This window comes from Jaculus jaculus, chromosome 14, assembly GCF_020740685.1.
Source record: "Jaculus jaculus isolate mJacJac1 chromosome 14, mJacJac1.mat.Y.cur, whole genome shotgun sequence".
Taxonomy (NCBI): Eukaryota; Metazoa; Chordata; class Mammalia; order Rodentia; family Dipodidae; genus Jaculus; species Jaculus jaculus.
The window spans coordinates 68150349-68294527 of NC_059115.1; the positions used below are offsets into that span (position 1 = coordinate 68150349).

Here is a 144179-nt window from a genome sequence, read left to right on the forward strand (position 1 = left end):
TGGGATTATAAACACACACAGCTACACATGGGTTCAGGGGATTGAACTCAGGTTGATCATGGTATAAGGCAAGTACTGACTGACTGAACAATCTCCCTAGCCATTATACACATGTTTTTTTTTTTTTTTAAAGCAGAAACTTATTTTTGTGTTTGGTAAAACCAGATGTACTGCATTGCAGACTCTGAGGCACAAGGCACACAATGAATGGCTGATCAGATCTTACATAAAGAGAGTGGGAACCACAATCTAGTAATATGGGTACATCAACACAGTTCATACTACGCGAAGAAGCCAAGAATTCAGCTGTTTTATTCTTGAAATTTGCTACATGGTAACATTGCCAGCCTGTGTCTTTCTGTGCTGCTAACATAGTTCAAGTCTCAGTGGGTTTTCCCTTACTGTAGTGTGGAATTTCTCACACCCAGCAAGGATGAGTTCAGGAGGAAAAGGAGATTGGTATTCCCTGGTTTGCCCCAGGTTATCACTTAGTAATTTATTATTAGCAGCCCAAGAGGAGATATGTGCCCAAATGTACAATATTTTATGTTTGACTCATAAACATTAACCCCAAAGAAACATCAAGTACAGTTCAAAAACCCAAGATGAAAGGGGATGATAAGAAATCAGAACACTGACAAAAAGATTAAAGCATTATCTTTCAAATGCTCAAACACATTAAGTGCAAACTGAAAATACTAATGAGACTTACAGGCACTGTGAGTATAATGTGCAAACATTTGCAAAGTTTTTCTATTTGTTTTTGATATTGCTCTAAGAAATTTTATCAAATATACTTCTTACAAATATAAAGCTTCCATTCTCCCAACTAAGGGCAATTAAAAAAATCAGTTTATCCGTATTCAATACAACAACACAGGTAAACCAGACAAATTCATTTTCTTTCTGGAAAAGAATAACAAACCAATGTTTAAGATGTCAAAAGACTTAACAAATGTCTATAAAGCCACCCAGAAAATTGTCTGTTGTCAAAGTCTTTTGTTCTTCAAGAGTCACCATCCACCAACTGAAGAGTTTATATGTAGATACCTTGAAAATTCCAAACACAAAATTCAGTTAGCCATTTGACATGCAATTTTCATGCTATAAAGAGAAAATATGCCATTTAGCAAAAGTGTTATAACAGAGGAAAAGAAGGAATTTCTTATAAGGAAACAGAAGGGTGTAGTATTAATATAAAATTATCATTAAATACTGAAAAAAACCCCACCTTACAGCAGTTCTAATTTGTATACTGATTCGTCTTTCTAGGAAATAACAATGGGTCATGGTGGGAATGTTGAGCCAGATTTAACCCAATTTTGATTTTTTTTTTTTTTTTAAATCTGGCTTACATGGGTCCTGTATAATCAAACCTGGGTCCTTTGGCTTCACAGGCAAGTGCGTCAACCACTAAGCCATTTCTCCAGCCCCCTATTTTGATTTCTTTTAGGTTTTGGTGAGTTTGTACTTTTATGCTTCTACGGTTTAGAGTGAGATCTCCAGTCTATGAAGATGTTGATAGTACGGACCTGCATTTCAAGATGGATCTGAGATCTCTTTACTGAAGCCCAGATTAGTATCAGATACTGTGCTTTCCTAAACAGAGGCAACCAAACATGGTCCATCTTTGCCTTTGTTTCAAATGCTGTAGTTTCTGCCAGACTCTAAGCAGGGAGGTCCCACCTTTTGACATTATGTCCTGATGTTATCGTACATGAAGGTGTTGGACCACATTCACAGCTATCCTGGTTGACATGTGGTCTGTGGACCACAGATTGGACATGACTGCATCCACAGAGTACTTTTCCCAACCCTGCTATGTTAACATTATTTCACTGCTAATTTTGCTTTGCCACTAAAACCTATATTCATAATCACTTGGATTTCAAAGGTTTCATGAGCTTCAGGTAGTCATTTTTGTTGAGTCTGTCTGAATACTTTAAAGAGATTTCCTCCTGCTAAAGACCTTGTAATCATAAGATTCATGTTTTCAAATATTCTAGTAATATAATCATCCCACTTAAAGGTTTTCAGACAGACAGAAAACTCTGAATTGCACAATGTGTATTTTCTGACAAGAGTATAAAAGCAAGCTCAAGAGACAGACTGTATTTCACAGGTTCACAATCAACACACAGGTTCACATTGACAACTCAACTTACTGAATAGCGTAAACTTTAACTTGTACGTTTTTCATCAGCTTTTGGCTTGGGTTTTTCTTCTGTTGTCTAAAAGGGGAAACAAAGCCATCAGTGAGCTCTTTCCACAGAATGGTTGCTCCATAAGAGAAGGTTTATGAGTTAATGGGCTCCTCAGAAGGGACAGAAGATACATGCCAGTAGGGAAAAATAAAGTGGTTCTGTCAAGTTTTCTCTCTTCATTTGACCCAAACATTATATGTTCTTCCCTCTCAAATTAAAAGCTAAAAATTATCTTAGGAAATCCTAAATCTCAATTTCTTTTTTTTTAATTTTTTTTTGTTTATTTATTTGAGAATGACAGACTGAGAGAGAAAGAGGCAGATAGATAGATAGAGAGAGAGAGAGAGAGAGAGAGAGAGAGAGAGAGAGAGAGAATTGGCGCACCAGGGCCACCAGCCACTGCAAAGGAACTCCAGATGCGTGTGCCCTGTTGTGCATCTGGCTAACGTCGGTCCTGGGGAATTGAGCCTCGAACCGGGGTCCTTAGGCTTCTCAGGCAAGCGCTTAACTGCTAAGCCATCTCTCCAGCCCCCTAAATCTCAATTTCTTCCTCGAATCTTTTTATTTATTTACTGCTAGGGGAGAGAGATTAGAGGGAGGGGAAATGTGCTAGGGCCTCTGGCCACTGAAAACGAACTTTAGATGCATGTGCCACTTTGTACACCTGCTTTACATGGGTACTGGGGAATCCAATCTGGGTTTTAGGCTTTAAAGGCAAGCAGCTTAACTTCTGAGCCATCTCTTCAGCCCTAAACTTATCATTATTTCTTGTTATAAAGGCCTTGAAGGTGATTTTTCAAATGTCCACAGTATTCCTGGATGACAGTGATTTATCATTCACAGTAACCAATTCTTTTTCCTGCACTGGCGTATGGCTGGCTGGCTAATCTCCAGTTGGCTAGGACTGGTGTATTTTCTGGGTTTTGAAAAGGGCAAGTGCTTTGTCTAACTGAAATGAAGCACTAAGCAAATGAGATTTCATTCACTGGAGATATGATGGCATGAGTAATGCCAACCGTCATTGCCCTTCCTGTATCTTTTCATGGAATCAGTTACATAATGATTTCAATAGATTTGTTTTAGAATTTTAATGCAAATAGACCATGGTTTGAAAAGCGGTGCCTTTAATTTCTCATTATAGTGGGAAGATCCTAAGTATAATCATTTCAGTCCCATCCTTGGAGCTGGAAGGGGCCCAACAGGTTGTCTGCTTTAACATCCACCCCTGATGACAGCTCGAGTTAGTTGGTTGAAGAAAGCTTCTAACTGTGGTGATTCCCAAGTGCCTGACTCTGAGACCTAACCTGGGCCCCTTAGCTTCTATTCACTTGCTCTCATTGTACTTTGTACAGCACATGAAAATATGTACTGCTATATAAGATGAATATTGAATGCTGCCCCCAAATTTACAAAAGGTGTGTCCTCAGATTGGCAGTATTGAGGGGTATGATGGATCTTTAATAAGATGGCCTTATGGGAGGCCCTTAGGCCACTGGGGATATGCCCCATCTCACCAAAATTTGTGGCCCCCAGTAGTATTTCCTCTTTCTCTTTGCTTCCTGAGAAGTTTGGTCCCCTGTGCACTTCCTCCGCCCATGAAGTGCTGCTTCACCAAAGAACAAAGCAATGGGGCTAACTGTCCCTGGGATGGAACCTCTGGAACCATGGAGCCAAAGCAAGCCTTTTTTCTGTATAAGTAAGTTGTCTCAAGTATTTCACTATAGTGACAGAATACTAACTGATACATGAGGTAAAAGTCACCCCACTGTTTTCTCATCTCCCTTCAGGCACTGTCTAGTGAATACATCAGACCTCAGAAACATTAAAATAATTCCTCATTATGTGTATGAAACCTACATAAAATACATACTCCTGTGGCATCCCAAGGAAAGCAGAAAACACAGGACTCTTGAATTGTGTCAGGAACATTCATACAGAATCAATCTTTCTTCCTTCCTTCCTTCCTTCATTCCTTCCTCCTCCCTCCCTCCCTCCCTCCCTTCCTTCTTCTTTCCTTCTTTCCTTCCTATCTCTTTCCCTTCCTTCCTTCCTTCCTTCCTTCCTTCCTTCCTTCCTTCCTTCCTTCCTTCCTTCCTCCCTCCCTCCCTCCCTCCCTCTCTCTCTCTTTCTTTCTTTCTGTTTTTTGAGGTAGGGTCTCACTCTGGTCCAGGCTGATCTGGAATTCACTCTGCAGTCTAAGCTGACTTCGAACTGACAACATCCTCCTACCTCTGCCTCCGGAGTGCTGGGAATAAAAGCATGTGCCACCATGGCTGGCCCATGTAGATTTTCATTTTATTTTATTTATTTGAGAGAAAGAGAGAGGCAGATAGAGAATGGGCAAGCCAGGGCATCTAGCCACTGTGAACAAACTCCAGACACATGTGTCACCTTATGCATCTGGCATACATGGATACTGGGGAATCGAACCTGGGTCCTTAGACTTCATGAGCAAGCACCTGACTTGCTAAACCATCTCTCCAGCCCGCCATGTAGGTTTGTAAAGCATTTGTTAACAATATTGTATGTAATATATATGTACAGTATATAATGTACATTGTTAAATATTCAATTTCTTTTTTAACTTTTTTCTAAAATCTCCTCATGTAACTCTAACATACAGAGAATCGAAGATCTCTGTTTTAATATTTTACTTATTTGAGAGAGACAGAAGAGGTGGGTGGGGGAGAGAATGGGCATGCCAGGACCTCTGGTCACTGCAAACGAACTGCAGACATGTGTGCCACCGAGTGCATCTGGGTCACATGGGACCTGGGGAATCAAACCTTGGTCTTTCGGCTTTGCAGGCAAGCACCTTAACTGCTAAGCCATTTTCCCAGCCCAAGATTCAACTTCTTTAGCAAAACATTCTGGGAGGAAATCTAGTATTTAGAAGTCTTTTGTTTTAATATAGCAAAAAGCAAAATTACTATGAGGATACATCCCACTTCATTACAATGTGAAATTCTGGTACGCTTACAGCCACGCTCACCTTGGGATTCTCTGCTTTACCTTCATTCTTGTGTGCTTTGGAGCTGGAAGCTGCCTCCTTGTTCTTATCCTAAAGCAATAGCAATGCCATGAGACTGCTGCTACCACCATCCACTGAGATATTAACCATGTGCTACCACCGCATTAATCCAGATTATTCTACTAGTCTATAGAACTCCAATCTAATTAAATAATACTAGGTGGCTTAGTCATGATCTATAAAAACAATGTGCATGTTCACAGAAGTGTTTCAGGCAAGAGATAAAAAGAATTAAAAGTAAGAAGGGGAATGTGGTCATACTGGTGCTTGGATAACCGATCCACCCGGACCTTATTCTGTGTATTACACCAAAGCTTCTTGCTCATTGGCTCCTTAAGAGTCAAGAGGTGGCCAGCGTAGGCAATAGTGTAAGGAAGAGGGAAACCTACTACACTATTGGTGGGAATGTAGACTGACACCACTGAGTGGAATATGGAAATGAAGACTACTGAACAACCCAGGCAGCGCTCTTCTGGGTACAACCCCAAAGGGGATGAAACACTTATCTCCTAAGATATTCGCACTCTGTTCCCTGCAGCGCTGCTCACAATAGCCAAGTGTGAAAACACCGAAACTATCTTCAGATGCGAAAAGGAAGAAAATGCTGCCTGTGTAACCAACAGCATACTAGTCAGCCTTACAAAGGTGACCCTGCTACTGGGCACAACCCGAGTATACCTGCTGGACACTGTGCCACTGAAATATGCAAATGCAGACACAGAGCAAAAAGTGTGATCCGACTGAGGTTAAAAAAGCAACTATAGCTGGGCATGGTGGCGCACGCCTTTAATCCCAGCACTCGGGAGGCAAAGGTAGGAGGATCACCATGAGTTCGAGGCCACCCTGAGACTACACAGAGAATTCCAGGTCATCCTGGGCCAGAGTGAGACCCTTCCTCGAAAAACAACAAAAAGATAATAATAATCATAACAACAATAACCAAGCTCAAATACACAAAGGAAAGAAAAAGCAGGGTAAAACAGGGGTACCATGGGTGTGTCAGGGCATGAAAATGGGGAGATACATAAGACACAGGCTGAAAAATACCTCATGAAGATGAACCAGCTCATTCTGAGGACCACAGCTGGGAAAATTATACTGCATTAGAGAATTCAGTTAAATAAGCTGCTCTGTCATGAGTGCATGGGAGATGGTAGCTGTCAATCTGCTTCCTTACAGAAATTATTTTACAGTTTGGTCTGTATCCCATGACCTCATACTCTAAACTGCAAATGTACACCCCCAATTTTATATTTATAAGTCAACAAAAAAAATCACAATTTGTGTCTTCTGAGACTTACCTTTTATGTGAAATAGCACAAAAACCTATTTTCAATATTAGGTGGAGAAATGAATGTAACAATATAAGCAGCTACAGAAAACTGGTGTACGCTGCACGTAAAAATAAAGTGTTTAGGCAAAAAAGAAAAGAAGAAAGACAAAGTAAAGGGGAAGGCAAAAAGGAATTAAAGGTAGAATGAAGGGTATTACTGAGAAGATTCCAGAAGTGAGAACTAGGAGGCTGAGGTGGTCAAGAAGTTAAATGAGGCTGGGCATGGAGGTGCATGACTTTAATCCCAGCACTCGGGAGACAGAGGTAGGAGGATTGCCATGAGTTCGAGGCCACCCTGAGACTACATAGTGAACTCCAGGTCAGCCTGAGCTACAATGAGACCTTACCCCAAAAATAAAAACAAAGAGAAGTTAAATAGTTCAATCACCTAATATGGAAGGACAGACAACCCAGTGTCTACGAGCCCTGTTTAAAACAGCCCAGGGAGCAGTGGACACAGAACTCACTCTTCTGTAACTGCCAAGGGGCCTCATTTCCCTTTCTTTCAATTTGAGTTATTAGGAGGTGTCACACATAGGTAAAATGCTCACACTTGCTGAATTAATGTTTTTAAGTAGCCTGTATTCATGTCAAACAATAATGGACTTAGTTTTATATTCATTTTTGAATCATATGTTTTAAGCACCCGCTAATGTTGGGCACAGAGATCAAAGACCCAAATCCTATACAGAGCACATGGCTCAGGGATGCAATATGGACGTGATGACAAGGAACCAGCGTACACAGAGAGCAGGCAAGGGGCCACTAGGCTTGGTCTGGGAAAGCACAGGGGATGAGAGGAGATGCCCTGTGGTAGCCGATGCTTGGCTTATGTCCTGCAGGGTTAGGAGTGTGTCTGGTGGACCAGGACGAGCAGAGGAGGCAACACCTCCTATCACTAATTCTGACTTTGCAAGTTACAAAGCCAGATGGAAACATGCCGATGAAATCGTGGGAAGTTACGTGTTATCTACGGGCCACATACAATCTGTGGCATGTACTTATTGACAAAGACAAAGGAAGCATGCCAAATACTAGTGCTACATGGTGTAGGGGAATCCTATTTGTTCTTTATCAATATTCGGGTTCTCTATAGCATCATTCAATTCACTCTACAGCTGAAAACTTTAAACAAGTCAATATTGAAGGACACTACCTTTGCTGTGTTCTGCGAGGTTTCTGTAGCCGTGGGACAGCTATCCAAATCTCCTGAGAGAGCATCAATGGGGTCCTGGTCATCTTCAGGTTTCTGGGGTATTAACAGAGGTAACTATCATCAAAGCAGCCCTTGGAAAGTTAAATATGAAGAAATCTTTAGCATCACTTAGAAATAGCAGGTGTTGGGCTGGGGAAATGGCTTAGCGGTTAAGGAGTTTGCCTGCTAAGCTTAAGGACCCCAGTTCAATTCCCCAGGACCCACGTAAGCTGGATGCACAAGGGGGTGCAAGCATCTGGAGTTTGTTTGCAGTGGCTGGAGGCCCTAGCATGCCCATTCTCTCTCTCTCTCTCTCTACCTCTTCCTCTCTCTCAAATAAATAAATGAATAAATACAATATTAAAAAAAGAAATAGTGGGTATTTATAAAAAAATACTTGTTTACATTTTTCCCCTAGTAACAACTGACAAAACACACTGAGTACTATTCACCACATGTCATGACCATCTGCCTCCCATACCTGCCACCCTGCCTTCCCCACCATGACAGACTGTCTCCCCTTGAACTGTAAGCTAAAACGAATCTTTTCTTTCATTAGTCACTTGTCAGCTTATTTGGTGACAGCAATAAGTCACATCATAATAGTGTAAAGAAATTTTAAAAAATGGAAACATACTTCACCATGGTATTTACCTTTGATTTCTTTGAAGATGGCTTCTCTGGTTTGTCCTTAAAAACAAGGCAGAATATTGGTGACATACAGGTCTTTGAAGGACTTGAATAAACTGGAACATATATTTTTAAGAAACGACAAGCTTGGCTCTGAACTATTTCCCTGCCAGTTTTTCTTCACCTTTAAAACCATGTCAGTAGCCTGGGGGGAGGGTAAGAGCGTGGTCCTGGGCATGCACAGACACTGTATAGGAAATTTATGCTTAAAACGTTACAAGAATTACTTGGTAGGTATTTCATTTATTTGGTGATACTGGATAGCCCAGGGAACCTCAAACGTGCCAGGCAACTGCTCCAACATGGATTTACAGGTCCTAAACCTCTTTTCATCTTATTGTTTTGAGACCGGGAATCACAAAGTTGCCAGGCTGGCCTTGAATTAATTCTGCAATTCAAGAAGGCCTTGAACTTATAATCCTCCTACCTCAGCCTCCCCCTGTGAGTACAAGCCTTGCACTTTGTATCTTTTGTTGACAGCTTACCATCCTTTCAAATAATCAGAAGATTATTATTATTATTTTTTTTTTAGACAGGATTACCGCTGTCTTACTGAGGATATTTCCATCTTCAAAGGCAGTATTCAATAACACCCCTCCAAAGATGACAGGCCGATGAGATATGACGGTAGCAACACGGACGGAATTCCCACAGTCTGCAGTATCGCCACCTCGGGAGGTGTTCCCCACAATCAAGGAGAACGGCACCCTGTGCGGGAGGCACGGGGACGCTGGCTGCGCTACACCACCACGGAGTGGCCCCCCACCACAGGGAGCGACCGGTGCGCACAGATGGAAACTTAGGCTCCCCTGTTTTTATTTGGCCTGGAAAAGCGTATTCATCCTTTAATAACTCTAACGTAGGAAGGTAGTAAGAAGGGCAGGGGAAGTCACGATGACTTCAGCCAAGCAAAAAGCCAGAGAGGGTTGGAGAGATGGCTTAGCGGTTAGGCGCTTGCCTGTGAAGCCTAAGGACCCCGGTTCGAGGCTCGGTTCCCCAGGTCCCGCGTTAGCCAGATGCACAAGGGGGCGCACGCGTCTGGAGTTCGTTTGCAGAGGCTGGAAGCCCTGGCGCGCCCATTCTCTCTCTCTCCCTCTATCTGTCTTTCTCTCTGTGTCTGTCGCTCTCCAATAAATAAATTAAAAAACAAAAAAAAAGCCAGAGAGTTTGTAACAGAAAGCAGGACCCATGACTGAAGATGGCTCTGTCTGTCCTATGGTCAACAGCGCTGGGGGGAAGAGAGACAGGAAATGGACAGCAGAGAGCGGAGGGTACCTAAGGGCCTTCTCAGTTACTCCAGCGCTTCCTCTTCTGTCTTGCCTAAACAGAGACTGCTTCCTTTGAAATCTCATTGCTTTGGTCATTTTTACAGACTTTTCTTGAAAGAGTAATTTTTAACTGTAGATTTCATGGGATCATTATTATGCTTCTGTGAACATTATTCAACTCTTTCTGTATACCACAGCACAGTGCCCAGCACGTGAATGCCTAATGAGATTGGCTCAAGTAAATAATTAGCATAATTGTAAACAGCCTGCTTGTTACATCTAGAGGAGTATGAAAAGCACTCAATCATGACACATTTTTATGCCACCGTGAAAGAGTGAGACTTCTGTTCATTCCGAGAGAGGGTTTGAACCCAAATGCTTCTGGAACATTAACCCAATCTACCCATTTACCTTCCCATCATTGTCCAGAAGATGTCTGTACTCAGGGGGAATGGTGTCATCTCTTTCTCCCAGCTTGTCTCTGTGTTCTGCTTTCACTTTTTCCTATAAGTGTCGGAGAAGCAAAAGGACCTTTCATCTCTTCCTTCACTTAGAAAACAAACTCTAAAGTGCAGATACAGTAGCTATTGTACTTTTCTGAAGGAATTGCATACTCTGTTCTTCTGTAAGCAACAGCACACCAAAGTGGAGGACAACAAGCCGGTAGGTGAGAACTGGAAGTCCATGTGTTTCTACATGTCAGCCCATACCTGTGAAGTTTCCAACTTCGTTTTAAATTGGAATAAAGGATCAAGTAATTATCCTCAGAGGCCACAGAAGATAAAAGTCCAAGAGTAAAAATATTTTTGTTTGGACTTTACTTTTCAAGTTAAATGTCACCCCACACATTGCCACCCAGGGAGATAATATTTACAACTGTCTTTCTGAGCAACCTGGAGGGAGCACGTTAGAAGCCAGTTTCAGTGGAACTGCACATCCCTGAGGAAACCTCTGCTGGCAAGTGAGCCACGGCCACCTCAGCGTCTCCAGCTCTGAGGCTCAGAGGCTCTGTCACAGATTTTGTGACCTCATGCACGAGAGAAGCATGCGCTCATTTTTGTGTCATGCAATGCTAAAGTTTCACTTTTCAGAGACCCCAATATTCCTATGACAGTGACAGAATGAAAAAATGCCCTGACAGAAATGTTCTATCTTTGGGACATTGTTCTGGCTGGTCAGACAGTTACTTCTTGATTCTAACTTATGATTGAGATGGTGGACATGAATTGCTAAGTATAAGTGTTAAGCATAAATGGGTGTTTACACATTTTTGAAAACAGTCAATGGAGTTAACTCACTGTGGCCTTTTAGATATACCTGCAGCGTCATTCAGGCTCAGGTGTGTGTGCAATGACAGCTGTTGGGAAAACCTGTGGCAAGCAAGTGGCCTGTCACTAGGAGCAGCAAACATGCTCACTTACAAAATATATGTGTGGGGGAATGAGGTACATGGTGTATTTACTCCCAGATAAGACCAGAGAAAGTTAATGTAGGAAGAGACAGGAAAAAGAAAAAAAATCAACCTAACAAAACATAGCTGGGCTTTTGTATCATACCCAAACCTGATCTCACAAGCAGGGCATTTCCTATAATGGAATCTGTACTGTAAACATAATGCCCAGGGAAAAATCAAGAAAAGTAATAGACACCATAGATGAGAGGGGGAAAAAAAACCAACAATTTACGTCATCCGACTGCTCACGTTCCCCAGATAAGTCCAAACACGTTCCCGGGGGGCAGGGGAGCATGCACCACGAACCCCGGACAGTTTCTCCTAGCTGTGTACCTTCACTTTGTCCTCCAGTGGCTTGCTCTCATCTGGGTCGGGCTGCCTTTGCCCGAGACGGTCAGAAAGTTTATCCAGGGCGTCGTCAAGTTCTTTGTCATGCTGCTAAAAGGCAAGCCATTTTGAGTTAGCCACTGGCCAAACGAGATCAGAGAAGTCACCCGGAAGCTCATCTTTTCAGTAGTGGACCTGGTTTCTTTCAGAGAACTGACACCTGCCAGTGGAACTAACTGGCAATGACACCTGCCAGCCAACGAGGGTTGGAGGATTAAAGCTACTGGCTGGCCCTTCCCTGCCTTGTGAAAATCCTCCCAGTTTAAGCAATCACAGTGTCAGTAGGGGAGTTGGAAGGAGGGGGTCACACCACAGCAGGTGACCTACATGGATGCTGCACTGTCGCAGAGATCTGTCGAGGGGAGCAGTAATACATATGGGGGAAAGCAAACACAGTCATAGAAGCCAAGGCAGCTGCTCCTAGGCATGTTGCTAAAAGGTGCGTGGACATTTGTGAGTTTTCCTGCTAGGGTGATTTTATTACTTAGCTCTCAAGATGCTTTCCATGCGTGTGACTTCTAGAGACAGGCTAAAATCGGCATGAATTCTGTGGTTTAATTGACTCTGACATTCAAGTACGAATTCATTTAAAAAAAGCTTTTTTCCTAGTTTATCTGACATCCTCAAATAAAGCGCTAACTAAAACTAGACTCGCTAATAGGAAAAACAAAGGGAGAAGCGTCATTGTAAGGCATCCTTAAAAAGGCTGAGGCTGGCCGGGGCGTGGTGGCGCACGCCTTTAATCCCAGCACTCGGGAGGCAGAGGTAGGAGGATCTCCATGAGTTCGAGGCCAACCTGAGACTACATAGTGCATTCCAGGTCAGCCTGAGTTAGAGTGAGACCCTACCTCGAGAAACTAAAAAAAAAAAAAAAAAAAAAGGCTACTGAGTAGGCCAAGGAGGGCAGGACCCCTCAAATGCAGATAGAAAAGCTTGGCTTCCTACTGAATTTTTTTTTCTGTTGCAATGGGACTTTTGTCATTTCTGACATATGTGCAGAAACAGATACAACATGTCACAGGTCTTAAGTGCTTCATCAGAACCTAGTCCTCTAGCTTCCAGTGGTAGAGCCTACCCAGGCTCACTTAGGGCTGTCTTTGGATTACTTTCAGATGCTCTTGAGCTGACCCCATGGGATGCAAATGCACCAGAGTCCAAGGTGCGCTTTGATGCTAACTCAAGAGGACAGGAAGCAGAGCTGACTTCATTAAAGTGGCCTCATCCAGGTTCTCTTCTCCCAACAGAGAGGATGGGGTCTGGTTTAGGTACGCCCCTCCCCTCGCCCCTGCTTTTGATGTACCATGGATAATGAATCATTTGGTGCTCACAGATAATTAATCAAGGAAGTCTGGAAAAGTTTTGGTCCCATGCTTCAGAATATGTAAATAATTAAAACAAGATTGAGGCTATGGTTTCTCTGTGGCTAGCATGAAATGACACATTTTTACTGGTGTGAATGGAAGGAAAACAATGCTATTCTTGACATGTTTGTAAAAAATTTTTTTTTCTTTGAGGAGTTCAAACACTGAGAAATTTCATAAAATAAACTTCACATCCAATACTGGGAAGTAAATTAAAGCATGCGACAGAGAAAATATAAAGAAAGAAATAAGAATAGGCGAATGAAAGCATTTTTAAATTAATACATGTATCACTCATAATCTGATAAAGCAACAATATTAAGTTCCTAGACTGTAAGAGAACATTATTTTATCATCTTATCATTTCACATATATTCCTTCCTATCTCCGAAAATCACCAACCTAGGTTTTTCTGAAATACAAGGTATCTGACCCACCTGATGATTTTTATCTAGTCTCACTTACTCTAAACAGGTTATTCTTCTTGTGGCTGTTGCCAGACCCAATATTTATCTCACAGCTCGGCCTGTTGCTTACCGTGGTATTGGGAGGTGGGGCTGAGGCATGGGAGGTAGGAGCCAGCTTGGGGGAGACTACTTCTGAGATGGCATCGGCAAGTTTGGAGTCTTCAAATTTCTACCATTAAGAAAATATTTAATCATTGATATCTTGCTTACAATATAATTATAATGTGATTGTTCTAAATACAACTTAAAGAGCTCTGTAACTGTGCATTTCCTTAATTCAAATACATGCAGTGTAACGTAACCATAAAAACACTTTTCCATTTTAATTGCTGTAGCTTTTGTGCTGTTTTCTGTTTGTATTTCACATTTATTCTAAGTGGTGTTTAATAATCTAATGTCTCAGAGCGTTATGGTTTATTTATGTATTTTCTGTTGCATATCAGGTTGTTCAGAGTACTTCAACTTTTTTTTTTTTTTTTTTTTTTTTTTTTTGCAATTACTTGCTCTAAATAAGTTGGAGGCAAGCACCTCTTTTTTAACCTTGGAAGTTACTCATAGCTTAGCTTCTGTTCAAATGAATTCAAAGTTAGCAGCAGGGTATGATGGGAGATCTGGGTAGGGTGAGGCTCATCAATGGGGATGAAAAGTCAACGTTCTTGAGTGCGTGGACATCAGAACAAGGACCAGTCCTTTCAAATGGCCAGAGAGCTGGAAGATGTCAACTTCAGTAGTGCTTTGGTGGCCAGGCACAAAGGACATAGCTTTATTTCAGAGGCTCAAATTTCACAAGGGGAAATTTCATTTTAGACAAGTTATGATACTCAGCATTAAAGTTATATAGGGAAAGACCCAAATTTGTGGAAGAGGATTTTTTTAAACTTTATTTTTAGTGGATACATGAAAATATAAAATGTGGGTTTATATTAATGAAGTAAAGTGCAATGTTACGTTACATGCATATTTTATGAAATATTTGAGTCAAATTAAATCTATCTACTCAAACACTTATTAGTTCTTGATGTTGAAAACTTTCAAAATACTTTCTTCTACCTTTTAGAAATGTACAGTTCCTTGCTTTTTACTAAATGGGTCTTTTAAGTTATTACACTTGGTTATTTGCTTTATTTAATTTAATTAATTTATTTTTGGTTTTTTTAAGGTAGGATCTGACTCTAGCTTAGGCTGACCTCAAATTCACTCTGTAGTCTCAGGGTGGCCTCAAACTCATGGCGATCCTCCTATCTCTGTCTCCCCAGTGCTGGGATTTAAAGACCTGTGCCATCACGCCTGGTTTATTTCCTTTATTAATTACACTTTTTACACTAATGATTTTTCCTTTGATAGATTAATTTCCAAGAGGACATTTTAAAGCTTTTTTTTTTCTTAAAAAGTAAGTTGCCTTATCTCAAATTAGTTCTCTGAATAGACATGGGTCAGACAGGATAAGCACAAGTAAATTCAGTGCTACAGTTTCCATATCGCTGAATTCCTACAAGAACAAAAGTCTTACCTGTAGTAATCATAGTAAGTCAGCACGAGGAAGGGAGTTCAGGCCCTTCTTCCCTTACCATGGCTCACATGTCCTGTGTTTTGGTAGCAAGACCAGTCTGTACCCTAGGATAGTATCTACAAGGTATCTCTCCCTGTGCCATATAGTGTGGAAGTTGGGTCTGGGGTGCCTTTCCTGCTTACAGTGGAGGAGGATGAGCGGAAGGTCACGGCATGGAGACCATGTGGCTTGTGGCTTTTCAACAGGTACAGTGAGAGGCATGGCCAGCAGCCTGTTCCCAAGAGACCCACTGCTTCAGCAATGACCAGGAATTGTTATTTCTTCTCATTAGATTTCCAAATGTTTACTCTATTTGATGTCACTGTCCACATAGGAATGTGTTTATTTGTTTCCCAACTGACTGCCAACAGTATACTCAGTGGCACAGAAGCCTAGTTCACTGTAAACAGACAGCCTGGGCTCCTCAGCAATATGGTCTTGGGAATGCTAACAGACTTACATGTTTGCAGATGACAGAAGTCATAAATATACCATGGTAGAGAAACATCCTTGATGCTACTTAACTTGTTATATTAAAATTTTAAGCCGGGCATGGTGGCGCACGCCTTTAATCCCAGCACTCAGGAAGCAGAGGTAGGAGGATCGCTGTGAGTTCGAGGCCACCCTGAGACTACATAGTGAATTCCAGGTCAGCCTGGACCAGAGTGAGATCCTACCTCAAAAAAAACCAAAAGCAAATTTTTAAAAAATTTACTTGGGAGAACGAAAGGGACAATATGAATATGGGTGATCCAGGGCCTCTAGCCACTGCAAACAAACTCCAGATGCATGTGCTACCATGTGCCTCTGGCTTATGTGCATCCTGGAGAATCAAACCTGGGTCTTTAGGCTTCACAGGTAAGTGCCTTAACTGCTAAGCCACCTCGCCAGCTCATGTTCAGACTTTTTGGTGACAGAATTCTCTTTAAGAGACTATTTATTCCACATAGACATAAGTTTTCTTAGAAAGCAATTTGCAAAATAATAAATGGTAGAAATAACTCATAAAGTAATATGAGAAATAATTTTGGATAAACTCAAATTTAAATTTAAATTCTCTTTCATAAGGGTATTAGACATAACACATGCTTATTGGTTCAGTTTAGACTACTGAAATCATCCATTCTTCTAGACCAGTATTTCAAAGTATAGCACATTGATGGTAGGTAGGTTGAACATCATTAGGTTTTGCGATTGTTTTTTCCTCAATCCTCAGGTCAAATGTATAAGTTTTCCATTTCTTTCTCCCAAAAATAAACCGGGAGTTTTCAGACTTACAAGAGAGGATATGTTAGCAGGAGTGGAGAAGTCCTGGGACAAGGCATCAAGAAGGAAGTCGTCGCTCATGGGCTGTAAGAAGCAGAACATGGGTCACAAACACCGGTACCATGACTCCTCTTCCCAACGCTGCCAACGACGCTCTGGTAAGGTCACTACAAAGAAAAGCTGTCCCCTTCCCAAATGACCACGAGGGCCCCAAGACACAGACAGACTCAGAGAAAACAGGTTTACGTACTGGAAGCTGTTCCTTCGACTCTTTTGGTAGGAGGGGTTTTCCATCCTTATCCTATTCAGAGGGAGAAACATGGCATTGACTCATTTTGCACATTTCCTCGATTAGGATAGATGTATATAAGGAATCAACAGACTATGCCTCCTGTTGTAATTTTCTTTTTGGTTTTTCTGAGGTAGGGTCTCACTCTAGCTCAGGCTGACCTGGAATTCACTATGTAGTTTCAGGGTGGTCTTGAACTCACAGTGATCCTCCTACCTCTGCCTCCCGAGTGCTGGGATTAAAGGCGTGCGCCACCACGCCCAGCGCTGTTGTACATTTTAAAGCAGACACATCGTTTCAGGAAACTGATTCTCCTAGCCTAGAACATACACTGTGTGTGTTCGATTAGGTGTGGCTCATGACCCCAGGGAACCAGGAACCAGCACAGGAGCCACGTGAACCGCCAGCGCTGTGCATCGTTGTGTGTGTCTTCTCACGGAGGGAGAGGGAGAAGCCCCTCGCCTGCCTGGGAGTGAGTTTTGCACAATGCTTGCTTGGGTGCTGGTAAATTTTGTACCTGTACATCCAACTACTACCACATGCCAACACCTAACCTAGGCACTAGGAACACAAGAAAATGGGCCCCAAATCCCCTGCCCACAGGGAGCTTCTCTTGTGGGTAGAATCCTCTAAAACTTGGGCTCAGATTATATCAATTTTTTTAAAAAAATATTTTTATTTATTTATTTGAGAGAGAGAGAGGAAGAGAGGAAGAGAGAAAGAGAGAACGGACGTGCCAGGGCCTCCAGCCACTGCAAATGAACTCCAGATAAATGCGCCTCCTTTTGTGCATCTGACTTATGTGGGTCCTGGGGAATTGAACCAGGGTCCTTAGGCTTTGCAGGCAAATGCCTTAATCACTAAGCCATTTCCCCAGCCCAATATATATCAAGTTTTATATGACTCCAAGTGCCACTGCTCAGTAAGAAGACAAAAACGATAAATAAAACACTGGGGATTCCTTAGTAAAAAGATCTACTAATTGATAAAAGATTCCATTTACCCATATACACCCAAACAAGTGCAAGGATATAGATGAAGATTTCTCCTGAGAAACCAGCCAAGGTGTTTTTTTTTTTTTTTGATTGCTCTGTTTACTGTATTTTAATGTATTTTTTAAAATTTATTTAGTTATTTATTTGAGAGCGACAGACACAGAGAGAAAGACAGATAGAGGGAGAGAGAGAGAATGGGCGCGCCAGGGCTTCCAGCCTCTGCAAACGAACTCCAGACGCGTGCGCCCCCTTGTGCATCTGGCTAACGTGGGACCTGGGGAACCGAGCCTCGAACCAGGGTCCTTAGGCTTCACAGGCAAGCACTTAACCGCTAAGCCATCTCTCCAGCCCTGTTTACTGTATTTTAAATGTGGAGTGCCATGGCTTAAAGATGCCACCTGCTTCCCTCATGATTAACGCAGTCCACGACCTCGGAGTTTACTTGCACCTGCTGACACTTTTTCAGTGAGAAGCAAAAGCAGGTCTTGGGACTATTCTTGACCATCCCTTAGCTGCAAAGGCAGAAAATGTCCCAAGCAAGGCATGGGATGCTGGAGGCTCTTCTGCTCCACACGGATGTTAAAATCCATTTCCTATGACCTCATCACGAAGCAGTAGCGAGAAAGGGAAGTGGAGCCCTGTCCTGAATGGGTGGTGAATGACAATGTAGCGCCTCAGTAAGAGTTCAAGCCAGCACCAGAGAACTTTGCAAAGCAATGGGTAACTAATAGTGCGCGAGATGAGCCTCAGGTGGATGAAACCGCCGCTGAATGCAGGGGTCAGGGAAAGCTTGTCCCTGCAACACTGCTGCCCGGAAGTCAGTGGAAAAGCAAAGAAAGTTCTCTGCTGTACAACCACACCTGGCTTCTACTGAACAGGGACCAGTGGAGACACCCTTTGGGGATCTGAAAGTGCCTCTTCCAAAGCAACGTTCCAATAAGCCCAAAGTAATATCAATGCCATGGCTTTTAGTTGTATTATGAAACACCTAATGGAAACAAGAGTAAATATGTCCAGAATGATAAACTCAATTACAGGGAAGTCACAATAAGCTCTCAAGTGGCCAAATAAATAAATGAATCAGAGCATATGGATGAGTGAGGACTACAGATGAAATTTTACAGTTACTTAGTAACCTCGGCTTTCCTTTGAGTGGTGGGATGCCCTGAAGATGACTGGCATCTGCTCACTGCCCATGCATCTGCCCTGGTTAAGTGACTGCCTGAGACCATGAGATTCTCAACATAGTCTCTTCTTCACTCCTGTTACAACCTGAACGTTCACCGTGAAGCGAATGGGTCCACTTAGCTCTTTACTCAGTGGTTGATGAAGATCTAAGAACTGCAAAGTCTTCTGCATAGGAAGTGATTGTTCCTCACTTTTTTTTTTCTACCTGCATAAGGTTTTCCATGTTTTTAGTAGTGCGACCAAGTACATGTTTGCAGGGAAAACACAAGTAGCCTAGCCATTAAATTTACTTCACTTAGAAAATGGGTGGGGAGGGGTGCTGAAGAGATGGCTTAATGGTTAAGGAGCTTGCCTGTGAAGCCTAAGGACCAAGATTTGACACTCCCCGAATCCGTGTAAACTGGATGTACAAGGTGACGCGTGTGCCCCAGTGGCACATGCATCTGGAGTTCATCTGCAGTGGCTAGAGGCCCTGGTGTGCCAATTCTCTCTCTTACACACAAATTTTAAAAAAAAAGGGAAGAAAATGATACTTCAGAATATATTTTAGCCTCATATCTGGTATTCTAATAAGGCATTAGTTGACTAACACTATTTAGTTTGAAATATTAAGAAATAAGGTCTTGAACTGGGCATGGTGGCATATGCCTTTAATTCCAGCACTTGGGAGGCAGAGGTAGGAGGATGGCTGTGAGTTTGAGGCCACCGTGAAAATACAGAGTGAATACCAGGTCAGCCTGGGCTAGAGTGAGACCTTACCTCGAAAAACCAAAATAAATAAATAAATAAATAAATAAAATGAAAAATAAATAAATGAAAAAAATAGAAAAGAAAGCAAAATAAGTAAGATATTTATATCCCAGGTGTTCTCTCCTGCACCTTCTTTAAGCATATTAAATTTAGTAAGAATTAAAATAAAATACAGATAATACTCTAGCCTGTGTACCTTGACCTCTTCTAGTCTATAGTCAGGAGGAATGGTTTCTTCTTTTTCACCAAGTTTTTCTCGGTCCTCTTCCTTGGCTTTCTCCTGAATAAAAGTCAGACCAGTTTTTCATGGTTACTATGGTCTCCTGGACCTACTTGAGTGACTTCATTCGAAGTAAACGGATCTGTTGTTAGATTCAAACATACATGTGACCACACGTCAAGAGTTCCTCCAGCAACTGCACCTTTAACACCGCTTCCTGTTTAGCAAGCTCAGATACCACCCTACTGCCTTGCTGAGCTGAAAGGCAGGGCAGGAGAGCCGAGGTCGTGGACTACAACTCCCACAAGCCCTCGGCACCGGGGATGCAGGCGGACAGAAGTGAGAGTGGCAGAACGTGCGCACGTGCGTGCCATCTATGCACTGCGGTGTTAACCGCTGGAGTTTCCCAGGGGGTTGAGCTTATAAAACAGGATACGAACAATAACAAAGAAAGCCAGCAGATGGTGCTTTGAAGATATAACCTAAATAGCAGTTGCTGGGGTGCAGAAGAGGATGGTCAATAAATGACAGGAGGTTTTCTAGAAGCATCTGAGCTGCCGTTACCTTGACTTTATCCACCACAGGTTTCCCATCCTCTGGGTCTGCTTCCCTTTTCCCCAGGCTTCCGGCCAAGACGTCGACAGCATCACCTGGCACCACGCCCTTCTACAAGGACACAGGTGGACAAAACAAGTTGGTGGTGACTCCTTATCACGCCTACATATTATTATCTTTTAATAACTTCAGTGATTATTACAGTGGAGGTCTGGAGAGCACAAAGTGTTACAAGCGACAAGTTTCTTACGTTAAGCATTGCGTTGCATCGTATATGTTGACGCTGAAAACAAAATCTAGCCAAAGTCTTAGCTCAGAAGTTAAGAAGATAAAGAACATCAGCGAAGCTGAAAGGGAGGAACAAAAACCAATGACCTTTCTGGAGATCACTCTACAGGTGGTCAAAGAAAGGTTTTCAGAAGTCCACGAGAGCATCCTTTCTCCCGGTTTTCATCAGGAAGCCTGGAGTACTGGTGGTGGTGGTGGTGGGGGGGGAGGGACCCTGTTTTTGCTCGGCTGGTCACAGTGGATCACAGCTGGCTCAGACACTCCTGCCTGGGACCCACACCGCAGTGAGAACCATCTTCCTGGGAACCACTTCTTGAAGTATGTTCCCTCACAATGCTATGAGCCAGATCTGCTCACATTAATGTGAAAAATGAACAAATGAACACTGAGTATAAGTGATGTTAAGGGAAATGAAGAAACCATGTGGGCTGGAGAGATGGCTTAGTGGCTAAGGCGCTTGCCTGCAAAACCAAAGGACCCATGCAAGCCAGATACACAAGATTGCACATGTGTCTCAAGTTTGTTTTCAGTGGCTGGAGACCCTGGCATGTCTCTTTTTTATTTCTCTCTCTTTCTCTCTCAAATAAAAAAAAAACATATAAAATATTTTAAAGAAAGAAGAAACCATGTTTGGGTATATAAAAGTATATGTATTTTTATATATTTGGTTTTTTTTTTTTTTTCGAGATAGGGTCTCACTGTAGCCCAGGCTCACCTAGAATTCACTATGGAGTCTCAGAGTGGCCTCAAACTCATGGTGATCCTCCTACCTCTGCCTCCTGAGTACTGGGATCAAAGGCGTGCACCACCACGCCCAGTTTGGATATATTGGAATTTCATACAAAAAGTATTTTTGTGCTTTAGATCTGCCTTAGCATCATTTCAAGCTAAGCAACAACCTGTTAACGGTGCTGCAAAAAGGTTCACTTTGCTAACAGCAAAATGAGGCTGAGTGAAAAGTGATGTACTGCCACCTTGTGACCAGGTCTTATTCCTGGATATAAGGACAACAGAGAAAGCCCAGTGCATGCAGCTAACTGGGATTAATTTGCAAACCCGCAAGGCAGGCTGTGTTGAAGCCGGATCTGAGACGTCTGCTCACGCTTTCCTTTTTACCTCACGCTCTCTGCTGTTGAACCTTTGGAAGCCACTCACGCTCAAACCTGAAGATTGTCCCCCTGGCTTACAAAAATTAGGGTTAAAGAAAAGCTAAGAGAAGCTGCCTTAAGAACTAAGCCATCGGGCAGTAGGGCCTTCCCATTCTGTTTCCATCATGATCCACGTTTTCAAATGCAGAACCAGCACTCAGGGCTCTGAATGTTCTTGGTAAGTTTGAAAATGCGCAAGAACCACCCTTGGGCACACAATCCTCTCCTCTGGTCTGTTTCCCTTTACCCACAATTTCTCCAGCCTGCTAACCTCTATCACAGTCCGTTACTCCCAAGGGTTTTCATTTTTTAGAAATGTCTACTGTCTCAGTGACAATAAACCCTGGCAACCCAGTGGCCTGAGATGTGAGGTAGAGACCCAGGAAAAGAGGACAAAGGAGAAGAAAACAGGAGCTCTATTTTTTTGTCCAATAATGCGAAAAACACTCAATTCTCTAGAGTTGTGGTAACGTTAAAAGGAACCAAAGCCTCGCTGGCACTTACACTTGGCAGATGAGGTTGATGGCACAAGTGTGGGTTTATAGGAGCTCTGCCCTGGGATGCCGCCCCGGTCTTTCTCAGTGCAGGCTCTGCTTCTATTGCTGGCCACTGGACTCTTGGATTCCCTGGTCTTCTTCTGTTATTTACCACAGTGGCTTGTGGGCCTGACCTTTACCATGTGAAAGTTACCAAAGAACACTCTGGAACCTCAAAAATATGTCCTGAGTTGGGCGTGGTGGTGAATAGCTCTAATTTTAGAACTTGGGATGTCCAAGCAAAAGGATGGAGGGTCAAGGCCACCCAAGGCTACGTAGTAAGATCCTGTCTTTACCAAGCAAAACAGAAAAGATGCCAAGTAAGGTGGCGAGTCTAGGATTTGGAGATTTGTAGTGTGTACCAAGCATTTCTATAGCAAGAAGCAGTCACTTCACAACACCCAAGACACTTGCCCTCCACCTTCTTCAAGGTCCTCTTTTTTTTTAAAAAAAATATTTATTTGAGAGCGACAGACATAGAGAGAAAGAGGGAGAGAGAGAGAGAGAATGGGCACACCAGGGCCTCCAGCCACTGCAAACAAACTCCAGATGCATGTGCCCCCTTGTGCATCTGGCTAACGTGGGTCCCGGGGAATCAAGCCTCGAACCAGGGTCCCTAGGCTTCACAGGTAAGCGCTTAACAGCTAAACCATCTCCTCAGCCCCAAGAGCCTCTATTTACAGTGGCTGAGGGCCATGTCATGCCCATTCTCTATCTCTCTCTTTTACTCTTTCTATCTCCCTCTTTCTATCTCTCTCTCTCTCAAATAAATAACATAATTTTTTTTTAAAAAAAGGTCTGGAGAGATGGCTTAGTGGTTCAGGAACTTGCCTGAAAAGCCAAAGGACCCAGGTTCGATTCCCCAGGACCCACATAAGCTAGATGCACAAGGTGGCACATGTATCTGGAGTTCGTTTGCAGTGGCTAAAGGCCCTGGTGTGGCCATTCTCTCTATCTGCCCTTTCTCTCAAAGTAAAGTAAAGTAAAGTAAAGTAAAGTAAAGTAAAGTAAAGTAAAGTAAAGTAAAGTAAAGTAAAGTAAAGTAAAATAAAGTTAAAACACAAAATCATAAAAAATATTTTTTTTAAAGGTAATAAAAAAAGGGGCTGGGGACCGTAGCTCAATGGTAGAGTGCTTGTCAAGCATGCAGAAAGCCTCACGTAAAATCCCCAGCAAAACACATGCACATGCACGCACAACACGCAGAGCATCTAGAATACACACAGCATCATTTTCGATGAAAGCTACTGAGAATATAGACTGCCGAAGCGTGTCGTAGAGACTCTCTGAGTTGGACTCCATCACCGAACGGGGAAGCGAGCCCCACCGAAACCAAAAGCAAGTAAGGTTCACTGTTAAATATCACACGTCACTGTGACACTGGGGAATGAGAGGAAACCAGGGAATGGAGGACAGGAAAAGGAAGCGAGTCGATTTTTCCTCCTTCAGCTGGGAAAGCAGGGAGGCCTCGGCGTGCCTTTGGCTCACTGTTCTTTGATCAGGAGAAACAAGGAGGAAATGGACACTGGGCTTCTGTCAAGCTGCGGGAAGGCTTGAAAGGCGCAGGAAAGATACAAAGGGCTATCGACAACCGCTGACGAGCTACAGAGCCTCTTAGAAGATGAAAGGGAAACACGGCTTGCAGCACAAACCAGTCAGATGCGGCCTGAATTCCCAGCACAATGGCGAAGCCCCAAGGACAACGGCTACGCGAGCTTTTGGTCTGATTTTCCCCGGACTAATCTAATAGAAATGCACCGCAGAAAGCAAGGGGAATGGAACAGAACTTTCTCGGGACCGTTCTCAATGTGCAGCGGATGACTCACCAAGGCAGCTGGCTGAGGAGGGGCCGACTGTACACTGCACATGGAGGCCCGAGGCACAGGCTCAGCCTCGGGAGTTGAGGCTGTGGCCTTAGATTTCTGAGGAAAGAAACAGTTAACTCTGATTAACTGCAGAACTACCTGGTTAATAAAACAAAGCAATGGTACCTTGGTAAAGGTACTCTGAGCTACAGACTGTCTTGAATGCTGGTTGAGTAGAATAGAGACGTGCTAAATCTCTTTGGCTACTGGCTATTTCCACCAGAAGTTTACACATGGTGCAAGGAGAACAGCTGAATTATCGACACGTGGAGGGTTCACCTGAGGCTTAAGTCAGAATGACACGTGAAGTACTGTGCATGGCACTGGGAACGCAGCAAGTTCAAATTTTGATATTATTTATGCCATAGAACCCCTGCCATGGATATCCCTTTTGTAAAGGTTGGAAAGATCCGGTGGGTAATGGAGGGAAAAACAGGAGATAAAGAAGGGCTGTATTTTAGCCTTACGGGGATGAATAAGGGATGGAGCAATGGTTCAGCAGTTAAAGATGCTTGCTTGTAAAGCCTGCCTGGGTTTACGCCCCAGTATCCATATGAAACCAGATGCAAAGTGGCACATACATCCCGATCCCAACGCGCATACAACCGTGGGAGGTGGGCCAGGAGAGTCCAAAGCTCACGCCTGCAGTCTGGAAGTTCATTTGCAGTGGCAAGAGAGCCTATCTCATTGGGCTGGAGAGATGGCTTAGCGGTTAAGCGCTTGCCTGTGAAGCCCAAGGACCCCGGTTCAAGGCTCGATTCCCCAGGACCCATGTTAGCCAGATGCACAAGGGGGTGCATGCATCTGGAGTTCGTTGCAGTGGCTGGAGGCCCTGGCGCACCCATTCTCTCTCTATCTGCTTCTTTCTTTCTCTGTCTGTCACTTTCAAATAAATAAATACATAAAAAATAAAAATAAAAATAAAATAAAAAGAGGTGCTATCTCAAAGAAAGTGGAGCACACAGCCCTTGAAGTTGTACTCAGACTTCCACGTGTGCACTGGTGGCATGTGCACCCAATATAAATAAATAAGTGAACAAACAAACAAACAAACAAATGCACTTTCTGAGAAAGAGGGATTATGGGAACTTCAATTGATCTAGAATTAGGAGGTGAGATTAGTTCAGATTGAAGCTACTGAATGAGAAAGTCACGGGGATGCACGCACTCATTGTTAAGGGACGCAGGCCCCGGGTTGGTGGACGAGGAAGTTTGAGCTGGGATATGTTAGTAGGATGCGTGGAAATTCTTCTGTAGGGAAGGGGACACGGCTGGGTTGGAGCAGGGGAAGCCGGGTGACTGTAACCACGCTCCAGCAACAATCGTTCTAGTGGACACGGATGAGAATGAAGAAAAGCCACAAAGAAGCCGAGGTGAGACTCAATGGCAGTGTTAGCTAGGCCAGTGGTAGCAGCAGGAACAGAAAGGAAAGAGTGGATTTGAGAGTTTCCCTGACGGATAACTGCTGGACTTAAATCTCAAGACTATTAGGGTTACGGTTGGAAAAGGCAAGAAGAAAATGACAGTAAAAGAAGCATGGTAGGCTTTGTTAAAAACAGCTCCCTTGTTCCATAATAGTCTTGGCTTTACACATTGTAATATTAAAAGAAAAAAAAAACATTGAATTCATCACAACTAGAGATATATTTTCAAACACATACTTCTGCCTTTTCAGCTGGTGCAGGTTGTTTGCCTTTATATTTAGACTGGTCAAAACCTTCTGAAAGTTCATCGATAATCTCTGATTCACTCAGGGGCTGAAATATAAGAAATATTATATGTTATGAGGTGACTATTTATTTTATAAAAACAAGTCTACATAAGCTATATAAATTTTTTTTTCTTATTAAGACAGGTTAGACCATCATTGAGGGCACAGAACTAAAGCTCACTTGTGCTTAGGATATGCAGCATAGTTTTCATTCATCAACACGAGATTAAAAATGCCATATAACTCAACACCTCAGCACTATGAAAGTGTTAGTGGTTTATTTGTTTAATCAAGAGTCTTCCTTGATACTTCACTGTTAGAAAACCTATGTTCAAACAACATTTCTATTCTTGTCAATGAAGACTTGCTCTGATTCCTTTCTGAGTAAATCAGAGAAGGGCTGGAGAGATGGCTCAGTGGTTAAGGAGACTGCCATAGGACCTAGGACCCAGGTTCAATTCCCCAGGACGCATGTAAGCCCAATGCACAAGGTGGTGCATGCGTCTGGAGTTTATTTGCAGTGACTAGATGTACGGGTGTGCCCATTCTCTCTCTCTCTCTCTCTCAATAAATAAATACTATAAATAAATAAAATGTTAAATAACAGAAAACACAAATCCTATAATTCCTTCCCTACGCCTACAGGAAAGGAACGGGTTTCTGTCAGGAAAGTTCTGTAACCCCCATGTCTTCAAGAGAGATGGTGATTATAGCACGTGGAGATTTTGACTAGTAAAATTAACATATGATGAAAAAGCACCACTCAGAAGTGGGGGTACTGCAGGGGCAGCCCGAGTTCTGAGTCCTGGGCTAGGTATTTTCTAGCTGTATAACCTTGGTCAGCATTAGCCCCCTGCGTCTCAGTTTCCTCATAAAGTGGGGAAAGCTCATTTCACATGCAAAACAGCATTTAGTGTAATGCTGAGCACATACTGTGGTAATAAATGTTGCTGATTATTATAGTAATAACTAGAAGCTGATGGTGGATATTAACTTAAAGTAATATTATATAAAATATATAAATAATATAATGCTGAGTATTTCACTCTATGGCTACATCAAATTATAAATTAAAAGCTAACAATCTAATATACAAACTCTCTTGGCATTAGCTCCTAATGTTCAGTGAATGCTTCTCTGAAAATAATAGTCTAATATTAATTCTTTTTTTTTAAATTATTTAGTTATTTATTTGAGAGCGACAGACACAGAGAGAAAGACAGATAGAGGAAGAGAGAGAGAATGGGTGCGCCAGGGCTTCCAGCCTCTGCAAACGAACTCCAGATGCGTGCGCCCCCTTGTGCATCTGGCTAATGTGGGACCTGGGGAACCGAGCCTCGAACCAGGGGCCTTAGGCTTCACAGGCAAGTGCTTAACCGCTAAGCCATCTCTCCAGCCCTAATATTAATTCTTAAAAACAATCACTTAAATATACGTGAAGGACTCAGGAATCAGCCAACAGTAACTGTGGGAGGTCCCCTTTTCAATACTAGGCTGGCAAGTAAAATGTGGTCTGTTAAAACTATTTAATTTGTACTTTACATTCCTGCTATTTTTTTAAGTATCAGAAGAAATTTAGTTTCACCTTGGACTTTTCTTCATGTTCTGGCAATAGTGGTTTTCCATCTTTATCCTGTAAATAAAATTTAAAAATTTATTGGAAATGTAATGGAAAATTTTGCTTTCATGTCCCATTAAATTTGTTTTTGGGAAATCCAGGTGATGAGAGGTAAGCTTATTTTTTTCTTATACTTGAGTGAATTCGTTTTAGATTTTTTTTAAAAATAATGTATCAGAATAAAAATTTGGTCAAAAGATCAAATGTTTTGAAGTGTGATGTATATTTAAGATTACTATTAGGTAAGGCAGTAGAATAAGATGCATAAAGATCTTTGGTAAGGAAGGTATAAGTATGTTAATGGAAAAATTTCTTTAAAAATTCTCAATTCTCCTGAGCCAGATGTGGTAGCACATCTGATGTCCTGCAGTTGAATCACACAAACAGGAGGATCAGGAGCTCAGAGCCATCCTCAGCTACAAAGTGAGTTGGAGGCCAGCCTGGGTTACGTGAGACTATATCAAAACAACAAACCGAGCATTTCTTTTAAGTCTCAACTCTCTAACCCAGGATGGAGGTAACATACCACTCCTGCAATAAATATTGTTTAATTATTGAATGTGAGATTTCCAAATATGGAACATGTCTAATAATAAGAACCTTTTCCCAGATAAGGTCATATATAAGAATCACAAAAGTTTTCCATCCTGTGGTTATATGAATGGCTTCCAAAGATAAATTACAACCTAACAACAAGGTCCACCATCCGTCAAACAAGTCAAAACACAGCTACCTTAATACTGATGAGAATGACCAGTTATATACCACTTGGAAGAAATCTAGGGTGCATTTACCAATCCAGATGGTAGATAAAAATTTATTTCCAATTTGGCCTTTCTGCTTTAAGGTTAAGGATATAGATCATATTATTGAGTTGAAAAATTTACACCAGTAGGGTTTTTATGAGTATATCGTAATTGTGCAAAACTGTGGGTTTCATTATGATATTTCCATACATGCAATATATATACATTATTCATACATGTAATATATATTATCAATATATATATATATATACATATATATGTATATGTATAATATATATATTATCAATATGTATGTACTGCACCTTGGCCATATTCCCTTCCTTCCTCGTTCCCCTGTTCTCTATCTGCTCATCTCCTTCCTCTTCCCAAACAGACCAGTGAGAATTTTCGTGTCGTGATCACTACTTTGGAAGCCATGCTTAGATAAAATGGTCCTGAAAGGACTGGTCAGCTGCAGAGAGACCTAGGCCCCAGGGTTTTCCGGGTTAATATCTGAAGTGTACCAGATGTGTCTTCAGTGACAAGGGTAGTTATAAGAAACGAGCAAGGTGGGACTGTTGCTATTTTGTGCCAAAGCAACAAACAAACAAAATGAAACAAAAAATCAAACAAAACCCACAAACTCACCGTGGCTGGCTTCAGTCTGTACTCAGCCGGGACCGTTTCATCACCCTCCCCACACTTCTCTAGCTTCTCTTCTTTAGCTTTTGCCTGATGAGAATGGAGAGGGAATGAAAAAGGAGGGCGGTTGGATAACACATGAGCTAATCACTCCCTCTGGGCCCTTCACAAGAGCGCAGAACGAGGTACAAGTGTCCCAAATGCTTTGTACGCGGCGAAGCACATGGCCATGGGGTGACAGGAAAAGCAACCCAGCCAGGACTCCCTGGTGGACACTGCTTGGCTCCAGCACCTTAGGAAGCTACCAAGTCTTTCCTTCTTTTGCCTCTTCAGCAGTAAAATGTGGCTGTGAATAATCCTTCCTTAGCCCACTGATCTGAGAGGCTCACCAGAAAAAAGTAAATGACAGAGGACAGTAAACCCAGTGCAAAAGTTAGCTGCAAACCAGGCGTGGTGGTGCACGCCTTTAATCCCAGCACTCAGGAGGCAGGGGTAAGAGGCTCACCATGAGTTCAAGGCTACCCTGAGACTACATAGTAAATTCCAGGTCAGCCTGAGCTAGAGTGAGACCCTACCTCGAAAACAAAACAAAAAAAAGTTAGTTGCAATTATTGTAAGAGTTTTCTCCTGTCTTGCCCAGTGGGGCAGTTGTCTAAAGAGGGGAAAGGAAATGAACAAAACCAATTCTCTTACCCAGTTCAGAAAAGAGCGAAGCAGCCAATCACAGAAGTTGGCTGATCTGTGGAGAACTGCTTTTAACTTTTAAAAAGTGTTCCCTTCAATGACATCAAGACTTGCATCACAGAACAATTGAACCATGAGTGACTTAAATGTATGAGAAATTAAAGTGGAGTTCTATACTAGACCACCGCTTTCCAGTAGATAACATTTTTAACTTAGTCTACTCGTGAGTTAGTGCAAATTTCATAGTATGTCAGAATTTGTGTTTATGCCAAGGTATGGATTTACATCACAAGCCAAGATGTGTGGTGGGCATGAGGGTATTCACTTAAGAAAATACAACATGAGATTAGAGTTGTTCATTGACTAGTTAGTTCTTTTTCTTTTTAAAAATTTTTATATTTTATTTATTTGAGAGAGAGAGAGAGAGCGAGAAAGAGTCAGACAGAGAAAGAGAGAGAGAGAGAATGGGCACACCAGGGCCTCTAGCCACTGTAAACGAACTCCAGACACATGCGCCCCCTTGTGCATCTGGCTAATGTGGGTCCTGGAGAATCGAACCTGGGTCCTTTGGCTTTGCAGGCAAATGCCTTAACCTCTAAGCTATCTCTCCAGCCTTCTTCTTCTTTTCTTTAATGACTATTAAGACACTTTTAATCAGCCAAGCCATGCTCTAAGTTTGAATTACACATTTGTTTGTCGCCAGAACTCTCATTAAAGGATGAAAAGTGTTCTCGTTTCTTTTGGCACTTCCAGTTTCATCCTGTTGCAGTCCGTGGAGGAAGTTCTTCTATCCAGTGGAACTCTCCAGACCAGGGATGTGCGAGGCTTCTGGATTGTCACTAATACATTATGACTGTGGACAGTGACAGTTACTTATGGTGGGAGCCTTTCTGTTCCTGTTTGATCTTTTTACTTTTTAAACAGTCACACTGTAGTTTACACAGTAGGCATTGAACAAGCAAAAACTAACACTGAACAGAAAAAAAAAAATCACTGAATGAGAAAATACCACCTAAAATGGGGGCAGGGATTTATAATGAGGTATTCATTATAAGCTAAATAAACGTTTATATTATGGCACAATACATTATAAGAAATATAAGCAGGCATGGTCTTTTGTTCTCTGGAACCTTCCATAGCTTATACAGGCACTCCCCTAATGTAGGAGTTGGCAATGGACTCTTGCAGGATGAGAATGACCTTCAGGAGTCTAATCCCAACATTAGACTGCTCAGATTGTAAGTAAGCGCCTCGGGTTCTATGAATTCATCTTAATAATCTAAAGATCTTCAGAGACCTTGTTAGGACATAGGTAGAGTTTGTGTATGATTAATGGGTTAAAGCAAAGCTGTAGTGGGAAAGAGAATTAATTGTTTTACTACAATTTGAGTTTACTGTTACTGCAGATTTGGTTAGAGGAAAGTGAATGCATTCATTTGCTTCCCTCAACTAGTTACTTATGTTGCTTTATGACTTTCTTCTCTGTCCCCCTTTTTCTTTTGAACCTATTTAAATAGCTGGTTTCAGTCACTCTAGAATTTTTTTTTTTTTTGAGGTAGGGTTTCACTGAAGCTCAGGCTGACCTGGAATGCACTATGTGGTCTCAGGGTGGCCTCGAACTCACAGCGATCCTCCTACCTCTGCCTCCTGAGTGCTGGGATTAAAGGTGTGCGCCATCATGTCTGGCCTCAGAACTTTTTGTTTTGGGATTTTATATTGTTTCTACCTTGTCTCTCCATATTTATTGTCTTATTAAAATCACTCTAAGTATCGTAAACAAAAGGCAACAAAAACCTGAGGTGAAAGTGAAATTCCCTGGGTGAAAGTGAAATTCACTGGGTGAAAGTGAAATCCATGACCTCAGGTGATCAAACTACCACTCAGTGGCCAGGGCTCCATCAAGACCGCCCTCTCTTTGAAATGGCATGGCTCCTCTCCCTTACTTCAAGTAACCTCACGGAGCGCTGAAACCTGAGCAGCCTTACTTCCCAGTACCTACGTGGTCCTGGAGGGCGGGGATGGTTTTCCCGGCGCCCCTGTGTTCGCCTTGAGCAAGCTTCTCCTGCCACACTGTGACGGGTGAGCCCTCCCAAAACGTGGAAGAAGATAGAAACTGGCCCATTGTGGACCCAGGTCAACTCAAGCTCACGCACAGGTCCAGGAGTCTTGGAGACTGCCCTTCCCTGACAACTCGGAACAGGAAGTGACAACAGAGACAAGGGTATTGTGACTTTGAGCTGACAGGGTGGAGCTCTCAGAAGGCCTCCGGCTGCCTGTCCACCTGCCCCTCGTAAGCCACAGCCACTCACTGCTGCCTCTTCTCTCCCATGCCCAGAGGAGCCAGTAGAACAAGCCAATGAACCTGGAACGAAACATCCTACACGACGTGCTCTGGCTCAGGTCCCGGAGGGTGTGGGCCACATGGGCTCTAAATGTGTGTGAGCTGCATGCACACCGAGTGGCTGCATGATTGCTGCTTGATTTTATCTCTATTGGAGATAAGTTTTCAACCTCTTTCCCCATAGTAATCATCCCATTCCGCCATGGCCATCACCCTCCTTGAGAAGTGCCAGTAAAAATACCAATTCATGATGTCCTTGAGAGTGGGCAAACCCCGCCACTTTTTTTTTTTAAACCAGGCTAATGCCTCCTGTTATCTTGTTCAGTCAGGTGGCACTTTAGCTGTGGCAAAGGAGGTCGGTGTTCATTTTATTTTACCATTTCTCCCTCCTCCTCTTTCTTCCTTTCTATTTTTTATACCTCCCTCCCTCTCTACCTCTCTCTCCATTCATCTCCCTCCCCCCCTTCATCTTCCTCCGTCCCTCACGCCCTTCCCACCTCCTTCCTCCCCTTCCCTTCTCCTTCCTTCCTTCCTTCCTTCCTCCCTCCCTCCCTTCATTCTTCCTTTCCTTTCTCCTTCCTTCCTTCCTTCCTTCCTTCCTTCCTTCCTTCCTTCCTTCCTTCCTTCCTTCTTTTCTCTTTCCCTTTCCCCCATTCCCTCTCCTCCCTTTCCTCCCTTCCTCCCTCCCTCTCTCTCCCTCTCTCTTTCTTTCTGTCTGTCTTCCTTCCTTTTTTCCCTTTCTCTGTCATTTCAGAGTCTCACCGTGCAGCCCAGCATGTTCTAGAACTCACTCTCCTCCTGCCTCCCCCAGGTTCTGAAATCGCAGGCATGTGCCACCACATCTGGTGAGAAGTTCCCGTTTGCTCGTGGTTCTGAGGCACGACCCCCGGTTTGTGCACGGCAACTGCTTTATCAGTGACTTATGCCCCCAGGCTTGCTTTTCATTTTCACTATCAAAATTGTAGATGCCTTTACAAAAATATCAAACATCCCTCTTGGCTACTAATTACCCATACATACATACATATGTACATGATACATATCTAAGTTAATCCGACTCTGACAGTAAAGCCGAAGAAGTAGCTCATTTTTAATTCAAAAATAAAGAAATAAATAAAGAAATAAGAATGCCAAGAAAGAATTCCAAGCGTGTGGCAGTGACAGTGGCATGAGCCGCAGACCCACAGGCTTCGAGTACTGACTTTAATGTGAGTACCTCGTTGACTTCCTTAATCTTGCTGAGGTCGAGCTCTGGTTCTGGTTTCCGAGTGCCCAGTGAATCTGACAGAGCCTGGAGGGCTTGATCACTCATAGCATCCTGTCAAACATGAGAAATTCTGCACATGAACAAAGAGAACAACAACAAAAGAGAAAAAAAGAGAGAGGGGTGGAGGGAAGGAACAGGTTTGGAGCCTAAACCAACCATCTGCTGATTGCTTGGGCAGCTACATTAGTTAGGCAATTTTATATGAAAGTTAAGCAAAGAAGAATGGAAAAAGAACTTACCAATGAATGAAAGTTTGGGCTAAGACAGATTCCTATAGTAACAATACACTACACTCCTCATTTGCAAGCAAGAAATATGACTATGGTAGCAATGCCATGATCAAATACCCTTATCAAAATAAAAGCTGCAAGAAAGAAAGTAAGCTTTCACTACCCTGTCTTTTCTAAAAATACATCTCTGAAAAAGTCTTCTGACAGCCCCATCCCTCAGCCACACAGCGAAGCTCAGGCCGTAAAGAAAGCTGAATTGATCTAGCTCCTTCTCTGACCGCACAATGGCTCAAGGCTGTGGGAACTCGCACTCTCAGGGTGTGGCACTCACCACTGGTCCCTCCCTCAACCAGATAAGACACTGAACTGCTCGGCCCAGCAGAGGGGAAGCTGCAGTTCAGATAGGAACTGTCCTTGGCATTATCTGGACTGCCTGCATCTGGAACGTGGGCTCTCCCCCAGCCCAGAGCTGCGGGATTAACTTTCAGGATCTTGAAGTGTTAGGCTACAGCAGACTGTGGTTAGAAAAGGTGGACAGAAACCACCGTGACGACACCTCTCTAATGACCTGCAAGGCCCAAACCCCTTCACCCCTCAAACTTATGATGAAGGGCTCCCGGAGGAAAATTTCTCTAGCCATTGCCTGTCTGTGTATTGTAATGGTGAGGCTGGTCTTGGATCATACCCAAAAAGGCTGCGCTAAAAGCATTCACGGGGATCTATAAAAACACACAGGCTTGCCTAGAGATGATCAATACAGCCCTCGGTGGCGTCAGTATACCACTGAGACCCGAGGGAGGAACTCCGCTCCACACCACGGGTACTTTGGGGATTAGCCCAAGCAAGCAAGCTCAAGGAATGTATCTGCAGTCAGGTGGACCCTGATTACTGAAAGAAGAAAGTACCTTTTCCACCTTTCTTTTCTTCTCTTGGGGTGGAGCAGCACTTCTGGTGACCCCAGCTGACTGAGCTTTCAAAACCTCTCCTGGAGATTTCTGGAAAAATAAGATAGGGAAGGTTCTATGTGGAGACCGTGGAAATTTAATTGTAATACCCAGAACTAAAACGTGATTCTTTTCCTTTAACAAGAGAGCTTCCAGAAAGTTCTCCTTAAATATAATAAGAAAGGGGGCTGGAGAGATGGCTTAGCAGTTAAGGTGCTTGCCCGCAAAGCCTAAGGACCCATGTTTGACTCTCCAGCTCCGGTGTAAGCCAGACACACCAAGGTGAGGCAAGCGCAAAGTTGCACATGCCCACTAGGTGGCGCAAGCATCTGGAGTTTGATTTCAGTGGCTGAGGCCCTGGTGTGCCAATTCTCCCTCCCTCTCTTTCTGAAGTTTAAAAAACAAATAGCAAGATAACAATACCTCTTTCTCTGATTTGTTTCCACCCGAGCTTGAAGAACTGCAGGTGAAGTCAGACGACAAGGCTTCTATAGCGTCGTCTGTCCCCGTGGGTTTCTAGTGAAGAAGCACAGAGGCTGAGCGACCGCAGGATTGTTAGCCCAGCAAAGGAAGACCTTACTTTGCATCACTTTGCTTTTAAAAGAGAATCGTTGTTGTAACAACTCCAATCGAAGCCCATGTTTGGAAGTAGGGACTCTTTCCCTCTCCCCCCCTCCGAAGGTGTGTATATGTGTATGCAGGTATGTGTGTGTGTGTGTGTGTGTGTGTGTGTGTGCAGATGCATGTGTCCTGTGCACATGTGTGTGGAGGCCAGAGGAGGATGTTGGGTATCTTCCTCTTCCACTTTATTTCTCTGAGACAGAGCTTGTCCCTGAACCTGGAGCCCCCACGTGTGTTTTGGTTAGACTAGGGCTGACTGTCGAGTAAACCCTAGCTCTACTCCTGTCTCTGTCCCCTCGGGGCTGGGGTAACAGGTAGGCGTGGTCACACTGGTCTTTTTACCCACTGAGCCATCTCTCCAGCCCCACCTTCCCCCTTTCTAAAGGAGTTGCATGTGGTCACATGTGCTAAAACTATTGTCATTGGCACGTCTCTCCTTATACTTTATTGATCCCTTTCTCTTGCCCCTCAAAACAAAATACACAGGACCAAAGTGCAGTGAGACAACCCCATGCCCACCCACCTTCTCTGAATAGAAAAAATGTCGTTTGATTTAGAGATCAGCTAAGTCACGGTCCTCAAGTACAAAACTGGTAGGTTTCTTCTATTTTTCCGTACATGTTTTGTTCTGGTGGTAATGGGGATTGAACCGAGGGCCTCACATGTGATAGGCAAGTCCTCTGCCACTGGACTATATTCCCAACTCCCTCTTTGCCTTTATGTTGGCCATGTCCAGTCTCACTGAGTTGCATCATCTAGCCTTGAACTCGCCCTGAATCCCAGGCAATCCCTGAACTTCCCATGGGCCTGCTTTATCCTAGAGAGCAGCGGGGATGGCAGGACAGCATCATCAGGCCCACTTAGCATTGGCAGCTCTATTCCCCCAAATCAAGACACAGTGTGGAGGTACATCTCAGAAGACACGTATGCAAACTCACCGGAGAGTCTGGAGGAGGTCCTGTGTACCCTGCCTTTTTCTGAAACAAAAATTAATTTGAAGAGGTTGAGAGAGTAAAAATAACCCTTATGATTTGGCAAAATGTATTCTCACTCTAGGATGAACACAAGTGTGTGAGCTCCCATTCACATGGGGATGTCCTAACCCCAAGGCCTCAGAATGGGACCTTGTGTAGGGTCTCTGCAAGAGTACCTTAGTAAAGAGGAGGGCGTTAGTGGGGGTCCTAACTCAGTAGAACTGCTGTCATATGACATGGGGAAATTGGGGTTCAGAGAAACCCAGATAGGAACGGTAACATGAAGAGAGACCCAGGCAAAAGACTATAGGCCAAACAGATAGGACAAGAAGACAGCTTTCCCTCAGAGCCCTCGGAAGGAGCTGGCTCAGCTGACATGGTGATGTAAGACTTCTTGGTCCAGAAACACAAGGCAATAAATACACTTACATCGGCTAAGCCTCTAGCCTGTGGCACTCTATCACGGCAGCTCCAGAAGACTAACACCTACGGTAAGCTTCTTCGTGATGGCCAACATTCCATTTTCTAAATCCTTAACAGTTGCGTAGGTAGTGTTACAAACTTCTCTTCCGAAACAGAAATGGTGAGAAAACAGTGAATGGCAACTTACAGCCAAAAGCTTCCTATACTCCGGAGGAATGCTCCCTTCTCTGATGCCCAGGGCCTCAAGGTAGGCAGAGTCGATTACATCCTGGAACAAAAGCACACACTTAAGATATTATGCAGGTGTTATATGAAACCAAGGTACGATTCCATTATTAATTTGTGAAACTATTGTGCAACTATAAATCATTAAAAACCTGAAACTTAAATGCAACACTGAAGTTCTAATTGTACTCATATTTAATTGACTTTAGAACCACCATCCTGTACTTTAAGTTTGTCACCTCCACTGTTTTTTTATTGTCTTTGTCTCTCTGTTCTTTCCTTCTTTATAAACTCGAGAAATAAATCACCCATTACATCTTTTAAAAAATATTTTCATTTAATCAATGACATTTTAATACCAAGAAACATAATTTTATTGCTCCTCTGGAAAATATTTTTATTTATTTATTTGCAAGCAAAGACAGAGGGAGAAAAAGACAGCTCCAGAGCCTCCAGCCACTGCAAATGAACTCCAAATGCATGCGCCACTCTGTGCATCTGGCTGTCTGTGGGGACAGGGGAATCAAACCCAGGCCTTTGGGCTTTGCAAGCAAGTGCCTAAACTGTTGAGCCATCTCTCCAGCCCCATATTTTTAAAAATATCATGTACAAAGGAATCCATAAGCAATATACAACATTACTTTGAGTGTTTTCAAATGTTATACAAATGGTATCATTTTCTATATAGCATTCTAATTCTAATTTATTTCTTCAAATTTCTGATTTTTGTAATGTATCCATGTTGATACACCAGTGACTCATTTTCACCACTATGAAGCACTGCATGTTATCCTGCCCTCTGGTGACCAAATTGTTTCCAAATGTTTCACCAGTTCTTATCACTGTGTGTACTTGGTAAGCCTCTCTTCCCCTCCAAGATTCTGGTTGAAGATATAGATATCTGCAGCGCCTGCCTAAAGTGAGCTGCCAAGACATTTACACTCATGCCAAGCCCAAGTAAGCAAGCTGCACCACTCCATGCCTTCATATTGTTTTACTAGTTGGGAGAATTTTTTTCTTGTTGCTTGTTCATTGTCCATGTGAGTTTCTCCTAATTTTAGGCTGAGTTATATTTTTCTGTGTGTTTTTAATTCTGTGCCAGCTCTAAAAACAAATCCTCTGTTACAGCTTTTGAAAATATTTTCACATAATCTGTGGCATACTTTAAAAAAATTATTTATTTGAGAGAGTGAGAAAGAGGCACAAAGACAGAGAGAGACAGAGAGAGAGAGAGAGAGAGGAGAGAGAGAGAGAATGGGCATGCCAGGGCCTCCAGCCACTGCAAACGAACTCCAGACGCATGTGCTCCCTGTGCATCTGGCTTACGTGGGTCCTGAGGAATCAAACCGAGGTTCTTTGGCTTTGCAAGCAAATGCCTTAACTATTAAGCCATCTCTCCAGCTCTATGGCATACTTAAAAAGAATTTTATTTATTTATTTATTTATTTTAGGGAGAGAGAGAGAGAGAGGTAAATAGGTATAGTGAGAGAATGGGCACACCAGGGTCTCTAGCCACTGCAAATGAACTCCATAAGCATGCTACAGTATGCTTTTAGTAAACATATAATTAATTTTATTGATAGGAATTAGGAATAGGAGTAAACTCGGGATTGTAAATATCTAGAAATCAAAGTTCAAATCCATTGCACTTAAACCCCAAGGATGGAAAACGGATCTTTATGACCAGTAGGTTACATCGTGTTCCCATTGGAGTCTCTCAGCCCAATCGAACACTTGCAGTCAGTGCAACTGGGTATCTGCCACAGAATGACAGATTTCTGACCTCAACCCTAACTCATAGGATGAGCCATTCTGTTTTAAACACTAATCTTTCGGCTGCCACTATTCCACACTGATGCCAGCCTGCCTAGATCCAAGCAGCAGAACATTAGGTATTTTCTGTTTTCTCTGCTACTCGCTGAAGAGGCATCTCTGCTGACACCCAGCACCGCCTACCTCAACCGCTGGTCCCGTGTATGGCGTGGGCTCTTCTCTCGCTTCCTCAGGTTCTCCTAACATGTCAATCAAGTCATCAAGAGCGGCATCCGTGCCTGACTGGAAAGGAAAGAGACCACATATCTAAATGCTGTTTGTTAGACATATTTCACCTGATTTTTTTGTTGTTGTTGTTGCTGTTTTCTGAGGTAGGGTCTCACTCTAGCTCAGGCTGACCTGGAATTCACTATGGATTCTCAGGGTGGCCTCGAACTCATGGCGATCTTCCTACCTCTGCCTCCCGAGTGCTGGGATTAAATGTGTGTGCCACCACACCCAGCTCTTCACCTGATCTTTTTTTAAAAACCCACAGAATATTATCTGACAATAGATTTTCCACACTTCAATATATTTAAAATTCTGACCAATCTTTTTTTTTTTTTGTCTAAGACTCAGAGTACAGATTCTGAGCTGGAAAAATAAAACACCACATTCACATAAGAATCACCATTTCAAAACCTCTGAAGTCATTAACTACACAAGCAAATGTATAAGCTCATTAAAGCTGCCAAACCAATGTACTGACAGTTAAAAAGAAAAGATTAAAAAAATACAAAGAATTATGATCATGTTGTTACAGCAACATGGTATTTGGTATTTATTGATTATTAGTTATTTTCCAGAGATTTACACAAATAATCCCAACAAAATCTCTAGCTACCACCTCTTTCCAATAAGTAATAAATACATAATAAATTTCTCTGCATTTTATTCTTTTGGCTTTTGTTGCTGTGGTGCCTTTATTTGCCCAAAGATATCTGTAAACAGAAATTAGCTAAAGCTGATATTAAAATTACATGAACTGTCAGTTTAGTGTGTTGATATGGGCTTAATTCAGGATAGCAAGTGCAAAGCTACTAATACTCATTAATTATGAGTAATTAATGATGTATAATAACTCATGTGTTCAGAGGAAAACAACAGTCAGGGAAAGATCCTTCAAAATTTACCTCAAACCTACTGGGGCTACTAAAAATTTGCCTTTTTGTCTGTAACTATCTTATTTCCATAACAATTTTAGGACAACCCTGATTATTGATATATGTAAGAGTATTTAGGGCCTATTAGTTTTAGAATTATTTTTGGTTTCTTCCTTTTTTACTTTGTTTTTTTTTTGGGGGGGGGAAGCGGAGGATATTTCAGATTAAAGAGGTTCCTTATATTCTCTGGTAATCCATTTGGCTAAATAAGATACATTTCAGGAATGAAACTTATATAAACTCTGTGAGATGAAACGGGAGTATTCAAAACAGAGTTCTAGACTAGCCTGAGTCTGCACTTTCAACCCAACCATAATTCCTTAAAACAGATAAGTCATTAAAACAGTTAAGATATCTCTTTCGCCTTGTTTACCAACAAGAAATGCAAGTGAGATAACTAAGCCCAGAACAGAGGACACCATCATACTATGTACTGTGACCTGCATACCTTTCCAGGTGACTTGTCCGGCTTGGTTCCACCTGGTCCGGCTGGAGTTAATGATTTCTCTTCGTTTTTCTGGTGGGAGTTGAGAAAGACACAACAGCTCCATTCACACACATTTATGAAATGACACCATTACATACTTTAGGCTGAATTCATCCTATTATTACTTGCATCAATCATATACCAACCCCTGGATATTACAATGTATGTGTCATATAATCTTTCAGAACTGCTTTAAAATCCCATTTGGGATGGGGAAAGGAAGGCTCAGAGAGATTAGCTGACCATCCTTGGGATACACAGGAAGGGCCAGAACCACATTTTGAACCCAGGACTCAGCCTCTTTTTGTCTTTGCTTCGAGGTAGGGTTTCGCTCTAGCCCAGGCCGGCCTGGAATTCACTATGTAGTCTCAGACTGGCCTCGAATGCACAGCGATCCTCCTAACTCTGCCTCCCCAGTGCTGGGATTAAATGTGTGTGCCACCATGCCTGGCTGTGAGCCTCTTTCTTCATCCCATTTCAGGTACAAGTTATTGTATTTAGGTACCCCTCACTGTATTTAGGTACACCTCATTGTATTCACGTATCCCTCCTTGGCACAAGATGGTAATATGTTATCACTGGGGCAAGTATGGGATTTCATGAAAATCCACATGAAAAGGGTTTTGTATTTTTATTTAAAACTGTTTGTAAGCCCGGTGTGTTGGTGCACGCCTTTAATCCCATCACTTGGGAGGCAGAGGTAGGAGGATCGCTGTGAGTTCAAGGCCACCGTGAGACTACAGGTCAGCCTAAACTAGATTGAGACCCTATCTCGAAAAACAAAAACAAAAACAAAAAAACTATTTGCTAATTTTGCCTCCACTCTATAGGAAGTCTACATGAGTTTGGTTAGAATAATATGCCTGGTCTCCTCCAGCCTGAAGAATCATTATGTTTCGGCGTGCAGTACCACGCTTTCTTCCTGTGACTTTCTTTACCATGCAGCCTTCACTTTTCCCAGTTCTGAGAACCAACCATGTGAAAGTGCACACTATGCTGTCCTGTTTTCATTCCTGTTTTCCTAGTATTGCGTCACTTCCTTGCTTGTGGCTTCCCACCAATGGCCGTCCTCCAAACTGACAGATGACTAACTCTGTTCTCAGCTCACGCTCCCAGGCTGGCACCTGAAACTCCTCTGAGATGCCAAGGAACGCTTCCCAGGGCATGGGCAGCACAGGGCTTACGCTTGTACCCGGCAGGGCTGGTCACGTCTCCCCTGGACGCTTCCCACCCGCAGCGTGCTGATGTTGGGACTGTCAGCGAGGCACTAGGAGCAGACAGCCGGTATGGACGTTCAAGCAGGGCTTACTCAATGCTCATGGACATTTTATGCAATTTATTTCATATCTATGAATTCAGAAGGCAGAATCTGAGCCAACTCACATGTTAATGCCCTTGATATTCACACTAGGCTTTATAAATGGCAGGTGTCCAGTAAATAATTATTAAATATATATGCATTTTTGGGGGGTTTCGAGGTAGGGTCTCACTCTGGCTCAGGATGACCTGGAATTCACTATGGAGTCTCAGGGTGGCCTCGAACTCATGGCGATCCTCCTACCTCTGCCTCCCGAGTGCTGGGATTAAAGGCGTGTGCCACCACGCCCGCCTTATATATACATTTTAAAATCATTTTTAAGGGAGCTGGAGAGATGGTTTAGTGGTTAAGTAAGGTGCTTGTTTATGAAGCCTAAGGACCCAGGATTGATTACCCAGTACCCACATAAGCCAGATGCACATGGTGGCACATACATCTGGAGTTCGTTTGCAGTATAGATAGAGGCCTTGGCACACCTATTCTCTCTCTCATGAATAAATAAATAAAAATAAAATATTTTAAAAATCATTTTAAATATCTTGTTCATTTTATGTCCCTCAAAGGTACTCTCTGGTTCAAAAATTCTCACTTATAAACATCATTCCATTTAGCTAAATGACAGGTTATCTGAACATAATTTTTTAATATTTCTACTTCATTTATTATGTCAAATCAATTGCAATTCAGTGAAGACTTAGATGTAAGCTGTGAAGCCTTACTGGTTTAGATATGAATATTGGTAAGATTAAATAAAAGAATAAGGGAATGGCAAGAATTATTGTATCCATAACACAAACCACAATATCAAAAAGGAAAATATAAACAATTACTTTACATATTCTTTAGGACATCCTGTGTGGCAAAAATGCCCTAAGTCAAAAAGCAAACAATGAACTAGTGAAAATATTTGCAACAAGTGACAGAAAGAACATTTTCTCATTCATAAGTGTTTAGAATTTTTTAGTATAGCAAAGGAGAAAAAAATGAGTAAAATGTATAAATAATCCCTTTGTAGGAGGAAAAAATATGAATACATATGCATAATAAATGTTTGCAAAGGTCCACAGTCTCATTCAGAACCTAAGAAATGACTTTTTAAAAATAAAAACGAGCTGGGTGTGGTGGCTCACGCCTTTAATCCCAGCACTCAGGAGGCAGAGATAGGAGGATTGCCATGAGTTCGAGGTCACCCTGAGACTCCATAGTGAATTCCAGGTCAGCCTGGGCTAGAGTGAGACCCTACCTAGAAAAACCAAAAAAAACAACCAACCAACCAACCAACAAACAAAAGAACAAGCTTGCTTTTTATGTACTATGGATTGGTATAAGTGGAGACAGGAAAACTGGGAAACGTAAATAGAAACCCGACAAACACAGAGGTCCTGGGACATCTGTTTAGGTGTGCTCACCTTGTCCTCGGCTTTGCTAGACGTTGCAGCTGCAGCCACACCAGCAGCCGCAGGAGTCATGTCTTGTGACTTAGTCTGAGACTGGGGAAGAAAGATTGACAGAATAAGTAGATTAGGCGCTTGCCAAGATCAAAAGTTTCCAGTGTCACTGACACCTGCCCGCCTGCCTTCAAGAGCAGAGCGATGCAGGAGAGCTTTCTGGCTGCTGCATGTGAGGCAGTGTTGGGTTCCGCACAGAGCTGCACTCAAAAGCCTACAGAATCCAATCAGGTCACACAAACGGGCAGACGCCACCGCACTTGTTCCGTAGGCTCCGGTGCACTGTGGTGAATTGCAGAACACCGCAGATATGACGTCTGTGTCAGTTCTTGCCATACACACTCATTTTGCAAGGTATTCTGATTTTTTTTAAAGATATTTATTTAGGGCTGGAGAAATGGCTTAGTGATTAAGGCACTTGCTCATGAAGCCTAAGGACTCGTTCAACTCTCCAGGTCCCACATAAGCCAGACATAGAAAGTGACCCAAGTGCGCAAGGTCGCTAGTCTGTTGGATCTGTCTCAAAAAATTACTTATTTATACGTGTGTGTGTGTGTGTGTGTGTGTGTGTGTCCAGCAGGGTCTTTTACTGTTCACTTCAAATGAACCAAAATGGAACCCAGGCTGCAGGCTGTCCCTGCTAAGTCACATTCCCAATCTCACTATCCAGATTTTTAAAGAAATTTGGATTTTATGTGAAATGTACTAGCTCTAGTTGCCAGCAAATAATTTAAATAATTTTGGTAGCCCTCTTTGGAGAAGCCCACACCCACACTTGGGCATGCCTTCGTTTCTGAAACTCTTATTTGAGAAGCCCACACCCATGCTCTGGGGTACATCTTACTGTCTTTTTGAGCACCCCTCTCTCTCTCTCCTAATCCTCATGATTAAAGTAACTTTAATAAAACCCCAACTCTGTCTCAAAAAAATAATGTTAACAACCTTGTACGCCAAATACACATGTGGCTGCACTTAAATGCTGTCATAAATGTGTGATCTCTGATGTAACGTGCACGGGTAAGCAGGCCTGGTTATTGTCTTCCGCAGCTCTCAATGAAGCAGAACACTTCTTCTCTAAATGTTTATCTTTCTAAGAGCTGGCTGACTGCCATTAAGTATAGAATTATGGAGTCATTTTCTGAGTTTAGCCTCTTCCACAAGACCCTAAAAACACTGCAAGACTTTCATGAAAAAACAAAACAAAAAAAAGTAGGTTAAAAAGTAGGTGTGGTGGTGCATGGCTAAGTATTAGCGGCTTTGAGGCTGAGGGAGGAGTGTTTGAGAGCAGGAGCTCAAGATCAGTTGGAGTAACTGAGAGAAGAGAGAGAGAGAGAGAGGAAATGGATATAGGAATATATGATATGAACAAATGCAGGGTACTTGGGGTTCCCTTAGCACAGGTTTAGAGGGGCACTGGAGGCGGCATATATTCAAAACTTTCTGTTTGCGAGACACCACTTAGAGCCCGCTGCCTTGCAGTCAGCCATGGGGGGGTCACTGGGTAGGGGTGGAAGAAGGCTGAGCAGGGCACTTTCCTAAACTCTTCTCGGGTCCTTCAAGACCTGAGTTCCTACAGCGCTATGTGAGAAGCCAATGACATCCCAGGAGATCATTGCAATAGAAAACATACTCAGCGTAGCCCTCTGGTGTGAGCTCTATCTTATTGGCTGATGTTAGTGATTTCGTATCATATCAACGTCCGTGATTTACCTTTGGTTCTGGTGACTTCTCTGATGCCAGCTGCTCGTTTAATCTGGAAGCTGCCTTTTCTCTGTGGGCATGTCTACTTCCTTTATCGGACGCATGCTTGGGGTGGCTTTTTGGCTGAAAGCACACATATATGTCACGTTAGCATGACAAGTTGAAGAGGTAACATGGATATTTTGTAGGATGAAAGCTGTTATAACAGCTGTGCTTTTTGTAGCCTTCAATTTGTGAAGTCTTGAATGATTATGAAGGAAATATGACAAAGTTTCACTTCAGGCACCAAACTGGAATTAACTACTGAATTGTGCAAGAATCACTCCGATAAATTGTAAAAAAAAAAAAAAAAAAAAAGAGAGAGAGAGAGAGAGAAACCAGCTATGGCCACATGGTGGCACCATTTTAGCTGAAAAAGTAAAAGAAACGAAACCTAAATCTTCAGCTATTCCTGGTCAAAATTCATCTCAAATGATGAGGAGTTTTGATTATACCTCTTCAAAAGACATCACTTTATAATTTCAAATCTTAGTGACAACATCTTACCTCTGTGTGTCCTTCTGCTTTTCCTTCTTGGGACTTTTTCTCGTGAACCACAGATGGCTGTTCATTTCAAAATATTAAAAAAGTTAATTGTCATGTTAGAAATCTATGTTTTTATATTTCTAAATAATTCCAAGAATGAAATTTCAATTAAATCATTTTCTTTTTCTCCAAGGAGCAGGCTCAGATGTATGTTGTCTGGCTAACAGTAACCCAATCAAACATCTCTGGTGGAGCTTATAACAAGGAAAAAGTGAGCGTGTCTTTTAGAAAGATGGTTTCAAAGACACCCATTTCTCTAAATTTCTGGTTTCCTTCACAATTCACCAGGTAAATTAGTAACTGTCAATCTATCCATGCAGACATCAGAGGACCAAGGTGATTACTAAGTTTGGTGAACAGGGATCCCCATTCATTTTGGGGGGTCGTGGTTTCGAGGTAGAGTCTTGCTGTAGCCCAAGCTGACATGGAATTCACTATGTGGTCTCAGAGCAGCCTCAAACTCATGGTGATCCTCCTAACTCTGCCTCCTGAGTGCTGAGATTGAAGGCGTGCATTACTATGCCTGGCTCTAGAAATTTATTTCTTTTTAAAGGTTTCCTTTCATAGCATGTAATGAGTTTTTTAAAGATTTTTTTTTTTTTATAAATAAAGAAGATCAAATCACCAGTGACTTAATTCTTTTGACATTTGTCTACATTGGTAGACAAGCCAAAAACATGTAAGTGTGGAATAGAAGACAACATTCACCTACTTGCTGAATTCTTCCCTCTCTAATCCACTACGCAAGGACCACTCTTAGAGCTCACCAAGAGGCCTTTCCAGATCAGCCTCACCTTTCGCCCCAGGATCTCACCTTGCCCTACGCATCCCATACTAACACTTCCCTCACAGCATCTCTGCTTTCTTCCTTGTGGTCTTATTTAGGTATTTGCTTACACACTTGAAAAAAAAAAGTGCAGCATTTTACTGAAGAGAAGGGTTTATGCTGCCAAAGACACCCTGGGATCCGGCAGTACATAAAGACAGCAGCTGTCAGTTTGGGTGGCCTTGATCAGAATAGCAAGGGAAAAACCCTGAGTAAACTGATTACCAGCTCTGCCAACCCAGATGAGAACTGTCAAAACTGTGCCCTGTGGATCTAGGGGTAATTTAATTAATTTATTTATTTGAGAGAGAGAGAAAGGCAGATAGAGAGAAAGTGAGTACACCTGGCCTCATGCCCCTGCAAATGAACTCCAAACAAACTCCAGACATATGCTCCATCTTATTTGTCTGGCTTATGTGGGTACTGAGGAATTGAACCTGGGTCCGTTGGTTTCTCAGGCAAGTGCCTTAAATGCAAAGCCATTTCTCTGGCCCCCCTTTTCAAAAGAAGATATCATGCATAAAATATAGATGTTGAGACTGGAGTGATGTCTCAGTGGTTCAGGTGCTTGCCTACAAAACCTGACAGCCTGAGGTTTGAGTCCCCAGCACACACATAAAGCCAGATGCAAAGAGGGGTGCATGCATGTAGAATTAATTTGTAGTGGCAGGCACACCTACACTTTCTCAAATAAATAAATAAAATATATTTTTTAAAAAAGTCTAGACTTGCATAATAGGTTTGCAAAACACATAGGCTTGACTATAAAGTATTAGTTATTTTTAACTATGTAAGAACTTAATGTTTTATGTATATTCTTTGCAATCATATTCAATAGGATAGCCCAAACTCACTTAAAATACCTGACAAATCCTATTATCCTAGCACAGTGTAGGACACTGCTTATTCATTACTGTCAAAAAAGAATTGAAATTACCCCAGCAGATGTGAATTATTTACCTTACTTGATTGTGACTTCTCAGGTTCTGTTTTCACAGCCTAAATCCAGAAAAAAAAAAAAAAGATCAAAAAGAAAGAAAAGGAAAGAAGAAAATAAAAATAGACATAGTTTACCAAGATTATGATCGATTTTCTTCAACTAAGCAAGCTCAAAAGATAATTTGGATGTCACCATAAACTATGGCTTTCTTACAATTGTGACTCTTTAGATAAACACACAAACGCTCTTACTATTCATAAGCAATTCTGATTTTTTTTTTTTTTGCTATGTGTACCAAAACTTCAAATAAAAGGCTTTATTCTTCAAAGCCAAGGTGTCGTATGTTTCAAAGTCACAAATAGATCTACTTCTCTGTAGAAGACTTGCTACAAGTCTGGCTGAAAGCATGAACCAACAGAGCCACGGCCGCAGAAAGCAATGACTATGTACTGCCGGAGAATGGCTGATGGGTAGTTAAGCCTGAAGGAAGCTTGTGCTAGAAGCCAGGGTGTTACAGAAGACTGTGAACTGTGGCTATAGCATGTGCAGAGCGGCTAAAGTGGCCATTAGTTAAGAGATGCCCTGGCGCAATGAACCACGTCACCTGTTTTCTGTGTCTTTTCTTGTTGGGAGGATGTGGTCCTTCCATCTGTTTGTCGACTGGAATTGCCTAATATAAAAGCAGAGCCCCAAGCGTGATTTTATCTGCCAGTCAAATAAGTTACATGGACACAACGGACTAAAATGTGTTTATCAAGGTCCATTCTTACTTTACGTATGCATTCAATGCATGTGTATGTAATGCCAATGAGCATTTAGGTACACACACACTCAGGCCCCAAAGAAGTATTTCAGTTTGGGTTTAAAGGTTTTGTTTTTTTTTCTGCGAAGATTTTAATTATCAAATTTACTTCTATTCCATTTCTTTTCTCTTCCTTCTCTGTTCAAAGGCTGAGTGATACTCTTTTAAATCTGTGTTTCCAGCAATTGGCTATGACTAAAACAATAAAGTTGTTAGTATCATTACAAGTTTTATTTTGAAATTCTCTCAACACAATCTTAGACAATTTTATAAATATTAGTTCATATCATAGTCCTTATATAGAGATATAATCTATAATTCTAAAACTATTGAAGAACTGTTTTTAATTTAATACTTTTCATGTAATATTTTAGTTTTACCCAACTAAGTTACCTGTGTAAAAATGAGACAAAAAACAAAGCTCCATAAATGCATCTAATTTTGATATAGCTAAGAGACAAATCAAGAACAAAAGTTGATTTATAATTTTTTAAACAATATATTATATTTATTTACTTGAGAGACAAAGAGAAAGAGGCAGAAGAAAGGGTGAGAATGGGCACGCCAGGGCCTCCAGCCATTATAAAGCAACTCCAGATGCATGCGTCTCCTTGTGCATCTGAGGAATCAAGCCAGGGTCCTTTGGCTTTGCAGGCAAGTGCCTTAACTTCTGAGCCATCTCTCTAGCCCTATAAACTTTTCTCAAAATAAGCAAATTCAAATCAAGCCTAATGCCCTTTGCCACATTTTTTTCTCTCCTGGCTGCTTGATGGTACCAGCACAAAGCTTCTAATCTTTTTTATTTTACTACCTGAAGACACTTAGTCAAAAATAAGCCTCTTAATTCATCATATCTTGTACTTGACTCCAGGTCATACAAATACATGTAATGTTTGGAGAACAAAATCATGTTTGATGATGAAAAGAAATGTTTTTTTTTTTAAAAAATACATTCTATTCTATTTATTTGAGAGAGAGTAAGAAGGAGGAAGGGAAGGAGGGAGACAGAGAGAGGGGGGCCATGCCAGGGCTTCCAGCCACTGCCAATGAACACCAGATGCACCATTTTGTACATCTGCCTTACGTGTGTCCTGGGGAATCAAACCTGGGTCCTTTGGCTTCACAGGCACGCACCTTAACCACTAAGCCATTCTCTAGCCCAAAAGAAATGTTTTTAAAGGGTTTTAAAATTTGTGTTCATTGGGCTGGAGAGATGGCTTAGCAGTTAAGCGCTTGCCTGTGAAGCCTAAGGACCCCGGTTCGAGGCTCGGTTCCCCAGGTCCCACGTTAGCCAGATGCACAAGGAGGCGCACGCATCTGGAATTCATTTGCAGAGGCTGGAAGCCCTGGCACGCCCATTCTCTCTCTCTCCCTCTATCTGTCTTTTTCTCTGTGTCTGTCACTCTCAAATAAATAAATAAAAAATTTAAAAAAATTTTGTGTTCATTCTTTTTTTTGAGTTTATGGAAATGTAATTTATTAAATGATTAACAAGAAAATAAGCCATCTGCTGCAGCAGTGATTTGAATTTATTCGTAGTTTCCAATTTGTTTGCTTGGGAGAACTTTAAACTATGATTGAGACTGGATATTCGGATATCAGCCTGAAATGCAGCATACTTTCAAATCAGTAATCACTACAGTGGATTTTGGTGGTGGTGGCACTAAACGTAACATGGACAGTGGTCAGTAAGAGCTGGTGAGAATTCATGAATCACCTCTTAGGAATCAGGTCTTCTCTGAGCTTTATTTTTTTAAATATATTTTATTTATTTATTTGAGAGAGAAAGAGAGAGCGAGAGAGTGAGAGAGAGAAAGAATGGGCACACCAGGGCCTCCAGCCACTGCAAACGAATTCCAGAAGCCAGATGCACAAGCCCCCTTTGTGCATCTGGCTCACGTGGGTCTTGGAGAATTGAACCGGGATCCTTTGGCTTCGTAGGCAAATGCCTTAACCACTAAGCCATCCTTCCAGCTCTTCTCTGAACTTTATAATAGTCAACTCACTTGCCAGTTGGAGTAACTATCAAGAGAGGTGCTATCCCTGTGCCTGCCTTGCAGGGACTAAATTGAGGCAGAAGAAGTTGAATCAGTTCCCAAGGACACTTGTGCTGGAACTGGAGATGCGTACTGGTGAGCTGGATGATTTCTCTACATTGGTCAGTGGTTCACTCACACTGGGCGTTTGACGTGGGTAGGTATTATCCACATGTTTGTTTACTGATAGACTCTTCAGAAGTAGATGCTATCATTATTTTCCTTCACTCAATACACACAGGAAAACTGAAGCAAAGACGCACATCTAATGTCACAAAAAAGACAGCGTGGCAAGCTGTGTCATCTGTCACCATCAGGAATTTCAACTAGAAATTACTTCACCTTCCATGTTATACTCAATGGTGTGAGAGAACCACTTCTAATATTCCAGGAATAAGGATACAGGGCATAAATCTAGACATATTATCCCCTTCAGAGATAGCCTAACTTATTTTAATGACAACGACTTGGTACAAATATTTTCTTGAATTAGCATATATTTTTTTAAAAGTCCAAAGTATTTGGAGACATGAATTCGCCAAGCTCAAGCTCCCTAAATTCCCTAAGAGGGGGCTAGTGTGATTACTGAGTCAAACACTAGAAGCTCATGAAAATATGATGATTGAGAATAGTGGGAATGACATATACCAAGTCACGGTCATTGAGGCCCAAAGTGGCCTCAAGTCAGTCAATGGCAACGGTTCATCATGGGCAGGTTACTTGTGTCTCCCCTTCCCCTCTCTTCCATTCTCTGTGTTCCTCTCTCCCCACAGTGTCTTTGGACTCCAGTTGTCATGACTAATGCTTTGTGATGCCTGAGGATTGCTGACATTTGCTCTAGAAAACAGGGTACATTGAGTCAAGCCCTCAAGCTGAGACACAGGGTGATGAGCATTGGGCAACAAGTTGAATGATGCAAAAGAATAAAAATGAAGCCTGCATTTCTGACTTTCCTTTCCTAAGTCTGATGAGGCTTCATCTTGTAGATCCTCTTCCTCTATTCTTTTGAGATTGAGTTTAGATTAGCAGGGCTGGAGAAATGGCTTAGTGGTTAAGGCGATTTGCCTGCAAAGCCAAAGGACCCAGGTTTGATTCCCCAGGACCCATGTAAACCAGATACACAAGGGGCACATGCATCTGGAGTTCGTTTGCAGTGGCTGGAGGCCCTGGTATGTCCATTTTCTCTCTCTGTCTCTCTCTCTCTCTCTGCTTGCAAATAAATTTTAAAAAAATAATTTTTTTAAAAAAAAGATTAGATTAGCAGAAGCTGGGATTGCAGCTCACTGGTAGAGTGTTTGCCTAGCATACATGAAAGCCTGAGGTTCTGAATTTAATCCCTAGCACCAGATATATGATAAATCACAATAAAATGATTTAATTAGTGACAACTTATATGTTACTCACATGACATAGTTCAGTTAATGTACATTTTGAATGTCATTGAGAAATTAATATTGATGCAAAAGGCTCAATGAAATATAAATTTTAAAGCTAGACTGATTTCTAAATGACTCTTATAAAGCTTAGGTAAATGGTCAGTTTGTTTTGGAAAATGTCAGTTTGTTTTCAAATACTTTTAGTGTTCTAATTCAGATGATGCCACAGGATCCCCACAGCACTAGTTAGGATGCCACATCTCCTGGGAAGGAAAAGTTTGGCATTGCACAGTAATATGGAAGAGGCAGAAAGCAAATAGGTCCTGGAGATCATAAGGTAACTGAGTAATAAGGAGCTGATAGCTGCTAAAGGCATTAAAGTTATTGGTTTATACAAATGAATGAGTTGGGAGAATTTGAAAATATCTACTCTTTAATTCCCACTCTGAAATCTTCCTAAGAAACACCTAAAGATAGTAACTATGAGGAAGGTTTTAGGGAAGTTTCATTCATCTCTCTGAATTAAGCTTTCTCTGAGTAACAATCCCACTTGAGAATATTGTGTAGCTTTTTCTTGGTTATTTTTATTTATTTATTTGAGAGTGACAGAGAGAGAGAGAGAGAGAGAGAGAGAGAGAGAGAGAGAGAGAGAGAGAGAGAGAGAGAGGGAGAGAATATGGGCGTGCCTGGGCCTCCAGCCATTGCAAACGAACTCCAGATGTGTGCGCCCCTTTGTGCATCTGGCTAATGTGTTTCCTGGGGAATCGAGCCTTGAGCCAGGGTCCTTAGGCTTCATAGGCCAGTGCTTAACTACTAAGCCATCTCTCCAGCCCTGTTTTTTTATTTTTATTTTTGTTTTATGTTTATTTATTTATTTGAGAGCAACAGAGAGAGAGAGAAATAGGCAGAGAGAGAGAAAGAAAGAGAGAGAGAGAGAATGGGCACTCCAGGGCTTCCAGTCACTGCAAACGAACTCCAGATGTGTGCGCCCCCTTGTGCATCTGGCTAATGTGGGTCCTGGGGAATCGAGCCTTGAACTGGGGTCCTTAAGTTTTACAAGCAAGAGATTAACTGCTAAACCATCTCTCCAGCCCTTTTCTTTTTCTTTTGAAATTCCAAAAACAAATTAAATATCAAATAGGGCTCAACAGAGGTTTTCCAGTAAGATAGTACCCTCCCTGGCTCACATTTCAGAAAGCATCTGAAATGATTAGCTTCTGTTTCTTTGCTTTTATGGTCACTGTAAGCTTTCTCACTTTTAAATGTCTACCAAAAATATTATGACCATATCAGCAAGAAGCACAGAATTCCTGTTCTTATTTAGGTCCAGAGAAATGTATATGGAAAGATTATGATCCTCCCAAAAACTTAATCAAGCGCAAAACAAAACAGAACAGCAACAAAACCCTTTTTTTCCCCTAGCCATTCTAAAAATATTCTAAAAAAAATCCTCTGAAGATGATGTTTCAGGTCAATATTAGGAGAGCTGAATTACCAAAAATTACCAGAAAATGTTTACTTACATACTATAAGCCTCCTAAGATGCATAATTAACTTTGCCAGCAATTAAATCATTCACCAATCAAATGACAATACAATTGACTTTAAAGTGATATTAACCCAAGCTGACCCTTGAAGGCTCCTTGTACCTTGGTTTCCGCGGTGCTCATGCTGGGAGACTTGCTGCTTGCCCCAGAGGGGTCTGGCACCTAGAAAGGAAAGGAAGAGCACATCTGACTCACTGAGCCTGCAGCATGCTTTATCCTCAGCTTGTCTCAGCCACACAGCCCTTAACTCTTTACTTTGGTTTTATCCAGTTTCCTGCACCACGAAATCCCAGCAGGTACTGTTGCCCGCACAGTAAAAGCCTGACCAGATCAAATGGGTTCAAATTCGGAGTCTGTTATTTGCTAAATTATTTTGGCAAGTTACCTCATCTTTCTGTGTGTCAGTTTCCCATACTTAACTCTTCTTCAGTACATAATAGCCGCCTTAACATTTACTGTGAGAATTACTGCGTGGTATGTCATGCTTTGGCGAACTTTATTGTAACTATTGTTAAAATCATTCTTGAGAAAGAACATGGGCTTAAACACTAGATAGAATTCTGTGTAAATCTCAGCTCTGCCAATTACTAACACTGTGACTTTGAGCTTTAGTTTTTCAGATACATTAAATTAAGCAACAGCATGTTTTTTCAGGCTTACAAATATTTTCAATAATTATATAAAAATGTCTGGTATACTATAAATGTTCATTAAATTGCTAGCTGATTCCTGACACGTTGTGGTTTGAGTTTGAAACAACCACCACAAACTCATGTGTTTGACTAACAGCTTTGTAGCTGGTGGGAGGCTGTGGAGCCTTTAGCAGGTAGGACCTAGTTACAGGAAGTAGATTGCTGATCTACCTCTGCTTCCTGATCTGCCCAGATGGTGAGCAAGCTCCATACACCATGGTGGACTGTACCCCTCAAACCACGGGGCCAAAATCAATCTTTCCTCCTTTCAGTCGCTTCTTTCAGATGTCTGATCATAGCAATGAGAACAGTAGCTAGTATTATGGAAAATATAAACAGTATCATGGAAAACAGAAGGAACAAGGACACAACTTCAGGAATTAGACTTGGTGAGTGACAGCTGTCATTTCAATGTTCTGTAAGCTAGAGAAGATGGGAGAGGGGGGTTCAGAAGGAATGTCGCAGCATGATCAGTCTCATCTTGGCTTCTTCTTCTGGGGCAAGAGTTAATGAATGGCAACTGACTACTCAGGAAACACCCTTCTTAGGAATGCATCAAGGAGGGGGAAACCTGCTAGCTAATCACCTGAAGAGCAGGTAACACCTCCGCATGTGGATACAAGCAGGGTACTGAGTCCTATTCTACTACGTAGCTTGCATGACACTGCTCAATATTGAAGAGATAATTATCATTTTGGCAAACTGCAAACCAGGCTCACTTCAACCTCTTTCACATTTGGCTCCGTTAGGTTTTAGAGCCCAGGGGATTCCATCCGGCGCGGCTGCCTTCTTAAGCAGCCGGTTGTCAGGAAACAGCTGTGGCTCTGCCAGAAAAGTTAAAATGGGATCTTCACTCTGTCTCCAATGCCTGGCCCGGAGCCACTGCAGTCAGCTAATGCTTGTAGTTCAATGACTCCAACAGTTTGAAAAGCCCTCAGTTTTAGCATACTGATTTTTTTCAAACGTAATTAGATGAACTTACTTATCCTGCGCTCTCTTGGGCATCGATAGGGCATGCTCCCCACAACATATGTGCACACACACAAATACACATACACACACACACTCCTCAAGCGTCTGGTCACCACAGCAACCTCACATTCTCTTTGGGATAAAGGGCTGGAAGATGTACAAAGACAGATTTTTTTCCTCCCATCAAATTAATGGGCAAGTATATAAGCCATTTTTTGAGAGTCAAATTAGTGGGGGATTAAATTGTCCACACACACATAAGTTTATCTTTCCACAGTTAAAACTGACGGTGGAAATGTCCACTCGCACTAGAGAAGTTCCACTTTGCGCGTGGCCCTGCCTACATAAGATCCTTACAATTTGGAGGAAAAGATGATGCCATCAAAATAACAGAGAGACTGATGGAGAGGGGGAGGGGATATGATGGAGGGTGGAGTTGTGAAGGGGAAAGTGGGGGAGGAGAGAGAATTATCATGGTTTATTGTCTATCACTATGGAAGTTGTCAATAATAAAAATATTTTAAAAAATACTCATGAAATCACATAGGATTATCCAACCTGTCTTACTATCTTATTAAACAATATCTAACAGTAAGCCTGAAATCCAAGAACAGAGACTCTCAAAGGTGACTAGCTATAAATATACACAGTTGTAAGAGGACGTTAGCTGAAGGCTCTGGCCCCACCTGTTTCCTGGGTACAGCCCTCTGGGGCCATTTCACCCCGTCACTAAGAAGCACAAGATCTCAAAGCTGAAACATGAAAGCTGATATATGGGGACTGGAAAGAGAAATGGCATCACTCAAGTATTAACCCACTTAACTCTGGATGACTGGAACTTGTTCAAGGTTATTCTATAGGTAAAGACAAGGAATTTTCAACGTTTGTTGTCTAAAGTGAGGGGCTGAATATACCTTCATTTGGTGCTGTTTGAATTGCTAAGCATGGATGTGAATAACGTCTGTGAGTGAACTTGAAAAGTTAGTCCATCGATTTTTGAAGGGGACGAACCTCAGCAATAGTCTTAGTGGGATGTCACCCGAGGAAATCTCCCATCACCACAGTTCACTGGCTCCTCACATGTTCCTGGAACACAGACTGTGCCTGGTACTGTCGAGTTCTGGGGACAGTATGGGGAGACAATGGGCATGTCTCTGCCATTGTAAAAGTAGCAGTCTAGTTAGGGACACTAATAAAAAAAAAAATCACTCCAACAATTACTTGTGACAAAAGTCACGGAGGCCCTGAAAACAGACCAGGGGACCAGAGCAATCAGGGAACACTGTGACCCATGACGCTGAGGGTGTTGCAGGCCATGTGGTGATTGCAGGACAAGGGGACACCACGTAAGCAAAAGGCTGGGGCGAAGTATTCCACACAGGAGGCGCTCAGAGCTATGCATGCCAACACGCAGCCTGCACCGTCTGATTCCTAAACTGTGCCCCTCTATTGCAGTGCCATTGGCTCCGCTGGGTCCTGGGGACACCAAGGGGCTGCCACTTTTCAAACGCAACCCCCCAGTGCTCCTGTAAACCCAATGCCTCTATGACATGAGCACCGCAGGTCACACCAGAGTGTCGTGGCCATCTGAGCAGTCCTTTCCCTTCAACAGGCCCACACAGAATGCCTTACTGTCCAGAGCACAGCTGATTACTTATAAACTTGAACGAAAGCAGAAGTTAGATTAACAGGCAGTAAAGAAGTGCCTGGCTTTCAAAAAAAAAAAAAAAATGTCAGCCTCAGCCACCCATTCAAGAGTTATCTACGAAGCAGATACGAACAGACGGTAGCATATAGCCCCGACCATGGAGCGGTGGTGTCTGCTGAGGTAGGACATCAGGCAGGTTTATCTTACAACTTAAGTGGCTTGGGGAGTTGTGACCAGGTCTCTCCTGTGAGAAGGCAAACATGTGAGCTCTAAATTAGGCAGGGGGACATCACAATCATCTTAGGATATTTCCAAATTACATTCAAATAAAGCAATGCTGGTAAGTTGAACTAGATTCTAAGAATCAACTTGTACTTTATGTAGATTTCTCACATGATTCGACAGAACCTCTTTAAATTTGTTTACTCATTACTGTAAGAATGAAGGGTTAGAGATATAAGAGGAAGATGATCTGCTTTTGAGTCTTCAACATGGGAATGACTTTTCCTTTTCCTCCCTCCCTTCCTTCCTTCCTTCCTTTTTTTCCTTCCTACCTTCCTTCTTTCCTTCCTTCCTTCCTTTCTTCCTTTCTTTCTTTCTTCTTTTTTTTTTTTTCACACATTTCCCAAAACTCCCAGGCTCCAGACTTAGCTGTCCTCCCCATTTTGGAAAGATTAATATTCCTTTTGTTAATTCTTAATATACACATTTCCACCTGACGTGGACTAAGCAATGACTCCTCCTGCCCACCATATCACACAGAACACAGAAATTGTTTCTTTCCCGTAAAGTCCCCCATCTTCAATCCTACCTCAACTCCAGAGCCAAACCTACACTCCGGAATTACAGCATCTCCTGCCCCAGGGCGCACCTCATTTATCTCCCCCTGCAAAATCTTCACTGGAATGTACGAGCGGTCAATTTGCTTCCCTTTCTAAATATCCAAATCCAGCTGGGCGTCGTGGCACACGCCTTTAATCCCAGCACTCGGGAAGCAGAGGTAGGAGGATTGCATGAGTTCAAGACCAGCCTGAGACCACATAGTGAATTCCAGGTCAGCCTGAGCTAGTGCGAGACCCTACCTCCAAAACCAAAATAAATAAATAAACAAATAAATATCAAATCCTAACGTTCCCTTTCTTTAAAGTGTTTCTCCCAGCTCCCAGCCTTGCATTGTAATGTCTCCACGACATCCTCTTTGTCCAATCCCAGTTCACTGCACCTGACATAGAAGCTGGTCACATCAGTGCATCAGGAATGGTCTCCTCCACCAGAGAGCCCCCTTTCAAAGAGCTGTTTGTCAGGCACACTGAACAGCATACGGGCCTCGCTTCCTCCCCGCTGCATCTCTGCCCACGAGCCTTTCTTGAGTGTGCAGCGTGTCCGGTTGAGGCTCCATGAGAAGAGCAGGCCTGGACCAATCTTAATCATTTTGAAAAGCAACTGAGCCAAGATTGCAATGATCCACTTGGCTGCCATTAAATGCGACTGACGGGAAACTCATTACTCCCTTGGCTCCTAACTTCTCTGGCTACCACGGCTCGGAGGCCCTTCCCGTCATGCTTGGCAGCCAGATGCTTCCAGCCTCTCTTTGGGCTTCCTTGGCAGACTTCACTCTTCACTATCACCCTGTGATCATTCAGCCTTCCTTACCTCAGTCTCTCCATTTGTCCCCGACTGGCTCAGTGGAGAAAGGGAGCCCAGAGAATGCAGCGTCAGATGTATCAGATTTTCCTCTGCAGCTGGACCTCACTTTCTTCCCCCACGTCACCACTGGCAGCCTTCCTGTCCCTCCAGCCTGCAGTGAAGACTCAACTCGTACCCCCGGGCCTGCCTTCGTTTGCCAACGGTTACTGAGGGTCACTTGATCGTCCATCACCAGCTGCACTGTGAACCACAGCCTACTTACTGGCTGCTGTCGCACTAGGAGTGCCAGGTTCTCTTCTCATTCTTCTGACCTGTTTCCTTCTGGATGCTTCTTTCACATTCTCCATTCTTACGTGTATTCCTTAATGTTCAGCCTTATCAGTTGCAGTTTCACTTATATTATTGTTGTATAAGAATACTGAATTCTCATTATTTCAAGTATCTTCTATTGTGTAAGCAATTCTGGTTTTTAAAAATATTTTTATGTATTTGTAGAGAAAGGTAGAAAAGAGAGAGATTGAGAGAGAGAGAGAGAGAGAGAGAGAGAGAGAGAGAGAGAGAGAGAGAGAGAGAGATAGATAATGGGCATGCCACTGTGCGTCTGACTTTACGTGGGAACTAAAGAGTTAAACCAGGATAGGATCGTTAGGCATTGCAGGCAAGTGCCCTAACTGCTGAACCATCTCTCTGGCCCATGTAGATGATTCTTTCTGCCACATCAATAGCCTGCTTTGTCACTAGACTATCTTAAAAAGAGGAAACAGAAAGATCCTGGCTAGTGACCTTGCTTTAGCAATTATTCACCCAAGTTAATGAACCTCTTGGAGCCTCCGTTCCACCTTCTATGGATGGAATGCCCCTGGCTCTGGACTGCCTATAAGAGAATCATCCCTACAGAATCATCTACATTCAGAAGCAATGCTGGCTCCACGCCATTTCACATTTCATTCTTTCCATCCGTATTGCCACACCTACTCATGGTCTAGTCACCTACACCCATGCCTGGATTACATCAAGTTCCTTCTAATAGTCTCTGGGCTTTGTCCTCTCCGGTCCCAATACCGATTTCAATGTTCTCTCATTTGCTTTGGCGTACATCAGCCAAAGTCATCTTTCTAAAATAAATGTGTCACTGCATTACCTCACTAATGAGATATCCATGATTTCTCACTTGGCACTGGATAAAGTTCTGTGCCTGCTGACTGATAGCCTGGATTCTCCTGTTGTCTGGCCTGTTCACTCTACTTCCTTTCTCACAATGGCTCCTATCTCATCTGTGGCCCAGCCAGGATGGAGTCCCTTCCCATCTCATCAGCACCTCAGCAGGTGGTTCAGCACTGGATCTGAGTGGGAGAGGGGCTCTGTATTTGACTGCAGACACAATCCCCAGCAAGTCACTTAGCCACTCTGTGCCTCAGTGCCCTCATCTGTAAAGTGGGAACAAGTAACAGTTTTTGTTCTGTTAAACTGTCCTGAGAACTGGTTGAATGATAAGTTCATGCATTTACAGCAATTTTCAGTGCTGGGCAAATCCTACTTGTTGCTATTCCCTCCTTTGCCATCATATTCCCTCATCTCCGAGCTCTCTGCCTGACCATCCTGACTGGCAAGGAGGTCTCTTTCCTGCCCAAGCCCCACCTGTCCCTGCCTTTTGGATCTGACTCATGATGCAGCATGCGCGTCTGCTGTGATTCACATTATCTTCCCAACTCCCAAACTTTGTGCTTCACGCTGGCATGCTTAATCCCAGCACTTGGGAAGCAGAGGTAGAAGGATTGCTGTGAGTTCAAGGTTACCCTGAGACTACATAGTAAATTCCAGATCAGCCTGAAAAACCAAAGGGGGAAAAAAAAAGCACATCTATATAAAAAAAAGTTTTTGCATGGCTTTGTATAAGACACCTGCACTATACAACAGGTAGCCGACCCAGGGCTTTCCTCAGACAGCTCTGCAGACAGCATTTGCGAAGCCAGTGACACAAGTGTGCGTGGTTTCCTTTCTGTAATGGTGGCTTAATCCCGTCAGGAAATGCATGTCCAGACATTCAGGTTTGCTTGTGGAGAGGCGTGCTGTCGCACCGTAGCACACATCCATGCAGCGTCTTTATTTATTAAGCAGAATGGTGCTTTTAGTGAGAGCACCCAGTTTCTTAAACTGTGGGTTGTGGCCCTATGTGAAGGGCCTGAAGTATCTGGCAAAGATGAAAGGTTTCTCAATACCCAGTGACCAAGAAGCATGCAGAATGACACGCACAGCGAGTCCACGGGGCTTCTGGTAGTGCTCATCCCCGTCACAAGGGTGACGACATGATACGTGCACTTTGCACCTCACAGGGCGCCAACTCATGCTGGCTGCAGCACCTCAGCGCACGCTGGAGTCTACTTACTGCAGGCTATGAACTGAATGTTCTTCCTGTACATACAAAGCTTTCTACTCTTGTAGAAATTACTGGTTTAATTGTGGGAGACGAAAGCTTTTAATAGTTTCCTGCCAACATATCATCGTTCCTCAGCATGTAACGGTATCAAATGAGGGCTGGAGGGATGGCTTAGCGGTTAAGGCGTTTGCCTGCAAAGCCAAAGGACACAGGTTTGATTCCCCAGGACCCACGTTAGCCAGATGCACAAGGGGGCGCATGTGTCTGGAGTTCGTTTGCAGTGGCTGGAGGCCCTGGCACGCCCATTCTCTCTTCTCTCTCTCTCTCTCTCTCTCTCTCTCTCTCTCCCTCTTTCATAAATAAATAAATAAATAAATAAATAAAATATCAAATGAGTGTAAAATGTTGGATAGCGAGGGGGCTGGGAAGATGGCCCCATAGTAAAGTCACTTTCTTGCAAAGTCTGCCAGCCTGAGGTTCAAGTCCCAAGACACCCATGTACACCAGACACCCAAAGAGTGGTACAAGTGTCTGGTATTTGTTTGCAGTGGCAAGAGGTGCACACACACATGTGCAAATAAATAAACAAAATCTTTAAAGTATCATTAAATAGATTTTGGCTTTGGATTAGGGCAGAATTTCTACCAATGACTAAAATGGTCGTAAGTATTCGTCCTCCATTCCGTACCGCATATTTATGAAAGCAGCGTTCTTGCCTCTGACAGTTATAAAATCAGAACACTGATCAACTCTAAAACCAAACAAGAACAAAAAACACTGAAGATGCTCTATGTCCTTTGGCATCAAGTATCAGCCAAAAAATTTTAGGTAAAAGCAAGCTCATCCATCTCATTGGTATGCAAGTGTGCCGGAGTCTGATGATAGCTCAATAACGGGTCATTTATGAGTGAAGCTGAGCCGTGTCTTTGTGCCGGCAGATCTTGTTAGATTTCAGAACATGGTATACAGTAAGCTTGACTGTGAAAATGGTTGATGCGCCACACAATATTACAGGTGGCCATAAGAGAGTCTTTACATCTGAGGAACAGGTTCTGAGGATAGGACAGGCTTTGCAGAGGGAGTAGGAGCTATTTATTGTGTGTTTATTGCGCTGTGATTGACAGGATTCATAGGGATTAATAACTCCATGGTGGATACCAGCACTGTGACTCATAGGGAGCTGACGTCAACTCATCACCCACAACTCCATGGTGAAGACCAGCGACCCCACTAAGGAAGGTCCTCAGTTGGAGGGGCGGGGGCAGGAAGCAGGGAAACAATGGTGCCAACCGCATGGTGCGTCCCTACAAAGTTTCTACTTAATAAAAGGAAATGAGGAGGTGAGAAACGGTAGCATTGTCCATGTATCAGAGACTGGGACAAGTCTTTTCATGTCTGATTTAGATCTATCTTTATAAAATCTGCGCTGTGTTCATTCTTGAGGTACAGACCCAACAGAAAGTGAGAAGAGCAAAAGAACATTGATGGGTCCTTATGAGGATGGCGAACTCAAGGCCAGACTCGGCTACACAGGAAGAAGCTGGTTCAAAAACCCAAGGGAAGTGGGGAAAATGCCTTAGTGGAAAAACAGACTGAAGGAGGGTTCCCCGCCAGGCCCCTTTCTCAGCCTCCATGCAATTTCCCCTCCCTCAAAATTCTTCATAAGTTAGAGACAATTTGAATCTGTCACTCCTTAGAGAATGAGGCTGGTAATGGCTTGGGAAAGTTATACAGCTTATCTAAGATTAAACAGTTCAAAAATAGTGGAACCTGGCTTTGAACACTGCTGCAGTCAGGTTCATGTTGCTGGTAGCAATCACCCGGCCAAGAGCATCTGATTCTTTCATGCTACTGGTAGAGTCACTGACGATCTTGTTTGAAGCTCACAGGCTCTAAATTTCCTTCTGGAAGGATGAAGTTTGGACTTTAAGCCGAGCACACATCTCCAGCTGCCCTTGCTTCCATTACACTATTCTCTAGACTCAATACTCCATGATGGCAGGGAAAACGGCATGAGCAGAGGGTGGACATCACCCCTGGCCAACATAAGGTGGACGACAGCAACAGGAGACTGTGCCAACCACTGGCAAGGGGACACTGGCTATAATACCCAGAAGCCTGCCCCCAGCAATACACAGCCTCCAGGAGTTTATGGGGGACACCTGAATCAAACCACTGCCAACACGAACCTAACAATAATGTCCATGAACATTCTGGTAGGCCAAAGTCCATTCCTTCATTTCAAAAGTTAAATGAGAATACTTGCAGTTTATAAAAACCGAAGCTGAATGCTAGAATGGAGCAGACATTCCAGGTGAGCAAAACTGCTTACGCAAAACTCGGAGGTTGGAAAAGCCTGCAAATACTCAGTCCACAGGTGCACCAGCTACCGAATGAGGCAATCTGAATATCCCCGGGAGTCAGCTGATGCTGGTAATGGCTCAGCTGAGCATGCTTGCTTGCATGAGAATACATTAGAAGAGAGGCATAATTTTAAGATAAGCATACAGTGTCCAAACTCAACTTGCTCTGGGAAGTGGAACATACATGAAACTTTGGCCTCTGATGCAACATGTAGGCAGACATCAAAATAAACATCCAAATGTTGCCTGGCAACTGAAACAACAGCCACAGCTGAGGTGTGATCTAAACACAGGTTTAAGAAGACTGGGCCCTAATCTGTGAGTGCCTTGTCATGACACTGGACTACCCACCTGCTTAGAAAAACCCAGGTGCGTCACGAAGTCAAGTTTCCGGTTCTACAAGGCAACTGCTTCATTCCCATTGCTTTGGAAATTTTAGTTTCCAAGGCTTTTTTTTTCTGGCATAACAGTAATTATTTTGTAGGTGAAAGGAGCATGCCACACATGCTCAGATTAGTCATCAAAAAATAGAAAGGCAGCTTTTCCCTCTGAAGTTCTATTCATGTCTCTTGCACTTCTGAATGCCTTTCTTCATGCATAAAATAATTCCAGCCATATCTGACCTTTTTCTAGGAGAAGTCAGACCTGCAAAAGGCAATCTAATCTTTCTTTTGGTCCCTTCTCTACAGGAAGTTTGTCCAGCAAGGATTTTCCTTAGCCTGTGGATGGCAAGAAAGTCCTGTGGTTACTATTGTTTGGCAAAGTTCTACACTAATCTTGCTCCTCTGTCTCAAAGAAGAAAATATAAGATCATTTGCATTATGACATTTTGCTTGGACTCAAATGCATGCTTAGCTTAATTCCATGTTCTACATAAATAACAAAGAGGACTCTTTGTAGCAAGGGCACAGATTATGACCAATCTAAACCAGGAACAGTTGCTGTGGTATGGTTGATTACTAAGAATTCAGGCAGGAGAGATGGCTTACTGGCTGAGGCACTTGTCTGAAAGCCTAAAGACCCAAGCTCGATTCCCAAGTACCCACATAGACCAGATGAACAAAGTGCCACATGCATCTGGAGTTCCTTTGCAGGGACTAGAGGCCCTGGCATGCCCATTCTCTCTCTCTTTCCCTTGCTTTCTGCTTACAAATAAATAAATAAGTGAATAAAATTTAAGAAAAGAGTAAAAAATTCTGAGCTCTGCCAAGTAGCCACTTCAAATGCCCTTCATCTTTGTCTGCGCTGTGTTCATTCTTGAGGTACAGACCCAGCAGAAAGTGAGACAACCAAGAGAACACTGATGAGTCTTGTGATATAATCCCATCACTGGCCTCATTCTCTAAGGGATGATAGATTCACGATGTCTCTAACTTATAAAGAAATTTTGAGCGAGAGAGAAGCAACTGCATGGAGGCTGAGGAAATGGGCCTGGCATATAACCCTTTTTGCTTGCCTTTCTTTCTTCCTTCTTCCTTTCTTCTTCCTTCTTCTTCTTCTTCTTTCCTTCTTCCTTCTTCTTTCCTTTCTTCTTCTTCCTTCCTTCCTTCCTTCCTTCCTTCCTTCCTTCCTTCCTTCCTTCCTTCCTTCCTTCCTTCCTTCCTTTCTTCCTTCCTTCTTTCAGAGCCACAGATAGAGAGAAAGAAGCAAATAGATAGAGAGAGAATGGGCGTGCCAGGGCCTCCAGCCACTGCAAACGAACTCCAGATGCATGTGCTACCTGTGTGTCTGGCTTATGTGGGTCCTGGGAAACCGAGCCTCAAAACAGGGTCCTTAGCCTTCATAGGCAAGTGCTTAACCACTAAGCCATCTTTCCAGCCACGTAATAATTCTTGAGTCTGCTTTTCACTAAGGTATTTTTCTTGCTTCCCTTGTGTTTTTTAAAAATATTTTTATTTACTTATTTGAGAAACAGAGAAAGAGAGAGAGAGAGAAAGAGAAAAGAACAGAGAGGAAGAATGGGCACACTAGGGCCTCCAGCCACTGCAAATGAACTCCAGATGCATGCGCCACCTTGTGCATCTGGCTTACATGGGTCCTTTGGCTCTGCAGGCAAGCGCCTTAACTGCTAAGCCATCTCTCCAGCCCTTCCATTGGGTTCTTGGGGCAGGTTCTTCCTGTGTAGCTGAGCCTGTCCTTGAGTTTACCATCCTCCTCCTTGTGCCTCCCAAGTGCTGGAATAATAGGCATGTGACAATATGACCAGCTCTGTAGACCTTAATAAGAAACCTTAATTTATATAAATTCTATAGGGAATGAACTAAAATGACATTCTTGAAATCCACAAATATATACTGACAGCAAGCTAAATCGTTATAAATACTGAAGATGTTCAGTCATATGCGTGGCGCTGATCTCTAGCATCGGGGAGCCTGCACCCCAACTGTGCTAGGAGCTGAGTGTGTGACATTGTGCAAACTGACGAAACTGCCTGTTTCATGTTTTGCTATCTCCCGCTTTCCCTTCAGATAAAAATTTTGTGGACTAGAATAGATTGTAAAGTAAGATGGATCTGAAATTGATGAAAAAATATGAGTGTGGCTACGTACCACTTCCAACACCATAAGGAGATTTTTCAGTTGTGTACTACTTATTTTTACCGTTTAAAAATTTCATTATATGGGCTGGAGAGATGGCTTAGTGGTTAAGCGCTTGCCTGTGAAGCCTAAGGACCCCAGTTCAAGGCTTGTTTCCCCAGGACCCATGTTAGCCAGATGCACAAAGGGGCACACGCATCTGGAGTTTGTTTGCAGTGGCTGGAGGCCCTGGTGTGCCCATTCTCTCTATCTGCCTCTTCCTCTCTCTGTCACTCTCAACTAAATAATAAAAATGAATAAGGCCACTCTGAGACTATATAGTGAGTTCCAGGTCAGCCTGGGCTACAATGAGACCCTACCTTGAAAACAAAACAAAACAAAAAGATACACAAACTCATCTTTCTTACATATAACAATTTCTCCCGAGGGCTGGATCCCGGTTTGATTCTCCAGGACCCACGTAAGGGGGCACATGCATCTGGAGTTCGTCTGCAGTGGCTGGATGCCCTGGCATGACCATTCTCTCTCTATCTCCCCCTTCCTATTTCTCTCTCTCAAATAAATGAATAAAATATGTTTAAAAAATTTCTCCTGAAATAAAGCAAATATTAGGGGTTTATTCTCCTTTTCCTTCCCTTTCTCCTTACCAGGTTCCTCTTTCCCCTTCCTCCTTCCTTCTTTCTTTTCTTCCTTCCTTTTTTTTTTTTTTTTTCCTTCTTCAAGGCAGGGTCTCACTATAGCATAGCCTGACCTGGAACTCACTCTGTAGCCCTGGGCTGGCCTTGAGCTCACAGTGATCCTCCTACCTCAGCCTCCCAAATGCTGAGACTAAGGGGTGTGAACCCAGGCTTCCTTCTTTTCTCTTGAAGTAAAGTCTCAGTGTATGACCTGTTATGTAGATCAGGCTGGCCTTGAAGCCTTGAACTTGCAACACTCCTATCTCTGCATTTCCAAAGATGTAGGGATTTTTTTTTTTTTTGCGTTTGTTTGTTTGTTGCTTAGGAGTATTGGAAGGATATGAAATAAAATACATAACCACCATCAACAATACAGACCAAGCAACTTTGGAGCCAATGTACATGAAACATTTCTGTGAGACGAACAAGAGAAATGATAAAGTATGAATAAAATGATATGATTTTCCTCTCATCTATCCAAGGGTACATAGTGTCTAAGTGACAGTTGCTAAATATGAAATTAGATGGAGATAAATGGTCATGAGAGATAAGAAAGTCCTGGAATTCCAGGGCACGTGATTCTGGCTGTTGATGAGCCAGTCTAGCCTTTTTTTTTTTTTTTTTTTGCATTTTGGGGAGTAAAGACAGAAAGAACAAGATGAGCAGCTGAAACGTGTAACCCTCAAAGCTTATTTGGATTGCTAAGGAGTCTATAAGGAAACTGTGGGAACCTTTAGGATAACAAGAAAATCTTAGGCACACATGACACTGAATGGCAGCCTATTCCGTCTGCAAGGGAAGGGAGTCAAGCCTGTCTCACCAGAGGGTCCGACAATCATAACTCTCATCACAAAACAGGACACGTAGAACTATACACTAGCATGTAGGGTGAACCTGGAATGTTTCAGCTGGTTGTTAGGGGAAAGTATTAAAGGAAGGCATTGGGGGAAAGATTGCTGAGGCAATCAACTGCTTAGGAAGTGTGTCAGACTTAATGAAGGACATCTCAGACATTACTATCTGTAATTTTTATTTGCTTTCTTAAACTAGGCTTCTTACTGTAGACCCACTCATTTTCTTAGTATTATTCCTAGAAAAATAGGTGCTTTATTTTACGTCTTTTGCTTTTATACAACCTTGATCATAGTGCTACTCAACAAATTCAAATTGTCAATTGCTCCATTAACCACTCTCTGATATGCCCGCCATCATATTTGGCCCGCTTTAGAGGTATTCTTTAGGTATTTTATTAATTTGCACAGAGACAGAGAAGAGAGAGAGAAACAGAGACAGAGGGAGAGAGAGAGAGAGAGAGAGAGAGAGAGAGAGGGAGAGAATGGGTGCATCAGGGCCTCTATCCACTGCAAATGAACTCCAGATTCATGCACCACCTAGTGAATGTGGCTTTACATGGGTCTTGGGGAATCAAACCTGGGTCACCAGGCCTTGCAGGCAAGAGCTTAACCATTGAGCCATCTCTCCAGCCCCCACTTTAGAAGTTTCAAGAGAAATAAAATAAAAGATCAGTGCCATATTTCCATTTTTTGATTATTCGCTGTTTAAACTTTGATCAAAGAATAAATATATTTAATCTCAAAAACTCTACTTGAGACTCCTAGTAAATAATGAATGCTATTGTATTATTTCTATTCGATCCAGGATGAGTCTCAACATCCTAAAGCTCTATTCACATGAAAAGCCAATGTAGGGGCTTAAGCCATGGCTCAGCAGGTAAGAGGGCCTGAGGGGGCCTGAGCTACCTGAATTCCATTCCCTAAGCACTCACACAAACAGCTGGGGTGGATACATACTTGGGTAACACTGGTCCCATATCAAGCACAGACTGGAGAATCTCTAGAAAGCTCTTGAGAATGGCAAACTCCAGAAGTAATGAGCTACTCCATCGAAATTCAGGGTAAAGTGAAAATCTTTGGCATAAGTGACGCTGGATGCGAGGCCAGTCAATCTACAAGGAAAGGGGGCCAAGTCTCTCCATGAGTGGAGGACCTCCTAGGAAGATGCACACAGATGAGCAATGTAGGGGATACCTGAAGTCCTCCTCTGGCCCCGGCACATGTGCACGTGGGGCACACGCATTATGTACATACCACACATACCACCACCACCCCACACATCCTACGCACATGCAAAAAATAGCTAGTCTATTTTTTTTTTTGCAATTCACTGTTGGAATTTTATTGAACAACCACTATGTGGAAGGCACCCTGGTAGATGAGACAGATGTTCAACGATGAGAATCTGTCTTAGGAGTCTCACAATATAGTAAAAAACTGGCATTCTGAGAACTGGGAGAAAAATAAAAAACAAACTGTAGTCAAGTGAGACTCATGTATGTGTTAACCTCATGCTCAAAAACTCAATTTGGGGGAGCTGGGGAGATGGCTTAATGGTTAAGGCACTTACCTGTGAAGCCTAACGGCCCAGGTTTGATTGCCCCTTGTAAGCCAGATGCTCAAGGTGGCGTGTGAGACAGGAGTTCATTTGCAGTGATAGAGACCCTGAGGCATCCATTCTCTCTATCTCTGTCTGCCATTCTGTCTCTCAAATAAATGAATAAAATAATATTTTTTAACACCTCAAGTTTTGGAACATTTTTTTTTAAATTTTGTTCAGTTTTATTTATTTATTTGAGAGTGACAGGTAGAGAAAAAGGCTGATAGGTAGAGAGAGAGGAGAGAGAATGGGCACGCCAGGGCTTCCAGCCACTGCAAACAAACTCCAGACACGTGCGCCCCTTGTGCATCAGGCTAATGTGGGTCCTGGAGAATTGAGCCTTGAACCGGCGTCCCTAGGCTTCAAAGGCAAGCGCTTAACCACTAGGCCATCTCTCCAGACCTTGGAAAATATTTTATGGAAAGCTGTTGACCATAATCATAAGAAACAATGCAGTATGATAGGTACTATTTTTTTCCTCTATATTTTCTAGTTGCATTATCCTCATAGCACATCAAGTGCTCAGTTTGGCTAGAATATAGTATTTTTTCAGTAAATATGGCAATAACTATTAATTGTAAATATATAATAAATTAAAATAAATATATGTAAAATATAAATAACAAAAATATACAATATATATTATATATAAGTATATGTAATATATATATATTGATTATTACAGATCTTTTTAATTTTTTTGTTTTTGTTTTTATTTATTTGAGAGCAACAGAGAGAAAGAGGAAGAGGTAGAGAGAGAGAGAATGGGCACGCCAGGACCTCCAATCACTGCAAACAAACTCCAGATGCATGCACCACCTTGTACATCTGGCTTAGATGGGTCCTGGGGAATTGAGCCTCAAACCAGGGTCCTTAGGCTTCGCAGGAAAGCGCTTAACAGCTAAGCCATCTCTCCAGCCCCTGACATATATTTTTTACTCAGATCTTTGCAGTCACTTTGAAATAATTTACTACTGTTTAGTATATGCAACAGAGCTTTACAGGGCATGGGGCCAAACAATGTCACTTTACAACTGGTATGATGGAACGTTTCACTCAAATCTCTGTTACAACACCTAACAATCTTACTCAGAAGTCATCATGTCTTAATTGTTGTAAAGCACCCTTAAATGTGGAAATAATAGAACAACTAAGAATTTCTAGGGCTGGTAGATGGCTTAGAGGTTAAAGGTGCTTGCCTGCAAAATCTGATGACCAGAGTTTGATTCCCCCACTACCCACATAAAGCCAGATGCACAAAGTGGACTATGCACCTGGAGTTTGTTTGCAACAGCTAAAGGCCCTGGAGTACTCATTCTTTCTCTCTGTCTCTCTCTGTTTGCAAATAAATAAAATAAAACAAAATTAAATATTTTTAAAGTATTTCTATCCCAAATATTGAGTATGATTGTTGAGGAGCAACACGTTTTACTTAAAGTTAGCTATTCATAGAGAAAAAAATAGAATAGAATCGAAAAAATAGTTTTAAAAAGCCATTGGACTTTTGCAGTACTTATAATATTAATTCAATGTTTTAGAGAAAAATAAGTCCATGTTCTTCTTAGGAGGCCAGACATACTGACACAAAAACATGTACTTTAGATGTGTATCATCTCTAAAACAAGGAGATTTATTAGCTACAAAAAGACACAAACGCACAAACACACAGAAGTACATGACCATGATTTGAAAAAAAGAAAACAGGACTAATTTTTCTATTTTAAGAGAAAGTTCCATCCAAGAAGCTGCGACGACTTTAAGTGTTAACAAAGCTTTTCCTGGTCTTCTGGTCGTACACATTGCTTTTGGGGTATGTTATATCATTTCCATTTTCGTTGTGGGGGAGAACAACGAATTGTCCCAGAGAACAGTCAAGGAAATGTCTCTCCGCTAATTCTATGTAATCAGCTCTCGACATGCCCTGGGACTCTTCCTCAAAACACATGAAACGCAGAAGCAGACAGCTTTCACACTGCGACACGCTGCTTCGCAAACGCTACCGTCTCCGTTTGCAGAGCACGCGCCCTGTCGGCAGACCCCAAGGGTAGTGTCGGCACACACCGGGGCCCCCCTTCAGCCTCATGACAATTGGCCACCTCCACTCCTTCTTCATCAGTCTGCAGACATGGCCTTTCCTAATTTGACAAGAGTTTCCTAGTTCTCAATACTTCATTTTCATCCTTTACGCCTCCTAGAACCCAAATAGCACAGCCCATCACATCCCCAAGGAACTCAATATTTCTTTCGGATAGTCAGTGCAAAACACACCCAGTGAAAGCTGGGCGTGGTGGCCCACACCTTTAATCCCAGCACTTGGGAGGCAGAGGTAGGAGGATTGCCGTGAGTTCGAGGCCACCCTGAGACTACATAGAGAATTCCAGGTCAGCCTGGGCTAGAGTGAAACCCTACCTTGAAACGCGTTCCCCCCCAAAAAAAAACATCCAATGAGGGCGGAGAGATGGCGTAGTGGTTAAGGCACTTGCCTTAGAACCCAGGTTCAATTCCCCAGTACCCACGTAAGCTACATGCAGGATGAGGAACATGTGTCTGGAGTTCTTTGGCAGAGGCTACAGGCCTGGGTGCGCCCGTTCTACCTGCCCCCTTTTCTCTCTCTCAAAATAAAATAAATGAAGTCCAATGAGCACCCACAAGCAAAATATCAAGAAAAACTCTTCATGAGAAAACCAATTTTCCCCCTTCCAGCAGCACAAGCCACTTCTTGCTGAGTTTCTCTGCAATGCAGGTTTTTCCTTTAGAGAGCATCTCCAACCTCGGGGAACTTTCCAGAGGGCTGAATAGGCACTCCTGACTCCTGTCTCACTGACATTGATGGTTCATTCTTTAAAAAAAAAAAAAAAAAAAAAAAAAAAAAAGGAATGTGAGGCTCCAAGATCCCCCACTGCTTAGGGAAGGGGCTTAAGCTCTGCCTCGATTTCTCAGGCTGTAAACCCCGCGAGTCATGAGCTTGCCTCTGCACATTTGTAACTGGAGCATGTTGGGGCCTCCACTCCGTGGGAGACACGGTGAATCTCCGCAGAGCCCTTGGAGTTCTTGAAGGAGATAAAGCATCTACTAGTGATGTTATCCTAGCACCGTCTCAGGTTGTGTTCAAGGAAATAGCACTGAAACATGTTACAACACTTGCCCCACCACGCCCAGTGTGTGTCAGGTACACGGAGAGGTCAGGCGCTGGGAAGGTCCTGGGGAGGGGGGCGGTGACCCGTTTACAGGGCAGGAGAAGGGGGTGGGGGTCTAACTCCAGAGTCCAAGTACCAGACCAAATCTCCTCCCTAGCTGCTCTTTCCTTCTTTCAAACATTCGGCCCGGGTCGTGTAAACTTGTTTTGCAACCCTTCCGGTCCGGTTATCAGATACATTCTCAGCTGTAGGGCCAGTGCGCGTGTCATGCGCGGGCAGGAAGGGTGGGCAAGATCTGGAGAGACACTGGAGCTCCAGGGTCCTGGTGACAGCGACAGTACTTGTCCCCCAGCCTGGGAATGGGCTGCAGGGTCCGGCCCAGTGACACACCAGGGCCTGGGGCGAAGGCAGATTAGCAGTTTTGGAGCAAAGCTACCCCCCCCCCAAAAAAAAAATCAAGTAAGTACTCACTCAACTCTGCGTGCGTGCGTGCGCGCGCCCAGCGCAGGCAGCCCGGGGAGGAGAGCTCAGATTGGCTTTGGGGATGTCAGCATTCCCGGCTCAGCTCTGGGGCCCTGCGGTTTCAGTTCTGAGCCCGAGCCGGGGCCCACGGAGTGTGTGTGTGTATGTGACGCGGCGGGGCGGGGCGGGACCCGGGAGGGACAGACGGCGACGCAGGATGCTCCCGCCCTCCTCCTCCTCCTCCTCCTCCTCGCGCCGCCCGGCCCGCCCCGGCTCGGCTCCCCGCGCCCTGGCTCCGCTCCCCGGGTCACGCGCGGGCATCCCCGGGGGAGGGGGACGCGCTCCACCAAACCCCGTGGTCAGTGAGGCGGGCCACCTGCTCTGTGCTCAGTGTAGGCCGCGGGCGATGACAGGCCTTCGGCTCCCAAACTGTCACCTTTTAACCTACAGTGTTCACACAGTGCTGTTCCCAAACACGCGGCCCCCAAACAGCCCTTTTGGAACCACAGCCCTTTTGGAACCTTGAGGTTAACTGAGTGAGTGCTGGCTAAGATTGGATGGATGACTCCAAAGGCGTCACAAATTGTATACCGTGGATTAAAAAAAAAAAAAGTCTAGGAGGCTTAGCGGTTAAGGCATTTGCCTGAAAAGCCTAAGGAGCTGGGTTCGATTCCCCAGTGCTCTCATAAGGGCAGATGCACAAAGTGGCGCATGCATCTGGAGGTCGTTTGCAATGGCCAGAGGCCCCCATTCTCTTCCTGTCTCCTCTCTCTATCTGCTTGCAGATAAATAAAAATATTTTTTAAATTTTTTTTAAATAAAAGTAGTCTAATACACTCACAATCCTACAGAATCATTGTATATTATATTTTTTATTTATTTATGCATTGGTTTTTCGAGGTAGGGTCTCAATGTATTTCAGGCTGACTTGGTATTCACTAGATAGTCTCAAGCTGGCCTTGAACTCACTGCAATCGTCCTACCTCTGCCTCCTAAGTGCCGGGATTAAAGGCGTATGTACATTATACAGTTTTATGCTTGAAAACTTTGGAGGACAGATTTGCAGCACGTTTTGTGGCTGGTGTCTTTAATCCTAGCCCTCAAGAGGCTGAGGTGGGAGGACCCCCGTGAGGTAGATACTAGTCTGGGCTAGAGTAAAGCCCTGCCTCATTAAAAACAGTAGATTTGAAACCATAGGAAAAAGTATGAGTTCATGAATCTATACTGTTACCTATACATTAATGGGGTAATAGGTAAATAAAGGGAAAGGTACTGATCCTTCTTATAGAAGAAAGTGAGCTTACAAATATGAGTTTATAAATATAAAGTTGGCTGGTCTGGAGAGATGGCTTAGTCATTAAGGCACTTGCCTGCGAAGCCTAAGAACCCAGGTTTGATTCCCCAGTACCCATGTAAGCCAGATGCACATGGTGGTGCATACATCTGGAGTCCATTTACCGTGGCTAGAGGCCCTAGCACACCCATTCTCTCTATCTGCCTCTCTTGCTCTCTCTCAAATAAATAAACAAAAATAAAATATTAAAAACCACTTAAATAAGCAGTTGGTGATGGGTTAAAAAAACAGAGTTCCTAAATTTTAAAAGACACATGTAAAACCAAAGCCAACTATTCCCAAAACCATAAACCAAACATGATGACATCACTAGACCTACCCAGGTCTGGGGCGGAATCGTGGTGGCCAGGATTTCAGGAACAAAGGCCTCGTGTCCAGCTAATGACAGCTAAGTGCTGCGTTCACCCAACACAGACAACTGCAGTGGTCACTAACAAGCCCCCTCACCTTCACAAGCTTAATGTTCACACTCCCCCATCAGTAAGAGCAGGTGGGGCCCGGACTTCTCCCTCAAGGTGACCCTTGCAGCAACCGTGTTTTTATTTCTCCTTTCCTTTTATTAACTAGAATTTATGAAGTAAGAAGTCACCCAACTCTAATATTTCATCATTCCCTGAGAAAACCCTGTTAGAACTTTACTTGATGAAAATATAGCTTACAAATTCTTTTTTTTTGTTGTTAGTTGTTAGTTTTGTCTTTCTGCTGTTGTGGTTATTATTATTATTATTAATTTTGGAAAGGGAGGGATACCTCAAAACATCTAGTTTTTTATTGGCAATTTTTATTTGTGTGTGTGTGTGTGTGTGTGTGTAAGAGAGAGAGAGAGAGAGATTTGACACACCAGGGCCTCCAGCCACTGCAATCAAACTCCAGATGCACGTGTCACCTTCTGCGCATGTGCGACCTTGTGCTTGTGTCACCTTGTGTGTCTGGCTTACGTGGGATCTTTGGAATCAAACATGGGTCCTTAGGTTCCACAGGCAAGTGTCTTAACTGCTAGGCCATCTCTTCAGCTGTGACAATTATTTTTTCTAGTGACAAAAACAGCAGGGTGACTTATTTGGGTCACACCATAATAGGGATCAGCCTTGGTCCCCCACCTCCAGTCCTCCAGTGTTGGTCATCTATATGTCCCTCCATGAAGATGTGTGCTCCTGGGGCAGAGGAGAGATCACAGGACTATGAAAGAGACTGTACAGAGTGTGAGGTTGCAGGCCAGGTAGAAAGGGGTTTCCTTCCTTGGACATAAACAGGGACCTGACTTGCTCTTCTGAGGTGCTGTGGCTGTCATGGGCCCTGAGGGTCATCCTGTTTTCCAGCGTGGTTTTCATCCCATCTGTGTCGGGAACCTCGGGGCAGGCAGCTTTTCAACATTTAAATCTCTGGCCTTGCTCCACCCTGCTGGATCAAATCCTTGGTTTCAAGCCTCTGGCTGAGATTATGGACGAGAAGATTGGGATTACCAAAATTAGGAGAGCTATTTGGGGTGGACCAGAACTTGAAGGTATTTCCAAATGGCTGATTATTATTTTATAGATCTTCTTCCATCTAGATGGAACTAAAAGTTGCCTGCCCCTTCTGTGTATATGTGATAGCTGCTGGAGAACCAGCCACCAGCGTTCCTTCTTGTCCAATTAGTCAGTTCTTCTGTCAGTCTATAGTCAAGCTTACCCTCTGACAGCTGGCCACACATCCAAATAACTTCGCCACATATTGCTAATTTCTCAATCGATATGTGTCTCTCCAAAATAGAATCCAGGAAAGAAAAAAATATGGCAAATTTCCTTGCAGGAGAATTGAGGCACGTGACTTATTTTGGCCAATCAAGTGTGCCATAGGAGGATGGGCTCGCAGTGGACAATGTGAGGAGGACATTGCCTTCAGAGGCCGAAATGTTTACAGAGAAGGTTTGGCATTGGCAGCATTTCTGTGTCTCGTCCTAATGTGATTGGCGCATTGCTCTCACAGGGCTTTCTCTTGCAAGAGAAATTCCATGTGTCACTGTGGAATGTGCAGGAACACGAGGCTTCAGACTCCAGCTGGAGCCTTCCATATTGCCCTAGGGTCTACGCACTACCCCTGAAGAAGTTCTTTCTGACTTAAACAAGTGAGGGTAGATTCTGATGAGAACTAACAACTGCAAGCAGTCCATAGCAATATCACAGTATCAGACAGCAGAGACGTCCCCTGTGCAATCCGAACCTTGGCTCCCAAACCAGCTGTTTTGCTAGTCAAAATAGGAGTTGTCAGAACTCTGCTAGCAATAGAACTGCATGACTAATTATGTATCACAACTATTCTTATATTGACTTGAATGAGAGTCTATTTAGGGTGAGGAGATGGCTCAGTTGCTTAAGTGCTTGTTGAGCAGGCATGAATTCCTGAGTTTGGATACCCAACACCCATGGAAAAGCGGGGCGTGGTAGCATGTGTCTGTGATCCCAACACTGAGGGGGCAGAAACCAGAGGATCACTGGTGTGAACTGACTCACTAGACTAGTTTAATCAGGCGAGCTTCAGGTCAGAGAGACCCTGCTTCAAATAATAATAATAATGATTAATCATCATCATAATAAAATAATGTGGAGAATTATTGAAGAAGACACTCAACATTGACCTCTGGCTTCCCTATCCACATGCACGCGTATGCACATGCACTCACACACACAGGGGCACCCACAACACATGCGGATATGAACACACACCACTCACAGAGCCACATGCCCAAAAGAATCGATGTAATTTCTGCAATCTCACTCATCATCAATTTATCAAAAACTGAAAGCAATATTATCCCAAAGCAGCCAAAAAGTCATGGCCAAATGGCAGACAAAACTGGCGATATGAGTTAGTTTTCTTGATCGATCCTGGACACATTCAAGCTGAAAGTTAAAATAACTGATAATTTTATATATATATTTCTTGGCAAGAACCATAAAGTCTGTTTTAAGAAGTCAATGTTTTATTTGAAGCTTATGTGTGTTATGGTAACTAGCAACTATGTAATAAAAGGCTTCAAGTTATCCCACATGGCCAATACCTCTTGTTTTTCTCAATGAGGCCTGAGAATGATAACTTTTAGGGACTATTATTCAGTTACAGCCCTTCCAGTCAGGCATCAGAAGTCATATGCAAGCATTTTGTTTTTCTTCCACAACTCCAAAATAGGAATAAGGTAGGAGGGATTAAACCTTGATACACCTATTATTCAGAAAATTGGTGAAAGGACATGACTAAGAAAACAGTGAGGAAAGTAAGAATTAAGACAAGAGGCAGGCGGGAAAGAACAGCCTTTTATAGAAACTGAAGAAAGAATTCCAAGCTTGCCTGAAGTAACAAAGCAATAAAGGTGTGACCAAAATACCAAAACACTTCCACTTCCCATGCTACCTTCCTTTGCATATTTTTGTTTTGTTTTGTTTTTTGTTTTTCGAGGTAGGGTTTCACTGTAATCCAGGCTCACCTGGAATTCACTATGTAGTCTCAGAGTGGCCTTGAACTCACAGTGATCCTCCTACCTCTGCCTCCCAAGTGCTGGGATTAAAGGCGTGTACCACCATGCCTGGCTTCCTCTGCCTTTAAGATGAAGCAGGTTTCTTTTTTTTTTTGGTTTTCGAGGTAGGGTCTCACTCTAGCCCAGGCTGACCTGGAATTTACTATGGAGTCTCAGGGTGGCCTCAAACTCATGGCAATCCTCCTACCTCTGCCTCCCGAGTGCTGGGATTAAAGGCGTGCGCCACCACGCCCGGCTTGAAGCAGGTTTCTAAATCATCCCACTCAGAAAGATGATAGCTTTCTGTGTGGGGAAAAAAATGACAGAAAAAGAGGCTCTGATTCTTACAGTTTATGATTTTAGGCAATAACTTTGTCCAAGAAAAATAAAAAAAAAAATACCCATACCAGAAAACAAGATCCAGTTTCCCTCAGCAAACTGAACCTCCAAAATTTTCAGGACAATGGAGACCATTTACAAATGATGTCACTAAATGTCACTGTGGGAAGCTGCTCATGAAATGCATCTCTCACTTTTAGAAGCATACCTTCGGCATAAGTTAAATACAGGTCCTAGATAAAAGACAAGCTGTTCTTGGAGAATCTTTTCCAATTGAAGACACGCCAGTAACAGAAAAAGAGGACTGACAAGAGCTATCATAGCAGACATCCATTTTCCCAGTGGCTGCCAAGGGCCAGGCCCAGGGCACTGCGTGGAGGTTTGTATATGCAGTTCCTCACTTCCGCCTCACAGCAGCTCTGGCAGAAGTCCTGGTCCCGTTGTGATGAGGAAGCAGAACCTCAGCTGGACTACAGAAATGAGTGGTAAAGATGAAGCCTGAACTTGGGACTATCTGCCTGAGCTCTTCAAGTGGGCACAAATACTGTCGAGCCCCCAACAGCTGCAGCAGAAGCTAAAACAGTCCAGATCTCAATCTCAAACTCACACTACTCCCAAACACTTAGACATCCCTGTATTGAAGAGTCACAGCCTCCCATTGATTTTTATTGTTTTATTGGCTGGTGGAAGAGAGATTTGAAAAGACCTGCAAATGCTCACAGGATCTTAAATTGGGGGTGATGTTGCTGGAAACAACCTAATTTCACAGGCTCGGGCACTTTTCATGCTTCAGTTTATTCCTGAATATTTGGGAACTTAGGAGACACAGAAACATCAGTCATTTATCAAATAAATGACACACAAGAAAAACTCCATAGACTTCCACTAGATAACCACCACTATTCAAAGGAAAACAATGCTTCTTTAGAATAATGGTATAGGGGCTGAAGAGAGGGCTGAGTGGTCAATGTGTATGCCTGTGAAGCTTAAGGACCCAGGTTGGATTCTCCAGGTCCCATGTAAGCCAGATGCACAAGGTTGCGCATGTGCCTGGAGTTCATTTGTAGTGGCTGAAGGCCCTGGTGTGCCCATTTTCACTCTATCTGTCTCTCCTTCTCTCTGTCTTGAGTAAATAAATAAAATAGATAAATAAAATGTTTACAATAACAGTATAAATAGCTTGGAAATAAGGTTTTAGATAATCTTGCACATACTAGATCACAAACTTGGAAATGGGATGAACATAATAATTTTATTCATTCAAAGCTGCTTGACTTGCAAGGTGCTATTCCAGTGATTCTTTTATAAGTTGCAAAGGCTTGAAGTGTTACTTTACAAAAAAAATAATAACAAGAGCTCAGTGATCTAGCATTGTCAAGGACTGTGCATGAGTGGAAACTCTGGGTTTGAATCCTACCTCCATCTTACTGGAAGCCTATCTCCATGTCACTGGCCTTGTGAGCATGTGATGGTTACTTAACCCCTTTGAGCCAAGGTTTCCTTTGATGTAAACAACAGCAACAATGGTAATAATGCTGCAAAGTTGATTATATTAGAGATCCTGATCAATACTCTCACTCACAGCATGTGTAAAAGTCCATACTACCTATGGACATTTTATGATAATAATATGTGTTGAACTCATTACCTGCCAGGAATAACTATAATGCCCATGGTTGTACTAGATTTTATCATTCCAGTCATTGTTTAGAAGCTACTTCCTACCCTGCCACACAGAAATGATCATTGAGTAATGGATGATAGTTCAGTGATTTGTTTTAGTGACATATAGAATCTATTTGCTTTCCCCCCAGGCCCCATCCACTGAAGAGCCCTGTGGACAGGAAGGGAGGAAAGGTCTTCTGGATCAGCAATGACTGACCTTGGCCATCAGGGCTGTAGCACCAGCATGGGTTCTGGAGGACTGACTGCTCCCAAGGCTTGCTGCTTTTTTCTTAAAAACAGAAAAATATCCATTTTAATGGGAGACCACACCTTAATATGCAAATTATTCACTCATACAAATTCCTTCTTAAACAAAAAAATATCAGATTATACCAAACACACTCAAAGAAAACATGTTTTAGTTTGCATAAGTTTGTCTGAAGAGAATATAAACAATGCAAAGGAAGGTCAGATATTTAAATCCCAGGTTTCAATATTCCATTATTATGAAAAACAGAAGTTCTCATTGGGTGTGATGGCGCACACTTTTAATGTTAGCACTCGGGAGGCAGAGGTAGGAGGATCGCCATGAGTTCAAGGCCACCCTGAGACTACAAAGTGAATTCCAGGTCAGCCTGAGTTAGAATGAGACCCTACCTTGAGAAAACATAAACAAACAAAACAAAACAAAAAGAACAAAAGCTCTTGCCCAGCTAGTTGTCATTTCCCATCAAAAAGCACCTCCAGAAACATTTGCTGTGCAGTATTTGCCTTCTGCCTTACATATAGAACATCAAGCATGTTCAGTGAATTGAACAACCCTTCCAGAGGGTAATTTAACAATATATATTTGAAGTAATTCTACTTACAAAATGTATCTTAGTGAAATGGTAGGAGCAAAAGCCTTTTTAGACAGAGTCAAAAACAGTATTCATAGTGATCACGAGTATCTGATGCCTATGATGTGCCTGGTTATTATTCCATTAGAATAATGGACTTATAATGCTCCAACACTAAAATCTATTAGAAAATTATCTTGCGTGCTTTGAGTATGTTAAGTGCCATGCATAATAATCACTTAAAATCTTCACAGTAACTGATTTAACACTGTTACTGTTATTATCCTCATTCTGTAAGTGAGGAGGCTGAAGTAGGAGATAAAGAAATCATTCGGGGTCTGGAGAGATGGCTTAGCGGTTAAGGCGCTTGCCTGTGAAGCCTAAGGACCCAGGTTCGATTCTCCAGGTCCCATGTAAGCCAGATGCACATGCATCTAGAGTTCATTTGCAGTGGCTGGAGGCCCTGGCTCGCCCAGTCTCTCTCTCTCTCTCTAATAAATAAATAAAACTAAATAAATCAGGAAAGAAAATTATTTAAAAAAAAACCCATAATTCGGCCATGGCCATAGGTAGTGAGCGTAGGGTGCCCGAGTCAGCCTCCGCCCCTCTACCGGCTCATGCTCCCATGAGAGGGCTTGTGCTGTGACATGTGACAGGATTAAATGTCATGTTAGTAAAAACCATGTCATAAATAAACATGTACCGGTCATAGTTTACATGAAGATGAGTCTGATTATAGAATATGTTCTGCTTGGCAAATAGTCAGCATGCCCGTCTCCTGGGATAGTATGCATGCATGTGTGACTGTGGAAGTTAATGTGGGGTTTGTTTTTGAAAGGTGGGGTTAAGAGAGACATTTACAAAGCAAATTACTTGAGCTTTTCTGCATTTTTCTCATAGGACGGTTTCAATCAAGAAGAGAAAAATGAAGAAAAGGAAAAGTAAAATAGCCTCTCCCTCACAAAGGCCTTCACGGGCAGTATTTCTTGCTTTTGAATAACTGTGTTCCAATGATACAACATATAAGTGTTAAAGTTCATAATGTAAATGGCAAGATTATGCCCCAAAGTCTATAAAACATGAATAATATACAACAAACATTGGATACAACAGTTAGCCGATACAGAGCACATATGTTAAGCTTTTTGAAAATGCTTTGGCTAGTGTTTTGAACTAATGTATTCATTTCGTTCAGGATAAATATTGCCTCAGCCCACAGAACACCCAGATTTACTTGTTGTCACCACAGGGTAATCTTTAGGTGCCCTGTGGCTGACCATCCTTTGAGTACTTCAGGAAGATCACCAGGATGGGCACGTTTTTATAAAGTTCTATCTAGGGACCTCAGAGAACTGTGAACAAGAGCAGGCACCTGGCATATGATATGAGCAACAGTGAAGGGGGAGCATAGCCTACATGTTACCTGGATGACAAGGCTTTCTCAAGTTATCAAAGGTATTAGCAAATAGCTTCTTTGTGTGTCATTTTATTTTATTTTATTTATTTGAGAGTGACAGACATAGAGCGACAGACATAGAGAGAAAGACAGATAGAGGGAGAGAGAGAATGGGCGCGCCAGGGCTTCCAGCCTCTGCAAACGAACTCCAGACGCGTGCGCCCCCTTGTGCATCTGGCTAATGTGGGACCTGGGGAACCGAGCCTCGAACCGGGGTCCTTAGGCTTCACAGGCGAGCGCTTAACCGCTAAGCCATCTCTCCAGCCCATAGCTTCTTGATGATCATAATGCGTGAGGAATGGGACGTAAGACAAAAAGATGAGAGAAGAGCCACACGGATACCAAACAGCATCTCATCAGTTTTGGGAGAGAAAATGAAAGCCGGAGAGGTTAGGTCACTGTCCAGTTGCTCCCAAACACCTGCAAGTATCGTCTGGTCTCACGAGTGAGGGCACGCGCGGATCCCAGGCTAACTACAGATTCCTCTCACTCCAGCAAAGCCCACATTCTGGGCGTTGGCTCCTCCATAAAGTCTGTGAATGAACTCCACTATTTGTGAAATGTTACCTGGGATTTGCACATGGAAATTAAAAGAATTTCATTTTTTCAACCTGATTGTGACACTATTAAGTAGAAAATGATAATATACATGTTTAAACTTCATATTTGAGGGCTATATTAACTCAAGGTTTACTTTACAAATAACTCATTAACAAAGTCAACTCAGGATGTGTTTCAATTCAACTGAGGATCCCTCAGATTTCCTGTGGAAGCTGGCCCCTGGGAATGTCTGGGTCATCTACGTATAATCAGTTTAGTTCAGTTAGAACAAAAGTGGAATTTGTAAAATTGGTCTTTCATTATTTTTTTAATTAATTAATTAATTTATTTGAGAGTGACAGACACAGAGAGACAGATAGAGGGAGAGAGAGAATGGGCACGCCAGGGCTTCCATCCTCTGCAAACGAACTCCAGACGCGTGCGCCCCCTTGTGCATCTGGCTAACGTGGGTCCTGGGGAACCGAGCCTCGAACCGGGGTCCTTAGGCTTCACAGGCAAGCGCTTAACCGCTAAGCCATCTCTCCAGCCCTCATTATTATTTTTTTTTTAGGACAGAATCTCACTATATTACCCAGGAGTTCTTCAGCCTGTGAGCTCAAATCATCTTTCCACTTCAGCCTCCTGAGTAGCTGGGATTGCAGGCCTGTGTCACCATGGATATATTTTCAATCTAACAAATTTAAGTTCTTTGTCAGTATAAGTCACTTAAAGCACAATACAAAAGCTTAGACATGCATCCACGTATAGGATATAGACCCGTGACTTTCAGGTTCATGACCGAAGTTGAATTGTGGTTTGGGCAATTAATAAGATCTGACTAACTTCCTGACAGGACAAAGGTTAGAGCCTGATTTTCAGGAAGAAAGCAATTGTGTCAATCAATCCAGGAGGGGAAGTGTGGTGGTTAGATTCAGGTGTCCCCCATAAACTTGGGTGTTCTGAATGCTAGGTTCCCAACTGATGGAGATTTGGGAATTAATGCCTCCTGGAGGGAGTGTATTGTTGGGGGTGGGCTTATGGGCTTTATAGCCAGTTTCCCCATCCCAGTGTTTGGCACACCCTCCTGTTGCTGTGGTCCATCTTCTGTTGGCCAGGGGGTGATGTCCACCCTCTGCTCATGCCATCATTTCCCCCTGCCATCGTGGAGCTTCCCCATGAGCGTGTAAGCCAAAATAAACCTCTTTTTCCCAGAAGCTGCTCTTGGTTGGGTGATTTCTACCAGCAATGCGAAGCTGACAAGTTTAAGTCCTTTGTCACTGTAAGTCACTTAAAACATAATACAAAAGCTTAGACATGCATCCATGTACAGGCAATAGACTCGTGACTTTCAGGTTCATGACTGAAGTTTAATGGTGGTTTGGACGATTAATAAGATGTGACTAATTTTCTAACAGGACAGAGATTAGAGCCTGATTTCCAGGAAGAAAGCAATCATGTCCATCAATCCGGGAGGGGAAGAGAAGGCATCCATGTGGGTCGAGCAGCTCCTGCAAAGGCCCTGAGGTAGAAATAGCTTTGGCAGATTGGAAGAGAAGACACAGGCCAGTGAGAGCATAGAAACTACAAGCTAATTAGCTAAGAGATGGGGCAGCAAGCAGGACCAGTACATTTGGTCTGAAATGACGGGGGTCCCAGATGGTAATTCTGGTGTGCCCCCTGGTCCTCCAGGCACAAAGTTCTGTCTTCTGGCCTCATGTCACCATGTGCTTATGTCTTCTCCACCCTCCGAGTCCTCACCGATCAGTACCCATCCTTAGAAATCCCACCCTGACCTAGACAGGCCTTTCAGCTCCTTTGCCTGCACACATTCACCCACTGTGACAGGATAGGATTCATCTGTCCGTACTCTCAAAGCAGGCTGATTCTACATTTATCCTAACTGATCTGTTCTGGACAAGACTGACATTGTTAGATAAGAATACTAATCCTATGACAAACTCAAATCCAGAGTTAAATTGCATTTCTGCAATTTCCTAAACCCACAGACTAAACACCACCCAACCAATTTCCCCTTGCTAACCACTCACAGTCCTTTTAATCTTAATGTGCACCTCATTGAGCTTAACATACAGCGAGTGGTCAGGAACATGCTGCCTCCCTCGTCCTGATGGTACATCCGTTCTCAGGCCTAGTTGAGTCACTTTCCTTGCTGTTCAGTGCGCCACACGGACTCAGTTCTAATGACTGGGACAACATCATTTTCTTATCTGAATAATGTGAATATCTGTTCATATTCCAAAGGTGAGCTTACAGGTTACATAAGGTATGTTCTGATGTCAGGTTGGAGACCCCTGCCCTGAAGAGACCTTGAATAGGAAGCAAGCAAATAGAGTGACCTCCTCAGTTGACCTGAGTGGACAATTAACTTAAGCGAAAACATAGTGGCTGGTGAAAACTTCTTATGAGCCTTTGGAATTTATATAATCAAAAGAAATAACATCTTTTTCTTTGGATATTAAAAAAAAACAATTTTACATTAGGACACGCCTATGATTCTACCAGTGGACCCCAATTAAGTTACCTGGAAACAGTTTAGTCCTTCTGATATCTGCTATTAAGCTGTGTTATATTGTACCCAAGCAGTATAATAAGAGCTAAATGTTTGACTTCTGCCCTTAGGTCCCAGTAAAAGGCTCTTGTTCATCTTGATAGGTTCTGTACAGTAGAGGAGCTAGGAAGACCTTGTTCTCATATGTGGGCTTTGACCCTGGTTTCTGACATAAAATTTGAAATCCCATAGGTTTCCCTGAGTAACTGGGTTCATCTTCTGTTCTTGTGAGGCAACTATTGCGGGGTGGGGGGGAGTAGTCCTGGAGGATGTTTAGCCACCAGAAAGACCAAACCAAGAATATAGGCATGGGCCTTTCAGTCCTGTCCCCCATTAAGTGAAGAAGACAAGAGAAGGTGGATATGGACTTAAAGACTGGCCATACCTATGTGATGAAGCCTTCATAATAATCCCCAAGGCACTGTGTTTGGAGAACTACCAGGGTGATGAACACAGCTCAACCCAGCTCCACAGGGAGAAAGTCTTCCAGGCACACGACCCTCTGTTCTCCATTCATCTCATCTGGTTGTTTACCTATCCTTTACCATAAGTTTTCTTAAAGAATATTTTATTTTTATTTATTTATTTATTTGAGACAGAGAGGGACAGAAAGAAAGAGAGAAAGGAAGGAAGGAAGGAAGGAAGGAAGGAAGGAAGGAAGGAAGGAAGGAAGGAAGGAAGGAAGGGAGAGGGGAGTGAGAGAATGGGCAGGCCAGGGCCTCTAGGTGCTGCACAAGAACTCCAGATTCAATGCACCACCTTGTGCATCTGGCTTACATGGGTCCTTGGAAATCGAACCAGCGTCCTTTGGCTTTGCAGGCAAGCACCTTAACTGCTAAGCCATCTCTCCAGCCCCCCCCCATTTTTTTTTTTTATTATAGATTACCATGTGTTTCTCAGTAAGCGCTCCAACAAGCTATTAAATCTGGAGGGGTGGTTCTTAGGAACCCAATGTACATCTGCTTGTATAGGTGATAACACCAAGCTTCTCTTTGTTACTTAAGAGGGGTGTGGGAATCCTTACGGGAGAGAATTCTTGGCCTGTGAAGTTTGCACTACCTCCCATTATGGCCAGGATTGATCGGCACTGGTGGGATACTGAGTGTCTGCTGAAAAACGGATAAGTGCTTGGTGTGGGAGAATAGAAATGTTCTGTGTAGAATTCAGCAGGAAAAAGTAGGTCCTTGTTCTTACTAGAAAAACAGGACTAATTTCTTTTTCCACACTGAGGTGATACTGTTTGGAATACTCTCTATAGGTATCTAGCATGTGGAACCATGTGCTATTTTTGACGATGTGGTAGCTCTGCGGATTACATAAAATTATAAATGTTATAATTTAGCCCACCAGCACATATACTCAATAAGTGTCATTCTTTTTTTTTTTTTCTTTTAGAGAAAGCAAACGAGAGAGAGTTAGGGAGGGAAAAAGAATTGACAAGCCTGGGCCTCAGCCATTTCAGTTGAACTCCAGACATTTGTGCCACCTAGTGCACACTAGTGCACACTAGGCAAGTGTGATCTTGCACTTGCCTCACCTTTGTGCATCTGGCTTACATGGGATCTGGTGAGAGAGAGAACATGGGTCCTTAGGCTTCACAGACAAGCATCTTAAAAGCTAAGCCATCTCTCCAGCCCAGTAAATGTCATTTTTAAAGAGCCCAGGACCATTTGTATGGTGGTGTTGGAGGCATTCTCTAGTAAATTTAACCTTCCAGAGCCAGAGCAGTAGATCCTAGTATTGTCCCAGTTATCAGAGCTAGAGATCCCTCCAGACCATACTCTGATGGGTACTACCCAGGTGCCCACAACATCACACAGGCATATGCATTTCAACTTCAAGGTTATCAAAGGCTGTGCAGAGTGGTGTGATCTCAGTGTGTTCTCTGTGAGCCACACCAGCCACTTGAGGTGCCATAGGGTCTCAGGACAGCATGCTGTGCAGGTAGGTGACTCCAAAGCAGTATTCAGACTTATAAGTAACACAGACTTAACAACATCATTCTAAAACTGGGCTCTGAAACTGTCTCAGTAAATAGATAAACTTAAGACAGAGCCACACCTTCTTTCCGGCCATAAGAGATTTGTGCTCTTACTCATTGTGATAGTTTGAGTCACCTACCCCTCATAAACTCATGTTTTCTGAATGCTTGAACCCTAGATGATGGCAATTTAGAAAGTGGTACCTTGCTGGAGCAGGTGTGTCACTGGGGGCGGAACTTGAGGTTTATTAGCCCTCAGTATGCCAGTGTTAGATGGCGCACTATCATGCTGCTGTTTCTACCAGCAATGGCAGAGGTCATGTCCAGCCCCTGCTCATGCAATGCTGTCCCCTGCCTTCCAGAAGCTTCCCTTCAAGACTGTAAGCCCGAATGAAAACCTTTCATCCCATTGGCTGCTTTTGGTCACAAGAGACATCAATATAGTTCTTACTTGAGGAAATGTGGGTTCCAAAGTGAGGGGTGCTCCTACTTTAACAACTAAGGGAACCACAGAATGATTTGAAACCAAAGTTTCAGACGTTGGACAAAGGGCTGCATGGGCAGTGTCTTTGAGAAGAACATAGTACATGTGGCTCCTTCCAGCCACAGCTTAGGGTCTGAGCATTCTAGCCTTCAGACTGAGGGACTCTGACTTCTCTGCATTGAGAAAGAATTGTCACAAATCTGAAGTACAATGAAAAACTACAAGGTACATGTAGATACAGAGAAATACTTTATTTTCCATGTAAAGAAAAATACAATGTCCAGTGTTTGGGGGGCAGAGGTAGGAGGATTGCTGAGAGTTTGAGGCCACCTGAGACTACATAGTGAATTCTAGGTTAGCCTGAGCTACAGTGAGATCCTACTTTGGGAAAAAAAAATTACAATATCCAGCAAGTATGTCTTCTATGTCCTGTACTAGTAACTTTGAATTATTTTTATTAAGAACACACTTTGCATGGATACATCACATGTTGGTACCATCTTCTCCCACCTCCCTACCCTCATTCCCCTGGGGGCCCTCCTCAGTTGGGTTGCTGGTATTCCCCACGGGGTGGTTGGTTATTGCACAAGTATCTTGGTTGCAATGCTGACTACATAAATCTACATGTAATGTTATGGCCAAGACCTATGTACACACATTGTATCAATGCCAAATTCCTACTCTGGATATTGTACTATGGATATAAAACAACAATCAACAGGTAAAGTGGGTGAAGAGTTCAAGGCACCATTCATGCTTTACACAATTTACTTGAAACTTGTGTAAAGAAAAATATAAGCAAAAAGAAAAAAAAAAGAATGAGTTCTAGTTTATCATTTTTTTTTTTCATGTATTATGACTTTGGTTTTGAACTCATGGCGATACTCCTGCCTCTGCCTCCTGAGTGATGGGATGAAAGGCGACACCATGCCTGGCCCTCACAAAACCCTTTATACCATGTTTTCAAGATTATATAAATAAGTAGAAGGTGCTTTTATTAGAGAAAGGAAAAAAAAGTACAAATGTCACAGCTACTCCAGATGCAAAATGGAAAATGAGGTGTTGTTAGAAGCAATACTAATGAGTCATGATAACAAGTAAGTCTTACCCTTTACACCTAATGCGGCACAGAAATTCATTTTGTGAATGAAACGCACCATTTCTAATGGCCTTAATGACAGTTCTACTTGATTTATTTTTTTCATCTCAGACATTTTGGGAAGTTTTGTTTTGCTGCCAAAAGTTTAGTTCATATATATATTTTTTCTGTTCTCCACGCGTCTCCTTAACACTTGGTAAAAATACTTTATATCAAGATAATTTTAGTTTTAAATATGGTTTTATTTAAGGTATATGAAAATTTGATTGTTTTTGCTGAGGAGAAAAGTGACTTTAAAAAAAAAATCTGGGAAAATATGCAAAACACGGAGCTTGGACTGGGGATGTAGCTCAGTTAAGAAAATGCTTGGGGCCGGGCGTGGTGGCGCACGCCTTTAATCCCAGCACTCGGGAGGCAGAGGTAGGAGGATTGCCATGAGTTCAAGGCCACCCTGAGACTACAGAGTTAATTCCAGGTCAGCCTGGACCAGAGTGAGACCCTACCTCGAAAAACCAAAAAAAAAAAAAAAAAAAAAAAAGAAAATGCTTGTGTGTGCACCCCCTAACCTTCTATCAAACACATGCATACATGCATGTATACCCCGAACCCCCACATGCACAGAGCAGCAGGAATAGCTTTGCTCTGGAAGCACATCATGGTTGGGGGGGCGCAGGATTAAAAGGTGTAAGTATATACAACACTTCTTAATTTAAGATCTAGGCCGACAGATACAAGGGTTTAGTTCCTATCCTTGTTAACATGCATTCTACCTATGCCACTAACTGCCTTTGCATATTGTTTAAAAAGTATAAGCAAAGGCAAGCATTGCTTTGAACCCTGTAATCCCAGCACTCAGGAGGCTGAGGCAGGATGAGTTCGAGGCCAGCCTTAGCTTCATAGCCAGTAACCGGTCAGCCAGGGCTACGTGGCAAGACCCTGCCTTTACTCCCTTGTCTCCAACACAGGAGACTAAAAGTAGAGAGAAAATATAACTGACTTAAGATTCTATCAGCCATGACCACTACTTTCAGCCTTTTTCCCTATATTTTTAAATTTTTATTATTTTTAATTTTTTTGTTCATTATTTATTTATTTATTTAAGAGCGACAGACAGAGCCAGAAAGGCAGATAGAGAGAGAGAGAGAGAATGGGCGTGCCAGGGCCTCCAGCCAGTGCAAACGAACTCTAGACACGTGCTCCCCTTTGTGCATCTGGCTGCCTGGGGAATCGAGCCTTGAACCTGGGTCCTTAGACTTCGCAGGCAAACGCTTAACCACTAAGCCATCTCTCTAGCCCTTATTTATTTATTTATTTGTAAGCAGAGAGAGAGAAGACAGATAGAATGGGTACGTCAGGGCCTCCAGCTGCAACAAACGAACTCCAGATGCATGCACCACTTTCTGTCTCTGGCTTTTACGTGGGTATGGAGAATCAGACCCCAGTCATTAGGCTTTGCAGGCAAGGACCTTACCTGCTGAGAAATCTCTCCAGTCATTTTTCTCTGTCTTTTTATTAATATAAAAAGATGCACAGTGTAACTTGAAGGTGTCACATTACTGAAATTGAGGATCTTCTGCCTTTTCCTTCCTAACATAAACATTTTCCCCCATTAAGTACTTTAAAAAGCTTGGTATTAAAGATGCCTTCATCAGTATGGCTGCGCCCATTTTTAACAATTCATAACTTTGCCACACCAGTACGATAATGTCATAAATATGCTTATCTAACTCATTGAGTATACTCCTGGTTATGTAATTTCCTATAATTGGAATTTTAATTTAAAAAATTCTTTTTAAATATTTTTTTTTTTTTTTAATTTTTATTTATTTATTTATTTGAGAGTGACAGACACAGAGAGAAAGACAGATAGAGGGAGAGAGAGAGAATGGGCGCGCCAGGGCTTCCAGCCTCTGCAAACGAACTCCAGACGCGTGCGCCCCCTTGTGCATCTGGCTAACGTGGGACCTGGGGAACCGAGCCTCGAACCGGGGTCCTTAGGCTTCACAGGCAAGCGCTTAACCGCTAAGCCATCTCTCCAGCCCTAAAAAATTCTTTTTCTTATTCATGATTTCTACTTATTTAGTTCACATTTCTAGGTATAACATATTAAGTGAAAGTGTTTGGTTATATTTCTATTATTTCCAGCCTCACATGTCCTTTCTCAGTGTGTGTTCACATGTGTCCATGCTATGGGGCTTGTGTGGCGATCACAGGGTCATGGGACAGCTCCAGGTGTTAATCCTCACATCACCAGCCTTGCCATTCAACACTGTCTTTGTCAGAACAGCTGGTCCGCACGCTTCCAGGTAATTCTCTTGTTTCCCCCTCCCTTCTCAGCGTAGGCATGCTAAGAGGGCAGATTTTAGCACCACAGTACTCAGCTTTATGTAGGTTCCAGAAGTCTGAGCTCAGGTCCTCAAATGTGAAGCAAGAAGTTTTAACCACTAAGCCATCTCCCCAGCCCAAGAAATACTGAGGTATTTTAATCTTCACTCCCCTACCTGTCCCGGGGTAGAGGTTCACTGTGGCCCAGGCTGGGCTCAGACTCACAGGAATTCCTCCACTTCTGCCTCCTGAGTGCTGGGATTCAAGGTGCACATCACTAAATCCAGCTCAGGGTTTTGGATCATAAAGGAATTACCTCCTTTTAGCCACTGGGTGTCTCCTTCGCTATGTGTCTAGCAGTTTTTCATATCATATCTAACAAATCTTTCTTTCTTTCTTTCTTTTTGGTTTTTTGAGGTAAGGTCTCACTCTAGCACCCAGGCTGACCTGGAATTCACTCTGAATTCTCAGGGTGGCCTCGAACTCATGGTGATCCTCCTACCTCTGCCTCCCGAGTGCTGGGATGAAAGGCGTGCACCACCATGCCTGGCTTCTAACAAATATTTCAATCACCTCTGCTTTGTTGCGACGAAAACTAACCCTCATTTCAATTCACTAGCCACTCACTTTTCTACTCCATTATCTAGGGAAGTGTCTGGTCACTCCTGGAGAAAAGTGAATGACAAATTTGTTTTCAGAGAAAAAAATATATTTTTCCCATTAAGCCCTGAGTAAAATGAAAACTGAAAAGCAAATAAGGGACCATTTCGGTTCTTAATTTCCATAGAGAAACTGTTCAAAAATTGTTAAGATTTCAAATTTCCATTAAATAATTATATAATACATAATTAACTAAAATCCAAAAATTATGGTCCTTAAGCTAAAAGTAGGAATCTGAGCCTGACTTTCAAAGCGGAAGCCCAGGAATGTCAACTTTAGTGCGAATAACCAGCCAGGAAGTCTGAAATCCTAATGATTAAGATAAACATTAAAGTTCACCACTCATTTCTTTCCAAATGGTGCCTTTGTTTGGTGCTGTCTAATTAGTAAATGAATGTGATTATCAGGGATGGTACCAAACAATACAAGAAGTTTATAACACGTGAAGTCTCTTGGTCATAATGACATATTTTTTTTTTTCTCCCTTAACTAAAATCTAGTCAGGGTTTCCTCTGACACTGTTGTCAACTAGGCCTCAAGAGTGACATATTTTTTGAATTATGCCTTGTCCAGTTTTTGTAAGAAGAATGCTGGGTCCCTTTATCTGAATCCTCATCGTTGATATCTTGTCATCTTTGACATCTGACAAGGTTCTGTCATCCTCCACCATCCCCCAGGTTTTAGGCCAGATTATCCAGAACCCTCTTTACTACTGACGTACTGATGTACTCCTAATAGCTTCCTTTTTCTTTTTTTCTCTATGAGAGACAGATACTTGGTGGGCCAGGGCCTCCAGCCACTGCAATTGAACTCCAGATGCGTGTGTCCCCTTGTGTGCGTGCATGACCTTGCAATAGACCACCTTGTGCATCTGGCTTATGTGGGATCTGGGGAGTTGAACACGGATCCTTGGGCTTCACAGGCAAGCACCTTGACCACTAAGCCATCTCTCCAGCCTCCTAATAGCTTTCCATTCACCAACATCTCACCTGCTCTTTGGCTTTTAAATTCCTACTGTTTCTTGCTGCATTTAGAATTGAGTGGTGCAAAAATCCCATTGCAATGAGCCCATGCCTACAGTGATTGCCTTTAATATAGCATGCTTTGCCCTTCCAGAGGATTATGAGTGATGTTCAGTTTAATGGCTATGGTACCAAGCCAAGAATAGAATCACATTCATCCCTTGTCCCTAAGTTGTCCACCTTCAAAGCCTCCATAGTCACTTCTGGCTGAACCGCTGACATGTGTCACAGCACCCCTAACCACTGCTCTGGACTAATGTCTCCTGAAGCTGCTGGGGAGGATGGCCCAAACCTGGGCTCGAGTCCTGAGCTTCCTTAAGCTGCTACCTCCCGGGATGCACACTCTTCCTCCTGGTTCTTTGGAATCAGTCTCTGACTCCTGGGCCCAATTCTGGGAAGGAGATTCCTTGCTAGCTCTTATTTCCAGTGGACATCCACTCCCCTACCTCTGCAAGGGCTGGAAGCTGTTGTCTTGGCAATGGTTTCCAATGGTGATACACTTCTTGGCCCCTAAGCAGAATTTCTCACCTGGCTTTCAGTGCTCTCTGCTGGTGTGTCTATCCCCTGGGAACTTCCAGTCAACCGGAATCCATCTTTTCAAGCTCTGGTGACTAAATGCTCCACTGGCTGTCTACCTCCTTGTTGCCATGAGTCTACTGAGGATAATTTGAAATTTCACTGCTTTTGTTTGCTTTCTAGGTACAGTCTTTCTCTAGCCCAGGCTGACCTGGAACTCACTTTGTAGTTTCAGGCTAGCCTCAAATTCACAGCTAGCCTCCTACCTCTGCCTCTGGGTACTAGGATAAAAGGTGTGTACCACCACACTAGACCTTTACTGGCTTGTTTTGTTTTGATTTGTTTTTTTGTTCGAGGTAGGGTCTCACTGTAGCTCAGGCCGACCCAGAATTCATGGTGATCCTCTGACCTCTGCCTCCCAAGTGCTGGGATTAAAGGTGTGCACTACCATGCCCAGATAAGTTCTTTTTTCTTTTTTCTTTTCTTTTTTTTTTTTTTTTGGTAAGGTTTCACTGTAACCCAGGCTGACCTGGAATTCACTATGTAGTCTCAGGGTGGCCTCGAACTCATGGCGGTCCTCCTACCTCTGCCTCCCAAGTGCTGGGATTAAAGGCGTGTGCCACCATGCCCAGCTTTACTGGCTTTTGAGAAACCTTTAGAGCTTCTCAAAGTGTCTCATTTAAGACACTTAACTTCCCACCATGTTCCCCTTTCCTCCTCTGACCACCTTCAGTCTTCTCTTTGGCTTCTGGGATGGTTTTGAAGCAGATGTCCCCTATAAACTCATGTATTTTGAAGGCCTGCTCCCCTGCTGATGTCAGTTTGGGAGGTGGGACATTGCTGGAGGAAGTATGTTGCTTGGGGCAGGCTTTGGGGTGTTGTAGCCGGCTCCTCCTTGCCAGAACTCAGCTCTCTAGCGCACTATGGCAGAGGTGGTGCCCAGCCTCTGCTCAGGCTGTGCTTTGCCCTGTCATCATGGGGCTCCCCCTTGAGACTAAGCCAGAATAAACACTTTCCTCCCATCAGCCGCCTTCGTTCAGGTGTTTTATCCAGCAGCAAGAAGATAACTATAACAGAAAATTGGTAGTGGAAGTGAGGACATTCCTGCTAGAAACCTGATGCGTGGCTTTTAAAACTGATTTGTGGGAAGGATTTTAAACCTTGGCCTAACAGACATCTTGCAGTGCTGTAAGTGGAGCTTAATGGGTCATTCTGTTCAGAGTCATAAGGTCTAAGTGCAGTAAGAACTGTGGACTCTGGGGCTTGGCATATGAAAGGAAAGAGAATTTTGTTGGGACTGCATTAGAGGCAGTTTAAGTGAGAGGCTGGGTGTGCTCCTCCTGTGTCCTAAGAATTTGAGCAGGGTTAGATTTAGAAGAAATGAACTGGTGGGAACAGATGGGTATGGCACAGAAAGAAATGAAAGTCTGGTCAGGAGACAGCAGCCCAGTTCAGCTACAATGGTTTGAGAGATTACCACCATTGCGACTAGGCCAGCTGCCCTCCATTAGGACAGAGGGAAAAATGTCAACTCTTTTGAAAGTTGGGGACCAGAATGCTTAAGGAGTGCCCTGTTCTTAAAAGTCATCTTTGTTCCCCACTGCATTAACAAATTTGGTAGCCCTCCTCCACCTGGTACTATGGAAGCAAAACAAATGCAAAATAAAGGAAGGATCACTGAATTTGCAATGAGGTGTGTATTTATTTATTTTTGTTTTTCAACATATGGTCTCACTCTAGCTCAGGCTGACCTGGAATTCACTATGTAGTCTCAGGGCGGCCTTGAACTCATGGTGATCCTCCCACCTCTACCTTCTAAATGCTGGAACTAAAGCTGTGTGCCACCATGCCTGGCTTTGCAATGAGGTTTTCCTTATTTTTAAAATAGCCACTGGGCAATTTTGAGGCAGGCTTGTTGGAGTCCCTACAAGGGGACCTGATGAAGATGAACTGTGGGTTGTGGTGGAGACCCCAGGTTTGTTGGAGATACCCGCATGATGGGACAGCTGCCAAAATGGGCTGCTGGTCAGGGGCGGGTTGTTCCCTGGGCCGTAAGCATCCCAGTTGTAGGGATGGAATAGGAACCCCGGAGACTTTGTTGTTGGTGGCACGCGGACACAGCGCTCTGGGATTTGAAGTTGGCCCTGTGTTTCGCATCTTGCATGCATGCAGTCTCTCTTTGCCATGTCCAGTGCCAGATTTGATCGTCTGCCAGAGAACAGTTACCAAAACTGGTTTGATAACAACCTGCAAGCTTAGATTTAGCTTGTTAGGCTGCATAATGTTCATTAAATACCTGAATCACTGCTAAATAAGAGCAACTACTGAAACCTTCATGACTGACTAAACATCTTTAAGTACTTTGGCGTCTTTTTATGTGGTAAACAAAGGCTAAGTGATGCTGTAGAAAAGCATGATTATAGATCATAAGAACTTTATATATTTTTAAAAAGCTAAAAGGAAGATTCCTAAAATATTTTACTATGGAAAAGGATAAATATTTCAAAAGATAGGTATATTTAAACTGATTTAAACATTTTACAATATGAACATTAGCAAAGCTTCACTAGCATGTGCAACTTATATCGGTTTTACATGCATTTCAATAAATTTAGCTTCCAAAGAAATGAGACTGTTCAAACAAAAGATGAATGTCTATTCATTTCTTTCTATTTTTTTAGGTAGGGTCTCGCTCTAGCCTAGGCTGGCCTGGAATTCACTATGTAGTCTCAGCCTTGAACTCACAGCGATCCTTTCTCTTCCTCCCAAATGCTGAGATTAAAGGCGTGCGCCACCACGCTGGGCTCATCTCTTCATTTCTTGAACAAGAGGGGTGTTAACAAAGATTCTCCCAGTAGCCAAACTCTAGGCGTACCCCTCTGAGCTCTTTTTCAACTAAGTCTAGAACTTGGAACTTCTCTGTTTTCCTCTTTAGGTTCCAGTTTTAAGAATACCACTCAACCCCTTTAGCAAGACTCCCTTTCTGTGTTACAAACTGGATATCTGATCAAATTCCTCATCCTGTGACATCCTCCAGGTAATGTCTGTCTATAGCAAGAATCCTATCAGATTAGTTTAGCCAGAGTTCTTCTTAAAAAGTTTCCACCCATTGCCCCCCCCTACCCTGCTCTTTATTACAAATCCCCCTCTTCCCTGAAGAGGTGTTAGCAGTTGAGTATAGCCTCTCTCCACAGTACTGCAAGACCCTCAGTGGTCCCTACATTGAAAACAATGCTTCTGAATACAATCTTCATTGCTGGTTTTTTAAATAAATGTCATGCATACTTTTTATTAATAGAATTATCCCTTTTTGTAAAAGAAACACCGATTTTTTTTTCTTTTCCTCCTTTATCACCTATTCTTAACTTAAATCTGTGCATACTGGAAGAAGTCATCAATGCGGAGTCACCTCTGGGCATCCTCTCAATCATGACCATGGTACCATGGCTATCTCCTACCACTTCATAGAAACAGCATATGAGAACAGAGGTGCCATCCTTGCCTCAAAACAAAACCTTGCTGTAGTTCCAAATTATTCCGGGAGTATTCGCAGCATAGGTCCTAGAGACTCTCCTCTCCTCTCCTCTTCTACCCTGACCCCATCATGACTTTGCACAGTGCAGCCTCCCCTAGCCCACTGAGGCCTCTTCTGTGACTTCATCTAACTTATCTCTTTCCCGCTCTCTGCACTGTGGTGGTTTGAATGGAATGCCCCTCATAGGCTTGTGTGTTTGCACATTTGGTTCCCAGCAAAGTAATTTGCAGGTTGGTGGGGGGGGGGGCGGGTAGGACTGTAATACTTTTAGGAGTTGTAGCATGGATGGAGAACCTGTGTTACTGGGACTAGACCTAGAGGAGTTATAGCCTGCGCCCCTGGCTGTTCTCTTTCATTTCCTGGGGAAGTGACAAGTGACCCTGGCTATCCACCCTGCCATGTTTTCTCCATCATGATAAACTGCAACCTCTGGAGGTGTAACCCAAATAACCCCCCCTCTTTCTTTCCCCTATAAGCTACTTCTAGTCTGGCATTTTGTCTCAGTAATGAGAAACTAACTGATACATGCACCTAAGCATTTTTATCAATGATGAGTTTTAGTTGCAATCACTACACTTTTTTTTTTTATTAATGCCAACCAAGTATGTTAACCAATAACTTCTTCCAAGATTCTTCAGTAGGTAAAAACAAGTTCTCAGTACAGTCTCAAAGCCATCAAATATCTTGTCCTGAATTTTATTAACTTCTTAAATTTCTCTCAGAATTCCACCTAAATTTAATTCTCAGGACAACACCTCCATTTTTAAAAATCTATACATTTTTATTATAGGTGTTGAACTTAAAATCCATGTACCACTCATGAGGTCATAAGAAAATAATCCTAATGCCTACATATACAAGTGCCACTTATACCTAAGCAGTGACCTAAATTACTTCATGGTGACTAACACACAGAAGAAGGTGAATGCTTAGAAATTACATAGAGAAATCTTAGGGACAAAGGAGATGAGGAACTCTCCACCGTGGTCAAGTCCCATCTTTAAACATGAACTTTAGGACTGTTGAGGCTTTACACTAAAACTCTCCCTCAAAGTCTCTTGGGTTACAGGCTTGGTTCCCAGCTGATGGAGTTTCGTGAGACAAGTGGATCATGGGAGAGCTGGCCTCTTAAGTGGATGAATCCATTGATGGATTCATAATTACTGGAGTGGTAAAAACAGGCCAAAGTGGAGGAAGATGGCTGCTGCAAGTGTGCCTTTGAAGAGAGCCTATACTGTTCCAAGGCTCTTCTGTCTCACCTCTTGCTCTTTGCTTCCTATCTGCCGTGAGCAGCTTGGCTCCGTCACCCTCTGCCATGATCTTCTTTCCCATAGGTCAGAACAAATGGAACCAAGTGACCATGGTTTGATGCCCACCCCCAACCCTGCTCACAAACTTTTAAGTGACTTATGTCAGTAGTTTTGTCATCAGTGATAAAAGGATAGCTGACCCAAAGCCTCTCTTGAAATATGGGAGGAGTTACAACTATGAAGCAGAAAAGATGCTAAAATTAAGAATCATTTCAGGGCTGGAGAGATGGCTTAGTGGTTAAGCGCTTGCCTGTGAAGCCTAAGGACCCCAGTTCGAGACTCGGTTCCCCAGGTCCCACGTTAGCCAGATGCACAAGGAGGCGCACACATCTGGAGTTGGTTTGCAGAGGCTGGAAGCCCTGGCGCGCCCATTCTCTCTCTCTCCCTCTATCTGTCTTTCTCCCTATGTCTGTCGCTCTCAAATAAATAAATTTAAAAAAATTAACAACAAAGAATCATTTCAGATTGTCCCCAACAAAAAGAAGAACAGAAGAGACATGGGCAGGTGTGGCAGCAGTAGGCTGCAACTTGGCAAGAACTTACCTCATTTGAAAAAGGAGGTCCTCCCAGAAGAGAGGCAAAAGGGGCCCTGTTTCCAGGGCCAGCTACGGAATGAAGTTCCTCCTTGAATTGCATTGCATGCAGATGATGTCGTCTACTGAGTGAAAGCCCATTGGATGATGGGATTTTATCAGAAGGTATGCACATTCATCTGCCAAATAACCTGGGTCTGAGGAGATTCACTTTAGGCAATAAACCAGGAATTGGGCTAAGGAAAGTATGTTTATAACTATTTCTTTGTTGTTGTTATTTTTGTTTTTCGAGGTAGGGTGTCACTCTGGTCCAGGCTGTCCTGGAATTAACTATGTAGTCTCAGGGTGGCCATGAACTCTCAGTGATCCTCCTACCTCTGCCTCCCAAGTGCTGGGATTAAAGGTGTGTGCCACCACGCCTGGCTTGTATATAACTATTTTTAACCTCCATAAGTAGTCACAGTTTTGCTTAAACATAAGTAAGGTCAAAGAAGAAAATCAAAAGCACCACACACAAAGGAGCACAGATGACATCATGATCCTGAAGAACAAAAGGGTGAATAGCTCATCATATCATATGTGACAGAACACACTGTAAGGGGAGGTGTGCATCCTTGATAGGAAACACAATGGTATTACCTCCATGACATCAAACTACAGATGGAAAGATAACCGAGATAATGAGAAAGACAGATACAGAGAGGTAAAAAGATAGCCACAAGAAACAAAACACAAAATTGGAACCCATAATGCAAGTTTCAAAGAACAATTCAGAAATAAAAACATGGGGACAAGCTTCAGAATGTCTCTCCCAATGCAGAGATAAATGTCAAAGAGAGAGGACAGTATGGTAGGTGATTAATACATGTCTAATCTCAGAATTACACATATGTGGAGGCTGAGGCAAGATGGTTGCAAGGTCAATGTCTGCCTGCACTGCCAGTTTCAAAGGACAGCTTGGGCAACTTAGACTGTCTTACAAACAAAAACATTCACTAGGTATAGGAATATAGCTACATGATATATTGCTTGCCTAGCCTATGTGAGTAATGAGTTCAATTTCTAGTACCCTCCACCTAGAGAGATAGATGCGAGGAAGGAAGGAAGGAGGGAAAAGAAATAATGATTAATTGACAGACATCTCAAGAAAAGGTAGTTTTAAAAAGTACATACAGATGTACAATTTGAAAATTTTTAAATTTCAAAACTAAAATTCCAAAATCGCACCACTGAGGTGGACCAGCAATTAAAGACATTTGCTTGCAAAGCCTGCTGGCTCAGGTTCGATTCCCTAGCCACCTACATAATAATTCAAAAGGTGGTGCATCTGGTTTTCATTTGCAGTAGCAAGAGACCTGGCACACAACACACACACACACACACACACACACACACACACACACACACACACAGAGCAAATATATATTTTAAATTGTAAAAAAAAAAAAGTTCTAAATATAAATAAAATTTGGCTCCCTCAAGCATCTTCTTTTCAGAAGAAAGGGCCAGAAAATCATGTAACAACAGGTACAGAATCTTGGAGGGACAGAGCCGCCACTCAAGTACGGCTCATGGTTACTTCATGTCACCTGACTTCCTTGAATAAAGCCAATGAGAAAGCACACTTGTATGCACAACTAAATGTCATCTTAAGAAACTCCACACAGTGAATAAATACATAAAAATTAAGACGCAAAAATGAGAAATCTATAGGCAAAAGATTTTTGGAACCTCCTAAGACAGATTTGGCTGACGCCACAAGAGTCTAGATATCCAGGTAAGCCAGTTGGGACTGACTGGCCTTGGCAAAGGCCTATGGCATTGGCTCCCCTTGGGCCCGGGGACCTGAGTTTATAAGCTATAAGTCATCATGTTGTCCCTCGTGAGAGAAATAATGCTGTTTCTTTTTGTTCAGGTTCATTTTAATTTGGTGGTTAAAAAAATCACTAGCTTCATATAAAGAAAAAGATCTGGAAAATCTATGAAGCTTGAGTCATTCTATACTTGATTCACATATTTTAGAAGAAAAGCAGGTAAGTAATGAGGAAAAGCATGCCTCCTGTGCTATTAGGACAAGGGGAATCTATCAAACGTTGTTTCCCTTAAGGCACAGTTTCTATTTGATTCTGCTTGCGTCTCCTAAAACATATCCATTATTAGATTGGAAGCATTTACAATTGACTCTGCAAATTCATGTCCTTTTATTTTGTAAGTTTTGTTTTCCAGGACCTCACTCAAATATGCTTCTAATAGCTTCACACTCCCCCAGTATGGCCCAATGTCTCAGTCAAGTACTTTAAATAGATTTGATTGTAGGTTTTGAAATACTTTTTTTGTTCCACTGTATTTAAAGATGCTGATGTTAAATGCTTTCATTTTCTCTTCCCCACTCTCTAGTCATTCTCCTCTAGTCTTCTTAGTCCATGTACCTTTCAGTCTCATTTGTTGCTCTACAACTGGGAAAGACTTATTAATTCAAACAACTGGCACATGTAAAGTTTCACAGGCGTTTACCTGACTCTATTCTCAAGCATTTGCATTACTAATGTTATGACTCATGACACTTTAATGCCATCATTCTATTAAATTACTGCAGACATTTTTCAGGTCACTTAATGACTACAATGAGGTCATATTCCAAAGAAAGAAAGAAAGAGAGAGAGAGAGGGGGGGGGGAGGAGGGAAGGAAGGAAGGAAGGAAGAAAGAAAGGAAGGAAGGAAGGAAGGAAGAACTACTGACAATATTTAAGTAGAAATAGCTCTGAACTTTATATAGTATCCTGGTGATTGTCACTTAACGCTAAACATATTTTGTTCTAATTATACCCCTACCCCATGTTCCCCTTTGGGACTTTTGTTTATACCTCTAAAGAAAATTCAGGGGACTGGAGAGATGGCTTAGCCATTAAAGTGCATGCATCTGTAGCTCGTTTACAGTGGCTAGAGGCTCTGGTGTGCCCATTCTCTATCTGCCTCTTTCTCTCTCAAATAAATAAGTTAAATTAAATATTAAAAAAAGAAAATTCAGAAATTAAAAAGACAAGGATAGACATGGAAATGAATTTTTACCCTGACTTTGTATCAAAGCCTTAACAATATACTTGCATATTCTAGAGGAAAATGTTATTTAATCGCTGGTGGCATATGCTAGTTTGAAAATGTGTTTGTTTTGACACAGATTCCTACTATGAAGCCCAATAGGACTTGAACTTGGGATCCACCTGCCTCAGCCTCCCAAGTAGCTGAGATTATCATCTTAGGACACATGCCACACTAAAACTGTGCCAACACAAGATTTCTTAATTTTACTTCTTTATTAGCAGAGTAATAGACAATTACATTTGTAAAAACAAATATACATAACAAATCCAGATTTCATATGGTCTGACAGCCATGAGCACAGACGGTGCCTAAGAGAGGACAGTCTTCTTGAACTGTCTCCAGAGTTCAATATCTCATCAGTGGTCTATGTGCACAGAACGTAACACCTAGAGACACCATAGAGAGTGATCATCTTGGAAATGCATCTTACATATCAAGACTCCCATGCCTTTCTGAGCTGGCAGAGAGAGCCGGTCAGAATTTGGTGTGAGTACAAGTCTGAAACTCTTTCAGTTCTGGGGTGCTACTTGTTTCATGAATTGTTCTTTGTACAACTACACTCTGTTGAATTCATTTCGTCTAAAGTGATAATTTAAGACACAGGAGCAGGGCAAAGGCTCCATCTTCTCTTAATGCCTCTGTTGGTTGGGGCAGCCGACAGACCTATTTACCCAGCTTGTATCATAACAGTGGGTTTGTAAACGTGAATTTCTCACAGTGCTATGAAACAAGAACTGCTGGTATTGTTCATAGAATAAAATCCATTGTTCCTCCTTTTAATACATATATTTTTTAATTTGAGAATGACAGACACAGAGAGAAAGACAGATAGAGGGAGAGAGGGAATGGGCGTACCAGGGCCTCCAGCCTCTGCAAACGAACACCAGACGCGTGCGCCCCCTTGTGCATCTGGCTAACGTGGGACCTGGGGAACTGAGCCTCGAACCGGGGTCCTTAGGCTTCACAGGCAAGTGCTTAACTGCTAAGCCATCTCTCCAGCCCTGTTCCTCCTTTTAAAGTATGCATCCAACCTTCCAGTTCCAAAAGCCAGGAATAATCTGCCTCCTCAGACGCTACCTCGTCAAGTTCTTTCTTTTTTTTATAATTTTTTTTTAATTTTTTATTTATTTATTTGAGAGCGACAGACACAGAGAGAAAGACAGATAGAGGGAGAGAGAGGGAATGGGCGCGCCAGGGCCTCCAGCCTCTGCAAACGAACTCCAGACGCGTGCGCCCCCTTGTGCATCTGGTTAACGTGGGACCTGGGGAACCGAGCCTCGAACCGAGGTCCTTAGGCTTCACAGGCAAGCGCTTAACCGCTAAGCCATCTCTCCAGCCCAAGTTCTTTCTTAATGGCAATCACAAAAGGGTTTCTTAGCAGTGTTTTCCAGGCCTCTTATGGTAAGTAATATGGAGATTGGGAGGTAGAGTCCAGATATTAGACAATTCTGTGTTTAGCCGTGGTTCCTAAACTAATAATTACTATACATTCAAGAGTTACTTTTTAAACTTTAAAATTACAACATAACTGACCAGAAAGTCAATAAAAGGACTTGTTTACTATCCACTTGGCTATTGGGAAAGTTTCCTTTTTGTGCAGATATTTTAAAGTTTTGTTTATTTTTATTTATTCATTTGAGAGCGGCAGACAGAGGGAGAAAGGGGCAGACAGAGAGACACAGAGAGAATGGGCGCGCCAGGGCCTCCAGCCATGGCAAATGAACTCCAGATGCATGTGCCCCTTGTGCATCTGGCTAACATGGGTCCTGGGGAATGGAGCCTAGAACTGGGGTCCTTAGGCTTCACAGGCAAGCATTTAACCACTAAGCCATCTCTCCAGCCCTTGTGCAGATATTTTAATCTTAATTAGTAATAAAGTAGAATAACATCCCAAAATGTATTTCTTCCTTTAGAGAAAAAGAGACAGCAAAATCTCAAATAGGAAGTACTTGTTATTTGCCTAATTAAAATTGATTTGACTGATAATTTATCTGGTAATATATTTAAAAAGTTAAGTTGATAAAGGGATTAAATGATACCAGATACAGTTTCATGATAGACAAAATGGTGAAAATGTGTTTTTTTTTTAAATATGAGAATTTATTGTTTAACAGTTTCTCAAATACATAGGGGGAAATCTTAGTTTTCCTTTTTTTTTTAAATTGGTTTTACTAGGTAGGGTCTTGCGCTACCCCAGGCTGACCTGGAACTCACTATATAGTCTCAGGGTGGCCTCAAACTCTTGGTGATCCTCCTACCCAAGTGCTGGGATTAAAGGTGTGTGCCACCATGCCTGGCTTAGTTTTATTTTTTATATAAAAATTTTTGTGTTACATAGTAACAAGAAGTTCCATATAAATTCCTATGGTAGGAAAGAGTCTAAATCATGTTATTATGGGTGTCAGTAATGGAAACAATGGTAGAAAGTGAAGAAGTAAGCAATGCAGGGTAAATGGCAGGTCCTCGCTGAACAGCCTCCTTCTAGATTGGATGTTCAGGAACTGCGGGAAGAAGGCTTCCATTCTCCAAATCGCCTTCCAACATTAAAGATGAAAAGGGAAAATTAAAATGGTCGCGTGGCCTCTAGAAGTCGGAAATGACGTCATTTCTACCGAATGAAGGTTAAGCAGGTCCACTAGATCTACGGTTTACCTGCCAAGACACCAGAACCCTTCACTAACAGGTCTTTGTATGGGCAACTATCAATGCATCACTTTCATGAATGTAAAATTCTTCTCCACAAGAAACCCTTTTGTGGATCGGTGAATGCAATCCTCTAAAAGGCAGCCAGGCAGGCAAACCCCTTTGAAGGGCAGAACTTTCACATGCCCCTTCCTTGGCTAAGTGGGTCAGCATTGACGTGCTCATCATTCCATGTCAATCCGTCAAAGCAGGTACAAAGGCAGCCCCGTCTCCAAGTGAGGAGATTCAGCCTTACTGTATTTCCACAAATTGAAGCAAATAAAAATAATGCTCTCTTCCTTTTGTCTCTGAACTTGAACTTGAATGACTGGTTAATCTAGACCATCACCACCCTCCTTGCATAGCACAGGCTCGTGAAAAGAAAGTTCCTTTTCCACTACAGAAAGTGGATTCCTTTTCTGTAATGTTCACCAACAAAACAACAAACCAGTTCTTGTAGGGAAAAACTTGAAGAAAAAAAAAAAAAACCAAAAAACTGAGCTCGGATTCTAAATTGAAGCTATGAAAGTTCCTCTATGAGGGTCACATTTTACATTTCATTTTCATGATTTCCAACTATTGGCTCAAATCTTAGTTAAAGCTAAATTTGCCACTAATCCAGTGAGAATACCTTACTTCATCATTTTTTAAAAGAATTTTAAGACAGAATTCACAATTTAAAAGGAAAAGAAAATGATAACTAGTATTGCAGAAATTACCTCATCAGAGCCTTTGTTTTCTCCTGGTTTGGAAGGTGATCCAGTGTTTTTGTCATTGACATGCTAAAACAATGTAAAAGAAAAAAAATATAATTTTCAATAGAGGAATGTGATATAATGTAATGATGTGTTCATTCCATAAAGACTAAATTCACAGGCTTTCAAAACAAGCATCCCTTTATTCTTCCCCTTGAGAATATTGATAATTATCCACTGGTCAAAAGCTTTCACAACTCAAAGGACGACACAGACATTCATTTGAGAGCCAGGAAATTGGTCTATAATTAACCAGATGCAGAACTGATGATAATGCCAACTCGACATCTTGTCTCCTACAAAATGCCTCATGGGTTTCTGAAGCCCAAATTGCTAGTATGGGAGACATCTGCTTCATTATGGAGATGAGATCTCTTAAGGACTATGTTGTGTCTGGAGCCATACTTAAGCCCAAGTTTAGCATGGACACAGTCAGATAGTATTTAATAAAGACAAGAGTCCACCATAGCCTTCCAAGTCACCCTTCATTTCCAACAACTCTTGATGGAACTCTCTAGATAAAACAAGTCATAAAGTTTACTATATATATATATATATATATATATATATATATATATATTTTCAAGGTATGGTCTCACTCTAGCCCAGGCTGGCCTGGAATTCACTATGTAGTCTCAGGGTGGCCTCAAACGCATGGCGATCCTCCTACCTCTGCCTCCTGAGTGCTGGGATTAAAGGCGTGTGCCACCAGGCCTGGTTTACTACATATTTTTGAGAAATGAAAAACACTGTATCTTTTTAAAGGGGATATAAAGGATTATTTTCTTTCACTTTGAGAAGGGCATGACAGTGGGAAGGAGTAAATAAATATAAGAAACTGAAAGTTCTTTGTTGGTTTCAATCCTGATCACCCTAATAAAACCAAGTTATAAAGTGATATGTTCCTTAAAGCAGAATTGCAACATGGATATGGAGAATGAAATTACTGAAATTAGGAAGAGTGATAGTAATACCAACAGTAAAGTTTATGTAATGCATATCACTTACAAGACATTTTCCTATACATTCTACCAAAAAGGTGGGTCATGTGACTTTACAAATGAGAAAATTAATCATAGTAGTAATCTGATGGTTTTTTTCAGAAGAACACATATCTAACATATGGGCAAAGGTCATAAAGTAAATTTCTTTACTTCAAATTTGTTGTTTGCCACCTTACTATCCTAAAAGGAATTATATATTACCAGTTTCAAAATCAACAGATGCATTAGAAAAAAAAAAAAAGGAGGGCGCTGCTGGAATCTTTGTTTAGTTATTTTTATGGCCAACTGCAATGAATCACTTTCATCAATGTAAAATTCTTCCCCCACAGAAACATTATTATGGATTAGTGGAAGAAATCCACTGGAAACCAGCCAGTTTGATGGAAACCAGTTTGATGAACAGACTCCCTGCAGGGCCTGTTTCACCCTATATGTCCAAGTCAAGGGTTTGTTTGTCTGTAATTTTGAGCCATTAGGATTGAGTACCTGATCACTCCTGAATTTAAAAAAAATAGAAAACATGTAAAACTCCACATGTAAGCCAGATAGGATCATGTAGGCTTACTTCAGAGGCTGAGCTGGGAGGATCACTTGATCCCAGGGATTTGAAGCCAGCTTGGGCAACATATTGAGACTGAAAATGATGGCCCCAGGTGAAGGGCAGACCCTGTCTCATGGAAGCACATGGATTAAAAGTAGAGAAGGACACTTCAAGTTCTCCTCTGTCCTCCACCTACACTGAATGGCATGTGCATCTGCACACAGACATGTGTGTATATCACATACTACCCCCAACAAACAAATAAGTCCACATATATGCTAAAGCTAGATAATCTAGATGGTCAATTACCAAAAGAATAATGGGAAAAATAAAGAATATTCGGTGAGCAAAAATTAACAAAGACATAACTGGGCGATAGAGGAGTGCTTCTCCTTGTTATAAAGCAGGAAGCTATTAGCATAAGGTTGTCTCTGTACCCAGATCTTACACAATCTAACTGAAAGTGACGTTGGAGATAATGCTTGTAATTGCCAAAAAATAAAAGAAAATAGTGCCAGTCACAAACAGCCAGCCAACCAGTTGGTTATAAACCTGGGGACATTGTGTCACCGTATACCCTAATTAACTCCTCCTGCAGCAAAACTTTTTGATCCTCTTCTAGGTTTGAATGTGGTCACATTCCTGAGTTGTTTCATGCCTCAAATGAATTCGGTTACATTAATTGTGTTGGAAGTTTTTCTCTTGAAATCTCTAAAGGCATCATTCAATTGGCAGTTAATATTTAATACAGGTAAAAATCTACAGACATGCAGACTTACCAAACCTGTCTCCTTCCAGAACTAGTAATTGTAGAACCATGATATCACATTCATTTGCTATCTATAATCCCCTGCCCTTTTCTGATTAGGCAAAGTAACAACACATGATGCTTTAGTGGCTGTTTGCAGTTTTGAGTGTATCGTTTACTTGTTCAGCTGTGGTACTGTTGTTCATTGTACGAAGGAGAAAGCTTAAACCTTCAACTTGCCCTAGTTGAGTGAGACTCCACAAAACCCCACGTGGTTCCCTGCTCATGTGGCAAATGTACATCAGTTACTGACCCCCCAGCAAGCACCACTTAAAATAGGCTTGTAGATGATTTAAACATTCAGAAAAATTATTTCCTGGTCTTGCTTAAAAGATTTTCTATTGTAGGACTTAACATTAGCTAACATCATTTAGTTTCTCCCAATGGGACATTCAAAATTCCCCAAGTCTTGTAGCTTTCTAATAAACTTTAGGAAAGTTATAGGTATTGACTGCTTTATAAAATGTTGAGTTATAGTTACAACTTAAAAGTGTATTATATGCCGGGCGTGGTTGTGCATGCCTTTAATCCCAGCACTCAGGAGGCAGAGGTAGGAGGATCACCGTGAGTTCGAGACCACTCTGAAATTACCTAGTGAATTCCAGGTCAGCCTGGGCTAGAGTGAGACCCTACCTCGAAAAACCGAAACAAAAAAAAAAAGGGTATTATAAGCATTCATATTTTGTGATGTCAAAACAATTATGTGTTCTTGACAAATAGATATTTTACAATACATAGTATAACGACACAATAAAAATCACATATGGTCAAGCTTGAATAAATTTCAGAATTTCGTAAATTATAGTTTTCCAGTTAGTTGAAGGAATAATACCATGAATACGCGTATTCCCCGCTGCATTCATCAGCTCAACATTGTTGCTGAATGCGGCCATGTCTGTAGACACACAGGCCCAGGTCTAGATATCTGTGTGATTCGAAAGCACACGGCAGAAACCCTGAAACTTTCACACTAAACATTTCAAACACCAAGCATGTCCTTAAAAGAGCACATTTCCTCATCTGAACACAATACCATTTTTTTACATATTTACATACAATACCATTATTACCCAAAGAGCATGTATGAAGTCTCCCTAACCACATTCCATTTTCAGTAAGTAGCCACTTGTAAATTAACCATAGTCCTCATCACCTTCTTGGGGTTTATTCAACATTTTCCTGTCTGTTAAGGATCTCAAATCAGTTAAATCTTTTCCTTGAGAGACATTCCAGTGCCTCCCCTTTTTAACTCACGGAATAGCTAAGCACCATTCCTATCATTGAGCCATTAAGTGGAATACCTTGGAGTGATATATGTCAAATTTGAGGTCAATGTCCAGAGAGAGATTGCAGCACAATCTTGAAGTAGAGGCACAGTTATGTTGGGGCCTGTCACTCTGCTGTCAGAATGTGGAAGGCATGTTCCAGAGCCCCTTCTGAGAACAGGAAGCCTTCCGGCTAGGTCGTCATGGTGTCCTCTCCTGCTTGGGGTGCTGCAAGCTCCCAGGAAGCTTTGCGAACACACTCCTGCCAGAGTTTGCACAGTGTGGAACCAGGACATGGATGCCGATTTCTAAAATCCTCTCGCTGCTATATGCAGTCGGGATCAGGAACGACTGGTTCTGAGGGCAGATTTGTGGGTGCCATGACGGAAAGTGGAAGTTTCTGGTCCTCAAACCACCCCGCTGAGCTGGTACCCATGAGGAGGTGGCCAGGGTCAGGCAGGTTGATGCGGCCCTGGGCTCCTTCTGGGAAATGGATTGCTCAACGCAGGAGCTCGGTGCCCTGTGTGCACCCCAGCGTTTCCTGTAAAATCCCGAGCCTTGCCCTATGAGTGCAGCACCACAGCTTCACAAATGTACAACAGTCTCTTTTCTCAGTGAAGCAAACAAATCAGCAATTAGAAAGTACTATATGCTTTCTTGCTGACTGATTATGTCCTAAACGCACAAAATTGCCTTTCCAAACACATATAAATTATGTTCTTTTTTTTTTTCTCTAGATGTTGGTTGGGACCAAGAAACTGCTAATTAAATTACTGCATTTCCCCAAAACTTTAAACCTCTCTGACAAGTATGTTTGCTCATTTTAGATCAGTAAATTAGACAAAAGAGAAAGTCTGAGTTAGGAAGATGGATCAGTAGCTTAAGGAACTTGCTTGCAGAGTCTGCCTGCCCAGGGTTCAATTCTCCAGTACCCATGTAAGACCAGAGGCACAAAGTGGTACATCCATCTGGAGTTAATTTGCATCAGCAAGAGGCCCTGGCATGCCCACACTCACTTTATGTCTCTCTCTGTTTCTTCTTTTTTTAATTTTGTTTATTTTTATTTGAGAGCGACAGACAGAGAAAGAAAGGCACACAGAGAGAGAGAGAGAGAGAATGGGCACACCAGGGCCTCCAGCCACTGCAAACGAACTCCAGATGCGTGTGCCCCCTTGTGCATCTGTCTAACATGGGTCCTGGGGAAGGGAGCCTCGAACCGGGGTCCTTAGGCTTCACAGTCAAGCGCTTAACCGCTAAGCCATCTCTCCAGCCCTCTCTCTGTTTCTTTTAATTTTTGGTTTATTTTTATTTATTTATTTGAAAGCGACAGACAGAGAGACAGAAAGCGGCCTAGAGAGAGAGAGAGAGAGAGAGAGAGAGAGAGAGAGAATGGGCGCGCCAGGGTCTCCAGCCACTGTAAATGAACTCCAGATGCATGCGCCCCCTTGTTCATCTAGCTAATGTGGGTCCTAGAGAATCAAGCCTCGAACCAGGGTCCTTAGGCTTCACAGGCAAACGCTTAACCGCTAAGCCATCTCTCCAGCCCTAAAAATACCTTTAAAAGAGAGAGAAAGCCTGAGAAAACAGGTTGAAAAAAAAAAAAAATCAAGGGATCATGTGAAACTTGGTATTAAAAAAAAAAAAATCCTAAGAGGTCTATGCTTTTATGCACTCTACTTTCTAAGTTGAGATTATTCAGAAAACCATCAGAAGGATCCAAAGCTGGCTTTACTTCAGGGCAGTCTCCCTGAGGGTAGCTCCTCAGTCTGTGTGTCTATAGTGGACTTTTCGCCTCACCTCTTCTCTACTGGTATCCCAGGAGATCTAGGCTGGCCATATCCTCTGGATGAATGGACTCAAGCCGGGCTTGACCAACAAGAGGCATCGGCAGGCACTGGGTGGGTGAGACACTCCAGTGATGTGAGGGTCACTAAGGACGTAGTGTAGCCTGCAGGTCAAGTGAGCTGGCATTCTGGCTTCTACATGGTGATCCTGCACCTTTTTCTGTCTCTCTAGCTTGGGGTGGTGGTGGCTTCCCATAACTTCTTAATCTTGCAACCACCTATCCTTTCCCTGCGGTCTTCCCAGCCTTTACTACTGCCTGGATAACCAGCCTTCTGCATGAACTTCCCTTTGTGTTCAATATTCAGAACGATTTCTGTCTCTTAGTTGGTTATAACAAACTCTCATAGCACAAAACGAATATGAATTTCGAAGCCTATGATCCTGGGCAAATAATTTAAACCTTTAGTTTGTCCTTGTAAAAGGAAGTAAATGGTACCAGTCCTGGGCTGGCATATTTATGATATTAAAAAGTAGCCTGGGGCTGGATAGATGGCTTAGCAGTTAAGCACTTGCCTGTGAAGCCTAAGGACCCTGGTTCGAGGCTCGATTCCCCAGGACCCAAGTTAGCCAGATGTGCAAGGGGGCGCATGCGTCTGGAGTTCGTTTGCAGTTGCTGGAGGCCCTGGCGTGCCCATTCTTTCTCTCTCTATCTGCCTCTCTCTCTGTGTCCATCGCTTTCAAATAAATTTAAAAAGATAAACAAAACTTTTTTTAAAAAGCAGCCTGGCCCAATGTCTAGTTCACCTTAAGAATACAACATTACTCCACTCCTTTTTCCTCTCTTAGCTCCAGTCTATTTGTGACAAACTACAAGAGTGAAATGAGGATGAGAAGTAGGTTGAGGTCTGAATGTATCCTTTTTCTCAGGAAATAAATAGTAGAGAAGAAGAACTTACTATCTTACTTTCCCTGAAGCATGAAGAATCCAGGTTGTCCAGCAAGTTATTGTTTGGACTCTAGCTCTCCGCTGTTTATTAGATTGATCTCACACTTCCACTTTATACCAGAGAAAACAGACTAGTTGCAGGAAGACAAATTCATTCTTTCTAACAACCTACAAGTTGCTTACAGGTAAAGCACATCAATTTGCAAATTCACATGCTTTTAAGTCCTTTGAAACTGTGTGTGTGCGTGCGCATGTGTGCGGGCATGCACGGTTGGGAATGGGGTAGACAGTGAACAGCTAATGATGATCACGACATTGTTCCTTATTGATTCCAGTTATGCATACAGAGCTCATTATATTCTTTCATCTCTTCCTACTATATGTAAAAAGAAATACTAAAAAAAGTTTTGCAAATTTCAGGTTACTCTTATCTCAAGAGTGTTTATCTCCCTAGAGTTATACAAAGGCAAAATTCTAGCTGTTCTAGTTTTAAAATTGAAAAAAAAAAAATAAGTCAAAACTCAGAGAAAGGGCTGATGTGGGAGGTCCGGTTTATTTACTTTTAAAAAGTCATTGAGGGCTAGAGAGATGGCTTCGTGGTAAAGTGCTTGCCTGTGACGCCTAAGGACCCCGGTTGGAGGCTCCATTCCCCAGGACCCATGTTAGCCAGATACACAAGGGGGCGCATGTGTCTGGAGTTTGCAGTGGCTGGAAACCCTGGCATGTCCATTCTCTCTCTTTTTCTCTGTATCTCTCTCTTGCTCTCAAATAAATAAATAAAAACAAACAACAAACAAAAGTCATTGACAACAGGGCGTGTGGTGCACACCTTTAATCCCAGCACTCAGGAGGCAGAGGTAGGAGGATTGCCGTGAGTTCAAGGCCACCCTGAGACTACATAGTGAACTCCAGGTCAGCCTGGGCTAGAGTGAGACCCTACCTCGAAAAACAAACAAAAACAAACAAACAAACAAACAAAAAGTCATTGACAATCCATTGTCATCTAGATGCTGGGAGCATGCAACAGAGAGAAAAAAATGAAAGTCTCAGATCATTCACATACAGGACACATTTCTCCTCCCCTACAGGATTATAAAGTTATAGGGATAACTTTTATTGCAACTTCTCATGAAAAAGAAGGTAGGAAGGCTGGTATTGCTTAGTTGGCAGAGTGCTTGCCTAGCATGGACTAAGCCCTGGGATCAATCTTTAGCACTGCATAAACTGAGTGTGGTGGATTATGCCCGCAATCCCAGAATTTGGGAAGAGCCAGGATAACTGTTTTTATATGGTGAGTTCAAGGCCAATCTGGACGATATGATTCCCTTTCTGGAAAACACAAGAACCTAGGTATTAATGCTTAACTGAAGAGCTGTAATTATGGAACCCCATTTGATTGCATCCAGCTCAGTATTTCCCAGTATTTTAAGATTCTGGTGGGCAAGCAGAGGGTGGGCGCTCACTCCTTTTGTCCACTTTTCAGAGGAAACATCAATTGACAGTTTCCTAGTATAGCTTCCTAGATCCACCTAGAGTCAGGTTTATTTTCTCAAAGGTATCTCTAGGAAATGTCAGGAGAACTTATATTTGTTCTCATCACAGTCATCATTAGAATGTACTTAAAGGAAACGTGAGAAAAGCGCCTGGAAAGGACCATTTATGTGATTCTTATCTGCATGGAGCCTGACACATGTTAGGTAGATGATAAATAACTACGAGCATCTTTTTTAAAAATTTTATTTATTTATTTATTTGACAGCGACAGAGAGAGAAAGAGAGAGAGAATGGGGGGCACCAGGGTCTCCAGCCACTGCAAATGAATTCCAGATGCATGTTCCACCTTGTGCATCTGGCTTACATGGGTCCTGGGGAACTGAGCCTTTAACTGGGGTCCTTAGGCTTCACAGGCAAGCACTTGACCACTATGCCATGTCTCCACCCTGAGTAAGCATCTTTTATCTTTACTATCTCACTGTGGTGGTCCATGAATTTTCTATATTCAAAATGAATTCCATGCATTTTAGGAAGCTAGCCATAGACTCAGTACCCTCCTGGATAATGCTGCCCATGCTTTTCCTGGGCTGCAGTTGTTTCAAAGTATTTCTTAACTGAACGATAACTGTTTTTATTCCACTGCATGGTAGCTATGAAGTTTTCTTGTTTAAGTTTTGGTAAAAGTAAAGTGAGGCAACTTAAAGAAACTTTACTGTTGCATCAGTAAGATTTCCATTAAAAAAAAAAAAAAAAAACTTGGGCTGGAGAGATGGCTTAGCAGTTAAGCGCTTGCCTGTGAAGCCTAAGGACCCTGGTTTGAGGCTCGGTTCTCCAGGTCCCACGTTAGCCAGATGCACAAGGGGGCGCACGCGTCTGGAGTTCGTTTGCAGAGGCTGGAAGCCCTGGCGCGCCCATTCTCTCTCTCCCTCTATCTGTCTTTCTCTCTGTGTCTGTCTCTCTCAAATAAATAAATTAAAAAAAAATTAAAAAAGAAAAACTTAGGGGAGAAAATGATGGTCTGCTTAGAGATGCCTTGAAAATGCTGAAACAGCCAGCTCAGAACTAATTATCCACATGTCCACCTTGGCGTCTCAAATGACTTCCCTCTGCTTCCACCCCCAGAGAGCTGCGTCACTGTTTAAAAAGCACTTGCGTGACATAATTAACTTTCTGGGAACTTTTCAGAACTGATAAAGGACACTATCACCCTATGCTACTCAGTTTAAAAGACTTGTTGAGGTTCAGTGGGACTCCAGGGGGTTGTCAGCCAGAAGGTGAACTTACATTTGTGATCTTCGTTCCTGCTATGGTACCTTAGTCTACAGCCTTTGTACAGACCCTATAATTTTGCTTTTCTTCTGAAATCCATGGCAGCCAAGTGGTCTGTTTTTTACAAAGGAAAGCTTGTTACACTCTTCCCAGGCTGGTCTCAATAATGGAGCTTCTCAAATGACTAGGTTCCTAGATCATGCTGTCCCTGGGACCATGAGTCTTAATTAGACTGAAAAATATCTTTAATTAACATGGCTACTAGAATCAACTATGACACAGGAATCTGTTTCATGAGGGAAGACCAATTTACCCTTATTCATTTCTGAAAATTACACCGCTCATCAAATATCATTTGAATTTAGATTTTAAAGCTTTGTACTTTTTTTACTGTAATCATAAACTCCTTCAGAAGGTATTGGTCAAATTCAGTATAAAAATACTGCATTTCATTGACAAGTTTTACAGGTGGCATGCTCTCAAGTGAACATAAATTTCACTGATTTATTTTATCCTACCTACATTTTGAAAGTTGAGTTATGCACAACTTTTTTGGTATTTAAGGATGCCACTAAGCATAGTGTAATCACAGGATTTACCTGCAGGATTCTGAGATGCATGTATGCATACATCATCCCTTGGCACCTGTGGGAGACAGGATTCAAGAGCTTCCTAAATACTGAAATCTGCCTATGCTCAAGTCCTTTATGTGCCCGGCTTTGCCTCTAACCTATGGACAGCCTGTCACACTGTTTAAGTCCTCTCAGCATTACCTAGGAACAGCTGTCATCTTAAAATGCTTGGGGAATAATAAAGGTCTGCCCATATTCAATAAACATACAATATTTTAAGAAATATTTTAGGGGCTGGGGAGATAGCTCACCACTCAAGGCGCTTGCCTTCAAAGCCCAACAACCTCAGTTCGATAGCCCAGTATCCATGTAGAGCCAGATGCACAAAGTGGTGCCTGCATTTGAAGTTTAATTACAGTGGCTACTGGCCCTGGCCTGCGTGCATGCACACTCATTGATTCTCTCTCCCTCTTTGTAAATTAAAAAATACATATTTAAAATATTTTAGATTAGTGGTTGAATATGTGGTTCAGATGAAGAGCTGTTATTCTAAAATGTTTGGAGAACAATAACCCAAAAGTTTGCACATATTCAATAAGGATACGATTTTTTAAAAATATTTTTAAACATTTTAGTTTTATTTATTTGACAGAGAAAGAGGGAGAGAGATAGAGAGAATGGGAGCTCCAGAGCCTCCAGACACTGCAAATGAACTCAAGACGCATGCACTACGTTGTGCATCTGGCTAATGTGGGTCTTGGGGAATCAAACCTGGGTCCTTTGGCTTTGCAGGCAAATACCTTAACCACTAAGCCATTCCTCCAGCCCCTAAAAAACATTTTTTTTTTAAGAAAACACTTCTGAAGCCTTTATTTACAAAAGCTTTAAAAACAAATAATACCCTCTGTTTTGCAAATAATGTTTTGTTTAAAAAGGATTGCCCAGTTATAGCATTGTAATATTAAAAAACATTTTTGATTGGTGGTTGAATATATGGTTAATGAGAGCTAACTGTTATATATATATATACACACACATACACATACACATACATACACATATACATACATATATATGAATATACATATGCATTTCTTTTATGTAAATATGTACATATACATACCATATATGTGTGTGTATATATATATATATATACATATCTTACAGTTTGGCTTCATAAATCTTTGGGGGATTTGTGGGCAGGCTTATGGGAAGCCTCACTATTTCCCAAAGCTAAATTTGCATTTTCATATCTGGGAGTGTATTTTGTTGAGAAGAAATAATCCATACCTTCTATTTGATTCTCAAAATAGTCTGCTAACACTCATAAAAGACCAATTAAAAGTTATTTACTCATGCTTGTATATGTATGTATGTGTATACGGGTGTGCCAGGACCTCTTGCCACTGCAAACACTAGATTCTTGCACCACTGTTTGCACCCGGCTTACATGGTGGCTTGGAAATTAAACTGGAGCAAGCAGGCTTTACAAGCACATGACTTTAGCCTCTTAGCCATCTTTCTAGCCCCCATGGCCAAACTGAAAAAGAAAAAAGATTTAGAAAACCATTATCTAGCTTTATTGCCCAATAATATGCACCCAAGTTATTGAATTTCCTGAAACACGGGAAGAGTGAATTCAGATGTTCTAGAAGTATAAAAAGCACAGTGGACTGTGAATAGTTAACATGAAAAACAATATAATGTTAGTGGTGTGCACACTGATTAGATGCTGAAAAGGTTTCTTGGATATAGGTTAACAAAAGTATGTTATTAGCATCAATTTGACATACATTGTTAAAGTGTGTATTGTGAAAAAAATTATGTCCATGTGCGGCTCACATTATATTTCTCCTGTACAATACTGGTTTGGGAAATGTCAAAGTTTGATCACAGGCATGTGGCTGATGCTAAAAGCAAAATGGATTTTTTTTGTTTGTTTGTTTTTGTATTCTTTGGGTTATTGAGGTAGGGTCTCATTCTAGCCCAGGCTGACCTGGAATTCATTATGTACTTTCAGGCTGGCCTTGAACTCACAGTGATCCTCCTACCTCTGCCTCCCAAGTGCTGGATTAAAAGCATACGCTACCATGACTGGCTGCAAATTTTTTCCATAATAGCTCCAAAATATTCTAAGAGAGGGTTTAGCCAAGTTGCCAAACTACAGCAGTGTCCTAACAGTACTAAAAGCATGGATTCAAACTATCTTCACCTAAGTAGCACAACATAATTTTCTTTAGACAATGATACATCTGGAAGAAGTCTGATGTTAACTCCGAACACCTGTCATCTGTATTTGCAGATAACTTGGTACATTTTGATAAGAACCCTTGGACAATCATGACTCAAAGCAAACTTTTGCTCTTAACACACTGATAAAATGGAAACATTTAAAACATGTAGAAAGTGTAATGGGGGATATTTAAAAAAATGTCCCGAGGGAAATTGGAACTGCCTACCATTGATTGGATACATCTATGGCACGTTGATTTATGAATCTAGTAACACCTCACCAATCCTTATGCCATGTATATCATCCTCTGCCTTGCAGATGACAAAACAAATCCCAGTCCTTGGGAGGCAGAGGTAGGAGGATCACCCTGAGGCTACAAAGTTAATTCCAGGTCAGCCTGGGCCAGAGTGAGACCCTACCTCGGACAAACAAAAACAAACAAACCAAAAACCCCAGATGTGAAAACATTTTCAAAAAGACTGACTCACTAACTCATTATCATCTGAGTTGAGACAATCTGTGGCTCTCCTTTGCGCACGTGAAGGCTGGCAGTACACTGCCTGGCACAAAGCAGATGCCACCGAATACTCACTGCTTGTAACCATTCTGACTCCAACACAAGGGTTCCTCCAGAAGGTGTGAGCCCTGTCTCTTCTTCCCAGACCACGAGCGGAGAGGAAGCTGTGTCCCGTGTTTTAAATTCTCACCGTAAATCAATGCAATAAAAAAAAATTCTCCTGTCAACTAAGGTTTGTTTTTGTGGAGTTCTTTTCTTTTATTGTCTTTCCAAGTAATCTAATGTTAAATCATGCTGCCTGGTTTCAAAACATTACAAGTGCCAGCTTGAATGGGCATCATGCAGGACAGACGTTCCATGTACTCTAAACTAGTGAAATATATTTGTCCCTCATCCAAAATAAGAGTACATAGTAGTGAGATCTCTCTCTCTCTCTCTCTCTCTCTCTCTCTCTCTCTCTCTCTCTCTCTCTGTGTGTGTGTGTGTGTGTGTTTGGTTTGTATGGGCACGCAAGCATCTTTCTCTCTTCCCCACCCCCATACCCAGGGAGTCAGTTGCTCCTTGCTGTTTAGAATTTTCTTGGCTCTTCCCACCCTTATCCTCTGAGTTTGGCTTTGCAAATCCAACAATCATCTTTGCACTTGTCTCAGCAGTTGGAAAAAAAAACTCTCAAGATCTGAGTCCTGGTGGTCAGCTGCTGAGTTCATCCAGGAATGCACTCCAGGCGCGAGCTCAGCGGGAGCATCATCTTGCACCCCTCTGCCATCCGGGCACGTACTTGCATACCAGGGCAGGGTGAGTGAGCCTCCGGTCTCCACGGGAACCTAACCTGAAAGTCTGCCTGGAGGTTGCGTGGGCTCCCACCCATTCCTCTCCAAATCCCTCAGAGGATTTCCCATCGAGGGCAAGATTAATAAGTACACTCCCTTTCCAGATCCTGCCCAGATGTAGTCGCCTCTATTTACCGTCTTGTACCACCAGCTCGCGAATGCCATGGCGACGACCCACTTGCTCGGAGCAGCGCGCGCGGCGGCGGGGGACCGGGCGAGGGCGCGCGATGCTGGGATAGAGCCCCTGGGGGCTCGCTCACACTCCACCAGGCTGGGACCTGGCTGGCTCCGCGCTGCGCGGGCCATACAGATGCCCGGTGGGCGGGCGCGGGAGGCGGGGAGGAGGAGCCCTGGGTCCCGCCCCAGCAGCCCGGCCCTGCCCCGCTCCGCCCCATCTGGCCCCAGTCTGGTTAGGGAAGGGCTGTTGGTTCTGGGCGGCAGCCACTCCCTACGCCTAACTTCACGCGCAAGACTGGAGAGCTCTCTCTATGCAGTGAAAACGAAGCCACTCACTTTAGGGGTCCTGAGCGAACTTTAGTCTCCCCTGACGCCCATCCTCAACTCACCCCTTTCTTGCCAGCCAACTTTGCACCGCGCGCTCCTCGACCAACACTCTAGACCCAAGCCTCGAACCTGCAGCCACACCGTTCGCCACCTGCTTGCCCCTGCCCGCGGGCATGGAGCCCGGATCCCTATCTCTGCCAGGGACATGGGCCAATCGGGGACAGGTGCGGCAATGCCTCTCCTCTGCTCGCCCAGCACCCCCACCCACCACCCCCTGGGGAGCTGGGACGGGAGCACCCACTCACCTCTTGGGTGTGGCGGCCGGCGGACGCTGCGCGCCGGGGCCGGGGAGAGGCGGAGGGCTTGGGACCCGGCTGCGACATGGCGAGGGGAAAGGCGCAGCCGAGACCCGGCGCGGAGGCTCGGCCGGGGCGCTCTGGGTGGAGGGGGGACGGTAGGACGGAGCCGTGAGGCAGCTTTTCCGACCCAACCCTCGGCCTTGCGCGGGGGCTCCCCCTCACCCCGCCGGGCCCTCCCCTTCCTGCCCAGCAGAAGCTGTCACGGGCCTGAAACTTTAACACCCTCCGCCCCAGCTTCGTCACCCGGGGAAGACCCTCTCCGGGCCCGCCCGAGCACTGCAGGGTTCCTTGTGGGTCAGAAACAGAAGGGGTTTTGGGGGTGTGTGTGTGGGGGGGGGCCGCTGGAGGTGGCAGAGTTCCTGCGGAGACTTGCCCAGACCTATCTTGCAGTTGTGCAATGGGGAGAGCAGGACCCGGGCGTGGCCCGTCTCCTCCGTAAGAATTTAGAGCATTAGACACCTTTTGTACCATCTACCCTGGCTTAAGTCCAGAGTTTAACTCAAATCTGGCCAAAGCCCAGACGCAGCAGTTAAAGGAAGCCAGCGATAAAAACAAACCAGTCTCTGCGCATGTATGTGTGTGTGAGTGTGTGTGTGTGTGCGCGCACGGCGCCTGGATTTCAGGTCCTATTATTTGTGTTGTTTGGAAAGTTGACTCGTGTTTTTGTGGGCAGGAGGCTGTAGGTTTCAATGCAAACCCGCTAACGCACCCAGATTTCAACCTCCTGGATCCTTGAGCCTGGTGGGTTTTGTTTCGGAGGCTGGATTGCTTTTGTCTTGGCCTCAACTTAGGCAGCACTTCCTGGTTTGGGTTGGCAGTGAAATTGAACAAGCCCTGCTAGGAAATGCTCGTCCGTCCCGAGGGTGTGTCCCCCCTGTACCCCTGAGACCCACAGCATCGTCATCTGGGCTCCCCCCCCCCCCGCACCCCACAACACTCTCAAGAGTTGTGAAGAGAGAGAAGGCTGATCATAGGGAAAGATTCGCAGTGCTTGTAGGACCTTGCCGGAACAGAACTCTCACTTCTCTGGATCCCCTCAGTTTTTAGGAATTCTGACACTTCCCTTTGCTCAGAAATAAGCCGACATTATTCCTAATCGGGAGGAGGAGAAGGCATTTAAATACATTTCTCCTTGAAGTGTGCTACTTGCTATGTCTGTATCCAGTATTTCAACAAATAGGTTACACGGTGCAGGGATGTATACATGGAAATGAAACAACTTGGATATCGAGACCATGACTGGCCATTTAGGAAATACTGATTGGGAGTCTCAATTCTCTCGGAATGGGGGAAATACTTTGTTAGACTGAAAAGAATACTGTATGGTTGTTACCAAACATATGTGATGTGTGTGTGTGTATAACTTATGGTGTGGCTGGCAACTCTTCCACCCCAGCTTCTACCCCCCCCCCCCCTTGAGACTTGAACAAGTTTCACACCAGAGGGCCCATCCCTGAGATACATCATTGTAAGTCTGGGGATACAGTGGTTCACATTAACTTAGTGATATTAAACTGTGATGTATTTTTTTCAAGAGCGTATTTAAAAGTATAGTTTAAATAAGTTTATATTTGTTGAAAACCTCCTATAAGAAAGCACTGTGAAGGGAGTAGCAGAGGGAGAGACAGGAAGATTTGAAATCGGTATTTTCTGACACACAGGGACTCACAGCTTGGCTGAGTCAATATGGCATTTGTGCCACATGATTGTTGGGGGGGGGACACTGCAAAACATACAGTATGGAAATAAGTACAAATATACTTAAGGAATGTGAGGCCCCAAGAGTGTTGTTGGCTATAGATGTAGAGGAGGAACCCATGGGGCTGGCAGGCAGTCAGGCTGGTGGCACATGGACAGAAGAAAGGCAGAGCACCCCATGGGATAAAGGAGAACCCACCCTCTTACCTGGCTGGAGCTGGGGGGGGGGGTGGTTAGGAGTAACCAATTCAAACCTGTCAACCTACGTACTGAGCAGCTACCCTCTGTCACATTAGCTATCAAAATATATATCAAATCGGCTTAGAAGATGGCTCAGCCAGTGAGAGCGCTTGCTGCTCAGCCACGAGGGCCTGAGTTCAATCCCCAACACTCACACAAAAAGCTGAGCTTGCTGATCCCTCTGTCTAAGCAACGACTGTGAACTCTGGGTTCAGTGAGACCACCTCAGGAGAATATGGCCAAAGAACAGTAGAGGACACCTAATGTCCTCGGAACTCTGCCTGCGTGGGCACACCTGCACCCGTGTGAACACACCACGCAGGTGCATACGCTGCCCCAAATCACACACATTAGGTATGTAGATGGATAGATAAAGGATCAATTAATAATCGCTACAATAATATCTGCACATAGGATGCACACGTATCCTTTGGAAATACTTGGTAATGGCTTTCTGGTCATAGTAGACGTCAAAGTCCTACACTAAGGGATTTTTTTGTTTGTTTGTTTTGTTTTTGGTTTTCTGAGGTAGAGTCTCATTCTAGCTCAGGCTGACCTGGAATTCACTATGTAGTCTCAGGGTGGCCTCGAACTCACAGCAATCCTCCTACCTCCACCTCCCAAGTGCTAGGGTTAAAGGCGTGTGCCACCACGCCCAGCTCACTAAGGGCTTTTTATCTACAACAAGAGAGACAAAAAGTGAATCCCAAGTCACCTTCCCCTGCTTGCAGAATAAGGACAGAAGCTGGCAGAGTTAGCTGGGGAGGGTCTAGCATCCTGACAAGGGAGGTCTCATCTGCTAGAGAGAGGGGTGGCTGGCCAGGGAAAGAATTCTCCAGCACTGCTTCCGTATCCCATGTTTCATCCAAGTGAATTGAAATCCTCACCTAGTAGTCTGAAGGCTTTACCTCATCTGTGTTTCTACTCCTGTTCAGAAATTCATCACTTCTCATCAGGAAGTGTGTCAGAGGAGGAAAAGAAAGAAAGGAGTCCACAGGAAGAGAAGTGGACGGAGCCTGAGAAGGAGCTGTAGGGACAGAAGGAAGCTTGTAGAGAAATGAGTTCCAAGAGGCTAAGGCAGTAATGCAATCCAAAAGACGGGGCTGGTCCAAAGCTCGGATCGTATAAACATAAAAGCTGCAGCCCAAAGGTTGAGTCAGACCAATGCAAGCACAGGCTTGCCATCCGACCACTGAGAGTACTTTCGGGAACTCAGTCAGTGAAATTAAGAGGAAGAGTATTTTCCTGAATCACCTACATTTTGGGTCACCCCTTCCACTTTGGGGAGCATCCACCGTTCTGCATCCTTGGAAGAACATCTCGGTCAGAAAACCTGGACCTTCTCGGGTGACATCTATTGCCCTCCTCTGAAATTGACCTTGTTCTGGCTCTTTCGTCCCCTTTCAGCCAAGTCCGTTGCGCTCTCTAGCCACATTTTCCTGAAAGAACAAGTAAAAAGAAGCCTCTCAGACAGGCAGGGTCTGACTAGCAAAGTGGGCAAAGCTCTGAGAGCCTCTCGTCGCCTCTGTGACCGGCACACGTCTGGCTGGGAGCTTTCTGCTTCTGACTCCCGACGTCTGGGCTCAGTGGGAAACACGTGGGTATAAACAAAAGGCTGAGAATTATGTTTGAGCCACAGGGGCTCGTGGTGGTCTGCAGGCCGCACTGAGCTGCTGCCTAGACACAGGTGTGATGAAGGGAAGGGAAGGGAAAGAATTGGAATAGAGGATGGAAGGACAAAAGAAGAAGAAAAGAGAATAAATTGCTCATGAAGTAGTTATAAATTTGCACGATTGCCAAACAAGAATTTGAGTCACATACATACCTACAGCTAAGCTCTCAGAATTATCAGTCATAATGTATGTGTCATTTCCCTCCAAATAACAGAAACACTTGCAAAATACCTCCGTGTGTTTTTTTTTGGCATGACAAAATTTCCTGCTTCTTGTGTCTGTGGACAAGAAGAGGCCTGAGATCTGATCTCCGACTTGGGAGTGCTCTGGGCATGGACATCTGTAGATGGTGAGAATGGGAGGCAAGGGGGGAAGGTGAGCTGGGAGGTCGGTCCATTACATGCTTTAGGAAAGTTTGCAGGATAGCCTGGTGTGGTGGCACAGGCCTTTAATCCCAGCACTTGGGAGGCAGAGGTAGGAGGATTGCTGTGAGTTTGAGGCCACTCAGACACAGAGTGAATTTCAGGTCAGCCTGGGCTAGGGCAAGACCCTACCTAAAGAAATAAAAAAACAAAAACAAACAAAAAAAAAATTGTAGGAAGTCACCTACAAAACCAGAGATCCAGAGGCTCCTAAGTACCCATCACTGAAGTAGACTTAAAATGTTCCCAGCATGGCTCTGGGAATTTTGCAGAATAGGGGTGGAAAGATTGTTAGAGCCACAAGTTGGGACATTTTGCACAGAGACATTGCCTCTCCCCGACCCCATAATGCATGACCTATAATCCTCATGGGGTTGACCTGCATCCCCAACGAGGCAGGCCTCTTCAGAAAAGGAGTATGGAGGAGGGAAAGGATGGTACCAACATGTGTTGTTTACATACTAAATATATCCATATCTGCTTAAAAAATAAAAATAACGATAAATTAATTGATAAAAATAACAAAGATGGTCCTTTAGAACAGTCCCAGATCGGGTGTGGAGAGAGAGAGAGAGAGAGAGAGAGAGAGAGAGAGAGAGAGAGAGAGAGAGAAGGGCCTTCACTATACCTGCAACATCCAGTCCTTGGCTATGACTGGCGGGCTTGAAGGGGAATGGTGCTGGGGTGGAGGTAACATCCCTGCAAAGGGGCTGACAGATGAGATATGTAGGAACTGCGGTAGGATTTCTATTGTTTCTGGAGGATCAGATAGCTTATTGTATTCATTACACGTCCCAGGGCTATAGATCACCATAAAACTTTGTCAACAGAGTGAAGGAGGGAATAAACAGGAATACACATTGCTAAAGCATATTGTTAAATTGCTACATAGTAGGGTATTAGGACTGAATATATTACCCATTTGATTAAATTCCTCCTTCTTTCGCAATGGTGTTTGCCTTGAAGAATGCTCACTGAAGAATGATTTTATTCACAGAATATTACCATGGAGACATATAGGAATGCCATTTTAAAAAATATTTTTATTTTTATTTATTTACTTGATGGAGAGAGAGGGAGGGAGAGAGAGAGAGAGAGAAAGAAAGAGGGAGAGAGAATGGGTATGCCAGGACATCTAGCCACTGCAAAGGAACTCCAGACACATGCGCCACCTTGTGCTTCTGGTGTATGTGGGTCCTGAGGAACTGAAACTGGGTCCTTTGGCTTTGCAGGCAAGAGCATTAATCACTGAGCCATATTTCCAGCCCTAGAAACAACATTTTTTTTAAAACAACTGTGGCTTGCTAAAATGATTATAAAGGATATAGCTTTCATTTTCTAGTTTTGCGAAATAATATTAAAACAAAATCAAGAATGCCCCTATAGGTCTTACAGCGGGCAGGGAGGTTCTTATTATCTCCTGCTTTCTGGGAAGCCCTAAGAACCCTCTTCCCATGCCCCATTGCTCATTTACCAAAAGCTTGCAGCTTGCTATCACCTGGGATATGGAGTTACCAAAGAGGCTGTACTGTCAAGAGCCAGTACTCTTTGCTGGGTCAACATCTATCTAGTGCCGTGTGACTCATCTGTCCGCCTTGTTTATAGTGTTGATGGCTCCCTGGTGCCAAGCGCCGGGAAGTTGAGAAGGCTCACTATGGCTCCCGGGCCCAGAGGGCTTGGACTTAAGTCTTCCTGCTGTTGCCTCGCCTTTACTTTACTTTACTTTACTTTACTTTACTTTACTTTACTTTACTTTACTTTACTTTACTTTACTTTACTTTACTTTACTTTACTTTACTTTACTTTACTTTACTTTACTTTACTTTACTTTACTTTACTTTACTTTACTTTACTTTACTTTACTTTACTTTACTTTACTTTACTTTACTTTACTTTACTTTACTTTACTTTACTTTACTTTACTTTACTTTACTTTACTTTACTTTACTTTACTTTACTTTACTTTACTTTACTTTACTTTACTTTACTTTACTTTACTTTACTTTACTTTACTTTACTTTACTTTACTTTACTTTACTTTACTTTACTTTACTTTACTTTACTTTACTTTACGAGAATGGGCACACCAGGGCTTCCAGCCTCTGCAAACGAACTCCAGACGCGAGCGCCCCCTTGTGCATCTGGCTAGCGTGGGACCTGGGGACCCGAGCCTCGAACCGGGGTCCTTAGGCTTCACAGGCAAGCGCTTAACCGCTAAGCCATCTCTCCAGCCCTCGCCTTCTTACTGTCTGGTACTGGACCAAACCCAGCTCCCCGCAGCCCCTGCCTTCGCCCTGCTCCCTCTGCAACCTCATCACACAGCAAGTCTGAAGGAAAATAAACTCCCCTAGCTCCGTTCACCACACCCATAGCGTCAACGCTACCCTATAGGGGTTTGTTTGTTTGTTTTTATCTTTCTGTTTACTTTTATTTATTTGAGAGCGACAGACAGAGAGAGAAAGAGGCAGGTAGAGAGAGAATGGGTGCACCAGGGCTTCCAGCCTCTGCAAACGAACTCCAGACACGTGCGTCCCCTTGTGCATCTGGCTAACGTGGGTCCTGGGGAATCGAGCCTCGAACCGGGGTCCTTAGGCTTCACAGGCAAGTGCTTAACCACTAAGCCGTCTCTCCAGCTCACTTTTTTTTTTTTTTTTGTATTTGTTAATTAGATTCAGGCCAGACTCCAAAGGTGTTTGCCATGCAGCACAGGATCATACACCAAGGGCAGTCTGTTACTCTAATTACCATAGCACAGTTCCATGGAGGGCCGGGGGGAATAGTCTTCTTATGAAGAAACTACTTGGCTTTGTAAAGCTTTTGCTTTTTTAAGATTTTTTTTCCTTACTTCTTTGAACTTTGGATTTTACCACTTTGTGCTAGTCTAGTCAATATAACTTTTCATGTTTAGATCAGTTTTCTCTTTGGAAGTGTTATAGACAGTTATATATCCAACATAGATACCTTGGACTACAACCTTACTAAGAGGTAGAGGCTTGACAGAGGGAACCACATGCAGATGAAGTCACTGAAGTGGGCTCTGATCCAAGAAGACAGGTGTCCTTATCTAAATAAGATTGGTGGGGCTGGAGAGACGGCTTAGCGGTTAAGCGCTTGCCTGTGAAGCCTAAGGACCCCGGTTCGAGGCTCGATTCCCCAGGACCCACGTTAGCCAGATGCACAAGGGGGCACATGCATCTGGAGTTCGTTTGCAGTGGCTGGAGGCCCTGGAGCACCTATTCTCTCTCTCTCTCTCTCTCTCTCTCTGCTCTTTCTCTGTCTGTTGCTCTCAAATAAATAAATAAATAAAAATAAACAAAAAAATAAAAATAAATAAAAATAAGATTGGAGCGCAGACACTGGAGGAATACCACAGCTGCAAACGGCAGTTATGTTGTCACAAGCCAAGGAACCCCGAGGGGTCAGAAAAGAAGCCTGTGGCAGTCCTCTCCCAGTCTCTTCAAAGCATCATGGTCCCTGTCCATCTTCATTTTGCACTTGCAGCCTCCAATACTGTGAGCAAATCCGTTTCTGTTCTGAACCTAGGTGCCGTCTTACTGCATCAGCCCAGACACTACTTGGGCACAGGATAAAAGACCCCAGTTCAAACTAAGCTCACAATTTCTAAGTTTCTTCCTTATTTGCAAAGTTCCCTTGAGAATTTGAATTCTGATGTTGACGCTTAGTATAGAAAGATTTATGACCTGTTTGACGTAGGTTGTGTTTCCCCACATTTCTGAGAAGAACTGCGAGTGTCAGTTTATCTCTGTATGGACTGATACCTTTGGTTATATTTCTACTAGGCTTGGAATCTTTACCCCTAAGTTGGGTTCTTCTGCTCAGAGCATTACTTTCCCACCTCTCTCTGCTAATCTGGGTGCCTTCCTTCCTTGTCTGGAGATACATGCCCTATTGTTCCTCTAGACTGAGTTTGAGAGCAAGATCACTCCATACCTTCCATGAATGCCTTAGTATGGCAAGCCTACACACTCGTCTTCATACACTGATTTCTTTGTGTGTTTAAATTTCAACAGAATGAAGGAGGAAATAAATAGTAATACACATTGCTAAAGCATATTGTCAAATTGCTACATAACAGGGCATTAGGACTGAAAATAATACATTTATAAGAATACTTAAGGGCTGGAGAGATGGCTTAGTGGTTAAGCGCTTGCCTGTGAAGCCTAAGGACCCCGGTTCGAGGCTCGGTTCCCCAGGTCCCACTTTAGCCAGATGCACAAGGGGGCACACGCATCTGGAGTTCGTTTGCAGAGGCTGGAAGCCTTGGCATGCCCATTCTCTCTCTCTCTCCCTCTACCTGTCTTTCTCTCTGTGTCTGTCTCTCTCAAATAAATAAATAAATAATTTTAAAAAAGAATACTTAAATTTTATTTATTTATTTGATGGGGAAATAGCTAGGGAGAAAGAGAGAGTGAGACAGAGAGAGAGAGAGAGAGAGAGAGAATGGTCATGCCAGGGCATCCAGCCACTGCAAATGAACTCCAGACACATGCGCCACCTTGTGCCTCTGGCTTATGTGGGTCCTGGGAAATTGAACCTGGGTCCTTTGGTTTTGTAGACAAGAGCCTTAATAACTAAGCCATATCTCCAGCCCTAGAAACAACATTTTTTTCTACAACTGTGGCTTGCTGAAATGATTATAAAAAAGGATAAATATAGCTTTCATTTTCCAGTTTTGTGAAATAATTTTTTTTCTGAGATAGGGTCTCTCTATGTAGCCCCGGCTGGCCTGAAACTCACTATGTCAATAAAGCTGGCCTCAATTGCTCAGTGATCCTTCCACTTCTTCATCTTTGTATATTACATGGTAAAAGTGCTAAAAAATTTTGATGAGAAGGCTGTTTCAGCTAGTGGTAATAAATGCAATCATTAGATTTACTCCAATCCTTTATTTGGGAAACATTTTATATGTATATATACAGGTCAAACTTACCCTGAAAATCTAAAATGTGAACTCTTCCAAAATCTAAAACATTTTGCATGTGGGTATCAAGTTACACAACCTCATATAATTGGTAATAATTCAAACACGTACACACCGAACTGCTGTGTAAAATTACATACAGGCAATATGCATAAGGAAAAGAATAAATCTTGTATTTAGACTCGGATAGATTCCCAAGATGTCATAATATGTATGAAAGTTTTTGAAAATCCTAAACACCTCTAATCTCAAGCCTTTCACAATTTACTACAACAAAATTTACTGTCTTTACGTGTACCTGTATTATATATAGTATACAACCCACAAATACATACATTTACACATTATCTACACATCTATTTAATTTAAATATATGCACGAATACATGTGTAATTTTATGCCTACATAAGTGTATTGATGTATATAAAACATATATAATGTGTATATGTTATGAATCTAATTTATACACCATATGTGCATGTAACCCCTCTGTGTGCGTGTGTGTGCGTGTGTGTGTGTGTGTGACATTCAAACATCCAGGCCATGGTAGAGCCTGGAATTCACGGCGGGTCGGATAGGCTCTGGTGCTCAACTCTGGGAGGCACACGCTGTGTAGATGGCCTGTGAAGCCACCTCCGACTCGTAGGCCGGGAACTTTGCAACTTCACTGATAGATCGATCTATGCCCAGGGCCTAGAGCAGGCTGACACATGACAAATGTTCAATTCTTACTGCTGTTGCATGAAAACGTTGGGCACTGTACATTTGTGAATATGTGAGTGGTAAGAGAGATAGCCAGAAGGAAGGCTTTCTGGTCCAAATCGTAGGCCAGAACATTTTAAAGTGCCTCTCTTCAATATTTGACCTACAGAGATGGCTATTTTATAACACTTTAATGTTATAAAATGGCCAAAAGGAGATAAAGCTAATAGAAGGTGTCATCTTTTGCTGTTTAATTTGCTTTTAAAAATTGGGCTGGAGAGATGGCTTAGCGGTTAAGCGCTTGCCTGTGAAGCCTAAGGACCCCGGTTCAAGGCTCGGTTCCCCAGGTCCCACGTTAGCCAGATGCACAAGGGGGCGCACGCGTCTGGAGTTCGTTTGCAGAGGCTGGAAGCCCTGGCGCGCCCATTCTCTCTCTCTCCCTCTATCTGTCTTTCTCTCTGTGTCTGTCACTCTCAAATAAATAAATAAAAATTTAAAAAAATATATTTATAAAAAAATATTTATTTGCAATCAGATTGAGAGAGAGAGAGAGAGAGAGAAAGAGAGGGAGAGAGAGAGGGAGAGAGAGACAGAGAATTTGAATGAACTGGTGTTCCAGGGCCTCTTGCTGCTGCAAATGAACTAGAAGCATGTGCCACTTTGTGCATCTGGTTTTACATGGTACTGGGGATTCAATTCCTGGGTAACCCAGGCCAGCAGACTTTGCAAGCAGCCCAGCATTTAATTGTTTTAGAAATAGTTTTTCTATTCTTTTCCATTTTATTTCTTTTGTATGCTTTTCTTGTGTCATCAAGCCTCAGATCGATCCGCAGTGCTCGGTTTCTGATGAAGACCATCTCAACACGAGCACGTGCCCCGACCTCGCTTCTGTTCTTTTCTGATATTGTAGGTGATTTGTTCCAATCGATGTGCTTAAAGGTTTCCTCCCAGGGAAGGCTACTGGTGCTGCAGATTGAAAAATGAAACCTCTCCCAAGATCCACTTCATGTTTCTTAAATATTTGAAGCCAGGGCTGGAGGGATGGCTTAGCAGTTAAGGAGTTTGCCTGCAAAGTTAAAGGATCCAGGTTCAATTCCTCAGGACCCATTTTAGCCAGATGCACAAGGGGGCACACACATCTGGAGTTGGTTTGCAGTAGCTGGAGGCTCTGGCACACCCATTCTCTCTCTCCCTCTCTCTGTGTCTCCTTAATTTCTCTGTCAAATAAATAAATAAACAAAAATATTAAAAAGTATTTGAGGGTTGGAGAGATGGCTTAGCGGTTAAGCGCTTGCCTGTGAAGCCTAAGGACACCGGTTCGAGGCTCAATTCCCCAGGACCCATGTTAGCCAGATGCACAAAGGGGCGCACGCATCTGGAGTTCGTTTGCAGTGGCTGGAGACCCTGACGCGCCCATTCTGTCTCTATCTGCCTCTTTATCTCTCTGTCACTTTCGAATAAATAAACAAAAATAATTAAAAAAAATTTGAAGCCAGGGGACTTGATTTCTGTTTCTCATTCGTTGATTTTGCCATTTGATCACCTTTGTTTTTCTCGATGCAGGGCAGTGTGTGGGGGATGTCAGTAAATGAACCTGTTCGAAGAGCAAAGAGTCATTGGAACTACATTTGAGTCCTTGGTCTAGAATTGGCAAGGTGACATGACCCAAATGAGAGTTCCCTGTTTCTTAACTAGTGAAGTGGCAGTGATGTTCCCCTTGCCTGCATCAGTGTTACATCGTCGATGTGGTATTCAAACTGTCAGTACTATTCAAACGCAAGCCCTCCTCCTAACCATCCACCCAAACTTCGCGTCACAGTGGTAACTGAGATTAATTAAAACCTGGCCAGCATAGCAAGTTTGACAAGAGTGATGGGAATAGAATAGCTACTGTACTGAGAATGGGTATCATTTTATGCTGGACGCTTGACTTGGCTCTTGTGATTCCCACAGCAACTCATACATTAGACCCCATTACTGTTACAGATTATTTAGAGTTTATGGAATGAAGTCATGAGAAGGTTAAATAGACTGCACGACACATGGCACAGCCAGGCTTTGCACACATGCTTTAACCCATAGGAAAGATCTCCAAATATCAATGTGCTCCTTTGCCATCGAGACTCTTTTGTAACTATACTGGGGCCCTGAGGCTACTCTAACCAATGGTCTAAAGTACAAGCCATGTGGCTTACTTCCAGACTGAAGTATACAAGAGTGGTGTGACTTCTCCACATAGTCTCCCTTTACCTTACTATAGGTCTCCAGTTGAAACAACAAGTTAAAGCTGTCTTGGGGAGCCACCGAGCCTGACCAGACTTTACGTTACAAAAATAAAATAAAATAAAATAAAATAAAATAAAATAATATAATACAACACATAACATAAAGATGGATGGATGAATGGATGGATAGATAGATAGATAGATAGATAGATAGATAGATAAGATCAACCATTGAGGTCTCAGGTTGACTGGTTAGTGTCCTGTAGCCTATCTTAACCTAATAAACTGTCTGTTGAAATGAGTATATTCATATATTTTTTTCTTTGTATCTAGAATAGAAAGTACAGTTTATGCCTGAGAACTTGAAACTCAGTATCAACAATAGGGTCTTAGATTTAGATTTTGCCTCAGGTGGGTAATCAAGTGCTTTGACAGAATCTGTATTGTTTTGGGGACCTCCTAGGTCTCTCCGGTCAACAACTCATTATAGGTAGCAACTGATTTCTGGTACTGGGAGTTATAGGCCAGATACCAAAAATAAATAAATAAATAAAAATAACTTTGACTTCATCCCATCGTCTCCAGGGCCCTTCTTTTGAGGTGCTCTCCCTGATTCCTGTTGGGGGTTATATCTTTTAGTGTCTCTCCAAGGATTAATTTTTGTGTTGGTTTTTTCCCCCATCCTTCCCTTCCCCTCCACTCCCAAATCCTTCCGTCCCTATTGTCTGGGCCTTGAATTGCCTATCAGGTACCAAGTCCAAGGTTCTATTTTATCCTCCCTCCAGCTGTCCTTTTCTTTGTGACCTCTCACCTCCTTGGAGGTTGCTATGAAGCAGCTACTTTGCTAAGTCAGATGAAGTGAAGAACCTGAGATCCAGGCTACAACCTGTAAACGTCCCCACCATCTCGGCCTCCCCGCTCATGTCCCACCTCCAAACCCAGAGCCCTCAAGCTGGTAATGCACCGCCTCCCTCCTGCTGGGGTGTACCCTGCACTGCTCTCTGGTTGTGGCTTTCTCCAGTCTGGGCAGATCGATGCCCACTCCCCCCATTTCCACTGTCCAGCTCATCAGAACTTGTGATAGCTCATGTCTCCTGTCTTATGACTCCTTATGACTGTGATAGGTAACTCTCCCTTTTGTTTTAAATTCATTTTCTCCGTATTGAGTGGGGTTCCAAGGAAGACAGGGGAGTAAAAAGACACGTTAACCTATGGATTAAACCACAATTTCCCCTGTTACGTGGTTTAACACTAACAAGGCTCAGGGTCCATTGCAGAAGAGGTGGCGGAAAGAATATAAGAGCCAAAGGAAGGGTAGGACTCCTTACAACATGCTCCTCCAGACTCAAAATTGCCTGGATATCCATGACCTCACAGTGCCTGACACTACCTACACAAGACCATCATAATAGGAGGAAAAGATGATGACATCAAAATAAAAGAGAGACTGATTGAGAGGGAGAGGGGATATGATGGAGAGTGGAGTTTCAGAGGGGAAGGTGGGGGGAGGGAGGGCATTACCATGCGATATTGTTTACAATCATGGAAGTTGTTAATAAAAATTTTTAAATTAAAAAAAAGAAAACAACTTGACCTTTTAGAATGAGGAGTTACTTATATTTCCAAAAGTCTAAGAAAAATGATACATTTCCTCTAGATGAAACCACCCTGGCTTACAAACACACAAAATTGTTTTCAGTTGGAAAAAAAATAACAGTGCTACAAGGCTCATTTTATATTAAAAAAAAAAGAGAAGATATTGAGTCTAAGACAGGTCCAGTAAGTACCCTGGGTATTCACAGCTAAGTGGTAGAATTTTGATTCAAACCTATCTTTACTGAGTCTAAAGGCCCTATCATTTCTCAGTACAGAATTCACCTTCCTTATCTGCCTGGAGTAGGCGTCAACAAAGCAGCATCCTGTGATTGTAAGAAGACACATCATTCAGGTCAAGCAAGGTCTAGACCAACACTAAGTCACTCCCAACACTGGCTGCAATATCTGTCTTGATAATTACAAATGGTTTCCTACATGGAGTCTACAATTAGAACACTCATGTGTAAGGATAACATACTTTAGGGGAGGGGGAAATGTAGAATGATTGGGTCACAGAGATATCTTTAAGCAAAGATAATTGATGTAGTTTCAGTTTTAGCCTAAGTGCTAAATAGTGCACAATTAAATCCCTGGGGGGGGGGGGACACAGAACAGAAGACCCAAGTAACCCGCAGTACCTAATTAGACAGGCAGTCGTAGATACAGTCAGCTCGTGGCTCACTCAGAAGAAAAGAAAACCCTATGGGTAGGGAACTCTTCAGTGAAGTCTCCCCTTCAGTGCCCTGCTTCATGGGGAATCCTGAAACACGGTATTCAGACAAACCCACAGAAGGAAGGAGACATCCGTCACTGTTTACGATTGCCTCTTGAGGGCTGGAGGGATGGCTTGGCTGTTAAGGCATTTGCCTGCAAAGCCAAAGGACCCAGGTTCAACTCTCCAGGACACTGCACAAGGGGGCGCACGCATCTAAAGGTCATTTGCAGTGGCTGCAGGCCCTGGCGTGCCCATTCTCTCTCTCTCTCTCTCCCTCTTTCTCTGTCAAATAAATAAATAAAAGTTATATACATATGCTTGCCTCTTGAGTGCCAAGAAGAAGTGACAGTTGAAGGCTCTGTGCTGGGTGAGACACCTCTACCACACCTGCTCGGGCTAAGGGAACATTGCACAGGAGGTGACAGAATGGGTATTAGTGTTGTTCTCTCTGTTGGCAGGAGAAGTTTCTTTTGGAAGATGGCTGGGGAGACTCAAGACTCCTCAAAGTGCTGAAAATAAGAGGCTGTAAGAGCGCTCAGCACTAAGTGAGACAACTCTACCTTGCCCTCCGAGGCCCAGAGAACGTTGCAGAAGAGAAGACAGAAAGACACTATCTTAAACTGGCACGGCTGGTACGAACATGACTTCATGAGAACAACATGTCGGCTTCTGTCACCTACCCAAGCCCTGTGCAAAACGGAGCCCATCCACGTGTTGGCATGGCTGATGGAAGGGATCTACGAGAAAGAAATATCAACAGCCAGGTGCACTGGGTGGCACGTGCATCTAGAGGTCGTATGCAGCGGCTGAGGGCCCTGGCATGCCCATTCTTTCTGTCTCTCCATCTACCTCTTTCTCAAATAAATAAATAAAATAACATAGAAACAAAAGCACTAGATAGAAAGAGGGAGTGGTTTAATGAAATGAGGCAGGTGAGGGCGGACAGAAGAGGGTAATGTGAGGGAGTTATGTTCATGTGTGAAAATTCATAATGAGGGCTGGAGAGATGGCTTAGCGGTTAAGCGCTTGCCTGTGAAGCCTAAGGGCCCCGGTTCGAGGCTTGGTTCCCCAGGTCCCACGTTAGCCAGATGCACAAGGGGGCACACGCGTCTGGAGTTCGTTTGCAGAGGCTGGAAGCCCTGGCGCGCCCATTCTCTCTCTTCCTCTATCTGTCTTTCTCTCTGTGTCTGTCGCTCTCAAATAAAAAAAAAAAAATTCATAATGAAAAAGATTGCCCGTTGACACTCACTGTTTGCACATGCACTTAACTTGCCTGTCTTAAAATGATGTAAAATAAAAGGTACGATGAGTGAAAGATCCTGTAAAAGAAAAGCTTGTGATAGAAGCAGTGGTCACAGGGACTCCAGAAGCAACCAGCTGACCGCTGCACACTTGGGCAAGGGGCGCACACTGCATGGGGAACTCAGTTCTTTCCTGGAGGAAAACAGGCTCGCGAGAGGCAATGGGGCAGCAGCCAGGGCTGTGTGAGGAACTGGTTTGGTCCAGTTTGGTGCTGGGGAAAGACCTCTCAGAAGACCCAGCAGGCTTCCTCTCTGTGTCCTTCCCTCAGGCATTATCTCTCGATCAAAGGCAGTGTGCCCACAGAGACTGTCTGGGGTATAGTCTCCCTGACTCCAGGGAGATATGTATAGTAACATGTCACAGTTGATCAGACCTCCCAGGGAGTCTGGATCTGTTTAGACCTCAGGCTGACCAATCCAGATCCTCTGCCCCCCGGGGCACAGACAGACTCAACTTGGAATTGAAGATAAGCAGACAGATTTCACCACCATGCAATTCTTCTCCAGCACCAACCATCCACTTCTATTCTCTAGATACATGGGTGGGTGACCCTGGCTGTAGGCGTGGTTATGTACCTGGACTGGAGGGAAAAATTAGTCTCCTGAATGAACGTCGTGTCATTTGGAGAGTTATAGGAAAACTGTAAAAAGAGGCAGTTAAAGAGGAAACCAGAGGCGTTACTTCTAGAGGAAGGGCAGCCATGGGAGATGTTTAGAGCCTGGCCTACCACCTCCAGCTGTGGGACAGACATTTGTCCTCTGAAACAGCCATCACCTTCTCTGTGAAATAGGAGTATTAACGTTGCTGTGAGGATTCATAAAATGCATGAAATGTTCCTAACTTAGAGTAAATAAAAAAATTAGATATAGGTGAGACAAATTATTTCAGAATTCTTTTCTTTCCCCTGTATTCTTTCAGGAAATTTGTATTTTGACTGAGTATTCAGAAGTTACGGAATATTTAAGTTTTATTGTATTAGGCAAAGGGGGAGACAAATCATTTCAGGAACCCAAACAGATATCTGCAAATATTCCACGCGCTGAGAAGCATGTATAAATAAATAATCATTCACTGCACCTATTATTCTTACTCTTGTCTTAGCTAGCTTTGACATACATTTATTTTTTTTCTTCTCTCAACATCCCCACCTTATTTTCTCTTTTCTCATCCTTATTACCTCACTATCCTTTTTCTTTTCCCTCCTTTCCTTTTCTCTTGAGTCTCTCCCGTCTCTTTCTCTCCTTTCTACACTTTCCATATTTTTTCCTCAAGAACACTGAATTCTGGAGAATGTAACATAGGCAAAGAAACTCATATATTTTCATAATTACTGTACATTTCCATTTCACAAATAACCTTTTCCTGAAGTCATGTTTTCATCTGAGTAGCAATGTTTTATCTGTTGTAGAGAGCTTTCTGGGGTTTGAGGGATGTGAAACACCCCCCAAATACTTTGTACAGACATCTGTAGTATTAGGTTCCTCTCGACTTTATTCAGACATTGTTGAGAATAAGTTAACCAAATAATAACTAATGCATAATAAATGGGAGTGAGGGAATGGAGCAATGGAAAGCATGAGACAGCAAGACAGTATCAGGGTTTCTAAGACAAGTACAATATATTAGCAAGTAGAAACTAGTCTCAATGAATAAGCAAAGGACAATTGGGGGCCATAAGTTTTTATCCTAAATTTGGAGGACTGTTATTCTTTCTATTGCGCACTATGTATATGTGGTAGAAATAGTTTGAGAAAACATAAACTGGGAAAATAAGCTGAAATGGAATTACCCCAAATGCTGGTGCACAGTTCATATCCTTAAACATAGCCCTGTAATATACATGCAATTGTGCAAATCCGTTCTTCTTCCAACCTTGGTTATTGACCACTTTTCTATGTCAGCAAATAACGACTAGACATGTTTCAAGACACATAAGAGTTCAGAAACTCTGAAGGAAAACGTGAGGCAGAAGGTTGGGCATGGTCTCGTGGTGGGGAGCTTGTGCCAGATCTGAAAGACACTCAGGCTTTACCCGTTAGGGGGCGAGACTTTCTGGAGGGAAGAATGATGGGGAGACTTGCAGGAAAGGGAGAAGTACATAGGTCATGCTTCTCCCAGTGAGGAGACCAGTCTGGCCCAGAAGGACACTAGAGTTGGCCTCTTGGCTTCTTGTGGAGAAAGTGGGGCAGGACTAGGATAAGATGACTCCGCGAAAGGAAAGGCTTGACGTATCCCTCATCTCCTCTGAGAATCACTATAAAGAAATGGCATGAAGATGGGCCCGTGGTCATAAGGAATGCCTTTTCCCATCAAGAGAAGTGTTTCCGCTGGCATGCAGTACTGGGAGAAAAAATAGGTAGGATTTCCCATGAAGAGACTTCTAAAATGAGAGCTCCCTAGGCTCAAGCAAGGAGAATACTGTGGGTACTTGAAATATGCTTGCTTTTCCTTAACTTTTCTTAGTGGTGGGAAATTAATGACGTGCTATGGTCTATAGCAGAGCACAGTCAGCTTGTTGTGAAATTCGGGTCGCCTTCGGCAAATCTTCAAAGTGATCAGAACAAATCGAAGATGAAATCCTCGCGTGGCCTGCTGTTTCCGTCATTCTCAAGAACGTACGTGAGTGAGCAAAGATAGTTTCAACTTTGAGTCAATTAAAATGAAAGAAAAGAAGGCTTGATCAGAAGTGCCCCAGACATAACGTCGAGTTCTTTTCACGCGTTCCATTTGGAATAAAAATACAAATAGCCAGGATTGGGGGAACTAGCTCAGTCAATAAAGCGCTTGCCGTGCAAGATCGAGGACCTGAGTTTGATCCCCGGGGCTCACATAAAATGCAGTGTGTGGCATTAGGTGCCTGTCACCCCAGCACTGGGGAAGCAAAAACAGAGGTTCCCTTGAGCTTGCTAGCTAGCTTTCTAAACTAACTGGTGAGGTCCACACCAATAAGAGACCCTTTCTCAAACAGAACTAGCAGACAGCATGCCTGAGAATCCTCTGCCCTCCGCACACGCATGTGTACATATACTCACGCGCACAAGTGTGCCTACGCACAAACACACATATGTGTACACACACCACACACACACTCGAATATGAATAAGCAAGTGCAGACTAAACAATATCTTTCCTAACCTTTATGTTCTGCTGTTTGTTTTCTTTTTATCTGTTCGCATTTATGTTTGCACAACACAAAACACATTTTACACTATTTACCCTGTTTTTAGTTGATAATAAATAATAAAGATTAGCACTATTTTATGTTAGAATTATTTACATGAATTTATATGCATTGGTTGCAATGTTAAATGTTTCCTTACCGAGGGCTATGGAGGAGAGAGGTTTGAAAAATTACTGAGACTATTATCCAAAATGGGTTTGTATGGTGGTTTGATTCAGGTGTCCCCCATAAACTTAGGTGTCCTGAATGCTAGGTTCCAAGCTATTGGAGATTTGGGAATTAATGCCTCCTGGAGGCAATGTATTGTTGGGGGCATGCTTATGGGTGTTATAGCCATTTTCCCCTTGCCAGTGTTTGGCACACTCTCCTGTTGCTATTGTCTACCTGATGTTGGCCAGGGAATGACGTCCACCCTCTGCTCATGCCATCATTTTCCCTGCCATCATGGAGCTTCCCCCTCGAGCCTGTAAGCTAAAATGAATGTTTTGTCCTACAAGCCACTCTTGGTCAGGTGATTTCTCCCAGCAGAACGAACCTGACGGCAACAGTTTGCATACTTACTCATATTCTGGTTATTTTCTGAATTTGCTAGGAATTTTGGTAATTTAACAGAAAGCCCAATCTGTATTAGTTCAAACAAAAGTGAGAGGTATTTACCTCAGGAATACAAAGGGTACCTGAGAATCGGAGACTTCTCAAGGTGACTGGGGCTCAGTAGAAAGTCTGCGGACAGGTCTAGCCGCGTCACTCATTGGTGCTCTCTTGACCGGCCTGCTCTTTCCAGCTACCTGGCTCTCAGTTCTCACAGAGAAACCCAGGTCAACACTGCTTCTTGTCACCATTTTGGACATCCAGAAAGTTCTTTCTTCTTTCTCCATATTAACTTCTTTTTTTAATATATATTTTGTTTTTATTTATTAATTTGAATGAGAAGCAGATGAGAGAGAGAGAGAGGGAGGGAGAGGGAAAGACAGAGAGAAAGAGAGAGAGAGAATGGGCACGCCAGGGCCTCCAGTCACTGCAAACAAACTCCGGACACATGCGCTCCCTTGTGCATCTGACTTATGTGGGTCCTGGGGAATTGAACCTGGGCCCTTTGGCTTTGCAGGCAAGCACCTTAACCATTAAGGCATCTCTCTAGCCCTCCATGTTAATTTCTTTACCTTATTCTCACCATCCAAGAGGGAAGATAAGGCTGTTTGGTGAGTTCAAAGCAGGTCTGCCCTGGTCCCATCAGCTGTGGGCTGCGCAGTGTTGGAATAGGATGGTGGAGTTCCACAGAGCTCTGGGATTCCTCTGTAGAAAAAGAGGAGATGGCGTAGACTGAGCTGACATTCTACATGGTCCCTGGTGCATATTTTCAACAGTCCTTTCTTAAGAAGCAGAGACAGAGAGAGAGAGAAGGATGGACACAACAGGGTCTCTAGCCTCTGCAAAGGAACTCCAACAACATGCGCCACCTTGAGCATCTGGCTTATGTGGGTCCTAGGGAATTGAACCTGGGTCCTTTGACTTGGCAGGCAAGCACCTTAGCCACTAAGCCATCTCTTCAGTCCCAACAGTACTCTCTTGAAATTAGTAGACTCTTACACATGGAATTAAGGAAATTAAGATTATTTATGCACCCAAAGTAGCTCTGTCCAAAAAGACTTTTTTTCCTCTCTCTCAGTAAGCGGAACTGTGGCATGGAAGCAATCCAAGAGCCTCTTGGGCAGATTGTTTTCATGGGATAGCCTAGCTGGAAGTAGAAATACAGTTAAAGAAACAAAAAATAAAAGTAAACCCAAGGTCTGAGGATGTAGCTCAGTGATAGAGACTGATAGATAGATAGTTTTAAATTTTTTTTGGTTTATTTTTATTTTATTTATTTGAGAGCGACAGACAGAGAAAGAGGCAGAGAGAGAGAGAGAGAGAGAGAGTGGGCGCACCAGGGCCTCCAGCCACTGCAGACGAATTCCAGATGTGTGCGCCCCCTTGTGCATCTGGCTAACATGGGTCCTGGGGAATCGAGCCTCGAACTGGGGTCCTTAGGCTTCACAGGCAAGCGCTTAACTGCTAAGCCATCTCTCCAGCCCGATGGATAGTTTTAACGTAAGCATCACAAACAAAACACCATTTTAACAATAAAAAAGTAAAAAAAAAATAAACCAAATACCCAGTTACATGTGCAATGTGTAATGATTTGTAACAAGAAGAACAAAGACTAGTGTAAAACAAAGGAGAGGTGACATTTAGCAAACTCTGAAGTATAGTTTTGCCCACAGGATGAGTCTATTTTCTGGACTAGCTCCAGGTCCAGACCTTATGCAGTGTTGTGTGGTTCGGGTGTGGCGGTGGAAGCCCAGGGTGAGTCACGCTGATGACAAATAGTGGTTTCTCTTTTGAGTAACTAAGATGAAAGGTCTGCTCAGCAGCTCACCCTGTCTATAGACCTTCTGGATATGCTACAAAAAAAAATGGTTATTAAGCCAGTTGTGGTGGTGTATATCTGTCATCTCAGCACTTGGGAGGCTGAGGTAGAAGGATCAAGAGTTTGAGGCCAGCCTAGGCTACAAAGAAAAAAAGAGAAACAAGAAGAAGAAAAAAAAAAAAAAAACAAACACAGAGAGGAAAAAAGAGCTAGACCAGGGAAATGCCTACTTCAGAAAAAAAAAAAAAAATTCAGGGCTGGAGAGATGGCTTAGCGGTTAAGGGCTTGCCTATGAAGCCTGAGGACCCCAGTTCGAGGCTCGATTCTCCAGGACCCATGTTAGCCAGATGCACAAGGGGGTGCACACATCTGGAGTTTGGTTTGCAGTGGCTGGAGGCCCTGGCATGCCCATTCTCTCTCTATCTATCTGCCTCTTTCTCTCTCTCTCTGTCGCTCTCAAATAAGTAAAAATAAACAAAAAAAATTCAGACAACTCCTTTTTTACTGGGACATAATAGACTCGGTGTAGATAGTAGAAAGAGGATTACTATTTTGATTTCTGTCATAAGATTTTTTTATAATAAAAGTTGATACCTGTAAAACATATTGTCTTGGTAAATTCTAGACAAAAGCAATATATTAAAGAATTCATCTGGTTTCATTAAACACTTGAAGCAAGCCATTTTCTGTGGAGAGGACTGGACTGCTGCATTTTTACATAGGAAACCACCTCAGTAAAAATCTTGTTTGCGAGTGAGAGAAGAATGGAACTTACAGGAAAGCAGCCAGATTTCAAGAACACAGTCAAATCATAACTGTGTGACTCAGTTTCCTGTGTTGCCTTAAGCTCTGAGGGGACACAGTGAAACTATAACTATCCCGGAACCAGAGACTACAGTTGGGTTTGATTCTTTCATTAATAAGTACACATCATCCCAGACTTGTTTTCTTCATTGCTTAACAAATGCTAGAGTTATTTCAAATAACTAACCATTTTATCTGCAGAGACACAAACCCAAACAGATTTCTCAATCAAGTTTATATTTCCTCAAAAAAAAATCCTGGGAATGAGCACACCCGGGTAAATTCTGGCTGCTAGCTTGTGCAAGAATGTGGCCTGGATCAGAGCTCTCCTAAGGCACCGCTCAGCTGAGAAGGTTTGGAATGTGGGCAGATCTAGAGCATCCATTCATTGAGCAGAATGTTGCTTCTAACTTGGAATTTAGTCCAAACATGTTTTGCTCCACCCACAAGGCAATTTCCAGTTTGAAATAATCTATATATTTGACAGTAATCAACACAGTTTAATAATTGCACCTAGCATCTATGGCATGATTATCAAACACAAGACAGTGTGCCAAGTGCTAATGCGACCCTTCCTTCAGTCATTGGAAGGGCTCTAGTAGTAGATGCTCAGTTTTATTAGCCTCGGGTAATAGATAAAGGAACTGAGGTCCAAAGTGATGAAGTAGTTCACTCAAGAAAACACAATGGGGTGCTGTAGAGATGGCTTAGCAGCTAAAGGCATTTGCCTGCAAAGCTGAAGGATCCTGGTTCGACTCTCCAGGACCCATGTAAGCCAGATGTACATCTCTCTTCTACTTTCATGTCAAGTATGAACAATTATGCAATGGTTTTCTCATATGAGAAAATAATGCAATATTTGCCTAAGTTATTTAACTTAAAATATTCTCTAGTTTTATCCTTTTTTCCTATAAATGTCATAATTTTATTCTTTGGGGCTGAATAAAACTGCACTATATATATGTGTGTGTGTATATTTATACATATATATATATATATATATACATAGATTATACATGTAGATATGTATATTTATACATTTGTATATATATATGTATATATGTGTAGGTACATAAGTATATATAAAAATCACATTTTCTGGTTTTTTGTTTTTTTTGGTTTTTCGAGGTTGGGTCTCACTCTAGCTCAGGCTGACCTGGAATTCACTATGTACTCTGAGATTGACCATGAACTCACAGTGATCCTCCTACCTCTACCTCCCAAATGCTGCGATTAAAGGAGTGCACCACCACGCCGGCTTAAAATCACATTTTCTTGATTCATTCATCTATTGATGGGCAACCAGGGTGATTCCATATCATGGTTATTGTGAATAATGCAGCAATAAACATAGATAAGCAAGTGTCTCTGTGGTATGTTGTCTTTGATTCCTGTATTAAATATTACTTTGTTCATGGTTTTATTCAAATTCCTAACAAATCAATTTAAGGAAAGATTTTATTTTTGGTTTGTGATTTGAAAAACTATAGTTCATCATGATGGGGAAAGTATGGTGGCAAGAATGTAAGAATTGGGGGCTGGAGAGATGGCTTAGTGGTTAAGCGCTTGCCTGTGAAGTCTAAGGACCCTGGTTCAAGGCTCGATTCCCCAGGACCCACGTTAGCCAGATGCACAAGGGGCCGCACGCGTCTGGAGTTCGTTTGCAGTGGCTGGAAGCCCTGGCGTGCCCATTCTCTCTCTGTCTCTCTATCTGCCTCCCTCTCTGTCACTCTCAAATAAATAAATAAAAATGAACAAAAAAAATTTAAAAAAAAGAATGTAAGAATTGGGACAGGGGCATATTGTGTCTCCAGTCAAAAAGGAGAGAGAGAGAAAGAGAGAGAGAGATGAATGGTTAACTGGTTTCTTCCTTTTACCCTTTTATCCAGTCCAAGACTCCAGCTCAAAGGATGGTGCCACCCACATTTCAAGTGACTCTTCAAACCTCACTTAAACCTTTCTAGGAGCAGACATACTTAGATGATTCCAAAGTCAGTCAAGTTGACAATGAAAATCAGCCATCGCAGGAACAAGGAGATAGATAGCACAGTCAGTAACGTGTTTGCCCTATGACTGAGAGGACCGAAGTTCGATCCCTAGAAGTCACGTGAAAATGCCGTGTGTGTGGCAGCATGCACCTGAAATCCCACCACTGGGGAGGCAAGACAGATGGACAGATGGACACCTGGGGCTCGTGGGACAGCCAGTGTAACCAAACTGATGATCCCTAAGCCAATGAGAGAATCTGTCTCAAATAGAGGTGGAGGGCTGGAGACATAGATCAGTGGTTAAGCGCTTGCCTGTGAAGCCTAAGGACCCCGGTTCGAGGCTCAATTCCCCAGGACCCACGTTAGCCAGATGCACAAGGGGGCGCACGCGTCTGGAGTTCGTTTGCAGAGGCTGGAAGCCCTGTTGCGCCCATTCTCTCTCTCTCTCTCTGCCTCTTTCTCTCTCTGTCTGTCGCTCTGAAATAAATAAATAAAAATAAACAAAAATTTAAAAAAAGAGGTGGATAGCATGCTTGACGAATGGTACCCAAAGTTGCCCTCTGGCTTCCCCATACATATGAACGCACACACACATCACACACACATGCAAGAAGTAAAGATTAGCTACTATAGGCATGTGACCATGAGTCGTACAGCAATTGTATTTTCAGTTTATTTTTAAGAAACATCCATACTGATTTCCATTGTGGCTATGCTACACGATGCCTCAGGATCACCTGATATATTTTCTTCCCAGCCCAAGAGTGCATCATTTCTGCAGGGGATGCTGCCTATTACTGGAGAATAGAATCAGCATTGGAGGGCTGTCCAGGTGCTCAGTGAGCCTTGTGAGCACACAAAACTGAAAACACAGGTATAGACAATATGCCATGTGGACATTTATTGTAGCTGTGATTAATGCTGTATCTGTATTAAGATTAACATGACTTCATTTGTTTGTCAGTTCTGCCTCCAAAAATTCAAAATCTGGATCCTACCCACTGCTGCCCTTTATTTATTTGTTCAAGCCCGGCATAAACAGAATTTTTAAAAAATTCCAGTGAAAAATAAAATTTATCAGAAATAGTATAGAGATTTCTTTCTTTTCTTTTCTTTTTCTTTATAGTTTTTATATGTTCAATGTTGTAATATCTAACCAAAACAATGCCTTTTAAAATTACCTTTTATAAACCAGGCAAGTGCTCAATTACTGAACCACATCTCCTTCCCTGAAGTTATCTACTTCTTTTTACAATAATTTTCTTAAGAAAAGATACAGTTTTATTTAATAATTTGAAGAGACCAAAGTTAAAGAATTTTCCATAGTGGTGCTATATTAACTATTAATAACATTTTCATTCTATCTTCCTTCCTTCCTTCTTTCCTTCCCTCCCTCCTTCCATTTGTTTTTAAAGAAACTGTTTATTTCCACCTTTCGTGAGTCTGTAAAACAGCTTGAGCAGTAGCAGCTGCAGACCAGTCCTCAGTGGCTAGCTGGGCACTCCAGTCTTTTCTTGGGCACCTGCACGTCTTCTGACGAGTCAGCCACCTCAGGCTATGTGGCAGTAAGCTCGGGAGCTGGCACGTCTGTTCTCCCTGGAACCCCTCCTTGGGCACAACCTTCTCGTATCCTCACAGCAGCTGGGCATGGTGGTGCACACCTGTAATCCCAGCATTTGGGAGGCAAAGGTAGGGATTCGTGGTGAGTTTGAGGCCAGCCTGAGACTACAGAATGAATTCCAGGTCAGCCTGGGTGAGAGTGAGACCTTACCTTGAAACAAACAAACAAACAAACAAAAACTCCATCTCCTCGGGATCTCTGCAAAAGCAGAGATCGGACATGACCTCCCAGGGGTACAGTGCCATGCATGTACAGGACTTCCTGAGCCAGCATCCACCACATCAGACCCACTGAGCGAGCTCCCTTGTTGTTTCACAGGCTGGCAATGTCCACATACTGCAGAGGAGTCTGCGTTACACAGAGCCATGGTAGGCAGGTGGCTATAGAATGCCTCAGTGAGAGGCTGGCGGTCAGGCCTGAGGTCAGTCGCCTCCAGGAGATGCTGCTCTCAGAAGGCTGCCTGCATCTGGTTAGTGAAGGTCCCAGGGGTGAAGTGGCCAGCAATGGGAGTGGCTCCTGTGGCAGGGGCAAACTTAAGCCGGACATGCTGGCCTGTGTTCCTGGAGGAGATGACACGGACATTGGCAGGGTTCTTGACAGCAACAATGGCCCGAGCAGGCAGCGAAGCTTTCCCCAGGTTCTCCTCAGACCTACATGTCGACGCCATCACTTTTCCTTTTGTAAAGGTTTTGCTCCACCTGGAAGTCAAGGTGGATGCCACCCAAATGGGTTTCTGCTGCAAGGAATTTGAAGACATCCTCCTCCTTCATTTGCAGGATGTCAAGGGCTCTGGGCATTGTGTT

The 144179-nt window shown here is 42.9% G+C and overlaps 1 protein-coding gene and 1 pseudogene across 7 annotated transcripts; both read right to left on the reverse strand.

Annotated features, from left to right (window-relative positions):
• Nucleotides 1-293: 293 nt before the first annotated feature.
• On the reverse strand, nucleotides 294-117940 carry Cast (calpastatin). 7 transcript variants are annotated; one of them, XM_045133633.1, is made up of 32 exons: nucleotides 117804-117940; nucleotides 103695-103757; nucleotides 78540-78611; nucleotides 52608-52667; nucleotides 47349-47414; nucleotides 46765-46803; nucleotides 44940-44996; nucleotides 44403-44516; nucleotides 42654-42734; nucleotides 39888-39956; nucleotides 38421-38519; nucleotides 36427-36507; nucleotides 35781-35819; nucleotides 34645-34737; nucleotides 34183-34272; nucleotides 32997-33098; nucleotides 28762-28845; nucleotides 27335-27382; nucleotides 25700-25795; nucleotides 24000-24095; nucleotides 20211-20312; nucleotides 19623-19706; nucleotides 16455-16505; nucleotides 16217-16288; nucleotides 13460-13558; nucleotides 11508-11609; nucleotides 10133-10225; nucleotides 8418-8453; nucleotides 7725-7817; nucleotides 5197-5265; nucleotides 2166-2231; nucleotides 294-1050 (listed from the first exon to the last, which is right to left on the reverse strand). In XM_045133633.1, exons 1-31 carry the CDS (start codon nucleotides 117879-117881, stop codon nucleotides 2181-2183), a joined length of 2379 nt encoding a protein of 792 aa, XP_044989568.1. In that variant the 5' UTR covers nucleotides 117882-117940; the 3' UTR covers nucleotides 294-1050; nucleotides 2166-2180. The 7 variants fall into 7 exon arrangements, with proteins under 7 accessions (XP_044989568.1, XP_044989567.1, XP_044989573.1 ...); XM_045133632.1 differs by having other exon boundaries at nucleotides 11508-11612; nucleotides 117804-117939; XM_045133638.1 differs by lacking the exon at nucleotides 47349-47414.
• A 25237-nt stretch (nucleotides 117941-143177) lies between these two features.
• Nucleotides 143178-144173, reverse strand: LOC101612030 (annotated as a pseudogene).
• Nucleotides 144174-144179: the final 6 nt, after the last annotated feature.

Excerpts from the sequence above, each read along its gene's own strand:
- Cast (XM_045133632.1), bottom strand. The coding sequence starts at position 117,881 with ATGTCGCAGCCGGGTCCCAAGCCCTCCGCCTCTCCCCGGCCCCGGCGC. Across the intron at positions 44,997-46,764 it reads AGAAGTCACAATCAAGTAAG|CCATCTGTGGTTCACGAGAA; the intron begins GTAAATAATTCA and ends TGAAATGAACAG. Across the intron at positions 38,520-39,887 it reads CGGACAAGTCACCTGGAAAG|TCAGGCACGGATGCCGCTCT; the intron begins GTATGCAGGTCA and ends TTTCCTTTCCAG.